Genomic DNA, 144,179 nt, shown 5'->3' on the forward strand with positions numbered 1-144,179 from the left:
GGCTGGTTTCGTTGACATGTTTCAAATTCTGACACAAGATTAATGATGTCTTCATTTGTGCCTGGCCAATATACTGATTGACGAGTTCTTTGTTTACACTTTTCTATCACCAGGTGGCCTTCATGCACCTTACTGAAGATCATGGCCGGGATTCACCGAGCCCACGCCGGCTCGGTGAATCAGAGTTAACGGTGAGATGGCCCGGGATGTGGGTCCGGTGCCGGGACACGATTCTCCCAAGCGTTCGAAACCGCACAAACGTGGCTGGCGATGAGTGGGCCGGGGAATCGCCAGGGGTGCCCCGCCGTGTGATTCTCCGGGCCACCAAACATACTGCGGCCTGGATGAGGCAAAGTCATTTCAACCTGCCATCCGGAGCAGGTAAGGCTCAGAGTGGAGGGACCCCAGGATGGCAATTTGGCATGGCCGTGGCTGCGGGGTTGGAGGGGGAAGCTCCCCAGGGTCGGGGGGGGGCAGCCAGCCGTGGCGGCCGGGCAGGGCATGCCATGATGGCGGCCACACAGGTGGCCACCCACCCCGGGTGCTATCGCAGCGCAGACCTCCCGGCCGTCCCGATTTGTGCCGGAGCACTGACGGGGCCGGAGCACCCATGGGGCCAGAGACTCCCCACCCCGGGCCAGCTGGCGGCACCCATCGGCGGACGGATCCAGGGCCGCACCCACGGGAGCGGCCGGTGAGGGTAGTGCCATCAGACGGTGTCCCTGACAGGAGGGACGGATGCCAGGGGTCGGTGCACCAAGGGGGCGGATGGGGGTGTGTGCATGCGTGGCTAGAGCGCGAGATGCCAACCGGTGCGACCATGTAGCCCATGGCACCTGGTTGTGGAGGGGTGTATGCGCTATGCTGAAACGTTGTCTACCTGCACCCCCTGCAGATCATTATGTTTGGGCATCTTCCAGTGATGTTGGCCACCGTGGCAGGGGCCGCTGCCTTGCACGAAGCACTGTGAGACCTGTAGCAGGGGCGTGCCATAGAGGTGGCGCAGGCTGCAGCAGAGGAGCATGCCACACAGGGTCAACTGGCAGCCGTCCAGGCTGGAGCGCCACCCGTCCGACAGGCGCAGGAGGAGGTCCACGACGAGGGGGAGCCACGGGACAAGGATGCCGGGGAGGTGGAGGAAAGGAGGGATGAGGGGAGGGAGGAGGAGGAGGCGGTCCCATGGCCAGGGAGGCACCCGATGAGGCCCCATGTATACCGGCGCCGCATGTCCTTCCAGGACCTCATGGACAATGCATGCATGAGGAACCTCCGGATGAGCCCATATCTGCCACCTGATAGCACACCTGACACCCTGTGGGACTGGGGGAGGGAGGGGGGGAAGCACCCTCTCACAGTGGCCGTTAAGGTGACGGTCGCCTAGAACCTCTAAGCCACGAGGTTTTTCCAGTTGCCGAGTGGGGCCCTGTCCAGCATCTCGCAGGCATCGGTGCACCGGTGCATCCGTGCAGTGACGGACACCCTGTATGACATCGCGGACCGGTACATTCAGTTCCCCGTGGACCGCGCCCAGCAGGATGCCCGGGCAGCGGGGTTCGCTGTGGTCGCCAAGATACCCATGGTCCGGGGGGCGATCGATGGGGTGCACGTGGCCATGCGGCCACCATCAGATAACAGGGTGATGTTCATGAACAGGAAGGGGTCCTACTCCATGAACATGCAGGTAGTCTGTGACCACCGGATGAAGATCCTGCACATTTGCGCCCGGTACACGGGCAGTGTACATGACTTGTTCATATTGGCCCAATCGTTCATCACCGGCATGTTCGAGGGACTGGTTGCTGGGCGACAGGTGATATGACGCCTATACGGAGGCCACAGACTTAGGCGGAGCAACGATACAGTGATGCCGATTGTGCAACCAGGGGTGTGGTCGAGAGGTGCTTTGGGCTGCTGAAGATGCGCTTCAGGTGCCTGGACCGCTCTGGAGTGGCCCTCCAGTACCCATCGGAGACGGTCGGATGCATTGTTGTGGTCTGCTGCATCCTCCACAATATAGCACAGCAGAGAGGCGATGCACTGGAGGAGGAAGCGGAGGGAGAGGGGGAGGATCAGGCCCAAGGGCACTCCACTCCAGATGAGGGGGGTGGGGGGTTCAATGCACGGGACGTGGGGCTGTATAGAGACGGGAGTCTGCCCAACGCCACCTGCTGGGCCGCAGGGCACGGGAGGAGTTGATAGCCGCACATTGCACCAACCCCGGGGCGGGGGGTGGGGCGGGGGGGGGCATGCGCAGACCCGTGCCAGCCATGGCGGCATGCGCGGACCCACGCCGGCCGTGTTGGCCCGGCTTTTGCCGCCGGAGCAGTGCACAGTACACCGGCGCCGTGCTAGCCCCCGAGGAAGGGGAGTATGATTGGGCCTGGAGGCCCAGTGAGGCTGGCATCGCTCGTGCCGGTTTTGACGCCGGTGTCAACACTTGGCCAGGATTTCGGAGAATCCAGGCCATGGTATTTGCAAATAGTCCAAATCCACAAATTGAGTCGATCAGGTTTTCATCCAACTCTGGTTGACTTCTCAAAGTTTGACCTTGCTGCTCAGAACTTGTAGATTCAATGTTCACCATGACATTCTCATCCGGAACTGCTCTGACACTGCAGCTAATTTTGATTCCGATGTAGTTTTGCCATCTGTCACATTCTCTGGTTTTCAAGAGTGCATGACGAATTTGTCTTAAAACCAACCTTTGCTCTGTCTGTACATTGTAGGAACGAGGTGCTACTTCTTCAAGTACAATGGCTTTTCTCGACTAATTGCCTGAATCTTCTACTCTCACAATGTCATCACTCCTCAGAGGTGGTAAAGTTCTGGACACTCTATCATAGAACTGCCTTTCTTTCTCTTTAATGTTTTGCATTTCCTGCAGCATCACTGCATTCTCCTCCTTCTTTTCCAAGTATGGAAGTGTGGTCTGCAACCTTTTATTCATGAGTAACTCTGAGGGCGATCTACCATGTGACAATGGGGACGTTCTGAAACCCTTTGCTTGGGCGGGGTGGCGGTTGTGTATTGTTGTTAAAATGCTAAATTGTTGCAAATTTGAATTAAAATATTTTTTTGAATAAAAGTAAAATCCCCCAAGCCACATTGCTGCGGGTCTGGAGTCACATGTGGACCAGACCAGGTAAGGACGATAGATTTCCTTCCCTAAAGTACATTAGCGAATTAGATGGGTTTTACAACAATCAGCTATGGGTCCAAAGGTGGCACGATGGCACAGTGGTTAACGCTGCTGCCTCACAGCGCCAGGGACCCGGGTTCAATGCTAGCCTTGTGTGACTGTGTAGAGTTTGTACGTTGTCTGCTGTGGATTTCCTCCGGGTGCTCTGTTTTCTCCCACAGTCCAAAGATGTGTAGGTTAGGTGGATTGGCTATGATCCTTAGTGTTGCCCCTTAGTGTCCAAAGATATGCAGGCTGGTGGCGTTACAGGGATAGGACAGGCGAGTGGGCTTAGGTAGGGTTGGTTTCAGAGGGTTGGTGCAGAATAGATGTATTGATCATTTATCCAGTTAGCATCTCGAGCAGTAACCGAGAAATGTAATTGCGTAGCAAAGAACTTGAGTATTGCTGGAAAAGAACTATGTTGTCTTGCACTCATCAGGACAAATGCAAGAATGCCAAATTTCAAAGGAAGTAACAATTTATACTGCAGAAGAAAAGGGTGTTGACTGGTTGCCAAGTTGACTCTGATTGGTCGAGGTGTTGGCTTGGAAAATGCACCTTGGAATCCATAGAATCCCTCCAGTGCAGAAAGAGGCCATTCAGCCGATTGAATTTGCACTGACCCTCTGAAAGAGCATTCTGCCTGGGCTGAAAGAGAAAATGCTGGAAAATCTCAGCAGGTCTGGCAGCATCTGTAGGGAGAGAAAAGAGCTAACGTTTCGAGTCCGATGACTCATCAAAGCTAACAGACCAAGAAAGTGGGGAATATTTATACTGTGGAGTGCGAATGAAAGATGAGTCATATCCACAGAAACCCAGGGAAATCACGTGTTAATGGCCACAGAAACCAAGGGGAAAGAGCGCTAATGGCAGTCCCCAGAGAGAACAAAAGATGTGAAAGGCCAAACAGCAGAGAGACTAACATCAGAAGGTGAACTGTAGATGTGGAGGGAGGGGAAGGGGGAAGCAAAGAGGAGAAAGGGTAAGCAAAGGTGGATAAGATGGGGGGGGGGGGGGGGGGGGGGTTAAATCTATATTAAGAAAGACAAGAAATGGTAAAAGTCAGTTGAAATGAATTGGGATGAAAACAAATGGGTTGAGGTGGGGTAGAGTTAATCATCTAAAGTTGTTGAATTCGATGTTGAGACCGGAAGGCTGTAGCGTGCCTAACCGGAAGATGAGATGTTGTTCCTCCAGTTTGCATTGAGCTTCACTGGAACATTGCAGCAGGCCAAGAACAGACATGTGGGCATGGGAGCAGGGTCTTTTGTTAAAATGGCGAGCAACGGGAAGGTCAGAGTCCTGAATGCGCACAGACCGAAGATGCTCAGCAAAGCGATCACCCAGTCTGCGTTTGGTCTCTCCGATATAGAGGAGACCATTCTCTCCCTACAGATGCTGCCAGACCTGCTGAGATTTTCCAGCATTTTCTCTTTCGTTTCAGATTCCAGCATCTGCAGTAATTTGCTTTTATCCAGTGTTTAACTCACTGCCACCTCTTTTCCAGGAATGCCTACCCTGAAGAAGTACTGCTCTTTCTGTCCCTACAGATGCTGCCAGACCTGTTGAGATTTTCCAGCATTTTCTCTTTCGTTTCAGATTCCAGCATCCGCAGTTTTAGCCAGTGTTTAACATTACCTGGGCTTACTTCCCCGGCCTATCACCACAAACCTGCGCCTCACAAACCTTATTGAGTTCTTTGAGAAGGTGACCAAACAGGTGGATGAGGGTAAAGCAGTTGATGTGGTGTATATGGATTTTAGTAAAGCGTTTGATAGGGTTCCCCACGTTAGGCTACTGCAGAAAATACGGAGGCATGGGATTCAGGGTGATTTAGCAGTTTGGATCAGAAATTGGCTAGCTGGAAGAAGACAAAGGGTGGTGGTTGATGGGAAATGTTCAGACTGGAGTCCAGTTACCAGTGGTGTACCACAAGGGCCACTGCTGTTTGTCATTTTTATAAATTACCTGGTGGAGGGCGTAGAAGGATGGGTGAATACATTTGCAGATGACACTAACGTTGGTGGAGTTGTGGACAGTGCGGAAGGATGTTACAAGTTACAGAGGGACATAGATAAGCTGCAGCGCTGGGCTGAGAGGTGGCAAATGGAGTTTAATGCAGAAAAGTGTGAGGTGATTCATTTTGGAAGGAATAACAGGAAGACAGAGTACTGGGCTAATGGTAAGATTCTTGGTAGTGTGGATGAGCAGAGAGATCTCGGTGTCCATGTACATAGATCCCTGAAAGTTGCCACCCAGGTTGAGAGGGTTGTTAAGAAGGCGTACGGTGTGTTAGCTTTTATTGGTAGAGGAATTGAGTATCGGAGCCATGAGGTCATGTTGCAGCTGTAAAAACTCGTGCGGATGCATTTGGAGTATTGCATGCAATTCTGGTCGCCGCACTATAGGAAGGATGTGGAAGCATTGGAAAGGGTGCAGAGGAGATTTACCAGAATGTTGCCTTGTATGGAGGGAAGATCTTATGAGGAAAGGCTGAGGGACTTGAGGCTGTTTTCGTTAGAGAGAAGAAGGCGAAGAGGTGACTTAATTGAGGCATACAAGATGATCAGAGGATTGGATAGGGTGGACAGTGAGAGCCTTTTTCCTCGGATGGTGATGTCTAGCACGAGGGGACATAGGTTTAAATTGAGGGGAGATAGGTATAGGACAGATGTCAGAGGTAGGTTCTTTACTCAGAGAGTAATAAGGGTGTGGAATGCCCTGCCTGCAACAGTAGTGGACTCGCCAACACTAAGGGCATTCAAATGGTCATTGGATAGACATATGGACGATAAGGGAATAGTGTAGATGGGCTTTGGAGTGGTTTCACAGGTCGGCGCAACATCGAGGGCCGAAGGGCCTGTACTGCGCTGTAATGTTCTATGTTCTATGTTCATTGATCATGGCCAATCCACCTGACCTGCACACCTTCGGACTGTGGGAAGAAACCGGAGCAACCAGAGGAAACCCACACAGGCACGGGAAGAAATGCCAACTCCACACACACAGCCATTCAAGGTTGGAATCGAACACTGATCCCTGGCGCTGTGAGGCAGCATTGCTACCCACTGTGCCACCATGCCACCCAGGGAACTATTGTCTCCCATTCTTTTGGATTTTTGGGGGGGTGGGGAGGGGGGGAGGGGGGGAGGGGGGGGCGGGGAGAGACTGCAGCCAGCACTCCAGGCAAGTGTAAATGAGCTACATCGTGAGCCTGGCCAGAACTGTGGCTTCAATCTACCCTCTATGATGATGGCCCAGCAGCTTTTGCCATTTATAATTTGATACTTTTAAACATTTCTGAATGGGTATTTCAAGATAGAGTTGCCCTCTCTCTCCATTAATTGCAACAGCAGGCTGTAGCTCCTTCTCTGCTGTAAAGCCGCCTCTGGCTGGTGTCTTCAATTGGATAGCGAGCATGCACTCTGACCAGTAATTGGGTAATTCAGCAAAAAATATTGCCGGATGACTGCAGTGATGCAGTAGAAGGGTTGTGTCTCTGTTATAAACCGATATCAAGGAATAGGTAAAGGAATAAGGACAGTCCGAATCCCCGCGACCTTCACGGAATATGAACTTCCTTGGTAACTTGGGCGAGGCTTCCCCTTAACAAGTGGAGCCCCCACTAGTATAAAAACCCTACCTGGGTGCAGGTCGGAGAAGGAGACTCTTCGGGGAGTGGAGAGTTTGATTGTATTAGTAATAAATTTTGTTAATCATTTTCTATCTGCTGTTTCATATGTGCTGCTTTAGCGGATTCAATAGTCTCCCATTTGATTCCAATGTTGGGATGTCGATCCAAACCGCAAGATCCTGCCCTCTGTGTCTTGCTGGACCAAGTGGCAAATCCTAGTCCAGGCTGGGAACAGGCATACCCAGGTTTTGACCTGTCTCTTCACCATTCCCCTGAAAGCCACCTGACCACTCAAATATGTGCTATTCTTGGGGAGTGATTGCTATCTGCCTTTGAACAACATTAAATTACTGCAGGCAGTGATGAACTCAATTATGCAGGAATATATTGTGTGAACGCTTCCACTATTTCAACTGAGGTTTCAGCCTTCAAGATATAGTTCTAATAACTTATATTTTTTCTGTGAAGGATGAATGAATTTTAAGATCACTACACAAACAATAAATTGTTGGCCAGCACACGATACTTGCCAATGTTATTCATCCAAACCCGCCAATCCACGAACAGCCAAAATGCTGTTAAATAGTGCAGGGGTCTGCCTGATTTAACAGTGTGTCCCCAACTTCAGAAGATACGACAGGGCCAAAGAAATAACTGATGGGCAGGCAGATATCCTGACTTAACCATTGTAAAGATAGTGCACTATTCCCACAGAAATATGCATCCTCGTCTCTTTTCTAAGATTAGTGAGCAGAAGAAAATATAGTCCTTTATGACCCCTGACATGAGTTTGTAATTATAACATGGTTGACAGGTGCTTCCCCACAGGAAGGGGGTGGAAATCAATCAATAAATTCCCTCAGGCTTTCCAGTAGATTCCAGTTTGATAGTACCTTCTAGAGTGCCTTCAGCAGAGGCCCATCATTGATTGGCCGATTACTCATCAGCTAGAGAATGGCATTTGACGTAAGAGTCTCAAGGAGAGATTCAAATAAATGGAGCTGAGTTCTGAATCTGAAAGAAGTTAACGTGACATTTCTATAACTTTCAAAAACACCTTCATATTTGACTTTTGACTAAACTATAAACAACTGGAATGAATGTTGATTTCCAATTTCCTATTCAACAGGAAATGCAGTATCATTCATCCTGCTCAGATCTCAGTGTGCTGCACAAGGTTAAATCAGGTTGTCTCAAGGGAATCGTATCAGCTCCTTTTCTGCTTTGAACAACATTCATGACATTGTGTAATTATCTCAGTGTCACATTAAAATTCACTGACATGATGATGAAAGAACTATAGAGAGCCAAATTGTCTCAAGACTTTTGGCTTGCAACTGGATCTTTGATTTTTTTCTCTCCTCCAACTTTAGTCAGTCAACATATCAAAATGTAGTTATACTTATCACCAGAATCCAGAATTTGATTATAAGATTGCTATATAAAAATACAATTTGTGGTTGACAGCTGAAACAGCTCATCTAAAATCTGAAATATATGTTAGAATCAACATTGTTTGAAACAGCTAAAGAAATAAAAATGTGACTGTTTTCTCAGTATTCGGAAGAATGCTTATGATTCCTGATGCCCTAAAACAAATGAAGTAAATGTTTAATGTTGCAATAATATCAGAATTTATGTCAGTTTTGAAGAAAAAAGGAAAATTAGATGATTTAATCTGACTGATTTTCCACAAAATGAAATTAATAGAAAGTATAGTTTGTGATGTTGCAAGTATATTGTATTACCTTTTCTTAATTAAGTTATATATAGTTAGTAGGAAATTTCATTAGTAACAGTGGAGTGATGGCATTTTAAAAATGCCGCAGTAAATTTATGGAATTAATGGGATCAGCATTTCTGTAATTACTATGTTAACTTTTTCATCTATGAATTTAATCATCCAATATCCAAAGCTATTTATACGGCCTTGGGACAAGTATACTTGAATGTGGCTTGCTTACATTTTCTGTGAATGTTCTACATGCATTTATTATTTTTATCCTTTTGATGAAAGTAGAAATCTATCCCAACTAATATGGCCAGTAATCGTGTGAGTGACTATAAATACCAGGAATTGAGGACAACCTGCCCAATGATCAGGATTTGTTCTCGCCACATACAAAATGCTGATTCACTTGAGCTCACCGTTAAAGGATCAAAGCTCATAGACACATGATGGTCTAGAGTATCTCAAAAACATATCAGGGTGCTTTAATTAATGAATTAACTTCAGTTGTTTTTAAATTTAGCTGGCTCAGTGAATGAAAAAAGATATCTAAATGGAAGGCAGCACGGTAGTACAGTGGTTAGCACAGTTGCTTCACAGTTCCAGAGTCCCAGGTTCGATTCCCGGCTTGGGTCACTGTCTGTGCGGAGTCTGCACGTTCTCCCTGTGTCTGCGTGGGTTTCCTCCGGGTGCTCCGGTTTCCTCCCACAGTCCAAAGATGTGCAGGTTAGGTGGATTGGCTATGCTAAATTGCCCCTCAGTGACCAAAAAAGGTTGGTTGGGGTATGGGGTAGGATGGAAGTGTGGGGATAGGGTGGAGGTATGAGCTTAGTTAGGGTGCTCTTTCCAAGGGCTGGTGCAGACTCGATGGGACGAATGGCCTCCTTCTGCACTGTACATTCTATGATTCTATGGAAAAAGTATATCATTCAAGCAACCTAAGTAAAACAGCACAGCTAACTATCACCTAAGAAAGAGAGTTTGGGGCCATTTTTTGATCTCGGTATAATTTGGACAAAAATAGTGAAAAGCTTTGCAAGTAGAATTTGCATTTATAGCATGAAAGCACACCCACAGAACTTCCAACCAAAGTATGAATTCTGAAGTTGTAATGACCAGGGGAGATGGAATGAGGTAGCACTCCTTTTTATTCTACCCCTCCTCGAATGGCCGCAAATAAAGGTTTGTTTAAAATTCTTTCCCCCTTGGATTCATTCATTCCAACTGTATTAGTTTTTAACAAGGAGCCAAACAAGCGAGAGGTGTCAAGGCCCATTTTAAAAGGAAGACATGGAAAATGCAAAAGTCTGGACTTTAATCCTCCGTGTTTGTGAAGGCAATAAAAAAATATCACCCAGCATGCTTCATTCCATCAGACACACAAAAACTTTCTTGAGTCAAAGAAAGACCAAGTTCATTAGTCACTAAAACCTGAGGGAAAATAATAAAAGTCACAGCACACATTCACGCAGATCAGAAGAGAAAATTAAGAGTCAAAATAAAAATTTAGCAGAATATACAAAGACATCATTGGCTTGTTCATGAGGTGCAAATGGTGGTACGTTGCAGCTGTTAGGTGATTATAGTAGAACCTTGGAGCTGACTTTGGTAGTTTCACAATCTGTTGGAGACACTTGGTGGATTGTCCCCAGAGTGAGAGATGACCTGCTTGACCCTGCAGGAGTGATTGTCCTTTTTTTTTGCTGCTGTTGGCTTCTCCATGATATAATATATCTCCAGAGAGAGAGAGAGAGCGGAATGGCCTGCTTGTCTCTGCAGGGGTGAACTAGAAGATTGGCGTTTCTTCTTGCTTCTGCCTATTGCTATGTTGCCAAGCAACCTGCCTCCAGCAGGAGAGAGAGAGTTGTTGTTCTCTGCCAATGCTCACACTGGTCTTTCGAGCCAGTTTGAACTTATTTCTTTGTCTACTCCAGGGAGGGGGAATAGGCATGTCTTGCATCCAAAGACCATTTTGCTTTCATCCCAGAAACCTTTTGACACATTCTGACATATGGATCTACAGTTTTTGTGCGTCTGATGGGATGTCGCAGGCTGGGGGATATTTTCCATTGACTTGTCAAACACGGAAGATTCAAGTCCAGACTTTTGCATTTTCCATGTCTTCCTTTAAAAATGGGCTTTGACACCTCTTCACGTGTAAACGTCTATGTCCTCTCAGGGCAGGTCTGTCTGTACAATCCATATAGCAATTTTCCAGAAGTGGTCAATTTACAATATCAGCTATCTTTTGATCAGTGTCTTTTCTTGTAATTCTTTGAGGAAAACCCACAGGTCTTCTTCAACCATTTCAATGTGTTAGTGGTGAAGCTGTCAGTTGTAGGTCACTCTCCTCCAATATTGGGTCAGCTTGCATGACAAAGTGTAGCTACTGGTGTTACCTAGGGAGATGGAGCAGCTGATTTGTGCACAGACAGCTGCCACGTACAGTAAATTCTTAACCAAATAACCTGCTTTGTTGATATTGATTGATACCGGAATATTGGTCAGGGTACCTCCCAGCTTTTGTTCAAATAGCAGAATAATGGATGGGATTCTCCACTGGCCAGCGCTGAAGCGTGATTGGCAGAGAATCGGTTCCGATGCCAAAATCGTGGCGGGCGCCGACTTGACGCCAAATCGCAATTCTCTGTCACTTCGACAGCGGTGTCAATGCGTACCGGAATGCACGTATGGTAAACATCGTTTGCATATCATTAGTGGGCTTGACCTGGTATTCGCTGGGACCTCCACGATTCTCTTCCTTCGATGGGCCAAGTTCCCAATGGCGCGGTTCACTGGTGCTTTTAAAAATTGTGAATCGGGCGTCACGGTTGATGAAGGAGAGAGACAGGAGGTAGGACACAGAGAGGAACGACTGTGGGCTGCTGGGCCGGATATTGGCCGGGCTGGCTGGGGTGGGGGGTGGGGCGGGGGAGGGGGGGATATGAGAAATGAGCATTTTATGTTGTTTTTACATGTTGTTTTTACATGAATAACTCTGGTTCACAAATAAGATGTCAACAATAGTGCTTGATGGGAAATAAGATGTCAAGTGGAGTTTTGTGTAAGCTGCAGTGCTAAAGTTGTTGTAACTGTGTACGTGACTGACCTTCGGGAATGAACAGGACTTACAATAACAGGATGCAGGTGCAGATGGGGGCCTCATTCTACATCATTTTAACTGATGGTTCAAGGATGTACCAGGAGCTAACAGAAACCACTGCTAGGCGAAGCAAGGTGGAAGCCAAAATGAACATAACAAGTCCAAATAAGGAATCACTGATAAGGAAACTGCCATCAAGGCAGAGAGTGGGGCGTGTTTCTCAGAGGTTGTATATAAAAAACAATGCTGTGTTAATTCTGTGTGTCTGCTAATGTTGACAGGCGGCACCCGTTCTTGCAAGATCAATTGAATAAAATACTTCTTCAGAATTTGGCTAAGTGTAAATTATTATCAAGTGAGCGGTGTTTCTCACAGGGAGGCCCTGCCAGGGCCGGGGAGGGGTGTGATGGGGTGGACAGTCTGAACGGCCGGGGTGATCCCCCACTGGACCTGGGCGATGTCCAGGCATGGATCACCATTACCATGGCAATCTTGCTGTACACCCACTGACCACCTACCCTGGCACCTGAATCTTCAGAGTGACCCACCCACCCCCACATCCCAGTCTCCATCACATCCACCTGGCTGCCACCCAGGGCCAGACCCACAGTAGCCCCTATGGGGGCCGCAGAGCATAACGTTGATGAGGGCAGTGCCAGCTGACACTACCCCTGACATCAGGGATGGGTGTCAAGGCCAGTGGCCCACACGGTTCCAGCCACTGATGGGACCAGGGGTGCAGGATGAGGGGTACGCAGGGCAGAGCCCGCGATGCCAACCGGGGCCACCATGTAGCCCAGTGAACATGGGAATATGCACCATGCTAACATGTCAGCCTTTCACCCCCTGCAGACAATGGATATTGGCATTCAACCAGCTTTCCTGAAAGTCGTCGCAGCCCTAGGGGAATGCCCTGAGGCTGTACGAGTTGGCGCTCTTTTTAATAAGCCCAATTAACCTTTGATTATTTATTTTAATATGGCTCCCTAATTCACCCACTCATCCCCCTGATTGTGGTGGTGAACTGGGAGGTGGATGGAAAGGTGGTGGGTTGGGTACCAGTCCTATTTTGCTTGCCCCCCTCTCTCCCCATCTGCCACCACCAAAAACACACCCGGCAGGGCCATGTAAAATGCAACCCCATAAGTGAGCACAAAGTCACAGCCAGAGGAAATTGTGTTCCAAATGAGCCTAGCAATTGGTTCTATTTGGCTATTTGTATGTGATAAAAATACTGTGTGTGATGGGGTTATAATCCTTTCAATGAACTATTGACTTGAATCCTTGCTGGTCTCACATTGTGTGTAATTTTAACAGCATCTATATTGCGGCTGGCCTGTGAGCCCTTGTATCAGGTAGACACCAGCCTCACTGAAATTTAGAAGTTGTGATCTGATAATTCAATTACTGACCATATTTTAACTTAGAATAGCTGTTCCAGTACCTATCTTAATCTCACCAATAGTGCCAGGAGCAAACAAACAACAAGTCCAGAATGGATAACTAGGGAGAGATAAGTAATTTATTTTAAGAAGATTTCCCAGGATGCTAGGATGAGTAGAGATAATCCTATCGACCCCTCATGGAAACCTCGAAGCCTGGGCTTCCCACCCATCATCACCGTTGCCTACACTCACCATCCAAACACTGACTGTTGAAGGTTGTTTCCATGGGGCCAAGTGGCAGCCTCTTGCTGCATTTCCTAACTCCTGTCCTCCAAGCTGTCACTGATTGTGATGGGATAACACCAGAAGCAGAGGTGTTGCTGGTGTAATAATGGTGGCAGATTACATGATTCAGAAGAAAGAAAGATCAGGAAGAAGGGAAACTTTAACTTCTTGAAGAGGTCAAAATGTTTGAATACTTGCTATAAATAAAGAGTAATGGTTTTAAGAAACAATAGAGGGCAGGAACCTCCGTTTGTGCGATTAAGGGCGCGATTCAGCCATTGCTTTGCGACCGGCACAGAGTCGGGCGCAACGGGTGAACCCTACTAGAGCCCCAAATCGGGCTCCATGCCGGCCGATTGCGAGTCACCCTCCTCGCTCTCGCTGGGCTTCATCCAGATCAGCATATTTAAATGAGCCATTGGGTTCATTTAAATACCCGGACGCCGCTTTCATCTGGTGCCCGGGACTCAACGGGTGCCCCTGCGGGACCATTACCCGGCGCCGCTTAGCACTGTTTTCCACCCCAGGGAATCTTGCAGACCATTAGAGACTCCAAAATGGTCAGGGACAGGTCAGGGTAGTACACTCCGCCTGACATCTGGGCACCTTGACACTCCTATCCTGGTACCTTGGCACTGTCAGGGTGTGTGGGTGGCACTGCCAGGGTGCCATGTTGGCACTGCTGGAGTTCCAGGGGAACTATCAAAGTGCCAGGCTGGCACTGCCAGGGTCAGGCAGGGGTGGGAGGGGGGGCTTGACCTTTTAGAGGGGTGGTGAGGGGGGGGTCCAGCGGCCTTGAGATGGTCAGGTGGGTGAAGGGGGGTCCAGAAAGTTGGGGAAGAGACCTGAAAGGAGAGGGGTGGGGAACTGGGCTGCCGGTCAAAATGGCACCTCATTCTGGGAAGCTCAGCCCACCAGTGCGTCAGATCAACAAAAGTGTGGCCTCAGCAGGGAGAAACTTCCTGAGGCCCACAAACCGTCAAAGTGCCGATGAATAAGGGGTGAGCCTTGGCGCTGCAGCTGCCAAGAAACACCCCGCCAAAAGCACCCGAAAATGAACATTGTTTCATGTCTGCTGAATCGTGACCTAAGTGTTGCTGCCGGGACTGAATTGCATGCGGTTCGCATTCCCGTTGAGGGCGCTATTTGGTAAGAGAGTCAGGACATGCAAATGGCCCGGCGCTCTGTCAGCATGGATGAAAAGCACTTCCTGGCCCAGTGAGGGTTCTAATCGCTAGTACCAGAGTTAGCGCTAAAGAGTCTGTCAGCTAGGGCAGCATGTTGGCGCAGTGGTTAGCACTGCTGCCTCACGGCACCGAGGTCCCAGGTTCGATCCCGGCTCTGGGTCACTGTCCATGTGGAGTTTGCACATTCTCCCCGTGTTTGCGTGGGTTTCGCCCCCTGATGGACATCAATTCAGACAAGACACTGAGAAGCAGTGAACCGACGCTTTAATAAGCTATATATGTGCCAAACTGTACCTCCTCCCACACTGCAAGACTGCCCCAGATCAACAGGCTTTATACCTCCACAGCTGGGCGGAGCCACAAGCGGAGCCAACAGCAGCACCAATAATAACATTCCAACAGTACAACAGCAACAACCAATAACAGAACAGCAATAACAATAAGTATATTGATGCGCAATCAATTGCACAAAGACGCAGATTGGGTGCAACTGTGTCTTTATTACAGTCAGATGTGTGGCCTCCTGCTGCAGCTGCCGAAATGGCAGGGCACTGGCGGTCATGCATATTTGTACAGTTCTTAGTGGGCGCAGCCAGCCGGCAGGAGCTACCGGCGAACCTGTAGTGCAGGTCCTACCTTACATCTCCTATTACAGTGGTTCATCACATTCACCCCCTGTTAAAAATGAGTCCAGCGGGGGTGATGTGAAACTATATACAAATAGTGCAATTATGTAGTGTTAAAAGTCCATGTTGACGGTCCGGAGTCAGTCAAAGGTTCAGCCGATCCGATTCTTTGGTGCTTCGTTGGGAGCGCCGTAACGGTGGCGGTGAAGTCTGTGCTGGCGGTGGTGGAGGTGGCACCGATGGCGGTGGTGGCGGTGCTGATTCTGGCCAGTCATCGGGGAACTCCGGGAGCGTGCCGAAGTCCTCTTCGTCCTCTTGTGCGGAAAGGGGGGGTGGTCTGGTGGGGTCAGTGTTGGCGGCACGGTGGGAGGCGGGGGGGGGGGGGGCGACTGGGTGGGGGAGTGTGTTGGGATGGAGACTGACGGTGCCAGGCCCCTGAGTGAGACAGTATCTTGGCGGCCGTCAGGGAACTCAACGTAGGCATATTGAGGGTTGGCGTGGAGCAGGTGCACCCTGTCCACCAAGGGGTCCGCCTTGTGGAGTCGGACGTGCCTACGGAGAAGGATCAGTCCTGGAGCTGCGAGCCAAGTCGGGAGCGACACCCCGGATGTGGACTTCCTGGGGAAGGTAAAAACACGTTCATGGGGTGTGTTATTAGTGGCGGTGCACAACAGTGACAGGATGGAGTGTAGAGCGTCAGGGAGGACCTCCTGCCAGCGAGAGGCTGGGAGGTTCCTGGACCGTAGGGCCAGCTAGACGGCCCTCCAAACCGTTCCATTCTCCCATTTTACTTGCCCGTTTCCCCGGGGGTTCATCCTGCTGGAGGCTATACCCCTGCTGAGCAGGAACTGACGCAGCTCATCGCTCATGAATGAGGATCCCCTGTCACTGTGGATGTAAGCCGGGAAACCAAACAGAGCGAAGATGGTGTTGAGGGCTTTGATGACGGTGGCAGACGTCATATCGGGGCATGGGATGGTGAAGGGGAATCTGGAGTACTCATCGACCACACTGAGAATGTACGTTTTGCAGTCGGTGGATGGGAGGGGCCCTTTGAAATGCACGCTGAGGTGCGGAGTCCCTCAAAACATGCTAGCCGGTAAAGTCTTTTCTGGCGTCGGGCGAGTGCAGATCCAGCTGCAGGCGATCAGGTTTGATTCTGATATCCATTCTGTGGAAAAATCTGACTGCAATAAATTGATGCGCAATCAATTGCACAAAGATGCGGATTGGGTACAACTGTGGCTTTATTACAGTCAGATGCGTGGCCTCCTGCTGCAGCTGGCGAAATGGCAGGGCACTGGAGTTCATGCATATTTATACAGATCTTAGTGGGCGGAGCCAGCCGGCAGGGGCTACTGGCGAACCTGTAGTGCAGGTCCTACCTTACATCCCCTAATACAGTGGTTCACCACACATATACAACAGTGGAGATAACAATACTAATAGAACAGTAGAACATATATACAACAGCCTTACGTAGCCATACGTGGCTCACCACATTCACCCCCCGTTAAAAAGTCTGGTGGGGGTGAAAGGGACACATAAGTTCAGTCTCACAGGAGGATGAATTGTTCGCTGCGAACGCCTCAGCTCCGGCTGCGGCGTGGACACTGGCGTCAAACTCTTCGGCCCCGGGAGCACATCGTCTGCACAACAGGGTCCCGGATTGGGTGACGACGCAGAGGCAGGGCTAAAGGACCCTGTGGGACATGTTGGTGAAGGTGTAGGTGGGGAAGTGGGTGGGGAGGTGGCTGGGAGGGGCGTGGTGATAATGGGCGCAGGGGTACCTGCGGGAGCCAGGTCCTGGAGGGAGACTGTGTCCTGTCGTCCATTGAGGTGTGCCATATACGCGTACTGAGGGTTCACGTGGAGAAGCTGAACCCGCTCGACCAGGGGATCGACCTTATGGCTCCTCACGTGTTTCCGTAGGAGGACCGGCCCAAGTCTCGTTAACCAGGCAGGGAGAGAGACCCCAGAGATCGACGTCCTGGGAAAGACAAATGGACGGTTGTGAGGGGTCTCGTTTGTAGCAATACACAGAAGCGACCGGATGGAGTGGAGCACGTCAGGGAGGACCTCCTGCCAGCGGGAGACTGGGAGACTTCTAGACTGTAGGGCCAGAAGGACGGCCTTCCAGACCGTAACATTCTCCCTCGCCACCTGCCCGTAGCAGGGTTGTAGCTGGTAGCCCTGCTCGAGGCGATGCCCTTAACGAGCAGGTACTGACGCAGCTCCTCACTCATAAAAGAGGAGCCCCGATCGCTATGTAGAGAGGCGGGGAAGTCAAACATGGAGAAAATGCTGCGCAGGGCCTTGATGACAGTGTCAGAGGACATATCAGGACAAGGGATTGCAAATGGGAAGTGGGAGTACTCATCAGCAACGTTGAGAAAGCACACATTACGGTCAGTGGAGGGGAGTGGCCTTTTGAAGTCCATGCTGAGGTGTTCAAAATGGCGGTAGGCCTTCACCAGGTGAGCCTTGTCCAGCCGCTAGAAGTGCGGCTTGCACTCTGCACAGATTTGGCAATCCCTGGTCACAGCCCTGACATCGACAGTGGAGTAGGGCAGGTTGCGGGCCTTGACGAAGTGAAGAAGCCGGGTGACCCCCGGGTGACAGAGGTCGTTGTGGATGACCCGTGACCGGTCTGTTTGCGCGCTGGCGCATATACCGCGGGACAGGGCATCTGGCGGCTCGTTGAGCTTGCCAGGGCGATACAAGATGTCATAGTTATAGGTGGAGAGTTCGATTCTCCACCGCAAAATCTTGTCGTTCTTAATCTTGCCCCACTGCGTGTTATTAAACATGAAAGCAACTGACCGTTGGTCTGTGAGCCTCAGGCCAACCGGCTTTTGATTTTGGGGCTTTCGAGCGGCTCAGACATACCTTCGCAAAATGACCTTTCTTGCCGCACTCATTACATACAGCGCTGAGTGCTGGGCAGCGCTGTCGAGGATGCTGGCCCTGCCCGCAGAAATAACAGCAAGATCCCCCGGAGCTGGCCCTCAGCCGTGCGGCGCAGGAGTGAGATACGCCTGGGTTGGGTGATGGCTTTGCCTCTGACGTCCCCGAGGATGCCTCGAGGTCGAGAGCCCCTTTCTCGAGGAGACGCTGCCGAATATAGCTGGACCGGACTCCAGCCACATTAGTGTACCGAATCATTAGCTCCGAATGCTCCGATGCAGAGACCGCCCGGCAGTTACAACTGCGGGAGAGTACCCTCAACTCACAAAGATACTCCGCGAGCAACTCACCCTGGCGCTGACGCCACGTGGTCAGGAGGTCTCAGGCAAGGACCTCGTTGACCGGCCTCACAAACTGTTCCTTGAGTACATCTACAGCCTCCGTATACAAGCCCGCATCTCGGATTAACTGGAAGATCCAGTGACTCACCCGGGCGTTGAGGAGACGTTGCTTGAGTGCCGGGGAAACCGCAACAGTCGAGGATTCGAGGTAGGCCTCGAAGTAGCTGAGCCAATGCTCAAAGTTAGCCGGCACTTCAGCGGCCTGCGGGTCCAGTTCGAGACATTCAGGTTTGAGGGCAGCATCCATTATCAAAATTTTAGCTTATTAAATTGATAGACATCAATTCAGACGAGACGCTGAGAAGCAGTGAACCGATGCTTTAATAAGCTAAATATGTGCCGACCTGTAGCTCCTCCCGCACTGCAGGGCTGACCCAGATCAACAGGCTTTATACCTCCACAGCTGGGCGGAGCCACAGGCGGAGCCAACAGCAGCACCAATAATAACATTCCAACAGTACAACAGCAACAACCAATAACAGAACTGCAATAACAATAAGTGTATTGAGGTGATCCCTGAAAGTTGCCACCCAGGTTGATAGGGTGGTGAAGAAGGCCTATGGAGTGTTGGCCTTTATTGGTAGAGGGATTGAGTTCCGGAGTCAGGAGGTCATGTTGCAGCTGTACAGAACTCTGGTACGGCCGCATTTGGAGTATTGCGTACAGTTCTGGTCACCGCATTATAGGAAGGATGTGGAGGCTTTGGAGCGGTGCAGAGGAGATTTACCAGGATGTTGCCTGGTATGGAGGGAAAATCTTATGAGGAAAGGCTGATGGACTCGAGGTTGTTTTCGTTGGAGAGAAGAAGGTTAAGAGGAGACTTAATAGAGGCATACAAAATGATTAGGGGGCTGGATAGGGTGGACAGTGAGAGCCTTCTCCCGCAGATGGAAATGGCTGGCACGAGGGGACATAACTTTAAACTGAGGGGTAATAGATATAGGACAGAGGGCAGAGGTAGGTTCTTTACGCAAAGAGTAGTGAGGCCGTGGAATGCCCTACCTGCTACAGTAGTGAACTCGCCAACATTGAGGGCATTTAAAAGTTTATTGGATAAACATATGGATGATAATGGTATAGTGTAGGTTAGATGGCTTTTGTTTCGGTGCAACATCGTGGGCCGAAGGGCCTGTACTGCGCTGTATTGTTCTATGTTCTATGTTCTATGTAGGTCGAGCGGATTCCGGCCACAAAAGCATCCCTGATGTGCAGGTTCATATGGACTTCCCCCTGTCACATCCTGATGGTCACAGTCCCTGGCAAGCGCCGTGAGTTTCTCAACAAACTCGTCGAGCGATTCCCCCGAGCGCTGCCGGCAGGTAGAGAGCAGATGCCGGGCGTGCACCTCATTGACGGGTTTGACAAACCGCTTGCGGAGCAACTCAATCGCTTCCTCATAAGTCGTCGCCTTTTCGAGCGTGGCGGAGATTCTGTGACTCACCCGGGCGTGGAGTAGACGCAGTTTGCGTGGCCCTAGGATGGGAATCTCTGCGGAGTCCAGGTAGGCCTCGAAGCTCCGCAGCCAGTATTTAAAAATTTCCTTTGCCTCCGGCGTTCATGCTTCCAGATTGAGCTTCTCTGGTTTTAGGCCTGCGTCCATCCTGAATCTAGTTTAGTCTAATAAATTGAGGTACCCTCAATAATGACGCTTAGAGATTAAACTGTAAAGAAGGCTTTATTAGACTAATAACTATGCTACAGCTATGGACGAGAGCTGACTGCTATACAGACCATGAGGCAGGCCTTTATGTATGGCTCCAAGATGGGCGGAGCCAGAGGCAGAGTCCCCAGGGTTCCAAGCCCGGTCTTAAAGGGGACATCACCTTACATGATGATAAGGCAGTAACCGTTCATCACATATATACAACAGTGGAGATAACAATATTGATAGAACAGTAGAACATATATAAAACAGCCGTACGTAGCCATTCGTGGCTCACCACAACCCCCACAACCCAAAGATATGCAAGGTTGGTGGATTGGCCACGTTAAATTGTCCCTTAATTGGAAAATATGAATTGGGTACTCTAAATTTAAAAAAAAAGAATCTGTCAGCTGGAGCTGTTTGTTGAGGCTTCACTTACCACACACTCATTGCAACTACAAAGATGGTTCACAGAAGACTGTCCCCCGAAGTCAGGAGTCTGATTGGACACACAGCTCCATGCCAGTGAGGATAGGAGGGTTCCCACTTCCCCAGGGTGGACCGCAGGCGCAAGCCTGTCCTCCTGAATACCACCAGGGAGGTGGTGACAGAGGCATTCAGCATTGCTGGCCTCACCAGGAGGAGATAGCTGGTGATCGGAGGGGTGAGGGTCACTTGTGAGGCCTAACAGATGACCAGAGACCTTTAGAGCATTCAAAGGACACAGCCAGCACTCAACAGAGTGAACAGTCAGGGGCCAGTAAGGAGTACCAAAATGGTGCATTTAAAAGAGAGACTGCAGCAATGGCGGCCTTGCAAGGGCCCAAACCTTGTTATCGGTGCAAGTGTGGAACCAGAGCATGCCCTGGAATCGGTGTCAGGTGCAAACCTCGATTTGTGAATGACGCCCGATTCTCCACCCGATCACAATTCACGGTCCAGGCATCACGAGGTGGAGAATCCAGCCCAGACTGGAGCGGTATACGTTTTGGAGACTCCTTTAGACCCCTACCAAACAACCAACCAATCATTGATGCTGGTTCGGGGCACAAATAGGGTCCGGAGGATTTAAATGAAACCCAGGAGTTAAAATGACTTGGGTCTCACATTGGCGACCTAGGGGTGGGTTGTGATGGTGGGAGGGCCTGCGAGTATTAAACCTAAGCACCAACCTCACATAGACTCCTCCTCACCCCCCCCCCCCCCCCGCCCCCCCACTCCCCAGTTTAGTCTGGGGCTTATCTGTTACCAGAAATTATTTTGTGCCAAATGATAACAATTTTGAAAATTTACGAGCAATCAAGATGGGGTGAATGCACATTTGAGACATATGTCCAGAAGAGGCAAAAGTATCAATAAAAGGAGGGAGCATGGTTGGGAAAAAGAGGTTTTACTTCATTTATTCAGCATTTCCAACCTATTGTCATGTTAAAAAAAAACTAGTATTGTTGCAATTTCTTTCTTAACTCCTCAACCTAGACGAAAAGGTATTTCTTCCAGTGTGATCTTGAACCCAACATATCCATGTTCCCGCCAAAGCCCAGGGCTACTTGCTGCTCTCATGCTATAGAAGTGTACCAGACGGACCAGGGACTGGAGTTTCCGATTTTGAGGCTATGTCCGGAGGATGGGTTTGGTTTTACGACAAAAAAGTTGGTGACGCCCTACAGCAGTCGCGCCGTACAATGTGGTGTTGACCGCGTGCGGACCCTACTTGCCAGATAGCACCACCCCCAGCCCCAGGCGAAGCCCCCCGGCCAGCAACATGGCTCCTGCCGCCACCACGCCAGGTTCACGAAAACTGAGAGCACACGTACCCCGCGTGGTCGGGCACTCAGCCCATTGGGGGGAAAGATTCAGGGGAGGGCCTTCAGGTAATGACCTGAGGCTGTTCCAATGGCGGGCGGTGTACTCCTGGGTGATGCCGCTTTGGAGGGGGCAGACCATCCGAAAACAAGATCCGCCCCAGGTTCAGTCGTAAACAGGGATTCTCCACCCAATCGGCGATTACGATATCGGCGTAGGGCAACGGAGAATGCCACCCCAGATTTTCAGACCTAAATTTCTTCAGTGGGATTCTCTGTTCCTGAGACTAAGGGCGGGAATCCCCTTTTGCGAGTGAATCTGTTTTTCAAATGCTCTGCCCGCTCCAAATCGGCGTTATCTAGGAGCGCACCGCACGCCATTGCAACGGCATCAGCGCATCGCTTTGAGGTCCTTCCCCGTGCTCCGCCCCCGGTGGGCCGAGTTTATAACCGCGTGTGGCCTGAGTTTTCGGAAACCCAGCATGGTGGCTGCGGACTGTGTTCAGTGCCACCACAGTCGGGGGGAGGGGGCGGGGAGGGGGGGGGGGGGGGGCCGCGGGGGGGGGGGGCACGCTGCTGGCAGGGGGGTTTCAGAGAGGGCTGGGGGACTGGTGGGGAGTGGCGAGGGAGCGTCCAGGAGGACACTATTTGGCCGGCTGCTCCGTGCACGGCAGGCACCATGCTGTATGGCGCAGCCGCTGCAGGTCGTCGCTGTGTGCCTGCATGTCCACAGACCCAGCAATTCTCTGGCCGTTTATATCAGGAACACCGGGCGTTTTACCCGGTGCCGCTGCTAGCCCCCTACTGGGCAGAGCATCGTTACGGGGGCGCCGCCGACTTTTTCAATGTAAAACTAGATACTTCCCTTGGACATAGCCTCAAAACCGGAGAATTCAGCCCTAAGCATTGACGCCAGGACAGGATTCGTGAACTTCTACGACAGCTAAACTGGCGCCGCACCTGGACCGATTCAGTGACCATTGAGGGGCTAGCACTGGCACAACATTGAACACAGTTGATTCCAATGGAAAATGGTGCCAGATTCGCCAGCGTCGGGATTGACACTCGAGAGGCTGACAAGCTGCAGCTGCATATTAGCACTCCATTCCCCACACGCATTCATCCCAGCCAACAATACGGCACTAGTTTCACTGGAGCATTCCCATCCTGCTGATGGGTCGACTGGGACTAGAGGGCACCTTTGGGGGTGGCCTGGGGGGAAACCCATATGACTCATGGTCCTAAGTGCACAGTGGGCAGTCAGCGACGTGCTCAGCTGCATTGCAGGCTGTGGCAATGCTGTTCCATGCCCGTTCATCCCTACCCTACAGCCCAGCTCCAGGCCATCCCCCGTTTCTCCCCATGGCCGTGGCAGAAGCCCCCGGTCAGCGGCACAACTGTCAGCAAACTATAGCGATGCTGGACACTTTCCGTACTCCCTCTCTCCCTCATCAGCTGTTGCGCCTGTTTCTCAATTTTTAAAAGCACAAGTGATTATCGCCTCCGGGAATTCCGCCCAGTGGAGGCGGAGAATCATAGAGGCCCTGGCAAATGCCGCGTAAGGACCACGAATCAAATACTAAGGGTTTACCGGACATGCAAAGTTAACGCCACTGTTGAGGCACCGCAAAATTGCGATTTGATGCAAAAGTGGCACCTGCCACGTTTTCAGCATCAAAGCCGATTCTCTGCTCAATCGGTTTCCCAATTTCTGGCCAATAGCGAATCCCGCCCTTTTACCTTTGGATCAGGGCAACTATTGCTTTTATTGAAAGGTTGAAGTATTTCTGAAAACTCAAAAACAAAACAGGAATAATGGGTTGGATTCTCCATATCTGTGGCTAAATGCCGGCGCCAACGGAGAATCCATGGTGCTCCATGATGGGAAAACATTCATGAATCCCTCATTGATTCCGGTAACGGTGAGGGGCTAGCACCGGCGCCGCGTGGAACACCCGCGGACCGAGCGGACAACGGCTGGAGAATCGCCGTGTCCCTGGCTGTGCTTGCACAAGGTTGACAAGCTGCAGTCGTGCACACCTACGTTCCCACCAGTCATGCCGGGAAACATGGCGCCGGCCGTGCTGGTCCACGTATACACCCACCCCGACCCCACAACCCACCCCCTGCCCACCCCTACCACTCCCCCAGCCCTAGCAAAAGCCCCTCAGCCAGCGGTACGGATCCCAGCTGAGTGTGGCAGCACTGGATACTGTCTGCAGCCAGCACGGCAGGTTCCCGACCACTGGGACCACACGTGGCCCACACCATCGGGAACTCGCCCATTGGGGGCGGAGCATCGTGGGTGGGCCGGCTGGTGACGCGCCAATGGCATTGCAACTGCGCACAGCGCACGTCCTGATGACGCCGATTTGAAGTGGGCGGAGCATCGGAAACCGGCGTCAAACCGGCGCGTGCCGCAATCCCGCCGTGGGAAGCCATTTTCCGCTCGATCGCCGATCCCAATTTCGGTGTCAGGCTAGGGAGAATCCCGGCCAAGATTTTAAAAAAAATTTAGAGCACCCAATTCTTTTTTTCCCAATTAAGGGGCAATTACCCTGCACATCTTTTTGGGTTGTGGGGGTGAGACCCACGCAATCGTAGACAGAATGTGCAAACTCCACACGGACAGTGACCCGGGGCAGGGATCAAACCTGAGCCCTCAGCGTCGTGAGGCAGCAGTGCTAACCACTGCGCCGGGAACATTAACGTTAACATATTTTTTTCCTCTCGTACCCTGCTATTTTTTTATTATTAAATTACTGCAAAGGGAAAATATTCATTCTGTTCAGACACATATCTATCTTTTGCTCGAGATGTCATGGCCAACTTTAAATTTTGTCACAAATTCCCCAGTAACGGAAAGTTGGACTCCCAAACTAATTTCATGAGTGTTGAAACTGAGTCATTCTAATTTGTCTGTTTTTAATAGTTAGCAGCAATTCGAGCTAAGAGCTAAAAATACCACATCATAAAGGTGAATAAAAATCTCTGAGGGCAAGTTCACCACTGAAAGCAAAGTGTTTATAGGCCCAGCTCAGCTAGCCTGGCCCAAATTCTGGGTGAAGCAGAAAACATGGCCCCCAGAAAAGGGAATAAGTACATTATATTTAAAAAAAACTTGTGCAATGAAAACATGAATGATAACATGGTGTAAGGAAAATCTGTTTCAGTTCTGCCAAATTCCCACAGTCAGATATTGTTCTTTCCAGTTTTGTTATTTTGAAGCACCTTGAAACTAAGCACCAATAATTTCTATGGGGTTCGACTGACCTACTGCCCCAACTCAATTGAACGATTGATTGGAACTCTTAAGGAAACAGCTAAGAAAAAGCTATTCTTGCAGCTTCCCCAGGGTTATCATCATATCCTTTCAAATTTACAAAGGGAGATTGGAAATTCACCCCCTTAATCTTTCCAAAGTTATTTTTCAGCTCTTAAAGCACAAGTGCTCTGGAGTTTGGACTGGTGTAGCTAAACATCAGTACATCCTTTAATTTTTTGTTTTCTATTGGTCGAGAATACCCCAAAGGTAGTATGAGCTGGATTGAAGTACCTCAGTATATTAGTGTGACTCGTAGGCTTGTGTATTGCTTGCCAAATAACTCAGAAGGCTGGCGATATGCCATCAATGAACATACAACGAGTGGTGAACGTAACTGAGGCTTTAATACACTGAACAGAAAGCCTCCTGGCCTCTGGACCCGAACTGGATGAGAGGCAGAGACCAGCCACCTTTATACATGAGCCCGAGGGGAGGAGTCACAGGCGGAGCCAACAGGGGCAAGCCCAGGCATGTAACAATATACAGTAGTTTACACATTCACCCCCTGTTAAAAAAAGAGTCCGGCGGGGGTGAAGTGGACGGGTTGATAGATCGGTGACTTTCCGCTGCGACCGCCTCAGTCCCAGCTGTGGTGTGGACACTGGTGTCAGATGAGGTGTTGAGCTCTGTGTGTCCGGGAGCGTGTCGTCTTCTGCATCTCATAGTAGGTGAGTAGTAATGGGGGGAGACGGTGTAGGGTCGGGGGTAGTGGTGATGGTCACTGGGGAACCTGCGGGTGTCAAATCCCAAAGGGAGACTGTGTCCTCCCGCCCGTCATGGTGTGCCACGTAGGCATATTGGGGGTTAGCATGGAGGAGAAGGACCTTTTCGACCAGTGGGTCTGACTTATGGCTCCTCGCATGCTTCCAGAGGAGGACGGGCCCTGGGACCGTCAGCCAGGATGGGAGCGAGACCCCTGAAATGGACTTCCTGGGGAAAATAAACATCCTCTCATGAGGGGTAACATTGGTGGTGGTACACAGGAGCGACCGGATTTAGTGGAGCGCATCGGGAAGGACCTCCTGCCAGCGGGAGACAGGGAGACTTCTAGACCATAGGGACAGGAGGACGGCCTTCCAGACCGTCGCGTTCTCCCTCTCCACCTGTCCGTTTCCTCGAGGGTTGTAGCTGGTCGTCCTGCTGGAGACGATGCCCTTGCTGAGCAGGAACTGACGCAAGTCGTCGCTCATGAAGGAGGAACCCCGATCGCTATGGATGTAGGTGGGGAACCCGAACAGGGTGAAAAGACTGTGCAGGGCCTTGCTGACGGTGGTGGAGGTCATGTCAAAGCATGGGATGGCAAAAGGGAATCTTGAGTATTCGTCAACAATGTTAGAACATAAGAACATAAGAACTAAGAGCAGGAGTAGGCCATCTGGCCCCTCGAGCCTGCTCCACCATTCAATGAGATCATGAATGATCTTTTCTGGACTCAGCTCCACTTTCCGGCCCGAACACCATAACCCTTAATCCCTTTATTCTTCAAAAAACTATCTATCTTTATCTTAAAAACATTTAATGAAGGAGCCTCTACTGCTTCACTGGGCATGGAATTCCATAGATTCACAACCCTTTGGGTGAAGAAGTTCCTCCTACACTCAGTCCTAAATCTACTTCCCCTTATTTTGAGGCTATGCCCCCTAGTTCTGCTTTCACCCGCCAGTGGAAACAACCTGCCCGCATCTATCCTATCTATTTCCTTCATAATTTTATATGTTTCTATAAGATCCCCCCTCATCCTTCTAAATTCCAATGAGTACAGTCCCAGTCTACTCAACATCTCCTCATAATCCAACCCCTTCAGCTCTGGGATTAACCTACTGAATCCCCTCTGCACACCGTCCAGTGCCAGTACGTCCTTTCTCAAGTAAGGAGACCAAAACTGAACACAATACTCCAGGTGTGGCCTCACAAACACCTTATACAATTGCAGCATAACCTCCCTAGTCTTAAACTCCATCCCTCTAGCAATGAAGGACAAAATTACATTTGCCTTCTTAATCACCTGTTGCACCTGTAAACCAACTTTTTGCGACTCATGCACTAGCACATCCAGGTCTCTCTGCACAGCAGCATGTTTTAATATTTTATCATTTAAATAATAATCCCTTTTGCTGTTATTCCTAACAAAATGGATAATCTCACATTTGTCAACATTGTATTCCATCTGCCAGACCCTAGCCCATTCACTTAGCCAAATCCCTCTGCAGACTCCAGTGTCCTCTGCACTTTTTGCTTTACCACTTATCTTAGTGTCGTCTGAAAACTTGGACACATTGCCCTTGGTCCCCCAACTCCAAATCATCTATGTAAATTGTGAACAGTTGTGGGCCCAACACTGATCCCTGAGGGACACCACTAGCTACTGATTGCCAACCAGAGAAACACCCATTAATCCCCACTCTTTGCTTTCTATTAATTAACCAATCCTCTATCCATGCTACTACTTTCCCCTTAATGCCATCCATCTTTATCTTATGCAGCAATCTTTTGTGTGGCACCTTGTCAAAGGCTTTCTGGAAATCCAGATGTACCACATCCATTGGCTCCCCGTTATCTACCGCACTGTTAATGTCCTCAAAAAATTCCACTAAATTAGTTAGGCACAACCTGCCCTTTATGAACCCATGCTGCGTCTGCCCAATGGGACAATTTCCATCCAGATGCCTCGCTATTTCTTCCGTGATGATAGATTCCAGCATCTTCCCTACTACCGAAGTTAAGCTCACTGGCCTATAATCACCCACTTTCTGCCTACCTCCTTTTTTAAACAGTGGTGTCACGTTTGCTAATTTCCAATCCGCCGGAACCACCCAGAGTCTAGTGAATTTTGGTAAATTATCACTAGTGCATTTGCAATTTCCCTAGCCATCTCTTTTAGCACTCTGGGATGCATTCCATCAGGTCCAGGAGACTTGTCTACCTTTAGCCCCATTAGCTTGCCCATCACTACCTCCTTAGTGATAACAATCATCTCAAGGTCCTCACCTGTCATAGCCTCATTTCTATCGGTCACTGGCATGTTATTTGTGTCTTCCACTGTGAAGACCGACCCAAAAAATCTGTTCAGTTCCTCAGCCATTTCCTCATCTCCCATTATTAAATCTCCCTTCTCATCCTCTAAACGACCAATATTTACCTTAGCCACTCTTTTTTGTTTTATATATTTGTAGAAACTTTTACTATCTGTTTTTATATTCTGAGCAAGTTTACTCTCATAATCTATCTTACTCTTCTTTATAGCTTGTTTAGCAGCTTTCTGTTGCCCCCTAAAGATTTCCCAGTCCTCTAGTCTCCCACTGATTTTTGCTACTTTGTATGTTTTTTCCTTCAATTTGATACTCTCCCTTATTTCCTTAGATATCCATGGTCGATTTTCCATCTTTTTACCGTCCTTCCTTTTTGTTGGTATAAACCTTTGCTGAGCACTGTGAAAAATTACTTGGAAGGTTCTCCACTGTTCCTCAACTGTTTCACCATAAAGTCTTTGCTCCCAGTCTACCTTAGCTAGTTCTTCTCTCATCCCATTGTAATCTCCTTTGTTTAAGCACACAACACTAGTGCTTGATTTTACCTTCTCACCCTCCATCTGTATTTTAAATTCCACCATATTGTGATCGCTCCTTCCGAGAGGATCCCTAACTATGAGATCCTGAATCAATCCTGTCTCATTACACAGGACCAGATCTAGGACCGCTTGTTCCCTCGTAGGTTCCATTACATACTGTTCTAGGAAACTATCGTGGATACATTCTATAAACTCCTCCTCAAGGCTGCCTTGACCAGCCTGGTTAAACCAATCGACATGTAGATTAAAATCCCCCATGATAACTGCTGTACCATTTCTACATGCACCAGTTATTTCTTTGTTTATTGCCTGCCCCACCATAATGTTACTATTTGGTGGCCTATAGACTACTCCTATCAGTGACTTTTTCGCCTTGCTATTCCTGATTTCCACCCAAATGGATTCAACCTTATCCTCCATAGCACCGATGTCATCCCTTACTGTGGCCCGGATGCCATCCTTAAATAACAGAGCTACACCACCTCACTTACCATCCACTCTGTCCTTCCGAATAGTTTGATAACCTCAGATATTTAACTCCCAGTCGTGACCATCTTTTAACCATGTTTCAGTAATGGCCACTAAATCATAGTCATTCGCGATGATTTGCGCCATCAACTCTTTTACCTTATTCAGGTAAAGTACACTTATGTTGGCTTTCTTACCTCTGTTCTGAATCTTAATACCTCGATCAGTAACTTCTCCTAAGTTATATTGCCTCTTAACCTTTCTCCTAATTTTCCTTGTTGTTGAACCCATATCTTCATCTAACAACCTGCCGCATCGCTTACCATTAATGTTTTCACTTCCCGTTTTATTCCTTTTAGTATTCCTGGTCCAATTCACTGAGCTCCCCTCAGTCACTGTACCTTGTACTGTCGCCCTTTTTGATTTTTGACTCTGGCTTCTCTGCCTTACATTTTCCCCTTTACTGCCTTTTGTGTCTGTCCCTGTTTTACTACCTTCCAACTTCCTGCATCGGTTCCCATCCCCCTACCACATTAGTTTAAACTCTCCCCAACAGATCTAACAAACACCCCCCCGAGGAAATCGGTTCCAGTCCTGCCCAGGTGCAGACTGTCCGGTTTGTACTGGTCCCACCGCCCCCAGAACTGGTTCCAATGTCCCAGGAATTTGAATCCCTCCCTCTTGCACCATCTCTCGAGCCACGCATTTATCCTATCTATCCTGACATTCCTACTCTGACTAGCTCGTGGCACTGGTAGCAACCCTGAGATTACTACCTTTGAGGTCCTACTTTTTAGTTTAACTCCTAACTCCCTAAATTCAGTTTGTAGGACCTTGTCCTGTTTTTTACCTATATCGTTGGTGCCTATGTGCACCACGACAGCTGTCTGTTCACCCTCCCCCCCCAGAATGTTGAGGAAGTACACGTTACGGTCAGTGGAGGTGAGGGGCCCTTTGAAGCCGATGCTGTGGCGCTCAAAGGGACGAGAGGCCTTTACCAGGTGCGCCCTGTCTGGCCAGGTAATGCCTCCAATGTCGCACAGCTTCTACAATGGCTTGGGCTTCCTTTTCGACAGAGGAGAGTCGAATCTCGGAGGCATGGAGGATACTGGAGAAGAATGCCATGGGCCTGCCCGCCTGGTTGAGGGTAGCGGCCAGAGCAAAGTCCGACACATCGCTCTCCACCTGGAATGGAATGGACTTGTCATCGCGGCTTTGGCAATATCTGCCTTGATGAAGTTGAAGGCCATGCGGGCCTCAGCCGTCAGGGGAAAAATGGTGGATTTAATAAGTGGACGGACCTTGTCCACATAATTGGGGACCCACTGGGCAAAGTAGGAGAAGAACCCCTGGCATCTCTTCAGGGCCTTGGAGCATGCGGTCGGGGTTGGGCCCTAGGATTCCGTTTTCCACAACGTAGCCAAGGATGGCTCGGCGGGTTGTGCAGAAAACAAATTTTTCCTTATTGTAGGTGAGGTTCAGGAGTTTAGCGGTGTGGAGGAAGTGCCGGAGGTTTTCTTCATGAGGTCCTGCTGGTCATGGCCGCAGATGGTGACATTATCTAAATACGGGAACGTGGCCCGCAGCCTGTACTGGTCAACCATTCGGTCCATTTCCCGTTGGAAGACCGAGATCCCATTGGTGACGCCGAAGGGGACCATGAGGAAGTGGTAGAGGCGGCCATCTGCCTCGAAGGCAGTGTATTGGCGGTCCTCCGGGCGGATAGGGAGCTGGTGGTACACGGACTTCAAGTCAACTGTGGAGAAGACTTGATTCTGCGAAATCTGATTGACCATGTCAGATATGGGGGGAGGGGGTATGCATCGAGCTGCGTGTACCGGTTGATGGTCTGACTGGAGTCGATGACCATCCGGTGCTTCTCCCCAGTCTTGACGACCACCACTTGGGCTCTCCAGTGGCTGTTACTAGCCTCAATGATTCCCTCTCGTAAGCGTCGCTGGACCTCCGATCTGATAAAGGCCCTGTCCCGGACACTGTATCGTCTGCTCCTAGTAGCGACGGGCTTACAGTCCAGGGTGAGTTTAGCGAAGAGCGAAGGTGGGGCGACCTTAAGGGTCGCGAGGCTACAGACGATGAGGGGGCACAGGGGTCCACCAAACTTTAATGTAAGGCTTTGGAGGTGGCACTGGAAGTCGAGCCCCAGTAATAGGGCAGCACAGAGATGGGGAAGGACGTAGAGTTTGACGTTAGTGCACTCTACGCCTTGTACAGTAAGGGTCGCGACACAGTATCCTTGGATTTGGAACAAAGAACAAAGAAATGTACAGCACAGGAACAGGCCCTTCGGCCCTCCAAGCCCGTGCCGACCATGCTGCCCGACTAAACTACAATCTTCTACACTTCCTGGGTCCGTATCCCTCTATTCCCATCCTATTCATGTATTTGTCAAGATGCCCCTTAAATGTTACTATCATCCCTGCTTCCACCACCTCCTCCGGTCGCGAGTTCCAGGCACCCACTACCCTCTGTGTAAAAAACTTGCCTCGTACATCTGCTCTAAACATTGCCCCTCTCACCTTAAACCTATGCACCCTAGTAATTGACCCCTCTACCCCGGGGAAAAGCCTCTGACTATCCACTCTGTCCATGCCCCTCATAATTTTGCAGATCTCTATCCGGTCGCCCCTCAACCTCCTTCCTTCCAGTGAGAACAAACCGAGTTTATTCAACCGCTCCTCATAGCTAATGCCCTCCATACCAGGCAACATTCTGGTAAATCTCTTCTGCACCCTCTCTAAAGCCTCCACATCCTTCTGGTAGTGTGGCGACCAGAATTGAACACTATACTCCAAGTGTGGCCTAACTAAGGTTCTATACAGCTGCAACATGACTTGCCAATTCTTATACTCAATGCCCCGGCCAATGAATCCCCTCTCGTATGAGTCGCTGGACTCTTACGGTGGGCAGCACGGTAGCATTGTGGATAGCACAATTGCTTCACAGCTCCAGGGTCCCAGGTTCGATTCCGGCTTGGGTCACTGTCTGTGCGAAGTCTGCACATCCTCCCCCTGTGTGCGTGGGTTTCCTCCGGGTGCTCCGGTTTCCTCCCACAGTCCAAAGATGTGCAGGTTAGGTGGATTGGCCATGATAAATTGACCTTAGTGTCCAAAATTGTCTTTAGTATTGGGTGGGGTTGCTGGGTTGTGGGGATAGGGTGGGGGTGTTGACCTTGGGTAGGGTGCTCTTTCTAAGAGCCGGTGCAGACTCGATGAGCCGAGTGGTCTCCTTCTGCACTGTAAATTCTATGAAGGCAAGCATGCCGTATGCCTTCTTGACTACCTTCTCCACCTGTGTTGCCCCTTTCAGTGACCTGTGGACCTGTACTCCTAGATCTCTCTGATTTTCAATACTCTTGAGGGTTCTACCATTCACTGTATATTCCCCACCTGCATTAGACCTTCCAAAATGCATTACCTCACATTTGTCCGGATTAAACCCCATCTGCCATCTCTCCGCCCAAGTCTCCAACCAATCTAAATCCTGCTGTATCCTCTGACAGTCCTCATCGCTATCCGCAATTCCACCAACCTTTGTGTCGTCTGCAAACTTACTAATCAGGCCAGTTACATTTTCCTCCAAATCATTTATATATACTACAAACAGCAATGGTCCCAGCACTGATCCCTGTGGAACACCACTGGTCACTGAATGTGATCCGGAAGCCAGGGAGATTTTCTGGGTCGCGGGTAACATTGGGAGGGAGCAGCGCCTTACCGTATCTGGATGAAAGAAGCTGTCTGTGCTCCCGGCGTCGAAAAGGCAGGCCGTCTCGTGCCCGTTGATCCAGACGGTCATCGAAGATTTAGTGAGGTGATGAGGCCGGGACTAGTTGAGCGTGATGGAGGCGAGCTTCGGAAGGTGATAGGTTGGCCGGTCGGAGGTAGCAGCAGCCAGCGTACGATTGGGTGAGCAGTGCTCCCGGGAGGCTGCGGAGTGGTTCCAAGATGGCGGCTCCCATGGGTCGCACACGGCGGGTGGCGCGGCAGCTGGGGGCGGCCCCAACAGGCAGCAGGCAGCTCTGCTGGGCCTAGAAGCATTAGGGAGAGATTGAGCCTGGCAGACTTTCGCAAAGTGGCCCTTCCTCCCACACCCATTGCAAGTTGCGTTCCGTGCAGGGCAGTGTTGCCTGGGATGATTACACTGGCCGCAAAAGTAGCACTTCGGGCTTCCGGCGTTGGCGGGCTGCTGCGCGGCACAGGCTTGCGCCACAGTCGAGTCGGATGATGGCGGCGCCCACGAGGTCCACGAGGGTGCCGCGCGGTCGGAGGGATAGGCCTCCATATTCTGGAAGGCCACCTCCAGCGAGCTTGAGAGCTGCACTATCTCTGGGAGGCCAAGTGTACCCCCTTCTAGTAATCGCTGGCGGATGTAGTTTGATTTCATGCCTGCGACAAAAGCGTCTCTGACCAACAGCTCCGCGTGTTGTGTAGCCGATACCGCCTGGCAATCACAGTTCCGGCAGAGTACCCGCAAGGCACGCAGGAATTCTGCTAGTGAATCCCCAGGGTGTTGTCATCTCGTGGCGAAAAGGTGCCAAGCATATACCTCATTCACAGACTTAACATAGTGTCCCTTGAGCAGCATTGGTGTCCCTGATGAGAAGAAAGACTTGTGGGCTCACCTGTGCGTTGAGGATCTGCTTCTTTTGGAGGTCGGTGAAGTCTTCGGTGGAGGATCCGAGGTAAGCTTCGAAGCAGCTTAGCCAGTGCTCGAATGTTGCAGTGGCGTCGGATGCCTGTGGGTCCAGCTCCAGGCGATCAGGCTTGAGTGACAAATTCATATTAGCTGTTTAGTGTATTAAATTGATTTGCCATCATTGAACACACGACGAGTGGTGAACGTAACTGAGGCTTTAATACACTAAACAGAAAGCCTCCTGGCCTCTGATCCCGAACTGGATCAGAGGCAGAGACCAGCCACCTTTATACATGAGCCCGAGGGGAGGAGCCACAGGCGGAGCCAGCAGGGACAAGCCCAGGCATGTAACAATACAATACAATACAATACATATGGTGATTCAATAGCCTTGTTATTCCTCTCTGGCACCTATGCTTGGATGCCCATTTGAGAAGAAAAGGGTATTGAGCCAGAATGGTAGTTTTACATCTGCTTTCCATTGCCTCAGTGTTGCTCCGCTTGTGTACAGCATCACTGCTCCTCACAGAGGCATTGCTTTTAAAATCATATGTAAATACAGTTCCATGGCTGCAAAGAACTTTGGCACATGCTGAGCTTGTGAAAGGTGTTATGAAATGCAAGTCTTTTTTTCATGTAAATGGTATCAGAAGTACGTGTGAAGAGCTTTCCTCAGTTTCCATGCGCAGAGGTCAAGTGAAAGCTTAGCTCTCAGGCAACAAAGACTGCATGAGAACAGCACTGACTGTTAAATGGACAGGCAGTAAGTTCTTTGGAAAACTACTGTACCTTAATGTGTTTTGGGATTGTAACCAGTTAAAATGGCTAACTCCCGATTTAGAATAGCAAACCCCGATTTAAAATGGCGAACGGAAAAGGCTGATGGGAAAATCAGCCAACAGGACTAAAAACAAGCAGCTGCAGGTAGAACTGTGTATTCGCCTCTGGGGAGGCCAGACAAAATCGATACCTGCAGCCATCAGCATACCAACACACAGCCATCTGAATATTAATTAGTAATCCCCGGGAACTATGTGCAACAAATTAGACACACAAAGCCAACCCAGACTTTCCAGCGCCAGCAGGAGCCTACACAAAGAGAGGTGAACGACCACCCCAAAACTGTCCATCGATCAAGGAATCGCTCCAGCATTGGAGAATATCGAACAAAGTGATTCGGATGAAGTCCAATCACTTGGAACCAGGTGCAGGGTCCGCCCCGAAAGGCGGGAAGCCCCTGGGGACTATAAGAATAGAGTCCAAGTTCAAATCGACCCTTCTTCACCCTGCTGCAACCCCTGCTGCCTTCTGCTGACCTTCTGCAACAACCGCTCAAATCGTAAGTCTTACTTCAACGCTCGCTACGAGACAGGCGCTCCGAGCTATCGAACTGTGCCAGCTTCGAATCCCGCAGGCTCAGAACCCAAACGAAAGGCCATTCGTTTCCCTGACCTGGTGGGCCATTTCCAAAGTTAAGTATTGGCCTGTTAGTTGTAGGAAGTAGCTTAGAAGTAGAATTTATGCATGAGTATTGATTACTGTATATAATAAATGTGCATTGATTTAACTCTTACTAAGCGGTGTATTGGATTATTGAGCATTACTCGGACTTGAACCACGTGGCGGTATCAGAAAGATACCTGGCTACTCAAGAGCAAAGGTGATAGAACAGAGCAATTAAACTAAGGCTAAAACGAGCAACAGGATCTTGGAGATTGGTTGAGAAATCACAAGTCCTAAGCTTGTATTGTAGGCAGTATGGGCTGAGTCCTTGGGTGACTTGTATTTGAGTCTGCAGTATTTACTACCCTTATATTTTGCATCTGAGGAAGAAGTGGAGGAGAAGTAACCAATGGGAACTGGCCTGGCTTGCCAGTTTGAGCAGGCAACAGGTGTACCTGACAGGAGTCAGAAGAGTCCTTCTTTAAACATAGAATCATAGAATCACAGAATTTACTGTGCAGAAGGGGGCCATTCGGCCCATCGAGCCTGCACAGGCCCTTGGAAAGAGCACCCTACTTAAGCCTACATGCTGTTGATCTTCTGGAACTGTCTGCAGCCTTTGACATGGTTGACCGCCACGTCTTCCACCAACGTCTCTCCACTGTGTTGGTGGGAATGCCCTCACATTATTCCATTTTTATCTATCTGATCATAGCCAGAACAGAAGCCAGGAGAGAGGATTGCAGACAGTGCCAAACATTAGGGCTGGGGGGGACCTGAGCTCAATGTTTTCAACGGAGTTCTTATTGTTCTTCGGACGTGCTTCAGACTTGGCTTTAAAAAATAAATTGAAACTGTCAGTCTTGCAGTTCTGTTTTTTTAAGGTAGTCGTTCAGATTAGATTCAAGGACAGTTGTTGCACTTCTGCTTCCAACCTTCAGGCAGCTTCGCGATTCCGAATTTTTTTTTGAAAAGCCGGCCAGAAAACCACGAAGCTGCCTAAATGTCAACAGCAACTGGGAGTGTTCTTGATTGAAAAATGGAAGTCAAGTCTCTATTTTAGTGGCAATTGGATACTGTGGGAGTTGGGTGGGGAGAGGTTGGAGAGTGGGGGTGGGGCTGGGGGAGGGGTTGGCCATTAGAAAAGTTGGGGCTGGGGCATGTTGAGGGTGTGGTGGGGTGAGAGGAATGTTGAAGCTGCCGTGGGATTGGCGTGGGAGGAGGTTTGAGGGCTGGGGGAGGCCGATGGCAGGATGGGGGAGGTTGGGGGGTTTGGGGTGTAGGGTGGGGTGAGGTTGAGGGTGGGGAATGGGAGTGGCATGTGTTGGGCGTATCACTTTCAAGGTTGAGGATCACAAAATGGAACACTGCACACTTCTCATAATTCTCTTTTGAATTTAAACCAGTATATAAATAGCAGTTTGAATTTTCATTTTGCTCTAAAGTAGGCACAATTCTGATTACATGCTGTGGTGATGAAGCAGAGGCTCAAGAATCTTGGGCCTTGTTCAATTAAATGCAAGAAACTTAAAACTGGGTGTGATGCAAAACAGAGTGTTGATTCACTTATCGCCTATTTTATTACTCTTGCAAATGAAATCCCAATTTGTCACTGAGAGATCCCTTAAAGAAAGGTTATGCAAATCTTTACTCCATCTTGCACCCCATCCTGCACTATCGATTTTAAATTTAGCAGAAGGTGGACGCACTGTGGGACTAACATTTTTCTGGGGGTGGTTTCCTGATCCTCCATTGTAACTTTGTCAAAAAAAGAAGTCCATTGACGTCCCAGAGAAACAGCATAAGGGGCTTTTACCATAAAGGGCCTTTATAGAAACGCTACCCTATGATTTAAATGCTTCCAGAAATGAATTCTCGCAGGATATTACTGTCACACCTTGTTTTTGCTGCCAAGGATTCTTATTTACTAATTAGTTTTTCCATTTTAGGCTGCACATTCACAGTGTGCAACACAATTTATATGACAACTTATGGGGGAAGGGGAAACAACCCAGTTCTTGAGTAAAGGCCACACTGAATTTTTGTTCCATCTATCATTATTTGAAAAATTCTGATCAACAATTCAACACATTCACATCAGCCATGATTTTATTGAATGGCAGAGTAGGATCGAGGGGCTGAATGGCCTACTTATGCTACTATTTCTTGTGTTCATAACCAACATTTTTTATGAGCTGCTAGTAGATGTCTGATTCACAAATCCTGGGAATAGTGCCATTCACGTAAAAGTGGCAGGTGCCATTTCTGGTCCATTGTGGGCTGAAGTCGGAGAAGTTAGAATTGTAAGGTTGCATTAGCTACAGAGTTGAATTGTTTTGTAATTACAGTGATTTTGTTTGTAGCCACTTTCCTCACATCAGTTGAATGCTCTGTTATTAATTATCCTGAGACAATCAGCATTAAACCTCCAATGTTACCACTTCTACACTCTGCCCACTGCATACAGATGCAATAAAAGACAAAACCAACATTTATACAGCACCTTTCCCAATGTCTCAAATTGCTTCACAGTCAATGAAATAATTTTGAATAGCACTCGCTGGTATAATGTAGGCAATGTTATCAATGCTAAATGGTGGAACAGGCTCGATGTGCTGAATAGTTTTCTTGTACTCCGAATATATGGCCAGGATTCTCCTTTCCAGGGACTAAGTTCCCGCGCCGGCGGTGTTGTGATATGCTGCTTCGGATAACACAGGCTGCTACTTGATGCAGTCTTAACTAAAGGATGCTCCAGACTCTGAAATGAGTTCAACGTGTTTATTGAACTATTAACGCAGTTCCCAAATGAGTTTGACTCTCTGCTTATCTAACTGTAGTAACTCAGTCTAACTGTACCAGCTTGCTCTAAGCCAAGTGCTGGGGTGTGATGCTGCTGATCAACCCTGTCCAACTCTCTAGATGTCTGTCTGTGGAAAGAGGCAGGGTGTGAGTACCTCATCCCTTTCATAGTGTTTATGTCATGCCCCCTTGTGGTGATGCCATCACTGAGTGTCCTGACTTCCCATTGGTTGTGTCCTATTCTGAGTGTTCATTGGTTGCATGTTTGCTATCATGACAGGCGAGAAAACTGGCACCAAACACTCTGGCGTCAACAGCTCCGAAAGTGCGGAATTCTCCGCACTTCCGGCGGCTAGGTGGATGCCGGAGGGGTTGGCACCACTCCAGCCGGCACCAAAGGGACTGCGCAATTTCACGCATGCACCAAAGGGCCGGTGTGATCTCGCACATGTGCGGAACCGCCGGCGTGTTTTGGCGCATGCGCGGGGTGTTCTCTTCTCCGCGCTGGCCATCCCACCAATATGTGAGCTGAGAGATTCACGCCGGCGGGACTGGCCAAAAACGGACGGCTGCTCAGCCCATCGGGGCCCAGAGAATTGCCGGTGGTTGCTGCTAAAGGCCCCCAACCGGCGTGGCGTGAATCCCGCCCAGCCCAAAAAACGGCGGCGGAGAATACCGCAGCCGGCGTCAGGGAGGCGGAGCGGGATTCGCGCCACCCTCCGGGGATTCTCCGACCCGGCAGGGGGATCAGAGAATCCCGCTGCATATGTTTGTCATTCTAGATGATGGAGGTGAGCTGGGCTAGATGGCCTTTGTCATCCATGTGGTAATCTGTATATCTGTGTATATTAAGCAAGGGGTCAATGTAGATGCAATACAACTGAGCAATCACTGGAGGGAGCACGGGAGGTATAAAAACACACAAACAGGAAGTCAGGACACTTCACAGCAACGAGAGCTGGTAGCAACACAGACAGGCAGCTCAGATGTAACTTAAAGCTAAGCACCGAAGAGAAAACAAACTCACAATAAAGTATCTACTTCAACTTCAAGACTACGAGTGTTATTAAGACACAAGGAACAACACATGGTACCAGGCCTGGCTTCAGAAAGCTTATGATAAGATTACACAAGCTGCAGACACAGAAAGACCAAAATGGCAAGAAAGACGTTGGAAGACTTCACTGACATACTGCAATTTGGACCTCCACCGCAGCTGGAAACAACCGGTAATTTAAGTAATAACTGGAAAAGCGTTAAACAAATGTTCGAGATATGTATCATAGCAAATGATAGGAAAGCAGTCTCTGATGCAACAAAAATAGCGCTGCTACTTGCAACAGCGGGACAGGAAGCTAGAAAAATCTATAATTGCTTTAAATACTTGAAAGGTGAAGACAGCACAAAATTAGAAGTAATACTGAAAACATTTGAAGATTACTGTAACATCAGTAACAATGCTGCTTTAAAACATTCAATGCCCAGAGAACTAATTGCGCAGGGAATGAGTGATGGAAAACTCAAACAATCAAAACCAGAACAGAAAGGATTAACTCTGAAAATCGCGATTGAAAAGTCCAGATCGAAAGAAAAAAGTAACTTTAATGTCTTACTAAGCAAAAACGCTGAAATCCACTGCAAAATGGCGCCTAAGCACATTTCACAGTCTGCGGTCAACAAAAGACGAAAATCTGCGTCTGCGCATGCGCAGGAAACCGAAGCCGCACATGCGCAGTGCACAAAAAAGCGCACTGTAAAGGAAGATCGATGTGCGCATGCCCAGTTCAAAGAAAGGATCACGCCATTCACAGATGGTTCGGCGCATGCGCAACTCGAGCCACACGCATGACGTCTCGAACGTCATGACGTCAGAGGACCCGGACCACACCTACTTAAAAGGGAAATGCCCGAAAATTTAAAACAAGAAACTTAAAGCTGTAAAACCGAATTTTCTTACCTCAAATGACAGAACAATGCCTGAACGGTTACCAGCAATGGAAGATACATTTCACAACACCCTGGAACAAGCAGTCTGCACCAACCAAAGTGAAGAGAACAATAAAAAATCCGGGAAAAAAAAGATGAAGAGAACGAAAACACATCCGAAACAAAAAAAGATGATTTGCTTTTCGAACAATACTACCCAGGCATGGCTGAGTTATTCGGATATGCTGATCACAGCATCAGCAACACGGTTGCAAAGCTCAACACGACTCTACTCATGGTAGATGAATCCAATACCATGATGGCATGGCAGATCGTCGAGACATTGGATGCAGCAATACCCAAGAAGAAGATGACGCCACACAAAGAGCACAGAACGACTCCGTTGAGAGAGCACAGAAAGACTCCACAGAGGGAGCGACACAAGCCTCGATGGACAGTTCGTTGACATACCCCAAAATGGAAGCAAACAAACACTCCATTGTGAACGCCACACATGAGCAAGACCATGAAGGTCAACACACTGTATCTGAGCAACCACAAGCAGACTATGAAAGTCTACCAAGCTCACACAATCAAGAAGAAGACAATTAAAGTCTACCCACTGCATGCGAAAACAGTGACAATGTGATCACACTTGACATACAGGAGGTGAAGGATCACAGCGAGACTTCCAGATCTCAGCTCATCTGTACAGAAGCACAGAGTAGGGCTACCAAGAGTCCAGAGAGACCACAACAAAATGAAATCGTGAAGATCTTGACTCCAGAAGAGGAGCACCAAGACCCACAAGAGAATGAAATCGTGAAGATTTTGACTCCAGAAGAGGAGCACCAAGACTCACAAGAGAATGAAATCTTTAAGATTTTGACTCCAGAAGAGGAGCACTAACAAAGCAAAGAAGAGGAATCAAATCCACCACAAATGACTGATGTCACCAACATCAATGCAACATCAGACCATTCTCGAGACGAAACGCTCAAGGTAACAGATACCACAAAGGACACTTGCACCAATTACGCAAATTATCCACACAGAACACTCATTGAGCGCAACAAGAAAAACAAAAACCACAAGAAGCACAGCAGAAACGAGAACAACAACAGCAAGAACAAAAATTACATGAAGCGCAACAAGAAAAACAAAAACCGCAAGAAGCACTGCAGAAACAAGAACAACAGCAACAACAGAAACTGCAAGCACAACAACAAAAACTACAAGAACAACAAAAACAACAAGAAGCATAACAAACACAACAACAAGCATGACAAGAACAATGACAAAAACAACAAAAACAGAAACAACAAGCACAACAAGAAAAACGACAAGAACGACAAAAACAACAAAAACAGAAACAACAAGAATGACAACAAAAACAGCAAAGACAGATACGACAAAAACAGCAATAATGAAACAACAACCTGTACAAAATGGTACAACTCTGCACATGAAGGACAATGCCACAGCACACTGCAAAACAATGATGAGACTACAAACATGCCATGACATGATAACGAATCGCACAATTTCACATCTGCTCCAGAACAAGCAAGCACACCAGCTTTCATGACAGATGACACACTAAATCGATACCACAAGCACAGAAAAAAGTCCATGTCAGTCAACATCAGTGGTTCGACCATTCAAACACCTTGTGATGACTTGTTGGTTACTTAAAAAACAATAACACCTACAACATTCACAATGGTGTTGCAATATCAATATCACCACGTCAACAACAAAAAAGAAAAAACTCAAGGAACAAATTCATCAAGTTTGGACTCATAAATGTTTTTATTAAGATTCGACTCATAAATATTAATTGGCTTTGAAAAATATCCAATATCATCATCACTTATACATATCATAAGTAATCTAGCTGTTTTGTACAATTTTCTTTCACATTGTACAGAAAATATGTAAAGAAAAAAGGGGGGAATGTGGTGATCTGTATATCTGTGTATATTAACTAAGGGGTCAATGTAGATGCAATACAACAGAACAATCAATAGAGGGATAACAGGAGGTATAAAAATACACAAACAGGAAGTCAGGGCACTTCACAGGAACGGGAGCTGGTAGCAAGACACAGACAGACAGCTCAGATGTAACTTAAAGTTAATCACTGAAGAGAAAACGAACTCACAATAAAGCATCTACTTCAACTTCAAGACTACGAGTGTTATTAAGACACAAGGAACAACACAATCCATACTTGTCTTGTGAACATCGGGAATCATGACTGGAGTTCTGTTTATTTTGTTGCTAATGGAAGCTGACTTTGGGCATGCTTTGCCAGCAAAAGAGTGCACAATGGAATAAGTAGATCATAGTGAATCAGTGACCTGTTTTACCCTGTATATGATCCTGAAGAGTGTTTCCATTGACTTCAACCTTGTCCCTTTGCCGATTATCACCCATTCAATCTTGGTACATTCATACGTTTTTTGAGGAATGAAATATTTTAGAATCGCAAAATCACAGAATTGTTCTGACGCAGAAGGAAGCCATTCAGTCCATCATGTTTGCACTTGATCTCTGAATAAGCATTATGACTTAGTGCCATTCTCCTGCCTTTTCCCCGTATACCTGCACATTGTTTCTGTTCAAATAATCATCTAATGCCCTCTTGAACATCTCCATTGAGCCTGCCTCTACCACACTTACAGGCAGTGCAGTCCAGACCTGAACCACGCACTGGGTGAAAAAGTTTTTTTCCTACATCACATTTACTTATTTTGCGAATCATTTTCGATCTGTGTCATCTTGTTCTTGATCCTTTTACGTGTGGGAACAGTTTCTCCCTATCTACTCTCTCCAGCCCCCTCATGATTTTGAACATTTCTATCAAATTTCCTCTCAGCCTTCTTCGCTCCGAGAAGAATAGTCCCAACCTCTTCAATCTTTCCTCATAACTGAAGTTCCTCATCCCTTTTCTGCACTCTCGCCAATGCGTTCTCCTCTTTCCTATAGTATGGCATTCATAACTTTACACAATATTCCAACTGAGATCTAACTAGCATATTGTATCAGTTCAGCATAATCTTCTTGGTCTTCTATTCTATGCCCATATTAATAAAGCACAGGATCCTGTTAGCTTTATTAACTGCTTTCTCCACTTGTCCTGCCACCTTCAATGATCTACGTACATGTACACCCAGGTGTCAATTGTATTTTCTACCTGACACGTGTCATAAACACACACTTTGTTCTTTATCTTAATTTCTATCTCTTTTCATCCAGAGAGCTCTAGATTCTTTTACCCTATCTTTCTCTTTTGAGGAAGTATAACTTGACAGGAACTGAGCCATTTCTGTTTTGATGATAGCCCATTATTTAGCTACCGTTTTTCCCAGAAACCTTTCCTTAAAGTGTATCCAACCCAGCTCCATTCTTTCCCCACTGAAGTCAGCTCTCCCTCAGTTAATTATTCTTACTCTAGCTTGCCTTGTCCTTTTCTACCATCATCCTAAACCTAATGATACAATGTCACTGTCTCCTGAATGTTCCCCCATTGACACTAGATAAAGTTGTATTGGATAGCAGATATTGAAATTACTGTATATTGTAGCGAGAAGCAGTAATTAACAGAGTCTTCAGAAGTGCTGATAAAGAAAAAACAAAAACAATTGTGAACCATTCATTCTTTGTCCTCTGGCCTCTGAAACATTGTATGATACAGAGACACCAAAGTGCTGCAATATTTCTCTCTGGCAGTGAAGGCAATGAATATTGCTTATTGTCACAAGTAGGCTTCAAATGAAGTTACTGTGAAAAGCCCCTAGTCGCCACATTCCGGCACCTGTTCAGGGCGGCTGTTACAGGAATCGAACCATGCTGCTGGCTTGCCTTGGTCTGTTTTCAAAGCCAGTGATTTAACCCTGTGCTAAACAGCCCCTAAGGTGTTGTTCAATCATTCCACTTTGTTAAACAGGAGTCACTTTATCCTTCTACTCTGTGAGATTGCTGATAGAATAGAATCCAATTACACCTCTTCTGTGAAATTATTATGTTGAATAACATCATGAAACCCGAGAAGAGAAAGTGTTCTAATTCTTCTACAGAATGGGAAAGATCTTGTGCAGTTTATCTGGGTTGCCAATATTGAATCTTGCCCCCAATATGTATTTATTATCACTTTGTTCATAAGGTGTAATGTACAAAATGTTACTGAGGGCTGTGGCAGTCACCAAAATCAGTGTTATCGTCTACACATTATTAGATTTAGATTTATTGTCACGTGTACCGAGGTACAGTGAAAGGTATTGTTCTGCGTACAGTCTAGGCAGACCGCTCCACATATGAATGGGTAGGAATGGGTGTGTCCGAGGCCATTGGGTCAGGTGACATCGGTTGGATGGCTTCCTGCTCAAAATGAGCATAGAATGCATTGAGTTCATCGGGGAGGGGTGCACTGTTGCCGGAGATTCTACTTGGCTTTGCTTTGTAGCCCATTATATTGTTCAAGCCATGCCACAACCGACAAGAGTTTGTGTCGCTAGTCTGGGACTTCAGCTTAGTCTGGTATTTTCTCTTGGCATCCCTGATGGCTTTGCGGAGGTATTATCTAGATTTTTGTATCGGTCAGGGTCACCCATCCTGAACTCCTCAGACCTGGACTTCAGTAGTGAGTGGATCTCCCGGTTAAACCATGGTTTTCAGTTGGGGAACGCACGTACTACTTACTTTGGCTCGCAGTCCTCGACACACTTACTGATGAAGTCTGTGACAGTAATGACATACTCGTCTAGATCGGCCTCCAAGTTCTTGAATAATTACCTGTCCACTGACTCCAAGCGTAGGAGTTATTAAACATAACTAATGGCATATCTGCCTGTTAAATTAACAATATTGCATGATGTTGTTCATGTGAAACTTGACTTCTCTGGTTTGTTTCATAGTCATGGTGGGATCACATATAGGCCGCACATATTGTACCATTATAACACTGCATTATATCATTGCTGGTCTTAATATTAATGCCCCATGCTGCTTACATATTAGACAATATTTGTGACAAGATGCCAACAATGGCCGTTATAATTTTACTTGGACTTTTATGTGATTGTTTGTGAACTGATTGGTGAATCTTGAAGGGGGAAGAAATATCATGCATGAATGAAGGGGAGGATGGGGTGGGTGGGGGAGAATAAGGGGAAAAGAATCAGGGTCCATGATTCCTTTCCCTGGCCCTGAGCCAGAGAATCACATCTAGCGTCCCCCAAGGATCACTCCTTATCCTCCTCTTATTTCTCAGCTGCATGCTATCCCTCAGCAACATCATCTGAAAGTGCTGCATTAGATTTCACATGTATATTGCTGACACCCAGTTCTACCTCACCATCAGCTCTTTCAACTCATCCAGTGTTGCTAAATTATCAAACCTGTTAGTCCGATATCCAGTCCTGGATGGCAGCTGTTGTGACTCCTGCCAGGCCAAGCTAATGGGAAGAGGAGTTGGGAATGCAAGGAACCGAAAAAGGAAATCTCTTTGCTTTTTTAAAAACATTCCTTGTGTGGCCAGAAAGAGTAAGAGTACGTCCCAAGGACATACATAGCAAGTTTCAATCTTTCCTGCCCCAGGTTTTCACCCTTTTTCTGCATAACCCCCAATCATCAGATCATCCTTACGCCTGCCCCTGTGATTTACCCAGAGCCCCTTGCTTCTGTTTTTGACAACAACCATCTTTCAATCTGTTGTTTCTTGTTGGCAAACTGCCCCCTCCCACTCATTTTAGGCTGGAGGCTGACTTCTGCCCAACAGTTAAAATCTCATGTTCCCAAGGTTAATTTGTCTTTCTCTCTGCCTCAGCCTATGATTGCCCAGCCACACATGCTCACGTCTACATTTAAACCAGAGCTTCTTTACTGTACTTGACACTCAGATCACAAAATGCAGGGAGTCTGAATAGATTGAAGTGCCCAGCATCAATAATCTTTACCATGTATATATTTTTGGAAAGTTCAGTATCATAAAGAAACATAAATCGTGCAAATTGTACGGCATTAAAATAAATAAATAAATAATGCACAGAAGAAAACGATCAGACAATAAAAATATTCAACAAGTGACTCATCAGCATAAACTCTTGCTCGTGTTTGAAAATTCAGGTCATCAGTGCAATGTCCTTGGCATTGCTGCTACTAATTCTGTTTATATTATCAAAGTGCTATTGGCATCATCACTTCTGATTATTTTTCCATTAAAATAATTGAAAAAACAGCTCATCCATGTCAAGCTAGACTGTTGCCTATTTACCTACCTCACTTCATTCCCGTAAGTGACCATTGGCTTCTGGCCATCTGGTTAGGTGATCATCACTAAACGTCTTCCTCTCTTGCACTGTGTGACTGTGATACCAAGATGCGAATACTAGGGGCGAGATCTAACGGCCTTGTCACTCCCGAGCCGGGCCGCAACAAGGCCGGTAAATAGCACGAGAAGCCTCTTGCGCATCGTTAGATCGCACAAGATTTCACGAGGTGTTGCGATCTGGATCTCGCCCTCAATGAGCATGATCCAGATTTGCATGCTCAAGTGAGCAGTTAGTCTCACTGGAATATGCCTCTGCCGTTGTTACCCAAGTCACGGAATCTAACGCCCTGGCTTCGGAGACCCCAAGCAGGCGTCGTTTAACTGGTTTCCACAAACATGGACCAGGCAAACTGGCACTTGGTGGGGGGTCTCCCAGGCGATCGGGGGCCCCCGGGTGGTTGGGCTATGGGCAGGGTGGTACCCTGGCACTCCTGGAAGTGCCACCTGGGTGCCACCCTGACAATGGAAGGGTTCCATGGCACTGCCAGCCTGGCACCTGTGCACCATGGCACTGCCAGCTTGGCATCCTGAAAGTGCCACCTCGATGCCACCCTGACAATGGCAGAGTTCCAGGCTGGCAGTGCCAAGGTGCCCAGATGGCACCTTGCCCGTGCCGGGGATCGGGCCCGTCGGTGCCCTGCCCTTATGAGGAGGGAATCAGGGGGCTGAAGAACACCGCAATGGATAAGTTGCAGCATTGGGGGGGTCTGTAGGCCAGGGTGGGGGGGCCCAGATATAGGGGCACAATTTAAAAATGGCGCCCTGGTCTCGTCCTGCACTGAGCTTGTTAATGCAGGAAACAAGCAAAAGTGTGGCCTCGACGGGGCGTTCCTTGCCGAGGCCCAAAAATGAAGCAGAGTCCCACTTAATAGTGGGGTTGTTGTCGGACATCAAAAATGGGACTCTGTTTTAATTCCATTAAATCATGCCCACGAGTTTCATACTAGACACATCAAGATGCAGTAGTATTTCCTATTCGATTGCAGGGTTTCTTCACTAAACATGCACACAGCAACAACAATTGCTTATATTTCCATTGCACCCCTTCAAGTCAGAGAGACATCTTCATAGAATGGTGGATAGTAAATGACCATGAGAAAGAGCAGGAGAGTCAGGAAGGATGAAAGCATTGCTGTCAAAGCTTTTCAATGCAGTGAAACAAATCAAAATATTGAGATAAAGAGTTCCAGAAAATGTACATTAGTGTAGCTGAAGAGGTGGAACACAGGAAATGGACAACAAGCAATGGGCTGATGTTGGAGGAGATGAGCAAGCTACCTGGAGCTGAGGAAAGGACAGAGGCAGGGAAGAGGCTGTGGACCATCTCAAGATGAGAAGGGCATTCTAAGAGTAAATTCTCTGAAACATGGAAGCTTTTGGAACTATGGTGTAGATAGTGGTGATTGAAGCTTAATACACACGAGAAAGCAATGAATGGCATTATGATCTGGGGCGGAATTCTCCGAGCCTATGCGGCAAAATCGCGATCGGCGCGGGGGCGGAGAATGGGCATTCACGCCGAAAATTGGCGCGGCGCCGCTCCCGCAATTCTCCTGCCTTCACGGTACGGGTAGGAGGCCATTGACGGGTAGGAGGCCGTGGCGATTCTCCAACAACAAGTGGCCAAGTTCCCAACAGTGTGGTTCTAACCATGTTTTGCCTGTTGGGAACAGCCGGAAGCGGCTGCGGAGTCAGTCCGCAGCCCCCCTGGTGGGGGTGCAGGGGATCCTTCACCGGGAGGGGGTGGGGGGGGGGGCCTCATGGATGGCCAGGCTAGCGATCGGGGGCCACCAATCTGTGGGAGCGCGCACTCTCGGAGGGGCCTATATTTTCGGGGCCGCTCCGCGTTGTGAGTCTGCCATGTTGCGCCAAAGGCCGCCACCGTGCACATGGGCGAACTCCCGACGGGAAGTGCAGAACCCCCGTATCGGCAGGCAGGGCTGCGTAGAGTATTCCGCGGCCCTGCTAGCCCCCTTAAGGTTGGAGAATCACTCTAGACTTTCTTCAGAAAATTCCAGAGTGAAATGTCCACGTTTTGACTCTGGAGTGGGGACATAGCCCCATTATTGGAGAATCCCGCCGCATAACTGTAGATACCTATGGTGGAGTAACCACATTCTCCAGGGTGGTCTGTAATACTGCATAAAGCCTGGATGCAGCTTCGCTTACTCTGATGGCATTTGGTGCCTCTAATCATTGACAGGCAGAGACATACAAATTAATGCTGAAGAACAGAATGGAAACGTGAATCCTTTGGTGTGACATTAGATTTCACAGGACTACAGATGCACTCGCTGGACTTCTCTAAGTTAGCAGACATGCTGCACAGCCTGGAAGAGCTTCCCCAGTGTCTCCACTAAAGTTAGTGCTCCTCAAATATCCTTCATTTAAAAGCTGAACCCTGAGTGCTGGGTCTTGAAACCCGCTGTCAACAGATTGACACCATTCAACCAACAATTCTGTTTTCTTATTGTCCCCCCTCAGGTCTCACTGCCCACTTGTGCTTTCCATGTCTCCCGATGGATTACTCTCTATGGTGCTATCACTTCTGATTGTCAGTATTCTCAAACACCCTGCAACCCCCTGCAAGAACCTCAACCCTTTTGGATAATTGCAAAGGTTGCGGCTCCTCCACTTCTACCTTCTTGATCCCAACACCTGGTTCACTCCCAGGCATATTCTTCTTGCCCTGACCCTGGTTCAAATCAGATGAGCACCTCACTACTTCTACAATTAAAAAAACCTTGCTAAAATTGCCTTCTGAGATGTATGCCTCTGGGCTGGTATTTCTGTAGAAGAGGGAGAATGAAGACTTAGAGGAAGCACTGGAAGTCCTAAAACAAAAGGTTGAATTTTTCTGCTGGGGTGCCGATCCTGACTTCAGAACAATTTAGGGGTTGGGAATCTGGAGGTTTACAAGGCAGTAGCATGAATCCGATCTTTTTGGAGAAGGCCAATTAAAAAGCCGAGAGCGCTGTCCAATTAAGGACAGCAGGTAGGCGACAAACTTGGGAGGAACCACCTGAGTGTCTGAACTGAAGGGCACAACAGACCCACTGTGAATATGTGTTGCTGAGGTGGAAAGAGAAGGAGAGGGTGACAGAAGATGGAGGTGCAGTACTGATGCTGAAACCATCAGCAAAATCCTCACATCAGTGGAAAAACGTAACATTGAACGCATTTGCCTACAGATGTCTTTGAGGATTACCAATTTAATCAAATGCCAAGAAAGGTAGCATACTGATAATGTTTCTAATCTAATAGTTCATAAGTATAGACTAATGTTTAGAGACACCAAATCAATTGATTACTAAAGCTGGAATAAAAGGTTAATCTCAGTAATGGTGACGCTGAAACTGTGGGTTTGCTATAAAAACCCTTGTGAATCACAAATGCCCTTATGGGAGTGACATCTGCTACCCTTACCTGGTCTAGCCGCTCTGTATTTCCAGACCCTCGGTAATGTGGTTGACTATTAACTGCCCTCTGAAGTGGTCTTGCAAGTCATTCAGTTGTATCAAACTGCTACAGACATGTTGAATAACAGTAAAACCGGATGAGACCACCTAGCATCTACCTCAGACAACAGAGTAATGAAGCAGCATAGTCATATTCACCACATCACACCTTGCAACCAATTGTTCCAGACTTCTCCATCACCATTTCTGGGTATGTCCTGTCCCACTGGCAAGACAGATCCTCCAGAGATGGCAGGACAATGATGTACAATGGGGAGAGAGGAGCCATGTGAGTCCTCAACATCAACATGAGGTTACTATCAGATCAGTCATGATCTTATTAAATGCGAAGCGATCTCAAAGAACAGAATGGCCTACTCCTGCTCCAGGTTTGGATGTTCGTATGTAACTTTGGCCTCATGATATTTCATGACATCTAGCCAAACAATGATTACCATTAGTAACTTCAATCAGCTGATGATTCAGGACTTAGATTTTATTCATTTGCATTTCAAAACTCAGGCAATTTTAGCAAGGTTTTTTTAATTGTAGAAGTAGTGAGGTGCTCATCTGATTTGAACCAGGGTCAGGGCAAGAAGAATATGCCTGGGAGTGAACCAGGTGTTGGGATCAAGAAGGTAGAAGTGGAGGAGCCGCAACCTTTGCAATTATCCAAAAGGGTTGAGGTTCTTGCAGGGGGTTGCAGGGTGTTTGAGAAAACTGACAATTGTATTACGGTGCAGCCATTCGAGTGGGGAGAGTTAGTTAAGTAGTGATAAGGAGTTAGTAGTGGTAGTAGGGGGCGGTATAGTTCAGGGGATAGACATAGTTCTCTGCAGCTGAGGGCATGTGTGTGGAAAGTTGTGTTGACTTGTCTGGGGGCAGTGTTCGAGATGTCTGCTCTGGGCTAGAGAGAAACTTGCAGTAGGCCGGGGAGGATCTAATTTTTGTGGCCCACATAGATACCAACAATATAGAGAGGACAAGGAAAGAGGATCTGCTCAGAGCATTCAAAGATAAGAGTGCACTAGTGGATAGGGATAGTGGTTGTGAAAGTAATAAAAATATAGAATTAGAGACATTCTATGCAAATGCGCATAGCATTCTTAAAACATTAGATGCATTGACGGCACAAATGGAAGTTAACAGGTCCGATGTAATTGCCTTTATGGAGAGCTGAGTGTAGGATGACCAAGGCTGGGACCTAAATGTTCAAGGATATTCAACATTCAGGAGGGATGAGCAAAAAATGAAAGGAGGTGGGGTAGCACTGATAATAAAGAATGATAAGAATAATAAAGAATAACTGCCATGACAATCTCTGCAAGACATGCCAGATTATCGACATAAGTACCACCATTACACGTGAGAACACCACCCACCAGGCATGTGGTACATACTCGTGCGACTCGGCCAACTTTGTCTACCTCATACGCTGCAAGAAAGGATGTCCCAAAGCGTGGTACATTGGCAAGACCATGCAGACGCTGCGACAACAGATGAACGGACATCGCGTGACAATTGCCAGGCAGGAATGTTCCCTTCCAGTCGGGGAACACTTCAGCAGTCAAGGGCATACAGCCTCTGATCTTTGGGTAAGCGTTCTCCAAGGCAGCCTTCAGGACGCGCGACAACGCAGAATTACCGAGCAGAAACATATAGCCAAGTTCTGCACACATGAGTGCGGCCTCAACCGGGACCTGGGATTCATGTCGCATTACATTCACCCCTCACAATCTGGCCTGGGCTTGCAAAATCCTACCAACTGTCCTGGCTTGAGACAATTCACACCTCTTTAACCTGTGATTATCCATCTCTCCAGTTGCTCTGTCTGGACCTGTAAAGACTTAATTGCCTGCAAAGGCACGCTTCAAAGTATCGTCTTGCAACTTTGACTTTGTCTCTATAAGTGTTTCTGGAACTCACCTCTTCATTCACCTGAGGAAGGAGCTGTGCTCCGAAAGCTAGTGATTCGAAAGAAACCTGTTGAACTTTAACCTGGTGTTGTAAGACTTCTTACAATAAAGGATGAGATCAGTATATTAGTGAAAGAGGATCTTAGATCAGAAGATCAAGATGTTGACTCAGTTTGGATGGAGTTAAGAAACAGCAAAAGGCAGTTTTTTTTAGGAGGAATTGCTTACGGGCCACCAAACAGTTGTGGGGTAGCATGGTGACACGGTGGTTAGCACTGCTGCCTCACAGCACCAGGGACCCGGGTTCAATTCCGGCCTTGGGTGTCTGACTGAGTGGAGTTTGCACTTTCTCCCTGTGTCTGCGTGGATTCCTCTGGATGCCCTGTTTTCTCCCACAGTCCAAAGAAATGCAGGTTAGGTGGATTGGCCATGCTAACTTGCCCTTCAGTGTTCAAAGATGCACAGGGTACGGGGAGTTATGGGGTTACGGGGATAGGACGGGGGAGTGGGCCTAGGCAGGGTGCTCTATCAGAAGGTCAGTGCAGACTCGATTGGCCGAATGGCCTCCTTCTGCATTATAGGAATTCTATGGGTTCTATGGTTTCATGTGGGGCACCATATAAATCAGGAAATTAAGAGGTGTATATCACAAGGATAACACAGTAATCAAGGGGGACATCAATCTACATATAAACTGGATAAATCTAAATTAGCACTAATGCTGTGGAGAACGAATTCCTGGAAAGTATACAAGATGTTTTTCTAGAACAGCAGGTTGAGGAGTCAATTCTAGAACTAGCTATTTGATCCAGCATTGTGCAATGAGAAAGGACTAATTAATAATCTCATTATAAAGGAACCTCCAGGAAAGACTGACTATAATACGATAGAATTTTATATTAGTTTTGAAAGTAATGTAGTTCAATCCGAATCTTCAGTCTTAAATCTAACCAAAGAAAACTACAAAGAGATGAGGAGCAAGTTGGCTGTCACAGATTGGAAAATAGCTTTAAAAGATATGATGGTAGACAGGCAGTGGTTAGCATCTAGGGAGTTAAAGCATGGTTTACAGGGAATTTGCATTCCTTTGAGGCACAAAAACCCAGCAGGAAAGGTGATTAGTCCATAGCTAACAACCAAAGTTAAAGATTGTATTAGATCAAAGGAAGAGGCTTATAAAGTTGCCACAAATATAGTAGTGAGCCTGAGGATTGAGAGCATTTAAGAATTAATTAAAGGAGGAGAAAGAAACTGATGAAGAAAGAGAAAATAGAAGATGAAATTTAACTAGCAGGAAAGACATAAAAATGAACTGTAAAAGCTTCTACTGTTATGTAAAAATGCATCACCCACACAGAGTCAGAAGAATTTATGGGTGGAATGAGGAAATAGCAGAGAAACTGAGCAAATACTTGGGGCAGGATTCTTCGTCCTGCTGCAGATGCTTTCTCGTGCAGTGGTGCCCCCGCCGACAGCAGGATCCTCCATGACGGCAGCCGGCCAATGGGGTTTCCCATTATAGGCACCACCGCGCCATCAGGAAATCCGCGACACGAAAGCGGAGGATCCCACTGACGGAGAATCCAGCCCTTGGCGTCTATCTCCACAGAGGAAGATTAAAAAACTCCTTGAAATACTAGAGAACAAAGGAACAAGGGAGAATAAGGAACCAAAAAGTATTAGTATTGGTTAAAAAGGTTGCAATGAGACTGAAAATTAATCAATCCCCTGGGCCTGATGATTTACATGCCTTTCAACATTTTTCCTTTTTAAAAACATTTTCTCAGCCTTTTACGTCCCTTGACTCTGCCTTCGATCAGATCTGGCAAAGGACCTCTATGTGTCCAGGTGGCGTCCTTCAGCCTCCATGAGTGGGATTCTCCGGCTGCCTTCGCCCGGCGACCAGAGAATCCTACCCGAGGTTAATAGACTTCCCCATTATTGGCGTCGGTCCTATGGTGTTCTTGCAGCGGGCGGGGTGGAAGCATCCAGCCCCATGTCTTCAAAGCAGCTTTTCAGTTAGACACTTTCCAACTGTGTCTTCAACTTCAATTAAGGCAATTGCCAACTGTCTCCTCAATTTAGGCACACATTACTCAAGTCAGGCTACAAATTACTTATTTTTTCAAGCTTTGAGAATCTGGGTTCCTTTGCCAGTTTCTCTGGGATTTCAGGGTCCACCCTTCACTGTCATCATGACATAAGGTTATTTTATGTCTCACTAAGAGATCTGGTGGTTTGTATGACTGAACGTAAACTGTTTATTGGTGACCCATAATTATATTATAAACAGATACTGCCATGTATGGGTGATGTCTCCATGCTGCCTCCTTTCAGTCTCTACTAAACACACAGTCTATTATCATGTGACTCTCGACACGATACCGGGGTGATACTGTTTTCAAGTCCCACATTAACCCTTGCTCTATGAAACACCCTTATTCTACAATGGCTTGTTGGTATCCCTTAAAGACATATTACAACAGTAGGGACACTCTCAATGAAAGTCAAGCATTGGCTGTTAGCCCCTTCTTTCCTATTTTATTAAAAGAACAAGTTACATGGCGAAGAGGGGGGGGGGGGGGGGGGGGGGGGTTCAGATCTAGGGACCAAAGGTTATTTCAGGTCATATTGCAATGAAGGATTGGGGCCTTCTGTGATTGGCCAGCACAGACATGATGGGCCGATGAGCCTCTCTCTGTGCTGTAAAACTCTATAATTCTACTTTCCATGCTGCCTTAACCTAAAAGGAACGTCAGGTATGTTAGAAGCATCTAATTATGAATTTTCAACTTCCCCCAATCAACCCTAGGAACAAAGCTTTTTATTTTGAACAACAGAGCTTCTTCTGTAGAAAAATCTTGAAAATAAACCTCTTTGCCTTGCAAGGTTTGTGACTTCATTATTGCCAGTAGAGATGCAGCTGCAAGGGATCCAAACTGGAAAGGGATCCATTCAGCCCAACTACCAGCTGATGTATGGATTCAGAAAGGAAAACCACTGACCGCTAAAGAAGTTTAATGCCATAAGTGACTCAAAGAAGGACTGCTCCTTGCTCTTGTCACTGTTTCAGTTTAGCTACTTATGTAGAGATTGTCCCTCTCTCCAGTTGCTCCGCCTACACCTGTAAAGACTTAATTACCTGCAAAGACTCACATTCAAAGTATCGTCTTGCCTCATTGACTTTGTCTATATATGTGTTTCTGGAATCCACCTCTTCATTCACTTGAGGAAGGAGCAGTGCTCCGAAAGCTAGTGATTCAAAACAAACCTGTTGGACTTTAAGCTGGCCTTGTAAGACTTCTTACGATTCAGAGATTGGCATAGGTGATAAGAAGGCTAGTCCTAGCTGCTTTCGGTTTGCGTGATTGGTGTTATGTCGATCTAATTATTTTTCCAGATTTTGAATATGTTGGCCAAGTGAACAAAAGGATGTGGGACATGTAAGTTAAGGGACAATGTATAATGCAGCATGATTGCAGTTACAATAACCATGACTTCTCTCTCCACCTACGATTATTGATAGTTTTGCTGGAAATACATCATATATACGTACACATGTATTGACTATACATAAATATATATATATATATATATATATATGATTGGAAGTTATTGCAATATTTTAAGGTTATGAAGGCATTACTTGAATCCATGGCTGGGTGAAAGAATTATACATCTGTCAAGCTCAGATTTTTGTAGAGGGTATATATATGTCAATTTTATTCTCAGCATTCATAGCTTTATTCACCAGCCCACCCTGCCAAAGCCCTGCAACTGTTTGCACAGCTGTGCTTCTGGCTGTGGGAGTCCGAGGAATCCCACGAGCCTTCAGTTCCTCTGACCCCTTCACCGTTACTAGTGCACACACGCACATTGAACTAAATTAGAGGGGAAGCTGTCTAACTAGCAGGTTAGTCCCGAGCAACCCGGGGACCTGTTTATTTTCATTGCTGAATTCCCTCTTGTTACACTGAGTAAACTGGTCAATTTATGAGCGCTCCTGCAGCATTCTATTTAAGCTTTGTCATTTTATGAATGGAAAGAGAAAAAAAGCCGATTGAACTCATTTGTTTTTCTTTTTTTTATTGCAAGTGTATACATTTGCTGAAGTTGGCATGCCAAAGAACAAAGCCAGCAATGCCAAATTCTGAAGTAATGCTGTGAAATTATTCATTTGGTTTCTACCAGAAGAACAGAGGACCCATTCAATGCTCACACATTGACCTTCTAGTACTTGTGAAGTGCTTTCTCCTCCAACCACTGGAAAAGCAGTCTAATAAAACATACATCAAATCAAACATTGTCAATTTCCTATGCTTAGGTCGAGCAAAAATATTTAGATTATAAGCTAAGGGATGGGGGTGGGGAGTTTGAGCACTGAGAAGTGAGCAGGGAAGGCTCAAGTGACTTGCACATCAGGTCCATAAAATGTTTTTACACTCGCTGAATCAGACTTCAGCTATGTGCAATGTTAATATTGAGATTATAGTCAATTATGCATAACTTTGATTTGGAATGTTAGTGATTGAAGCAGAAACCTTGTTAACACTTAAAACCAGACTACATAGATGGCTGAAAGAAAATGTAATAAGAAATGGAGACAGGGAATACAATTGAGATTAAGACTATCATGTGGAGGATAAACATCAACATGGATTGCTTGACATAACCGTTGCTTTCATGTTGTTGTTGTGTTATGTACTCTGGGATAACACTGGCTGCAACTGGATACAGCTTTAACCAAAAGATACTCCAGACCTTGAAGTTAGTTCAATCTGATTTATTGAACCAGTTGCACAGTTAGCACAGTTCTCTGTAAGTTCGACTCTCTGCTAACCTAAATGTGGTTACTCTGTCTGACTGATCCAGACTAGCTCTTAGCCATGTGCTGGAGGTGTGATACTGTACATACACCCTGACTCACTCTGGAGATGTTCATCAGTAGAAAGAGGCGGAGTGTGAGTGCCTCGTGCCTTTTATAGTGGGAAACCACCCCCAAGTGGTTCTGCCTGCTCATTGGTCATGTCCTGTTCTCTGTGTTCATTAGCTGCCTGTCTGTGCCTGTCTGTATATCATTATCTGCATGTCTGCATATCATGACATCTCTCCTTTTTACAAATGTTTTCTTGGCACATAGGAACGTACTTACAAGTGGCGGCATATATTAACATATTTACAAGCGGTGGCATATGTGAATGTATTTACATGTGAAGACAGCTGTCTAATGTGAGAAAACAGAACATAACAAACAAAACAAATGTTCATAAGTCCAGTCTCTGGGGCTTGCGTCTGATCCTTGTTGACCGCCGGAGAGGTGGTGGTGGGGACAACGGCGCCTTGACAGGCGGTATGGAAGCCTGACTGGTGGCCTCGTAGTTCGAGGTATCAGGTGGTGGCAAAACAACAGACGGAAACGGAGAAGAAAGTGGTTGCGGGCAGGCAACCTTGCGCAGTGCCCGTATGTTTCGTCGCCTAACAGAACCATCAGCCATACGTACAACATACGAGCGGGGCGCAGCCTGTCAAACAACGACAGCTGGAGCAGACCAGCCACCATCCGGTATCTTGATCCCGACAGTGTCTGCCGGGGGTAACATGGGCAAATCAGTGGCATGAGCATCATAGCCCTGCTTTTGCTGGTTTCAGAGCTGCTGCACCTTCTGCAGCACCGGGAGGTGATCCAGGTTGGGCACGTGTATGGCTGGAAGTGTCGTCCGCAGGTCCCTGTTCATCAGGAGTTGAGCCGGCGACATGCCAGTGGACAGCGGGGTCGCCCTGTACACAAGCAACATGAGGTAGATGTCAGAAGCAGAATCCGCAGCCTTGCAGATGAGCTGTTTCACAATGTGCACCCCTTTTTCAACCTTCCCATTGGACTGCGGATAGTGTGGGCTGGAAGTGACATGTTTGAAATGGTATGACTTGGCAAATATAGACCACTTGTGGCTGTTGAAGCACGGGCAATTGTCACTCATGACAGTGAGTGGGATACCATGCCTGGAGAACGTCTCCTTACAGGCCTTGATGACGGTCCGAGATGTGAGGTCTGACAGCTTCACGACTTCAGGGTAATTGGAGAAATAGTCAATAATCAACATGTAGTCACGACCATTCACACGGGGAGGTCGCGATTTCATGCTGCTGGAGTGTCTCCTTACTCTGCGCTGGCTGGAAGCGTTGACAGGTCGCACAGTTGAGGACCATGTTCGAGATGTCCTGGCTAATACCGGGTCAGTAGACAGCCTGCCTGGCTCTGCGTCTGCACTTCTCGACGCCCAGGTGTCCCTCATGGATTTGGCGGAGCACCAGGCTCTGGAGACTGAGTGGAATGACAATCCAGTCCAGCTTGAGGAGGATACCATCAATCACCGTCAGGTCGTCCTGTACATTGTAAAATTAAGGACACTGCCCTTTCTGCCAGCCATTGGCGAGGTGGTGCATGACAAGCTGCAAGAGGGGGTCTTTGGCTGTCTTCTCGTGGATACGAACCACCTTCTCATCAGACACCGGGAGGGTGCTAGTACACAGCTGCACCTGGGATTCAATCTGCCGGATGATTTCCAGCGATTCACTAGGCAATGTGATGGAGCGGGTGTGGTAAACCACTGTTGCACCGATATTAGGTGATGTATGATAGGACCTGTACTACAGGTACGACGGTAGACCCTGCCTGCTGGCTCCGCCCAGTTGGCGGAGTATAAATATGTGTGTCCTCCGTGCAGCAGCCATTTCGCCAGCTGCTGTGGGAGGCCACACATCTTGGAACAATAAAGCCTCAGTTGTATTCAACTCTCGTCTTTCTGCAATTGACCGTGCATCAATTTATTGCTCTCAGATTTTCAGAAGATGAACCTCTGTATCAAGCCAGATCGCCTGCAGCTGGGTCCGCAATCAAGCGATGCCAAAAAGGACTTTCAGCACTGGCTAGCTTGTTTCGAGGCATACATCAACTCGGCGCCAAGCCCTGTTCCGGAGGCTCAGAAAATACAGATGCTGTACGCGAGGGTGAGCTCCAACGTCTTTCCGCTGATTCAGGACGCGCCAAATTACACCGAAGCCATGACGCTACTCAAAGAAAATTATGCCCAGAAGACAAACACGCTCTTCGCCAGGCACGCACTCGCCGCTCGCTCTCAACTCCCTGGTGAGTCCATAGAAGACTTCTGGACAGTTCCCACCAGTCCAGGACTGTGACTGTCAGGCCGTTACGGCCACGGAACATTCAAACCTCCTTATGCGGGACGCTTCTATTACGGGTATTGGGTCAGACCTCATACGCCAGCGACTTCTAGAGGGGGCCACGCTCAATCTCACAGAGACAAAGAAGCTAGTGCTGTCTATGACGGTCGCCTCGCGCAATATCCAGGCCTACATCCCCAGCCGCGTGGCCCACCCCTCCTATGCATCATGGACCCCACCGACGGCCGCCCTAGCGGGGGCCTTACCCAGCCAATATGCCTGCACCACACGCCAGCCAGTGAACCCTGGGGGTCCCCGATGTTACTTTTGCGGCAAGCAGAAACACCCCCGCCAACCCTGCCCGGCCCGCGCTGCCCTTTGTAAGGCTTGCGGTAAGAAGGGGCACTTCGCCGTGGTGTGCCAGGCCCGTGCAGTCGCCATTATCGCCCCCACCCCCCTCGTTTATGGACAATGGGCGCCGCCATCCTCACCTCCCCGGACCACGTGCGGCCAGTGGGAGCCGCCAACTTCTCCCCCTCAGACCAAGTGTGGCCAGTGAGCGCCGCTATCTTCCCCTCCGCGCAACATGTGCGGCCCATGGGCGTCGCCACCTTTTTCAACCCCGCCATGTGCGGCCCATGGGCGCTGCCATTTTGTCCTCCCCAAGATCTTCAGGCGCGGCCATCTTGTCTCCCCCATGGCACATGGGCACCACCAGCATTCCAGCACCCGTGCCCCCCGGGCACCCCATCATCCGACACCAGCGACGACCAACCACGATTCACCTCAGTGACCATCGACCAGCCTCGTCCGCACAACCTGGCTACTGCATCGACCAGCGTTAAAATCGATGGACACGTGACGTCTTGTCTGCTGGACTCCGGGAGCACCGAAAGCTTCATCCACCCGGGTACGGTAAGGTGCTGCTCCCTCGCGGTCCACCCCGCCAATCAAAGAATCTCCCTGGCTTCCGGATCCCATTCCATGGCGATCCAGGGGTACTGTACGGTCACACTCACGGTCCAGGGCGTAGAATTGAGCGGCTTCCGCCTCTACATCCTCCCTAATCTCTGCGCTGCCCTACTACTCGGCCTGGACTTCCAGTATAACCTCCAGAGCTTAACCCTGAAATTCGGCGGGCCCCTACCACCCCTTACTGTGTGCGGCCTCACGACTCTAAAGGTCGATCCACCTTCCCTCTTCGCCAATCTAACCCCGGATTCCAAACCCATCGCCACCAGGAGCAGACGGTACAGCACCAAGGACAGGACCTTCATCAGGTCTGAGGTCCAGCGGTTGCTTCGGGAAGGCATCATCAAGGCCAGCAACAGCCCCTGGAGAGTCCAAGTGGTAGTAGTTAAAACTGGGGAGAAACACAGAATGGCCGTGGTCTACAGCGAGAACATCAATCGGTACACGCAGCTCAACACGTACCCCCTCCCACGCATATCTGATTTGGTCAATCAGATTGCACAGTACCGGGTCTTCTCAACGGTAGACCTCAAATCCGCCTACCACCAGCTCCCCATCCGTAAAGCGGACCGTCCATACACTGCCTTTGAGGCAGACAGTCGCCTCTATCACTTTCTCAGGGTTCCCTTCGGCGCCACCAACGGGGTCTCAGTCTTCCAAAGGGCGATGGACCGAATGGTCGACCGGTACGGTTTGCGGGCCACCTTTCCGTACCTAGACAACGTCACCATCTGTGGCCATGATCAGCAGGACCACGACGCCAACCTTGCTAAATTTCTCCACACCGCCATTCTCCTAAACCTCACCTACAACAAGGAGAAGTGTATGTTCAGCACAAACCGCTTAGCCATCCTCAGCTTTGTGGTCCAGAACGGAGTTCTGTGGCCGGATCCAGACGGCATGCACCCCCTCATGGAGCTCCCCCTCCCCACTGCCCCAAGGCCCTCAAACGCTGCCTGGAGTTCTTTTCATACGACGCCCAGTGGGTCCCAAACCATGCGGACAAGGCTCGTCCACTCATACAGTCCACCCATTTTCCCCTGACGGCCGAGGCTCAACCGGCCTTCGCCCGCATCAGAGCAGACATCGGCAACGCCGGGATGCACGCAGTATACGAGACGCAGCCCTTTCAAGTGGAGAGCGATGCATCAGACGTCACCCTAGCCGCCACCCTCAATCAGGCAGGCAGACCCGTGGTATTCTTTTCCCGCACCCTTCATGCCTCAGAAATTCAGCACTCATCCGTCGAAAAAGAGGCCCAAGCTATCGTTGAAGCTGTGCGGCATTGGAGGCATTACCTGGCTGGCAGGAGATTCACTCTCCTCACTGACCAACGGTCGGTAGCCTTCATGTTGAATAACACACAGTGGGGCAAGATCAAGAATGATAAGATCTTGAGGTGGAGGATCGAGCTCTCCACCTACAATTACGAGACTTTGTATCGCCCCGGCAAGCTCAACGTGCCCCCAGATGCCCTGTCCCGAGGTACATGTGCCAGCGCACAAGTAGACCGACTCCGGGCCTGCACGACAGCCTTTGTCACCGGGAGTCACACGGTTGTACCATTTGTTAAAGGCCCGTAATCTGCCCTACTCCGTCGAAGAAGTACGGACAATCACCAGGGACTGCCAGGTCTGTGCGGAGTGCAAGCCACACATCTACCAGCCAGACTGTGCGCGCCTGGTGAAGGCCTCCCGCCCCTTTGAGCGCCTCAGTGTGAATTTCAAAGGGCCCCTCCCCTCCACCGACCATAGCATGTATTTTCTCAGTGTGGTCGATGAGTACTCCAGATTCCCCTTCGCCATCCCATGTCCTGACATGACGTCTGCCACCGTCATCAGAGCCCTCAACACAATCTTCGCTTTGTTTGGTTTCCCCGCCTACATCCACAGTGACAGGGGATCCTCATTCATGAGTGATGAGCTGCGCCAGTTCCTGCTCAGCAGGGGTATCGCCTCCAGTGGGGTGACAAGCTATAACCCCGGGGAAATGGACAGGCAGAGAGGGAGAATGGGACGGTATGGAGGGCCGTCCAACTGGCCCTACAGTCCAGGAACCTCCCGGCCTCCCGCTGGCAGGAGGTCCTCCCTGATGCACTACACTCCATTCGGTCACTACTGTGCACTGCCACTAACAACACACCCCATGAACGTCTCTTTGCCTTCCCCAGGAAGTCCACATCCGGGGTGTCGCTCCCGACCTGGCTCGCAGCTCCAGGCCCCGTCCTTCTCTGTAGGCACGTCCGAATCCACAAGGCGGACCGGTTGGTGGAGAGGATGCAGTTGCTTCATGCGAACCCCCAGTATGCCTATGTGGCGTACCCCGATGGCCGCCAGGATACTGTCTCCCTCAGGGACCTGGCACCAGCAGGTTCACCACACACACACCCCTCCGGCCCGGCGCCACCCTCCCTTCCCCCGGCGCTCCCAGCAGCAACCCCCCCAGGACCATCTGTCCTCCCCCTGCCCATACCCGAAGATGAAGAGGATTTCGGCATGTTCCCGGAGTCACCGAAGTCCAAACCAGCATCGGCATCGCTGCCACCACTGCGTCACTCCCAGCGGCACATCAAGGCCCCGGACCGGTTGAATCTCTAACTGGTCCACTGGACTTCAAAAGACATGTTTTTTCACACAGAAATTGTACATGTAAAATTCAGTTATTGTATATAATTCTCCACCAACCCCACCGGACTCAATTTTAAGAGGAGGTGAATGTGGTAAACCACTGTTGCACCTATATTAGGTGATGTATGGTGGGACCTGTACTACAGGTACGACGATAGTCCCTGCCTGCTAGCTCCACCCAGTAGGCGGAGTATAAATATGTGTGTCCTCCGTGCAGCAGCCATTTCTGCTGTGGGAGGCCACACATCTTAGAGCAATAAAGCCTCAGTTATATTCAACTCTCGTCTTTGTGCAATTGATTGTGCATCAGCGGGACAATGCATCAGCGATGATGAGCTCCTTGCTGATGTGTTAGGCAGGTTGGTTCGATGTGGACTGCACTCAATGCAGGGAAGTTAGAAACAGACGTCTAACACAGGAGGAGATCCAACACTATTTTATTCAACTAGATGAACTGCTGTTCATATTCAGCTGTGGGTCGACGCTGTGCTAATCTGACTAGTGACCTTGTAGTAGTCTGATCAGACTTACAAGCTACCGCTGGTGTTTGTCCTTGCTAGCTCGTGGACTCTGACTGTCTCAGTAGCTGGGTCCCGAGAGCGCGGGAAACCTAGTGCCCTCTGGCTTTATAGTGATAGTGTCCTGTCTGGTGATTGGCTGTGCTGTGTTGTATGCTTACTGGTCATCCTATGTGTAAATCACTGCCTGTCTGCATCTCATTATATACATGAGTGGATATTATGACACTTGCCAGGCATGTACACTAAGTCAAAGTCGTACCTTCTGAGTTTGAGGAGGATGCGCTGCAACTGAGGCATCATGTCGTTCAGCTCCTTGTGGACAATGTGAACCAGAGGCCTATGATCCGTCTCTACAGTGAATGTCGGCAGGCCGTAGACATAATCGTGAAACTTGAGAATGGCAATGAGAAGACCCAGGCATTCTTCTCTATTTGCGCATACCTTGTTTCGGTGGGCGTCATGGCCCTCGATGCGTAGGCTACCAGTGCCCAGGATGACGTGTCATCGCGTTGAAGCAGCATTCTACCGATGCCATCCTGGCTCGCATCTGTCGAGATCTTCGTCTCCCTATCCGGGTCGAAAAATGCCAAGACGGGTGCAGTGGTGAGCTTGGCTTTCAGCTCCAACCACTCTGCCTGCTGCCTTCCACTCAAAGGCAGTGGACTTTTTCACCAGGATTCGTAGGGCTGTGGTGTGTGAGGCCACGTTTGTGATGAACTTGCCCAGAAAATTGACCATGCCCAGGAAGCGCAACACCGCCTCCTTGTCTTCAGGGACCTTCATGGCTTTGATGGCCTTGACCTTGTCTGTGCCCGGGCGCACGCCCTGCAGAGAGATCTGGTCACCTAGGAACTTGAGTGTCGACATGCCAAAGCAACATTTGGATCTGTTCAGCTTCAGGCCATTGGCATGGACACGGCGGAATACCTGCTGGAGACGGGAAGCATGCTCTTCTGGGGTCGTGGACCATATGATGATGTCGTCCACATACACATGAACCCCTTCAATGCCCTCCATCATCTGCTCCATGATGCGATCGAAGATCTCCGAAGCCGAGACAATGCCAAACGGATTGTAGCAGTATCTGCCAAACGGTGTGTTGAAGGTGCAGAGCCTTCTGCTGGACTCATCCAGTTGGATTTGCCAAAATCCATGTGATGCATCTAACCTGGTGAAAAAAATGTGCGTGTGCCATCTCACTGGTGAGTTCCTCCCGCTTCGGGATGGGGTAGTGTTCATGCATTATGTTCTTATTGAGATCCTTGGGATCAATGCAGATGCGCAGGTCTCCCAAAGGCTTTCTAACACATACCATCGAGCTGACCCAGTCAGTCAGTTCGGTTACCTTGGAAATGATGCCCTGTTGCTGAAGATCCTTGAGCTGTGCCTTCAGGCGCTCCCTCAGCGGAGCCGGGACCCGGCGTGGAGCGTGGACCACTGGCTTGGCATCAGGTCATAGCAGAATCTTGCATCGATATGGCAGCGTGCCCACCCCGTCGAACACATCCAGATACTGAGCGAGGATGTCGTCAATGACGGCCTGAAGATCCACATTCGAGGATGTTGTTGTGTAAACCCGCTGCATGAGGTTCAGCTGCTTGCAGGCATGTGCGCCAAGTAGGGATGCTCTGTCTGGCTTGACAATTTCAAAACGTAACCGTGCATGGGTGCTCCGGTTGGAGACGAGTAGATGGCAGGATCCCAGTGCCATGATGGCATTTCCGTTGTAGTCCAGGAGCCTTCAGGCTGCTGGAAGGACCTTGGGGGGCTTCTTGATGTGTTTGAAATCTGCCTGTGAGAGGAGGTTGGCAGAAGCACCTGTGCCCAGCTTAAACTGGATGGAGCAGTGGTTGACCTGCATCGCCGCACGCCATTCATCCGCAGAACCACAGTGAGGATGGATTGAATTTGTGATGAGTTGGATGTGGCATATTCACATTTGGTAATGATGCCCACACAGTAGGCGGAGTCCAGGCATTCATCCTCTGGATCCGTTGCGCTGCCAGGATCAGAATCCTGTAATCGTTGTTGCACAGTCTGAACGCGTCGTCATCGGAATTGGGAGCGCTGGCCCCTGACTGGTGGTGCAGACCTGCACAAGGCTGCATAGTGTCCAGGCTTCCCGCAGTTTAAACATCGCCTGCCTCTTGCAGAGCAGTATTTCTTTAAGTGGGTGTTGCCACAGTCCGAGCACGTCATGACGTTGGCGTCCTGACGCTCCGCGCGTCGTCTCACATGCGCAGTGCGGGTGTCGGCCGCTTCGTTATCCCGTTCACATCACGCATGCGTGGGGCCCTGGGAAAAGCATGCAAAATGGCCGCTTTCATCAATGCTGAGGCATTGCATCCAGGAGATGGCCTGCACACTCTCTGCCTCATGGGAGGCAAGTTTCTCATTTTCAGACGATTTGTACTGGGCTAAGAGATTTTTGGCGTGCTCATGCACTGTGCATGTTTCAATCGTGACTGGCAGGGTCATATGCTTGATTTTCAGTAGCTGCTCTCTCAGAGGGTCAGAGTGAACTCCAAAAACAATTTGATCTCTGATCATGGAGTCAGCAATATCACCAAAGTTGCAGGACAATGCTAGCAGGCGGAGGTTAGTTAAGAAGGAGTTGAAAGATTCATCGTTACCTTGTAGACTCTGTTTGAATATGTAGCGCTGGACGATTTCATTGGTGTCCACTTCACAGTGACTGTCAAACTTGTCCAGGATGGTCTGAAACTTTTTCTTGCCCTGGCCTTCGGTGAAGTGAAAAGAGTTGAAGAGTTTGGTGGCTTGATCACCCGCTGTTGAGAGGAGAAGCGCGATCTTCCTTGCATCAGACGTACCCATGAGGTCTGAAGCTTCGATGTACAGCAGAAACTTTTGCTTGAATGTCTGCCAGTTGGCACTGAGATTGCCGGAGGTCCTGAGCTGGTGAGGAGCCTGAATCTTCTCCATGGTGCAGGGATACATTAGCTGGTCGTCACGGAACAGACTGAGGTAAACCACCTAGATTAAGCAGTCTCCTGGTAGCATGGTGTGTTATGTACTCTGGGATAACACAGGCTGCAACTGGATGCAGCTTTAACCAAAAGATACTCCAGACCTTGAAGTTAGTTCAATCTGATTTATTGAACCAGTAGCACAGTTAGCACAGTTCTCTATGAGTTCGACTCTCTGCTAACCTAAATGTGGTTACTCTGTCTGACTGAACCAGACTAGCTCTTAGCCACGTGCTGGAGGTGTGATACTGTACATACACCCTGACTCACTCTGTAGATGTTTATCAGTGAAAAGAGGCAGAGTGTGAGTGCCTCGTGCCTTTTATAGTGAGATACCACCCCTGAGTCCTGCCTGCTCATTGGTCATGTCCTGTTCTCTGTGTTCATTAGCTGCCTGTCTGTGCCTGTCTGTATATCATTGTCTGCATGTCTGTATATCATGACAGTTGTAGCTTCTGCAGAAGTAACTAAAATTATTGTCATACTATAGATATCAGTTTGAGCCTGGTATCTGCTTGGAGCAACACAGCTAGCAGGCCAGAGTTATGGGGCTAGATCGTGCATTTCTTGCCGCAGCAAAGTTACTGCTGGACTTACGTTTGCCACTCCATCCAGTACTGTTTCCTAGGTTGAGGCTTTATGTTGGATTCCTGGAAGAAAACCTGCCAGAAAACAGAGGGCCTTGGCCCAAGCTGCGGTGGTTTGGGAATGCCACTGGAGCAGAATACAAGGCCTTAAGCCTCCTTAAAAGGAGCAGAAAGGCCTCAAGGACTGTACGACTAAAAGCCTCAGCTGAGATCAAGGCCTTTAGCTGGTTAAGTACAAGCGGTGGGGGAGAGGAGATGGTGAATAAAAAGAGGGGGTGGCTTCTAAAATCCCTCTCCCACCAGCAAGAGACTTTGGAATCTTCCTGTCACTAACCCTCACACTATTACCAGGTACCAGAGGCAGAGGGATGGTTAATAGGAAACTATGTCAGGAGACTGGGGACTCACCTACCCACTGGCTTGTATATAAAGCAGGCTGGGAGGATGGTCTTGAGGATGGAGGGGAGAGAAATTAAAGCTGGCAGCAAAGATAGCTCTCAATGCTTGACTTTCTCTGAAATCCGTCTGATTTGGGGTTGGGTAATGGAAGCGAAATTCAAGCCACACTGAACATGTAATGTCACTGAATGGAACCTCATTGTTGGCTGTGGTGATACAGGGGGTTAATGTAGAGACACTAGAACTAAATAAACACTAGAGGGAGCACCAGAGACATCATGACACACAGACATTCAACCAATAGGTCAGTAAGATAGGACACGACCAATGGGGGCACATCAAGACACATCAAGACACATCCAGAGGTGACACTACCACAAGGGGGCTACCCATATAAAAGGACAAGGCACACATGCTCTTTCTCTTTCCATCGGCAACACTCAGACAGACAGGGGCAGATCAGAGCATCACACCCACTGCATGGATTAGAGCAGACTGGTTAGTTCAATTGAGGTACTATAGCAAGATCAGCAGGAGAGTTGAACTCAAGTAGGAGAATTGTTAACTGTTCAATAAATGTGTTAAACCTATCTCCAAGTCTGAACCTTCCTTTGTCAGAGTATACATCAAGGAAGCAGCTTATGCAACATGAAGAAGCATAACACAACATGGTTCCAGGAGTGCCCTGTTAAATCTACATAGTTCAACTCAAAATCCGTGACTACCAGCAACAGCACCCAGGCAAGATGATCAAGATTCCGGTTCCACAGCAGCTCAGGTACCACGGCAATCTCAGTGCAAACTGGCGTGCGTTCAGGCAGAGATTCGAGATGCAGGGAAAATAAAGCTTCTGCTCACCATTGCTGGTGCAAGAGCAGCAGAAATCTTCGAGACCTTCAAGTACTCCAAAGGGCAAGACAAGAGAGACTTCCAGGCAGTCCTGGACAAATGTTAAGAATACTGCAAGGAACACACACAAGAAATTTTAAAACTGGAAAACACAATTCATTCATCTGGAACGACAGCACAATGCCTGAACTTCAACCAGTAGCTGAAAGTAACCTCCGCAGAACCCTGCAATAAGCAGTTAGCACCGCCCAAAGTAATGATTTAATCCTTGATGACTACGACTCAGACGTTGATTACTTCTTTGGACATCGCAAGCACAATGACAGCTCCGACACAAAAAGCGATGATATGGTCCTTGAAGACTACGACTCGGAAGATGATTTCATCAGTGGATGTGGCGACCCCAGTACCAAATCCGAACTGCAACGCGATGTGTTGTACAGTGAAGAATCCGACACAGACATGGATGAGTTCTTCGGATTTGAGGATCCTCAGCCCAGCATAGACGATATCCCGACCCGTGAGTACAGGATTCTGCTGCGGCCTGAAGCCAAGAGAGTGGTACAAGCCCACAGAGAGCGGCCTGACGCCAAGAGACAGAGAGAGGTACAAGCCCACAGAGAGCGGCCTGACGCCACGAGACAGAGAGAGGTACAAGCCCACAGAGAGCGGCCTGACGCCAAGAGACAGAAAGAGGTCCAAGCCCACAGAGAGCAGTCAAACCAGTGGTCCACGCACCACGAACAGTGCTCCACGCACCACGAAGAGTCCCCGACTCCGCACAGAGGGTGGTCCACGCAACATGAAGAGTCCCCGACTCCACACAGAGAGTGGTCCACGCACCGCGAAGAGTCCCCGACTCCGCACAGAAAACGATGACAGACTCCACAGCGAGACCACAGCACAACTCCGTTGAGAGCACACAGATCGACTCCACAGCGAGATCACTGCATGACTCCACACAGGGAACGATGTCAAACTCCACAGAGAGAGCGATACAAGCCTCCACAGCGAGCTCGTTGACAGACTCCATGATGGGAGCAACGCAAGACTCCATAGTGCAGTCCTTGCATGAACAAGACCATGAAGGTCTAGCAAGCTTATCTGAGCAACCAGCAGCAGATGATGCAAATCTGCCACGCTCAAGTGCACAGCAAGAAGACTATGACAGTTTACCCAGATTATTTGAGCCCACTGAAGAAGACTCGGACAGTCTACCCAGCTCAATTAGCCGACAAGAAGACACAGAAGGTCTTCCCACTGTATGTGCGACAAGTGACGAAGGCATCGCAATTCCCATACAGGATGTGCAACATGACAGCGAGACTGACAGACCTCAGCAAGTATGTACAGAGGCACTCGATGGTCAAAGTGAGGCTACTAATGACTCCAGTGACACAACGTTAATTCAAACCTCATCCACTCGAGCTTCTCCACAAGAAAATGCATTCCTGAACGTTTTGACTCTGGATGGGGAGCATCAAGACACCTCAGATGATTCAAGTGAACCTGAAATTAATCCGGACGGGGAGTGTCAAGAAACCAAAGCTGATTCAGGTGAACCAGAAAGGACCCCAGACGGGGAGTATCGAGGAATCAGAGACGGCACGCTCAATGAAACAGCAGATGCCACAAAGGACACTGACACAAGTAACTTTGTGAAGGACTCGAATTCTCCACTCGGTGTGGTCATTGAGCGCAACAAACACAACAACAAAACCTACAAAAGCAACAACAAAAAGCGTACCAAAGGCACCAATGTAAACAACAAGCACGACAAAACCAACAAGACTGGAACAATGACTGGTACGACATGGTACAACTCTGCAAATGCAGGACAATGTAACAGCACAGCTCCTCACACTGACAAGATTACAGACATACCATGGCATGACAGCAAATCTCACCGATTCAAGTTTGCTCCACTACAAACAAGCAAAGCAGCTTTCCAGGCAGACACGTTTGCTGCACTGCAAACAAGCAGACCAGTATTCAAGGCAGCTGACATATGGCATCAATATCGCAATCACAAGAAATAGTCCAGGTAGGATGACACAGATTACATACTGCATCGCTACCACAAGCATCGGAAAAAAAGAAAGAGTCCAAATCAGACAACAAAGTGCTTTGACCATTTGCACACCTCCTGATGACTTCTTGGTTCCTTAGGCACAGGGACACTGACGGCATTCACAAAGCAATGATGACATCAACATCATCACTTCATCAACAAAAGAAGAAAGCCACTCGAGCGTACCAATTCATAAACTTTGGACTCATGCATATTATTTGGTATTGTGCAATCATCACTGTCATCATGAATTGTACATGTCATCACTTATCTACCTATTTTGTTCAATTTTCTTCAACAAAGTACAGAAAATATGTAACACGAAAAAAGGGAGGATGTGGTGATATGCATCACTGTAAATACACAAGGGGTTAATGTAGATACACTAGAACTAAATAAACACTAGAGGGAGCACCAGAGACATCATGACACACAGACATTCAACCAATAGGTCAGTAAGATAGGACACGCCCAATGGGCAGTAAAGACACATCCAGAGGTGACACTACCACAAGGGGGCTGCCCATATAAAAGGACAGGGCACACATGCTCTTCCTCTTTTCCACAGGTGACACTCAGAGGCACAGGGGCAGATCGGAAGCATCACACCCACCGCATGGATTAGAGCAGACTGGTTAGTTCGATTGAGTTACTCTAGCAGGATCAGCAGGAGAGTCGAACTCAAGTAGGAGAATTGTTAACTGTTCAATAAATGTGTTAAACCTATCTCCAAGTCTGAACCTTCCTTTGTCAGAGTATACATCAAGGAAGCAGCTTATGCTACATGAAGAAGCATAACACAACATTGGCTAACTTTGTATATCACTTTTGCTTTGCCCTGAGAGGCTTGTTAATAGATAGATAAGTTTGATGAACTGAAAAGTTCCCCTCACCATTATGGGATCTGTGAGGTTGGTCTTGAGCTTGGCTATATTGTATGTGTTGTTTGAGTAGTGTCCTAATTCACAGTATGAATGCTACTGGGGAAATGTAATGCTTGGTAATTATGAAACTAGATCTATGCAAGAGGTAATCAGCTTCAGGAGAGGAGAAAATTAGCAGAGATAATATGTAATCAATGAGTGAAATTGCTTAAAACCATTTTGCTTTCAAAAAATTTGTCGAGCTGATGTCCAATTAAATCCTCCTGAAACTCATGTGCAATGCTCTTTCAGAGTTCCAGTGCAGACTCAGTAGGCCGAATGCCCTCATTTTACACTTAAAATATTCTGTGATTCTGCATATGGAATCATCTTTACATAGAATCATCTAGAGTTATGGAAGGCTAGATCAAGTGCCTTGTCATGCTTTTAGAAAAGTGTATGAGTAAGTTTCTTCGCTGTTAATTCAGTTAGTCCAGACAGTGTGTTCTCCTGGCTCACTTTTATTTCTCTCTCATCTTCATCAAATCCCTCCTCATTTGATGACAACTCTTCTTGTTTCTGTGCCAACTGCAATTCATTGCATTGATAGAGAATGCAACAAATGTAGAAATAACATGGCCCACTTTTCCCAAGCCATATTGTAGAAGGCCCTAACCCCACCCACCCCTCCAATCACCAGAGTGAATAAGACATTTGAATCTTTGCTTAAAAATGCCAAAGATATGTGCACTCTTTGATGTTAATGGTAGTTCCATCATTCCACTGCTCAAGTGCAGTGGGGCTGTAGAGGTGTTTCACCAGCGATGCTTGCTCCCTTAGTGTAATGTGTATATCTTCTACTTACTAATAATAAGCTCTTTCTAAATGTTTCTCAAGACTAAAAAGGAATTAAGGTGGACAGTAATTGCATGCGTATCAATGGTTGCATCCATGAAGAGAGGCCATCAAATCTTCTGCGATCAGGTTGTGTCTCCTGCAATTCCAGCTGCACTTCTCCCGTGTCAGTGATGTTCAGATGTTCCCTCCTGCAACTTGCTGATAGATTTGTCAACCCCCAGCCCCCTCTAAAATGAACATATTTATGACCATTCTTATCAATGTTGAGCTGATGTGAGAAAGCAGGGGTGCCAGATTGATGATCTTCTTCTGGCTCTCTGGTTTCCTCTTCCTCTTCGGCAACTGGCGGAGCAAAAGAAGAAAACGCATTACAATGTGTGAAGCAAGATAGTCTTTGAAAAACAGCTGGAAAAATATTGCCTTTCAGTGCTTGTGGCACTACCAATGGTTGAGATTGGAAGCGCGATTCAGCGACCTCGTTGCGCCTGGCATGGATCCGGGCACAACGGGTGAATTGTGTGTGAGCCCCGAATCGGATCTGCACCGGGTGTGAAACCTCGTGCGAGTCACTCGTTTCGCTCCACCCAGCATGATCTGGATAGGTAAATGAGCTGTAAATACCTGGAGGCTAGATTTAACCGGCGCCCGGGACTCATCGGCCATGCCTGAGAGACCACGCCAGGGTGTCATTTAGTTCTGCTCCGTGGACCAGTCGTAATGGCACCTGGGGGAACTGCTCAGGCCATTGGAGATCCCCGGGTGGTTGAGGGCCCTGGCAATCCTTCTGGTGCCTGGGTACCTTGGCACTGCCAGGGTGTCTGGGTAGGACTGCCAGGGTGCCGGGGGGGGGGGGGGGGGGGGGCAGGGCGGGGGGGAATGAATTGATGGGGGAATGGGCCAAGTGGCAGGACTAACCCACCACAGGTCTGTAGTGTCCAGGAACGGACCGCCATTGCCGCGGTCTGCAAGGCAGCCATCTTGACCACCCACCTTGGCCTCTGGTTCTGCCGAGAGATACCAGCCGTATGAGTGCCCCCACCACCCCCACATCCCAGCTCCCACCCCACACTCCGCCACATCCCCCACCACCCAACCGGCCACCTCTCACCGGCGGGGCATCACGCAGCCCACTCAAGGGCAGCACACCCAGTAACCCTTATGGGGGCGCTGTTGGGGGGCCGAGGAGCGTACTGCTGGCAAGGGCAGTGCCAGCCGATGGCACCCTTGGCATCAGGGATGGGTGCCAGGGCCAGAGGCCCCCATGGTGCTGTAGCCATCTGGGATGGCCACTTACAACAAGAAACATGGACGTTCGCAAAGCCTAACAGGAAATATGGATAATGTAAGATTCAGGCAGGCTCAGAGCCTGAATGTATATTTGTGAAGCAAAGAAAAAGACAGCATCGAAACCCCCAACTGATTAGCATTTTGATGGCCCATCTCCATAAGACAAAAGACTGATACTTGAGTAACCGATACAATCCCAGACATTTCGGCGCCACTCCCTGTATCCAGGAAGCATCAACAACAGGGTCAATGACCGCTTAGGACACGCCCAGCCATCAAGGCACCCGCTCCTTTTATTGGCTCCGATCGAAGGCAGTGTTCGAGCACTGCCCAATGAATGGGGTCCAAACCGAAGGACCGCCCAAAAGAGTGCAAAACTCCCCAAGGATAAAGAGAGAGACCGCCAGGTGTTCGATCTCTTTTGGACTTGGTGCTCTGGCAACGTCCACCTCCAATTGCAGCACCACCAGAAGCAAGTTCAAGTTCAACGCCCACTACCAGATGGATGAGCCCAGCTGAGCAGCAGTTACTTCTCCAGACCCAGTAGGTCCAGAATCAAACAGAGGCCACTGTTCCTCTGATCTAAGCCGGGTGCCTGAAGTTAAGTACAGGTTGTCATAGTTGATAGGTGTAGTTTAACTAGTACTGTTTATGGTGCATGTATAAGTTAATCTTGTGTGTAAATAAAGTACCATTGATCTTGAACTAACTAACTGGTGTTTGGCTCTTTGATCGATATCCGGTTGAACCTTGTGGTGGTATCATTTGATACCTGGTGACTCTGAGCAATATAATATCGATATCTGAAGAAAGAAGGGCACCTTATTGATTGCCATATTTATAGCAAGTAAGTAAAGATGGCAACATTTATTGGCGACTCTGGTGCGATTCGACCCAGAAGTGACTGTGTCACTCTGAGAGAACCCACAAAACGGTTGAATTAGAAATCCAAATTGGAAAAGTAAAAGAAGCCACAAGCGTAGGACCAGTATGGATCAAACTTGGTGGGATAACCTGACCGAGATCGATAAGAAGAATCTAAGTAGAGTTCGTAAGCTGATGGCAATCATGTCCTGCTTGGCACAATTGCGAGGCACAGAGGAGGTTGTGAGGATGCTCCGTAGACAGCTTGAGGAGAAAGAAAGGAGTAGAGAGGGAAATGTTAGCGAGTGTGAGAGAGTCAATGAGCAACTCCGAGAGCAGCTAGCGGCGAAGGACAAGGAGATGGCTGATGTCAAACGGGCACACCATCTTGTCTCGCTCACCTAAGTAACTTTCAGATCCAATATGATAAGGCCGACCAGGACACGCAACGTGTGGTTTTGGTAAGAGAGGAAATGGAACACCAAGCAGAACAGTTGAAAAAGCAATGCGAGAACTTAAAGGCAGTCCTACGAGTACTCCACAGTTCCACCACGGAACAGAGGCAGAGTTCAGTGGACCATGACAAGCGCAGGCAGCAAATTGCAAGATTGCAATCACTGCTCTCAGTTCAGAATGGGTTCAGAAACACCTTTGGCCCACAGTTAGATCAGGAAGATGGCCCCGATTGGCAGGAACTTAATGAAATGACCCACCGATATGTGAACGAAACAGAAAGTCAGACTAGAGCCCCCCAGGCCCCGAAAAGGAAAGCACCTGCACCACCGGCAGCACAGACAGCACCCAACCCTATGAATCCAGTCACCACGCAGCGTAGGGTCCCGACTGAAGACCAACCCGATTTTGAGTACACCACCCCACTAACCATCACCCAGTTAAGGGATGCCCGCAATAAAATCTAAACTTTTCACCCCACATCAGACCCACACCAGTTTTTTGAACGAGTTAGGCAACAGACAGTCATGTACGGTCTGGACGAGCAGGAAGAAGTAAAACTCATAGTAATGAACCTTGACCCGTCTGTTAGTTCAGCCCTTCCCGACCCACAAAATGTAGGAGGAGGTAGCCTCCAGGATATGAAAACAGCCATCGTAAATGCCATTGGCTACAATAGAGGAGGTCCAGTAGAAGGACTCAACCAATGCAAACAGAAAAATGGAGAGCATCCAACAGCATTTGCTGGATGCCTCTGGATCCACTTCACTGCAGTATTTGGTGATTGAACACGCGCCCATTTATCTGCAGACATTACGGCCAAATGGACCCGTATTTTAGTCTCCCACGCCACGGAGGCAGGACAAAAGGCATGTGCGAATTACGACCCCTCAGACCCGGCACACAATGAAGTGTGAGTACTGAAGCAACTATCTAGAGCTTGGGAACAATCCCTACAGAAAAAGACAGAGCAGGAGAAAGTAGACGCGAACATGATACCCATAAGGGCACACCAACACCCCGCATGGGTAAATGAAGGTAGAAGTAACACGCAGCACCCTAAAACGCAGGGATGCTACAATTGTGGACACGAGGGACATTACGCCCGAGAATGCAATGCTCCCCCCGAAACAGCAACGGAATCAGCCCACAAATGCCCCACCTTGGAACAATGCCAGTCCTATCCACAGCGTTAGCGCCCGTGCAGATAATTTGGCCATAAATGGCACAGATTGACGGTGTTTGGACTCCCCAACTTGGGTCTGTTACACACTTTGGGACATGTCCAGAAGACCGGTACTTGCAGGAACAGTCCAGGGACACCCAGTAGAGTTCCTTTGGGACACAGGAGGGTCCCGAACCACGTTAAACTCCTCCGCGATGTACCAGCGAGATATATGGCCCACTACAGACACCATCACTCTTAGTGGCTTTACAGGGCACCTCCAGCAGGGACACATTATGGCCCCTGTGGATATCCAGATCGGTACCATTAAAACTAAGCACTCAGTCGTTTTGGGATATTTACCCCAGACAGCAGAGTACATCTTAGGGATAGATTTTATGAGCTCACACAACCTTTCGACCCCGTAAATAGATTTGTGTGGAAAATGGCTAGAGCAGCACGAGCCCCCGCCACGCTCACAGTAGGAGACTACGCACACAGGATAAGCTCAGTGGGAAAGTATTGGTTTGATCCACAAACCATTACCACGGACAAAACAGTTAGGGAAGTCTTGAAAAGACAGAAAGCATCTTTTGCCCAGCACAAGCACGATTGCGGTAAAATTCCAGGAATGGTCAACATTACAGGTCCCGATCCCAAGCCCCAGAAACAATACGGGTTTCCACAGCAAGCTGAGGGAGAGATAGCTAAAGTAATCCAGAGTTTAATGGACCAAGGAGTAATCCGTCCCGTAGCCTCAATGAACAATGCCCCGATTTGGTCTGTAAGAAAACCAGATGGTTCATGGCGTCTCACCATCGATTATAGAGAAAGAAACAAAGTAACCCCGTTAGCAGCCACCACCGCTGCCACGAGTCCTGAGACCATGTTAAAGCAGGGACTTCAGTCAAAATATTTCACGGTTTTGGACATTAACAATGGCTTTTGGTCCATTCCATTGGACAAAACGTGCCAGTACAAATTTGCGTTCACTTTCCAGGGACAGCAGTACATGTGGACATGTCTTCCTCAAGGCTTCCACAACTTCCCCTCCATTTTTTACAGACAATTGGCGAACGGATTAGCAAAATTGTCCCGACCTGAATGCCTCATTCAGTATGTGGACGACTTGCTCCTACAGACTGACACCGAGGAAGAGCACATTTCGCTTCTTTCCGAACTATTAGGTCTCCTAAAAGAAATTGGATGCAAAATCAACCCCAAATAAGCCAAATACTCTGAGAAAAAATCACATATTTAGGTACGGTCATAACGCATGGTATGCGGGAGATAGAACAGAAACGGATCGACTCAATTGTAAAATTGCCCTTGCCCCAGCACTCCGGTTATGTTTACGACTGGTCGGTTACTGCAGGAACCATATAAATGGTTTTGCCACAAAGGCAGCCCCATTTTCCGAGCTCCTTAAGAAACAGGCCCCATGGAAATGGCTTCCACAGCACAGGAATGCCGCAGATGCATTGAACCGCGCCCTAAGCACAGCCCCTGCTTTACAGGCACCAGACCCACACTCCCCATATGCAATAGAGGTAGCGACCACCGACCGAACCCTTTCGGCCGTACTTATACAGGAAAGGCACAATCGTTTTGGACCCGTAGCCTATGCCTCACGAGTTTTGGATCCTGTAAAGCAGGGATTTTCAGCCTGCAAAAGGCCCTTGCTCACACTTTTTTGGGCTGTCCAATACATAACATACATAACAGGACTCAACCCCATAACCATTTTGACCGAGCACACCCCGATACAGCTACTATTAGACAGTAGGCTAAAAGACGGCACAGTAAGCTAAATTCGAGCAGCGCGCTGGACCCTACTCCTACAAGGACACGACATTACAGTAAAAAGGACAAAGACGCACATGTTTCTGGCCGACAATTTACAATATGCAGGAACCCCACATGAGTGTGAGATCATTGCAGCCAAGCAATTTGTTCCCAAATCGGTGCTGAAAAAGACAGGCATCCGACCACAGACGACCCAGCCCACAGGTAAAGCTCTAAAAATGTATGTAGATGGCACCTCCACAGTTCTAAATGGTAAAAGGATCACAGGATGCGGCATTTATGTAGAGGACGCGCAGGGACGCGATTTAGAGGAAATCTCGTTAAAGTTGCTTGGACATTTAGGTTCGCAGACAGCCGAGTTAGCAGCCGTTGCTTACATTGTGCAGCACCCAGATTCGGTCCCGACCCCAACAGATATATATTCGGACAGTTTGTATGTTTGCACCAGCTTGACGGAATTCCTGCCCCTGTGGGAATCTAGATGATTTATATCCGCCGACGGAAAACCCCTACCCTCAGCACCATTGCTAAAACACATTCTCCAGGAAGCTAAAGATCGCAAATATGGAATCATAAACGTTAGAAGCCACCATCATTCCTCCCCACCCGGTAACGTGAAAGCAGACGCCCTAGCGAAAGCAGGCTCACGACATGGCCACTTTTGGCAACCCCCCCGAGAGTGCCCCAGTACACGCAATCCAGGTCTCACAGACCAATATTCAAGATTTGGCACAGGCACAAAAGGAAGATGACATTCTAAAGGAAATTTTAAAAGGAGACTTCCCAGCTCCCTGTGATAGGTTTAAAGACACTTTAACGGTACACGAGGGAATCATATTAAAGGATGGTATTTATGTGGTCCCCACCCAGGACAGGAACCAGATTATTTGTCAGTTCCATGATGGACATGGACACCAAAGGATAGAATCCACCGTTGCCCACCTCAGACCTCTCTGCTGGTGGCCCGATTTTAAAACTGATGTCACCCACTACATTGAGAATTGTTTGATTTGCACCCAGAACAACCCAGACAGATATGCAAAGAAAGGTCAACTAAGACACACCCGCCCTGTTAACGGCCCATGGACGAACTTGCAGTTAGATTACATTGGTCTCCTCCCCCCTTGCAGAAATGGATACAAATATGTGTTGGTCATCATCGACACCTTCACAAAATGGGTAGAAGCATTCCCTTCAAGAACGAACATGTCCAAAGCAACAGCAAAAATTCTAACCGAGCATATTTTTACTAGATGGGGACTCCCCTGTAGTATTGAGTCGGACCAAGGTTTGCACTTCACAGGCAGAGTTATAGAAAATGTCCTGACGATTTTCAGGATAAAACGGAAGTTTCACATTGCCTATCACCCACAAACCAGCGGCATCGTAGAACGCATAAACCGAACCCTAAAGCCAACACTTAGAAAGATGGTGCAACAGCACAATACAACATGGGACACGGTCCTCCCATTCGCACTGATGTTTATTAGAAACACGGTGTTGAGTTCGACAGGATACAGCCTACACCCTCATGACCGGACGACCCATGAAGGGTACCGAGTATTTATTTGGACTTGATTTGGCCAGCCCCACAGTCACCGCCCTTACACACAAAAAAGCGGTCCAACAAATAATGGAGAATATTAAAGCAGCACAACTCGCTGCAGCTGTTCGACTTGGAGCTAGAAGAAAGCAGAGTAAGGCCTGCTTTGATAAAACAGTACACCCGATAGAGTATACAGTCGAACAGCAAGTCATGATCTCCCTGCACAATCCTAGTTTATTCCTCTCCCCCAAATTTGCAGGACCCTACTCAATTTCCGATAAAGTAAGTCCCTCAGTTTATAAGATTACGTATCCAAATGGAATGTCAGGATGGTTTCATATCAACCAGCTTAAAGTTTATGGAACTCGGTGCAGCCACTCACACCACATTTCATTGGCAATGGCAGATAACGAAGACCCGCCCACTGGCAACGCAATCCAGCCCTCCCCCTGCCAGGACAGCACGTCCACAGACACAACCTTGACTCCGCCCCCAGAGATGAACTTCAGCCTCACACTTGAGCCCGCTAGCGATAGCAAAAGCACGACGAACGCACTTGATATTCCCGACCAATGGGAAAACAGACCAGGCCCCAGTCACTACAGCCCCAATGACACCGACCACGATATGTTCGGCCCTTCAGAGACAATTTATTTGCCGTCACCAGAACCTGACTCACCGCCCGATGATAGCGACACCCCCCTTGCCCCTACCGCCCTACATGATCGGAAACAATGACACCGCGACAATTCTTATCGACTGATAAGAAACAACGCGATGGATCCCACATCGGCCCATGCCACTTTGGTACAGAAACTCCAGTCACGAGTTTGGCAACCGGGAGAAGGTGATGACTCCGAGTCTGACTCCCACCATGCTAACCCCTTTACGACCCTTTTCAGAATGGAACCCTGAGGTGTCGAGATGATGAGAGAAAGGAACCGATTGAGATTTACAGTGTCCTACTCCCTGATGGAGCCTGCCCGCTTTCTTCTGTAGTTTGTTTTTTCATGTTGAATGTTTCTCTTTTGTACAACTTTGTTTGTCGATCTCATGCAAATTCCTTGATACAGGTATGACTAATCCTTTGACACCACATGATAGTTAAAGGCACAAATTTGTTGAAAGTCCATAAATATTCAAATTCTTACCGTTCTTGTAAGGTCACTCAGGCAGTGGAGTAACGGCACTGATCCCCGCCCTGCCTGAGGACCCCCTATGTATTTGGTTAGCCAAGCTCGGGTAGTGGTGTAACAGCACTGGTCACCACACTACCCGGGGATTCCCCCCATTCTTGCCCTGCCGCGGCTCATAAGCACCCCATTCGGAAAGTTCTTTTCGAAACTCTTTTACTGTTCTTTTAAAACTGTAGTTTAAAGAATGCACTTTGCCACAACTTTTGTTTGCTTTCCGGCGACCCTTCGGTTGCTAACCCCCACCTGCTATTTACATGTTAAAACACTTGGTTGAACTGAATTTGCACTGGGCGGAAAATTGTCCGCCTACTCAGCCCATCGAACACAGGCTGCGAGAGTGTTCGCACTGTGACAGAATTTCTTTTTCGGATGTCTTGTCTGCCAAATGGTTGGTTTAAAAAAAATGAGGGAGTCACATATGGTGACAATTCTAAATGGGAAATTGATGTTAAGGAGAAACAGACAGACAAACGCGATATTAAACAACAAGATAATAACAGATATTATGCTTGTATCCCCAGGAAGATATGAATATACCAGAAGACAGAGGAAGACAAAGACAAAATGAAGACGGACCTGATGACCTGCATCATGATCGTCGTTGGATCACTACAGTTGCGCGCGTCATCAGCCCCTCTACCCCTCATCACACAGGCCCTAAACATGACCACCCAACACAATACCCCTAGCCCGTACACTACACCATACAGAGACACAGCCACTGATACCCCCACATGGTGCGATAATATCATAAAGTGGTATTCCCTTTCGTACACGGTAGAAGCCCTATTGATTATAGCGATGCTTTGCAGTATCATCCAGACAATCAGACTTCGGAAATGGCGAAGGAGAGCCTCCCGCCCTCCAGTATACACACTCAGAGCCCATTTTCTCGGACTTGAACAGACCCCACACTCTTTTTGAAGCCTTTTTCTCCCTAATAAATTCCACGTTTTAAAAAAAAATTACTTTCTCTGTAAATTGACGTAACTGTTAAGTAGGAATGTAATGCTGCAATTGTTTATTTTGTACTGTAATATAATTTCCTTTGACTATTAGGTAGGTTCCCCTTTTGTGTAAAGAAACTGAAATGTATAATTGCCCCCTTAGAATTTTTATAGATGTGTGTTGTATTAAGAAAAAACTTAGGTAAATGTCCCGACCCACAGGACCGAGTAGGATATGGACAATGTGAGATTCAGGCAGGCTCAGAGCCTGAATGTATATTTGTGAAGCAAAGAATCCAGACAGCATCGAAACCCCCAACCGATTAGCATTTTGATGGCCCATTTCCGTAAGACAAAGGACTGATACTTGAGTAACCGATACAATCCCAGACATTTTGGCGCCACTCCCTTTACTCAGGAAGCATCAACAACTGGGTCAATGACCGCTTAGGACACGCCCAGCCATCAAGGCACCCTCTCCTTTTATTGGCTCCGATCGAAGGCAGTGTTCGAGCACTGCCCAATTAATTGGGTCCAAACCAAAGGACCGCCCAAAAGAGCGCAAAACTCCCCAAGAATAAAGAGAGAGACCGCCATGTGTTCGATCACTCTTGGACCTGGTGCTCCGGCAACGTCCACCTCCAAGTGCAGCACCACCAGAAGCAAGTCCAAGTTCAACGCCCACTACCAGACGGATGAGCTCAGCTGAGCAGCAGTTACTTCTCCAGACCCAGTAGGTCCAGAATCGAACAGAGGCCACTGTTCCTCTGACCTAAGCCGGGTGCCTGAAGTTAAGTACAGGTTGTCATAGTTGATTGGTGTAGTTTATCTAGTACTGTTTATGTTGCATGATTAATCTTGTGTGTAAATAAAGTACCATTGATCTTGAACTAACTAACTGGTGTTAGGCTCTTTGATCGATATCCGGTTGAACCTTGTGGTGGTACCATTTGATACCTGGCGACTCTGAGCAATATAATATCGATATCTAAAGAAAGAAGGGCAACCTTATTGATTGGCATATTTATAGCAGGTAAAAAAGGCAACAGTGCTGGGCACCGACTGGGCCAGGGGTGCAGAGATGCGGGCATGCGGAAGCAGAGCGCGCAGTGACAACCAGGACCACCATGTAGCCCGGTGGACCTGGTTGGGCATGGAGATATGCACCTGCTAACATGTTGGCCTTTCACCCCCCTGCAAGCAATGGATCCTAGAATTCAACCAGCAATGGTGGCATTCCTGCTAGCCGTAGGCCTTGGACATGCTCATCGATAGCCACAACCTTTGCCCCCAATGCCTCCATCGTGGATGCCACCCGTGTGGTGTTGGCCTGGGTGGCACCACCACCTGCTGCTGTACATGGTTGGACTCCTCGACCTGCGCCTGCAGGTACTGGATGCTCAGCGACAACTCCTCATGTGGTCCATGGCTCTGTGACTGCATCTCCACAATCGATGGGACTGTCCATTCCAGAAGCCCGAAACCCATCTAGATGGCAGCAAGTTGCTGGGGTCAGCCCGCCCTCTGACCGTTCGGCCCCTCATGAGTTCCTACCTCGATGGTGGAGGTGTTGGAGACGGCTTGACGGGAAATCTGTGTCATCCTCGGACACGAGCTCCGGGGTGTCTTGTGTCTCAGGTCCATGGCTCACATGGTGCAGGGTGGGGGTTCGGCCGCCCTCCGGCTGGGGGGGAGGATTGGGTTACAGGTGTGTGCGACGGGGGTTAGTGCCGGGGCACAGTGCTGCCTTCTCACCCTGGCTGCCCTGAGGAGGTTGTGCAGTTTTTTCTGGCACTGCTGGCCAGTCCGGATGGTATTGCTCACGATGTTGCCCATCTCTGCCACCTGTGCCCAGGCACAGCGAATGACGGCGGGTGACAGCCTCCTTCACGGGCCAGGGTATAGGGTCAACAGCCTCTCCTCCACCGCGTCCAGGAAGTCTCCAGCTTGGCGGCTGTAAATCACGGAGCTGCTCTCCTCGCTGCCATCTTGTTGGTTGAGATGATGTGTGTGGGGAGTGAAGTGTGTATATGCGACTGCAGCTTGTCAGCCCCGAGTGTCAATCGCGAATCCCGCACCGTTTCTCATCAGAATCGATTGTGTTCCACGTGGCACTGGTGCTAGCTCCTCAACAGTCGCTGAATCAGTCCAGGTATGTTGCCAGTTTTGCTGTCGTGGAACTGCGCGAATCTTGCGCCGGCGTCAACACTTTGTCTCAGGAACGGAGAATCCTGCCCAAGTTCTATAAAAGTTTCATGGACAGTTTATACTCTTGTCTGATCTTGTAGATCTGAGGAACACTGGGCTGACATTTTCCTGAATATTTTATACTTAATCAATTTTATATCCAACATAGGCAGCAATTTGATTGGCAATATGCAGTGGAGCTTGCCTGCATATTTGGAAAATTCAGTGGTTGCAAAGGTTCCCCAAATTTTAATCTGTGATGGTGAGCATCATTGAAGAAGCTTGCTGTTGAAGGCTCCGGCTGAGCAGGGGGACTGTACGGCATATTTGCCAGATCATGGCGCACCTGGCACCACAGGGGTATGGAAAGAGCACCCGCTCCCGCTCGCCCAGAACATTAATGCCACAGGTTCCTTCCAGGGGCTGAGTGGGGACCTGTCAGGGATCTCAGAGACCTCGGTGCACAGGTGGGCAGTCGGTGCAATACATCAAATTCAATGTGTACCAATCCCACCAGGATGCCCGGGCAGCCGGGTTCACCATCATCGCTTAAATGCCCCAGGTCTAGGGGGTGATCGACGGGATGCATGTCCCCCTACGAGCATCGGCCCATGACAGGCTATCTTCGCAAACCGAAAGGCTTTCCATTCGATGAACGTGCAGCTGGTGTGTGACCATCATATACGTATGCTCCCGACAATTCCTGACATCTTCGAGGCGCACCCCCGGCTGAGGGATTGGCTCCTGGGCGACAGGGGTTATCTACTGCGGTCATCGCTGATGACACCTATCCCGAGGTTATGGGTGGAGAGGGATGGGGGCGAAGCACTGGCCGAACTGGGTTTCCTGGCCCAAGCCCATCCCGAATGTCCGACCATCTCTCCCCTGCAGCCCAGCGCCCCCATAGCAGCTAGGCCAGCCCAGGCAACACCTCACACCCTTCTGACAGGGCACCGAGGCAGGTTGAAACGTTGTGAACAGGTGTTTATTGTACAATGGTGAACATATATGTGCAGGTTTGTGCCCTGGACCCTAACACTACTGTGTGCTACGCCCGTGCCAACTTAATTGGTGTCTAACTTTCTGGCCTAATGGGCCCTAACACTACGTCAACATGGATCCCCATGCAATACATCAGGAGTGGAGGTGGCTTGCTGCATTCCCGCCCTGTGACCTGCGTCCCCTTTGCGTGCCCAGTGCCGACCTCCACCTCCCTGGGTCTCTCCCTCTGGGTCCACCAACCAGGATCAGTGCCCACTGCTCCACTGGAGTGAGGGGCCACAGATCCGGCAGCCCCCCTCCGTTTTTTTCCCTCTCCTGGCGGCTGTAGGCCGCCTAATCCTGGGCTTTTGCAGGGGTGCCGGGGGGGGGGGGGGGGGGGGGGGGGTGTTACGAGTGTGTGGGGTGGCAGTTGGTGCCAGGAGCACTGTTTTGCCTACTCACCCTGGCAGCCCTGAGAAAGTTCTGTGTTTTTTTGTGGCACTGCTGGCCAGTCCTGGCGCATGCCATCTGCACCCAGGACCAGTGTACGGTGGTGACTGGCAGCCTCTTTCCCACCCCGGGGGACAGGGTGGACCCTCCACAGCATCCAACAAGGTCTGGGGCTCTGCGTCCGCAAACTGGGGAGCCGCTCGCCGTGCTGCAGATTGTTGGCCGGGCTGAGTGTGTGTGGGGAGCAGAGTGCTAATATGTGGCTGCAGATTGTCAGCCTCGTGAGTGTCAATCCCGACCACAGCAAGTCCGACACTGTTTCTCATTGGAATCGCCGTGCTCCACATTGTGCCAGTGATAGCCCATCAATGGTTGCTGAATTGCTCTGGGAGCAGCGCCAACTTTGCTGTCACAGCAATCCAACAATTCTGTCCCAGCGTCAGCATTTTGATTGTGAAATGTAGAATCTCGCCTCATGTTTTTTTGAGACAACCCCGAACTAATTTATGGAAAAAAATGGTTGTGACTTTGGGTCCCTGGCTGTGACATAATGGGTGGGATTCTCTGTCGGCTGACGCCAAAATCGGGAAATGCGATTGTGCGGAGAATAGCTTCCAACACCAAAATAGAGGCAGGCGCCGGATTGACGCCAAATCGCGATTCCCGTCACCTCGAAAACGGCGTCGATGCAACGCACGCTGTGCGTAGTTTAAACACCTTTTGCATCTCATTGGTGGGCCCACTCGCGATTCTCCGCCTCCGATGGGCCGAGTTCCCGATGGTGTGGTCCAAGTGTGCTTTTAAAAATCTTGCAATGGTGTGGTGGCTGCTGAGAGAAGGATCGAGAGGAGATTGGACACGGAGAGGAGCGACTGCGGGCTGCCAGGCTGGACACTGGCCGTGCTGCCTGGAGCGGGGGTAGGCCCTGCCAGGCCCGGGGAGAGGGGGAGCAAGCCGAGTGGCCGGGGTGACCCCTCTCCCACAGGACTGGGGCGGTGTCCAGGCATGGACCGCCGTTACGACAGCCATCTTGTTGCGCACCCATTGACCACACACCTTGGCCCCTGGTTCTGCACAGTGACCGGCCGTATGGGTGCCCGTACCCCCGTACCCCACCCCTGCACCCAACCCCCATCACCACCACACAGCCCCTCCTCCACCTCAAACTCCCTGCCTAACCGGCCATCACCCACCGGCGGACCACCCAGGGAATCACCCACGACAGCCCCTAGCGAGGCCAATGTCAGCACGGGCATCAGGGACAGGCGCGAGGGCAAGGGGCCCCCAAGGTGGTAAATTGGACATTCTGAATTCTCCCTCAGTGTACCCGAACAGGCACTGGAGTGTGGCGACTAGGGGCTTTTCACAGTAACTTCATTGCAGTGTTAATGTAAGCTTATTTGTGACAATAATAAAGATTATTATTTAAAAAAGGTGCCAGACACCAACAGGACAGGGGTGAGGGGATGGTGGGGTGGGGAGGAGGGAAGTGCAGGGGCAGATCCTGCAGTGCCAAACGGGGCAATTGTGTAGCCTGTTGAACCTGGTTGGGCACGGGCGTACGCACCACATTAACATGTCGGCTTTTCGCCCCCTGCAGACAATGCATTTTTGGTGTTTGACCAGCAATGGAGGCCGTCCTGCTGCTCGCCACAGACCTGGGGGATGCTCTGTGGCTGCACAAGCGGGCGCTGCCCGAAGAGGAGGAGGAAGCTGCAGCAACAGACCGTGTTGCAAAGGGGCAGGTGGCAACCGCCCAAGTTGGAGAGTCGGCTGCCCAACAGGAGGTGCCAAGAAGGCATCTCCTGAGGCCTTGTGTGTACCGGCAGTGCCTGACACTCGAGGACCAGCCGGACCGGGCATGCCGCCGAAGATTCCAGCTGAGCAGGGAGACAGTGCGACACCTCTGCCAGATGATGGCACACCTGGCACCACAGGGATATGGGGGAGGAGGGGGGTAAGGAATGGTCACCCACAGGGCCTGCACCATTCCCCTGCCTCTCCCTCACTGACCAGCCAAGACCAGCACACCCCTCACACCTATCAGACAGAGCACCGGGACAGGTTGTAACAGTGGTAATAGGTGTTTCTTGTGAACGAATATGTACAGGTTTGTGCCCTAGCCCCTATCACTAAGCTGTGCCCTGCACCCGTGCCAACTCAACTGGTGTTTAACGTTCTGGCCTTATGGGCCCTAACACTATGTCTACGTGGTTCCCCAGAAGATACAGCAGGAGTAGCGGTGGCCTGTTGTGATTCCTGCCCTGCGACGAGGGTCCCCGTTGGCTGCCGTCTTCTGGGGCAACTGGGCCTGGATGGGCCCGGCCGTTGCTCGGGTAACCCAGGTGGCATGGTACCACCCTGTTCTGCCCGCTGCCCACCAGATGCACCAGGGACAGTACGGGCAGAGCCGAGGTGCTGCGGTGTTCCAGCACCTCCCCTGCGGAAGTCACCAGCATGGACCCCATCACCTCCTCCTCCCTCAGGGTGGCCGATGGTTCATGGGCTACTCCACGGGACGGGGGTGCGAGCAGAGCTGCCCCCTGAGGCTCCCCCGACACCTGGTGCTGCCAGACCTGGAGGCCCGCTCTGGCCTCGGCCAGGGTCTGCATGCTGGGTGGAAAAAGGCATGCTCATGCCAATGGAGCACAGGGAGTGGACCATCTCCGTCTGGGACTGCGCCACATCACGCTGTGACTGTGTCACCACCTTCTGGGTCTGTGTCACAACAGCCAGTGACTGCGACATCTCCCTCTGGGACTGGACCACGCCAGCCAGTGACTGGGCCATGGCCTGCTGTGATTGGGCCATGCTGAGGAGCACCGCTGCAATGTCCAAGTGGCTCTGGCACTTGGCTGACTGTGAGAGGGCAGCTCTGTCCTGGGCCTCGGCCCCCGCCTGCACTGAGTGCCCCAGGCCTTGGATATGCTGATCCATGGCCGAAACTGTCGCCCCCCCAATGCCTCCACCGCAGACGCCATCCATGCATTGTTAGCCTGGGTGGCATGCATCGTCGGCACCACTCTGCTACTCCTGCACACTTTGGACTCCTCCACCTGCGCCTGTAGGCTCTAAATGCTCGCCAACAGCCCCTGGTGTGGTCCCTAGCTCTGCGACTGCATCTCCACAATAATAAGAATAATCTTTATTAGTGTCACAAGTAGGCTTACATTAACACTACAATGAAATTACTGTGAAAATCCCCTATTCACCTGCTCGGGTACACTGAGGGAGAATTCAGAATGTCCAATTCACCTAACAAGCATGTCTTTCAGGATTTGTGTGAGGAAACTGGAGCACCCGGAGGAAACCCACGCTGACACAGGGAGAACGTGCAGACTCCCCACAGACAGTGACCCAAGCCGGGAATCGAACCCGGGACCCTAACTCTGTTTGGCAACAATGCTAACCACTGTGCTACCGTGCCGCTAGAGGGGCAGTCCGTTCCAGAAGCCCAAAACCCATCTAGGTGGCAGCTAGCCCCTGGGGACGGCCTGCTCTCCAACTGTCCATCCCCTCGGGAATCCCTGCCTCCACCAGATGTACCGGAGCAGCTGTGTGGTGTGCACCAAATAGTGTCTCATGAGCCTCTTCACTAAGGTCCCTGTGGTAGTCTGTGTAGAGGTATTACGGTACCTGGTAATGCTGGAACACCATTGGTAGATATTGTATGTTTCCTATTGGTCAAGCTGTATGGTAGCTCCACCCTGCAAGGTGGGGTATAAGAGCCCATGCCGCCCCAGCAGCCTTCTTTCTGTACCTGAGCTGCTGGGGGAAACATCTAGCTTATTAAAGCCTTCAGTTGGACTACAACCTCGCTTTAGTGGTCATTGATCGTGCATCAATTTAATAAGCTAGATTTAAAAGGATGGAGCTCCGAATCAAGCCGGAGTGTCTGCAACTCAGCACCCACGCGGCGAACTCAGCGGCAACTTTCAAGCACTGGCTGGCGTGTTTTAAAGGATATCTCGGAATGGCCGAAAACACACCCATGAGAGAACAGAAATTGCAATTCCAGCACTCGAGGCTGAGCCCGGAAACTTACACCCTCATCGAGGACGCGGACGACTTCAATGCAGCAATGGAGCTGCTAAAAGGACACTATATTCGCCCGATAAACCAGGTCTACGCCCAACATCTGCTAGCAACGAGGCAACAAATCCCTGGGGAATCGCTGGAAGAATTCCACCGTGCGCTCCTGGTGTTGGGGAAAAACTGCAGCTGCCCGCAAGCTTCGGCGAACGACCACACAGAACTCTTGATCCGGGGCGCTTTCGTGGCAGGTATGCTGTCCTCCCAAATTCGCCAGTGATTCTGGAAAAAGACACCCTAGGCCTCAAGGAGGCACGGGCCCTTGCAGGCTCCCTGGATGTGGCCTCCCAAAACGCCCGCGCTTACGTTCCCGACCGTGCGGCAGCCCCCTGGGCAGCATGGAACCCCTCCGCAGCCGACCCCGAGACATCTCCCATCCCCTCACAATCTTGTGCTGCAAGGCGGCCTGGCAACCCCGGGGGGCCGCGCTGCTACTTTTGCGTGCTGGCCAAGCAACCCCGGCAGCGCTGCCCGGCCCGCGCATCCACCTGCAAGGGATGCGGTAAAAAGGGCCATTTCGTGGTGGTATGCCAGGCCCGTGCGGTCGCCGCGGTCTCCGGTGGCGAATGCAGACCGCCACTACAAACCTCTCCACGGTCCCCGTGCAGCCAGCGGGCGCCGCCATCTTCCTCCTCCAGGGCCACGTGCGGCCCCCGGGCGCCGCCATCTTGTCCCGCGGATGCCACGTTCGATGGATGGGCGCTGCCATTTTGTGCACCCCCAGCCATGTGCGACCAATGGGAACCGCCATCTTGGATGGACTCCCAGGACCCCAGCTCGGCTGACCGCACACCGCCCGAAGAGAACACTCAACTGCTGCGATTAGCCTCGGTGACCCTTGACCAGTCCCGGCCTCGAACACTCTCAACTGCTACAACAGTACTAATCAACGGGCATGAGACGGCCTGCTTAATCGACTCTGGGAGCACGGAGAGCTTCATACACCCCGACACTGTAAGGCACTGTTCTCTCCTCGTCCACCCCGTTAATCAAAAAATCTCCCTGGCCTCCAGTTCCCACTCAGTAGAGACAAAGGGGATTTGTGTAGCAAACCTCACGGTCCAGGGAAGGGAGTTTAAAAATGACCGGCTCTACGGCCTTCCCGACCTCTGCGAGGCCACACTCCTAGGATTAGACTTCCAGTGTAATCACCAAAGTCTAACTTTCAAATTCGGCGGCCCGAAACCCCCCCTCACCATCTGCAGTCTCGCGACCCTCAAGATCGATCCGCCTTCCCTGTTTCTGAACGTTACCCCGGATTGCAAACCTGTCGCCACCAGGAGCAGACGGTACAGTGCCCAGGATCGGATCTTTATTAGGTCAGAGGTCCAAAGGCTACTGAGGGAAGGAGTCATCGAAGCTAGCAACAGTCCCTGGAGAGCTCAAGTAGTGGTGGTAAAAACCGGGGTGAAGCATAGGATGGTCATCGACTACAGTCAGAACATCAACAGGTTTACACAGCTGGACGCGTACCCTCTCCCCTGCATATTCGACCTGGTAAACAGGATTGCGCATTACAAGGTCTTCTCCACGGTGGATATTAAATCCGCCTACCACCAGCTCCCCATCCGCACTAGTGATCAGAGATACACTGCCTCCGAGGCAGATGGGCAGTTCTACCACTTCTTAAGGGTTCCCTTCGGTGTCAATAACGGGGTTTCGGTCTTCCAGCGCGAGATGGACCGAATGGTTGACCGGTACGGTTTACGGGCAACATTCCCGTATCTCGATAATGTCACCATCTGCGGCCACGACCAGCAGGACCACGACACCAACCTACGAAAATTCCTCCAGACCGCAAAGATCCTTAACCTTATGTATAACAAGGATAAATGCATGTTTAGCACTGACCGCCTAGCCATCTTCGGCTACGTAGTGCGAAATAGAGTTATAGGCCCCGACCCTGAATGCATGCGCCCCCTTATGGAGTTCCCCTCCATCACTGCTCCAAGGCCCTGAAGCGCTGCCTAGAGTTTTTCTCTTACTATGCCCAGTGGGTCCCCAACTATGCGGACAAGGCCCATCCCCTGATCCAATCCCCAGTTTTTCCCCTTGTCGATAGAGGTCAGCCAGGCCTTCAGCCGCATCAAAGCAGACCTTGCAAAGGCCACGATGCACGCCGTCAACGAGTCCCTCCCCTTCCACGTCGAGAGCGACGCATCCGATGTAGCTCTGGCGGCCACCCTCAACCAAGCGGGCAGACCCGTGGCCTTCTTCTCACGTACCCTCCATGCTTCCGAAATCCACCACTCCTCAGTCGAAAAGGAGGCCCAGGCCATAGTAGAAACTGTGCGACATTGGAGGCATTACCTGGCCAGCAGGAGATTCACTCTCCTCACTGATCAACGGTCGGTTGCTTTTATGTTCGATAATGCACAGCGAGGCAAGATAAAAAACGATAAGATCTTGCCGTGGAGGATCAAACTCTCCACCTACAACTACGAGATCTTGTATCGTCCCGTGAAGCTAAACGAGCCTCCTGATGCCCTGTCCCGCGGCACATGTGCCAATGCACCATTGGACCGCCTCCGAGCCCTCCACGAGGACCTCTGCCACCCAGGGGGTCACTCGCTTTTTCCACTTTATCAAGACCCGCAACCTGCCCTACTCCATCGAGGAGGTCAGGACAGCCACCAGGGACTGCCAAATCTGCGCGGAGTGCAAACCGCACTTCTACCGGCCAGAGAAAACGCACCTGATAAAGGCTTCCCGTCCCTTTGAACGCCTCAGCATTGACTTCAAAGGCCTCCTCCCCTCCACCGACCGCAACACGTACTTCCTGAACATGATTGATGAGTACTCCCGGTTCCCATTCGCCATCCCCTGCCCCGACATGACCGCAACCACCGTCATCAAGGCCCTCCATAGCATCTTTACACTGTTCGGGTTCCCCGCTTACATTCATAATGATAGGGGGTCCTCCTTTATGAGCGACGAACTGCATTAATTCCTGCTCAGCAAGGGCATCACCTTGAGCAGGACGACCAGTTACAACCCCCGGGGTAACGGACAGGTAGAGAGGGAGAACGGAACGGTCTGGAAGACCGTCCTACTGGCCCTATGGTCCAGGAATCTCCCAGTCTCCTGCTGGCAGGAAGTCCTCCCGGATGCCCTCCACTCCATCCAGTCACTGCTTTGTACCACAACCAACCAGACACCTCACGAACGTCTCCTTGTCTTCCCCAGGAAGTCCTCCTCTGGGACCTCGGTCCCGACCTGGCTGGCAGCTCCCGGACCCATCCTGCTCTGAAAACACGTGCTGGCGCACAGGTTGGACCCATTGGTTGAGAGGGTCCACCTTCTCCACGCTAACCCCCAGTACGCCTACGTGGCGTTACCCGACGGCCGACAAGATACGGTCTCCCTACGAGACCTGGCTCCCTCCGGATCCCCACACACACCCCAGCCACCAACCCCACCCTCCATCCCACCGGTGCACCTTACAGGAGGATCGGTCCTTCCGTCGGCCCCGTCTAGGCCCCCCCACCCACCGACACACCCCGCAGATGCTCCCTTCCCAGGTCAACCGTTTTTCCCACCAGCGTCGTCTAGGGGTGTTGAAGCTGCCACAGAGATCGAGGCCACGCTCCCAGAGTCACAGACGCTCGAGCCTCCACCGGCGTCACCACCAAAACTTCGACGATCACAGAGGACGACCAGGGCCCCCGATCGACTGATTGCTTCATTTTAAAGTGTATATAGTTAATTGTGAATCTGTAAATAGATACAAAATGCTGTACGGAGGTATTACGGTACCTCCATAATGATAATTTCTACCACGTTACCATGTTGTAATATCAAGCCACCACCCCCGCCGGACTCTTGTTTAACAGGGGGTGAATGTGGTAGTCTGTGTAGAGGTATTACGGTACCTGGTAATGCTGGAACACCATTGGTAGATATTTTATGTTTCCTATTGGTCAAGCTGTATGGTAGCTCCGCCCTGCAAGGCGGGGTATAAGAGCCCATGCCGCCCCAGCAGCCTTCTTTCTGTACCTGAGCTGCTGGGGGAAACATCTAGCTTATTAAAGCCTTCAGTTGGACTACGACCTTGCTTTAGTAGTCATTGATCGTGCATCAGTCCCCAACTGAGGTGACTGTCCCTAGGATGGTGGAGGGTGTTGGAACGCCGCCCACCTTTTCGTCGTAAAACTAGACACATGCTCCAGACATATCCTCAAAACTGGAGAAACCAGCCCTTAATTTTAGGAAGGGAGAATCCCACCACACAGTTAATTTGCTGTATTTGTTGAGAATTCAAGATGAGTGCCTTTTCCGCTCAAGTGTTTTGGAGAGAAAGGATTTGGCTTTTAGTGCTTTGGAATAGTTGCCGAAAGATAATATGAAGGCTGAGGAATTGAAGGTTACTTTAAAAGTAGGAACTAAGCAGGCCGAGATCACTGCTGAATAGAATCATTGCTTGAAGCTTAAGGAGGGAAAGGTAATTTGTGCTAGAGATCAGCTGCCATGATGGGATTTGAACTTGTGTCCGCAGTGCATTAATTGGGGCCTCTGGATTACTAGTCCAGTTACATTACCACATTTACCAGACTCAGGAGAGTTGTGAAAGTGAAGCATTTGGTATGCTTTAGATATTATCGGGCTGGAATTCCGGAGTCCCATTCTGTCATCAGACTTAGGAGAGGATGAAAGCTCTGACTATCCATGTATACAGCCATTGATCCCATTCCAAATTGTTTGGATGTGGTCATTTTCATATTCGGGGCAGCTGGCTCCATCTGCTCAGTGTTTCAGAAACCCCTGTCCCAGTTTGCTGACATAACTTGGAGGAGCACACAATCCTCCTACAGGAGGGACCTTTCCTGAGTTGTGGATAACGGTGGGTATTTATTTTCTTCAGGGAACCAATAGTCACTGTTCAAAAGGTAATCCCAATGGAAGGAATTGCCTTTGGCTTATTGTTGATTGGGGTTTCCCGGGGCTGTAGAATGAACTCAGACTAGGCTCTCTATAATAGTGTTGTCGGCCTCATATAGACCATAAACTGAGTAATTTCCAGAAAATGGTGAAATACCTCAAGTTACCCTGCTCCCTTGATACAGGAAAGTGGACAAAAGTTTCAGCAGCAGTGACTTCTCTATCTGAAGAAGTTCAAGTTTGGAAACAAAACAATGAGAGAGAGAATTCTGTTTCTGAAGTTTGGGCTAACTAGAGTTCAGGTATTTGCTGGTCTGTCAACTTTAACCACGATAATGTGGCATGCTTTGTTATTTTCTTTGTTAGGAGGATATTGCAAACTAGATTAAAATGTGCTGAAAATTATTCTCTGTTAATACTTGCTGATGCACGATCAATTGCACAAAGACTAAAGTTGGGTACAACTGTGGCTTTATTACAGTCAGATGTGTGGCCTCCTGCTGCAGCTGGCGAAATGGCAGGGCACTGGAGGTCATCCATATTTATACAGTTCTCCCTGGGCAGAGCCAGCTGGCAGGAGCTACCGGCGAACCTGTAGTGCAGGTCCTACCTTACATCTCCTATTACAGTGGTTCACCACACTTGCTATACATTAATTAGGGATTTTAATTAGCCTAGTCTCATGGGAATGTTTGTCAATCTGCGAAAACCAGGTGTCGCTCAGTTGATAGCACTTCTCCCACCAAGGCAAAAGATAAACCGGTGCGATCGGGCGGAAAGTACTTCCGGCACTAAAATCGCGGCAGGCGCCGGTTTGATGCCAAATCACGATGCTCCATCACCTTGAACATAGAACATAGAACATAGAAAATACAGCACAGAACTGGCCCTTCGGCCCACGATGTTGTGCCGAACCTTTGTCCTAGATTAATCATAGATTATCATTGAATTTACAGTGCAGAAGGAGGCCATTCGGCCCCCTGAGTCCGCACCAGCTCTTGGAAAGAGCACCCTACCCAAACTCAACACCTCCACCCAACACCAAGGGCAATTTTGGACACTAAGGGCAATTTATCATGGCCAATCCACCTAACCTGCACATCTTTGGACTGTGGGAGGAAACGAAGCACCCGGAGGAAACCCACGCAGACACGGGGAGGACGTGCAGACTCCGCACAGACAGTGACCCAAGCTGGAATCGAACCTGGGACCCTGGAGCTGTGAAGCAATTGTGCTATCCACAATGCTACCGTGCCGCCCTTAAGAACAAATACATCTACATTATATCATTTTACCGTAATCCATGTACCTACCCAATAGCTGCTTGAAGGTCCCTAATGTTTCCGACTCAACTACTTCCACAGGCAGTGCATTCCATGCCCCCACTACTCTCTGGGTAAAGAACCTACCTCTGATATCCCTCCTATATCTTCCACCTTTCACCTTAAATTTATGTCCCCTTGTAATGGTTTGTTCCACCCGGGAAAAAAGTCTCTGACTGTCTACTCTATCTATTCCCCTGATCATCTTATAAACCTCTATCAAGTCGCCCCTCATCCTTCTCTGTTCTAATGAGAAAAGGCCTAGCACCCTCAACCTTTCCTCGTAAGACCTACTCTCCATTCCAGGTAACATCCTGGTAAATCTTCTTTGCACCTTTTCCAAAGCTTCCACATCCTTCCTAAAATGAGGTGACCAGAACTGTACACAGTACTCCAAATGTGGCCTTACCAAAGTTTTGTACAGCTGCATCATCACCTCACGGCTCTTAAATTCAATCCCTCTGTTAATGAACGCGAGCACACCATAGGCCTTCTTCACAGCTCCATCCACTTGAGTGGCAACTTTCAAAGATGTTTGAACATAGACCCCAAGATCTCTCTGCTCCTCCACATTGCCAAGAACTCTACCGTTAACCCTGTATTCCGCATTCATATTTGTCCTTCCAAAATGGACAACCTCACACTTTTCAGGGTTAAACTCCATCTGCCACTTCTCAGCCCAGCTCTGCATCCTATCTATCTTTGCAGCCGACAACAGCCCTCCTTACTATCCACAACTCCACCAATCTTTGTATCGTCTACAAATTTACTGACCCACCCTTCAACTCCCTCATCCAAGTCATTAATGAAAATCACAAACAGCAGAGGACCCAGAACTGATCCCTGTGGTACGCCACTGGTAACTGGGATCCAGGCTGAATATTTGCCATCCACCACCACTCTCTGACTTCTATCGGTTAGCCAGTTCGTTATCCAACTGGCCAAATTTCCCACTATTCCATGCCTCCTTACTTTCTGCAGAAGCCTACCATGGGGAACCTTATCAAATGCCTTACTAAAATCCATGTACACTACATCCACTGCTTTACCTTCATCCACATGCTTGGTCACCTCCTCAAAGAATTCAATAAGATTTGTAAGGCAGAATCAGACAGAGTCAGTGCGATGCACGCTGTGCGTACGTTTAACACCATTTACATACCATTAGTGGGCCCACCCGCGATTCTCCACCTCCGATGGGCTGAGTTCCGACGATGCTGTCCACGTGTGCTCTCAAAAATCGTGAAACTCGCGTGGTGGCTGCGGAGAGAGAGAGAGATGGCATAGGGACAGTGTCCAGCACCGTCATTCTTCACCGACAGTCGTGCCGCTGGCTGGGGGGCCTTTGTCAGGGCCGGGGGGAGTAGTGAGGGGTGGCCAAGAGGAGGACTGTGGGTTCGGTGTGGACGGATATGCAACACCATTACCGCAGCCGGCAAGGCAGCCATGCAGCTGCGCATGCCGCTGACAGCCCGCTTTAAAACTGGTGTCCTGGGTCGTATAGGTGAACCCCTCGGGGCATCCCACTGCGTTCCCTCTGGCCCCAGCCAACCCATCAGTTGTATGGATGCTCCAGAACAACCTGTCCCATCATTGTGGGGAGCGTATGTTTATGCGCGGCTGCAGCTTGTCAGCCCTGCGAGTGTCCATCATGGACCCTGCGAATCCCGCATCGTTTTCCACGGAATCAATTGTGTTCCACGTGGCATCGGTGCTAGCCCCTCACCGGTAGCGGAATCGGTGCAATTACAGCGCCGATTTTCCTGTCGTAAAAGTCCACAGATTCTACATTGGCGTCAACACTTAGTCACAGAAATGGAGAATCCAGCCCAATGGACGGGATTCTCTGTTGGCTGACGGCAAAACACGATTGGGGCGGGCGCCGATTTGACGCCATATCGCTATTCTCTGTCTCCTCATCAGCGGCGGCAATGCGGTCCGGAACGCACAGACAGTAGACACCATTTGCACATCATTAGCCGACCTAAGCCGGTATTCTCCGGGGTCTCTGTGGTGCTCCGCCTCCGATGGTCCAACGGTTCACTTGTGATTTTAAAAATTGTGAAACTGGCATCGTGGCTGCTGAGGGAGAGAGGAGCACAAAAAGTGTCCAACATGGCCATAGTGTGCTGACAGTTGTGACGCTGGCCGGGTGGCTTCTGCCAGGGCCGGGGGGAGAGTAGCAGGTGGTGGCCAGGAGGGGTCGGGGTGGATGGACACGAAACACCAATGCCGCAGCCAGAAAGGCAGCCATGCAGCTGTGCATGCCCCTGACAGCCCACTGTGAACTTAGAGCCATGGGTCATACAGGTGTCCCCCCCAGGGCACTCCCCTAGGTGCCCTCTGACCCCAGCCGACCCATGTATGGGCAGGCTCCAGCACAACCAATGCCGTCTTGTTGGCTGGGATGGTGTGTGCGGGGAGTGAAGTGTGTATATGCGGCTGCAGCGTGTCAGCATCACGAGTGTCGATCACGGACCTGGCGAATCATGCACCGTTTTTCGTTGGAATCGATTGTGTTCCACGTGGTGCCGCCTGTCATGAAAGTCCACGACTTCTGCCCCAATTGAAGCTCTTAAGTTAAGGACAGTTTCCTCTCCCGGCCTCAATTTTTAAGCTGGCAGGAAGATTGGACCTCCATGGGGGAAGGCCAAAACAACAAAGTTACATCTTGGGCAAGGGGTGGGGGGGAGTACCTCCAACAGAGGTCCCTTTCTGAACTCGGGTGCCCTCTCCCTTAGGATCCTATGGCCTCTGGACCTTCCTCACACTGGCCCCTTCCCTGAGACCGCAATTGACTTGTTTGCGCCCCACTAGGCCTTCCCTACCCTCCCCGCCCTGGGACTCCTTGAACTTCCCTGGGCCTCCCGTGCATGCTCAGACATAGTGTCAGTCATCCTCCTGCATTCTTCTTCTGTCCACTGCAGCATTTGCGCAAATCAAATTGGTTAGCAACTGTCTAAGGTGGGAATGCTCCCAAGTGAGGGTCAGAAGTCCCACCTGCAGCCACTTAATACTTGAGTGTAAATTGGCTGTGGAGTACTCGGAGTCGGTGGAGATATGTTTCCCGCTGACTCTTCGGATGCCAGGAAGTGAGACGCTGTCATCGGAAAAAGTTAGGTCTCCAAATCCTAACTTGAGCACAAAAATCTAGCTGATACTCCAGTGCAGTAACTGAGAGAGTTCAGATGTGATGTATTAAGGGGCTGGTTTAGCACAGTGGGCTAAGACAGCTGGCTTGTAATGCAGAACAAGACCAGCAGCGCGGGTTCAATTCCTGTTCCAGCCTCCGCGAACAGGCGCCGGAATGTGGCGACTAGGGCCTTTTCACCCGGGCGACCTACTGCTCCCCGGACCTGGAATACCTGACCGTGACGTGCCGCCCATACTATCTTCCACGTGCGTTCACTTCAGCCATCATCACAGCGGTCTACATCCCACCCCAGGCAGAAGTGAGGAAGGCGCTGGACGAACTGTACACAGTTATAAACAACTACGAAACAGAACACCCGGAGGCCTTGTTCATCGTCGCCGGAGACTTCAACAAGGCCAACCTCAAGAGCGTAGTGCCAAAATTCCACCAGCACATCTCCTGTCCCACCAGGGGTGACAACACTCTTGACCACTGCTACTCAAAAATCAAGGGCACCTACTGTTCCATCCCCCAACCGCACTTTGGGAAATCAGACCACAAGACAGTGCTCCTTCTCCCGGCATACAAGCAGAAACTCAAGCGTGAGAATCCGGCTAAGAAGAACGTGCAGTGCTGGTCCGAGGAAACAGAAGAGACTGCTTAGAGACAGTGGACTGGTCCATATTTAAGAACTCAGCGACAAACTTAAATGAGTATGCCACCACCGTCACAGATTTCATCAGTAAATTTGTGGACGACTGCGTGCCAAAGAAAGCAGTATGTACGTTCCCCAACCGGACACCATGGCTCAATTGCGAGATTGACTCCCTACTGAAGGACAGATCTGAGGCGTTCAAGTCAGATGAATCTGACCTATACAAGAAATCCAGGTACGACCTCCGTAAAGCCATCCGAGATGCCAAGAGAGAATATCAAACCAAGCTAGAGTCACAGACTCTCAGCGATTGTGGCAAGGACTAAACAACATAACGGGCTACAAAGTGAAGCCGAGCAGTATCTCTGGCAGCAGCGCACCCTTCCCCGATGAACTCAGTGCATTCTATGCTCGGTTCGAGCAGGTAACCAACAATCCGCTGTCGAGTGCCCCAGCAGCCCATAACTCACCCATACCCACCATCACAGCTTCCAAAGTCAGGTCGGTCTTCCTGAAAGTGAACCCTTGGAAGGCGACGGGCCCGGACAGGATCACTGGTCGTGCACTCAGAGCCTGCACGGACCAGCTGTCAGAGGTGTTCGCGGACATCTTTAACCTGTCGCTACTCCATTCCGAGGACCCCACCTGCTTCAAGAAGACCACCATCATACCGGTGCCAAAGAAGAACCAGGCAACGTGCCTCAATGACTACCGTCCGGTGGCCCTGACTTCAGTCGTAATGAAGTGCTTCGAGAGGTTGATCATGAAGCGCATTACCTCCATACTCCCAGAACGCCTTGGTCCACTGCAATGCGCATACCGTCGCAACCGGTCCACAGCAGACGCCATTTCCCTGGCCCTACACTCATCCCTAGAGCATCTCGAAAACAAGGACTCCTACATTAGACTCCTATTTATTGACTACAGCTCCGCCTTCAACGCCATAATCCCAGCCAAGCTCATATCAAAGCTCCAAAAGCTAGGACTTGGCTCCCCACTCTGCACCTGGATCCTCGATTTTCTGACCAACAGACCACAATCAGTGGGAATGAACAACAACAGTTCCTCCACAATAGTCCTCAATACCGGGGCCCCACAGGGCTGCGTACTTTGCCCCCTACTCGACTCCCTGTACACACACAACTGCGTGGCAAAATTTGGTTCCAACTCCATCTACAAGTTTGCTGACGATACGACCATAGTGGGCCAGATCTCAAATAACGACGAGTCAGTGTACAGGAGGGAGATAGAGAACCTAGTGGAGTGGTGCAGCGACAACAATCTCTCCCTCAATGCGAGCAAAACTAAAGAGCTGGTTAGTGACTTCAGGAAGCAAAGTTCCAAAGATGTGCAGGTTAGGAGGATTGCCCATGCTAAATTACTCTTAGTGTCCAAAAAAGGGTAAGTGGGGTTTCAGGGATAGGTTGGATGTATTGGCTCAAGTCGGGTGCTCTTTCCAAGGGCCAGTGCGGACTAGATGGGCCGAATGGCCTCCTTCTACACTGTAAATTCTATAATTCTATAATTCTACTGTACACACCCCTATCAGCATCAACGGGGCCGAGGTGGAGATGGTTAGCAGTTTCAAATTCCTCGGGGTGCACATCTCCAAAATCTGTCCTGGTCCACCCACGTCGACGCTACTACCAAGAAAGCACAACAGCGCCTACACTTCCACATTAACCCTGACCAACTTTTACAGATGCACCATAGAAAGCATCCTATCTGGCTGCATCACAACCTGGTATGGCACCTGCTCGGCCCAGGACCGCAAGAAACTTCAGAGGGTCGTGAACACTGCCCAGTCCATCACACGAACCTGCCTCCCATCTATTGACTCCATCTACACCTCCTGCTGCCTGGGGAAAGCGGGCAGTATAATCAAAGACCCCTCTCTCCCGGCTTACTTACTCTTCCAACTTCTTCCATCGGGCAGGAGATACAGAAGTCTGAGAACACGCACGAACAGACTCAAAAACAGCTTCTTCCCCACTGTTACCAGACTCCTAAATGACCCTCTTATAGACTGACCTCATTAACACCCCTGTATGCTTCATCCGATGCCGGTGCTTATGTAGGTACATTGTATACCTTGTGTTGCCCTATTATGTATTTTCTTTTATTCCCTTTTCTTCCCATGTACTTAATGATCTGTTGAGCTGCTCGCAGAAAAATACTTTTCACTGTACCTCGGTACACGTGACAATAAACAAATCCAATCCAATCCACAGTAACTTCATTGAAGCTTACTTGTGACAATAAGTAATTGTTATTATTATTATTTTGAATGAGATATTAAACCAAAGCACTGGCTGCTCTCTCAGGTGATCATGAAAGATTCCATGTTGTTATCTCAAAGGACAGTAGAAGAATTACTCCAGGTATCCTGACCAATATTTAACTACAATTAATGTCACATATCTGATTCACATTGCTGTTTGTTGAAGCTTGCTGTATGCAAATTGATGCCATGTTTCCGACTTTACAATGCGAGTACACTTCAAAATTACATAATTGGCTGTGAAGTGCTTTGGCACGTCCTGAACTTGTGAAAGACACTATATAAATGCAAACTTTTTCTGTTCTAGGACCGTGCAAACACATCTGGAAGCATGTGTGAGATTACAGTTTCCACCACACAAAATACCCCAGCCCACCCATGTCCAGCAGTGCCACCGACGCTGCCACCTTATCCCCCCCCCACCCCCTCCCCAGAGCTCTCCCCCCCTGCCATTCCCATTCATGTTTTTAAAAGTTGTGCTAATCGGCACCCATGTGACCACTTTCTGGGGAGGCGGCTAGATCACGGGAGGATGTTCGCTAGGGGGTCAAGCTGCGGCAGGAACCTCAACTCGCCAACAGGGGTGGGCCGGTTAAATCACAAACAGATCGGCGCCTGGCGCGGTTCCCAATTTTGGCCCCTTCCGCAGTCTAACAGCTGCATTGCGCTCTCGCTCAAGCGCAACATGGCCATTAAATTGCGCCCAATTGTTATGATTCTGAGTCATGTGATCCTATGACAACATATTGGAAAGTAAAAGTAGACATCTATTTGCAACAAATGTGGGGTCTGCTCACAGAAGAGACCCCTGATGTTTGATCAGAAAAGCTTCTAACAACTCCCTCTTGCCACTGGATGTGACTCATTTTTACCTTGTCCATGGTAACATTTCTTTGGATGGCAGAGCTGTTCAAGAGACAACTGACCAAAAATGATGTGGGATATCTTCGCCATACTACAATACAACACCTTTCTAGGCATCAAAGCTTATGATCCCAATCATCCTCCATGATCCTGGTGGTAGCTTGCACCTCAGATATTGCACCACAGACACAATATGTGTTCGTAATCGCCCCATTGCTCTTCTCTATCGTCCCTGAAGCAACACTCCACCCATCACCCTGAAACCCCCCCCGCTGGAGTGTAGCTAACCTACCAGACAAGCAGGAAACTGTTCAACCTCCGACGCCTCCAGGCTAGAACCAAGACCACTCCGACCTCTGGCTTTGAGCTGCAGTATGCAGACAACACCTGTGTATGCGCACACTCAGAGGCCAAGCTACAAACCATCGTTGATGCATTCACCGAGGCATATGAAAGAATGGGCCTCAGACTTAACATCCGGAATACAAAGGTTCTCTACCAGCCCACTTTTGCCAGACAATACTGGCCCCCAACCATCAAGATCCACTGTCAGCCCTTGGACAAGGTGGATAATTTCCCATACCTCGGGAGCCTCCTTTTGGCGCGAGCAGATATCGACGATGAAATCCAGCATTGACTCCAATATGCCAGTACAATCTTCGGACACTTTAGGAACAGAGTATTCGAAGACTGCAACCTCAAATCCAGCACCACCCTCATGGTCTACAGAGCAGCCATGGTCCCTGCCCTCCTCTATGCATCAGAAACATGGACAACGTACAGCAGACACCTCATAGCCCTGGGTAGATATCACCAACGCTGCCACTGCAGAATCCTGTAAATCCACTGGCAGGATAGGCATACCAATGTGAGAGTCCTTTCCCAGGCCAATATCCCGTGTATCGAGGCACTGGTCACGCTCGACCAGTTGTGATGGGCGGGCCACATTGTCCGCATGCCTGACACAAGACTCCCGAGACAAGTGCTCTACTCCGAGTTCTGCAGTGGCAAGCGATCAGTAGCAGGGCAGAGGAAACGCTTCAAGGACACTCTGAAAGCCTCCCTAATTAAATGCAACATCCCCATCAACACACAGGAATCACCTGCCTTAGTACACACGAACACCACCTCAAACATCGCAGGGTGGAGCACACAGAGGCCAAGTGTAAACAGCGGAAGAAGAGCGCAGAATCCAGAGCGTTCCACCCACCTCGTCAAACACTACCTGCCAAACCTGTGGCAGAGTCTGCGGATCCAGAATTGCACTATTCAGCCACCGCAGAACCCACAGAACCCACCTCCCCGGAGTGGAAGCAAGTCATCCTCGATCCTGAGGGACTGCCCAAGAGAAGAAAATATATTTAATGATTATTTTCAGCCTTTAGAAATACTGAAACAGTTTTTTGCCTTTTTTGCAGCCATATAAGGTTAAGTGACAGTCAATATTCCCTCTAAGCTGCGTGTGTGCATGGCTGCGCCCCAATCGGGAATATGCCACATTAGACATGTGGACCATGCACAAGCAGAGTTCCCTTTAAGATGTCACGCAGTAATCTTAAAGGGGCTGTACAGTACAACAATTGGTTCCATGCAGTGCAGTGAAATTAGAGGGAACATTGGTGACTGTGTATCTTTAAATGTTCCCAGGCATCTGTGAAGAGGTTGAATCTGAATTGGTTCTTTGTTGCTGATTATGCAGGAATTCACTCATGATAATTTTTTTTTGCTTCACTGTATCAAATGACTTTTGCAGGTCTGTATAGGGTATGCTGATATCATATGGATTGCTTGTAATTCATTTTGACAAGTCTTAACTGTACTTGACAAATCTTTATAAGCAGACTGGAATTGTTTCAGCACATTGGAATGTTGAATATTTTCATTGAACATTTTTGGAGTAAAGGTTTGCAAAAGTTATTAGTATCCAGCCTTTAATTCTTTTGCACCTTTCTGTTTATGTCCAATTTTAAACTACAATGATGTAGTTGGGTTCTCAGACTTAGCACAAAGATCACACGCATTTTCTTTTCAAATTACATACAGATTTGCTCTTCTACTAAACTTTCTTATTTAAGCAATATGTCCACACATTTTAATTCACCAGCCAAAAAGACTGACAAGAAATCTTCAATCTTTGGACCGCTTCTGGAACGTGCTTTGAAGTAGCCTAGGTGAGTCACCTTCTGACTCGTATATCCTCACCTGAGATTAGGAACTCAACTCTTGTGTCACTGTGAACATAAATCTATATCCTACTAATCTGCTCCTCAGAACACGTGAATTTAAATGCTGCAGGACCTCTGCCAATTCCACTGTGAGACGAGAAGCTGGAAAGTACATGAGAACATTCTGAGATGGTCTGCTTCTGATATTTCCTTCCTTCCCATAAATAGAAAATTCTTCCTCAGTGGTATCCAACATTGCAACAAGTGAGTTTGGTGAACATGCGCATGGAAGCATAAACCGACACACCACCAGCATTTTCCATTTTCATGATTTTCATAGAATTTATCATAGAATTTACAGTGCAGAAGGAGGCCATTCAGCCCATCGAGTCTGCACCGGCTCTTGGAAAGAGCACCCTACCCAAGGTCAACACCTCCACCCTATCCCCATAACCCAGTAACCCCACCCAACACTAAAGGCAATTTATCAGGGCCAATCCACCTAACCTGCACATCTTTGGACTGTGGGAGGAAACCGGAGCACCCGGAGGAAACCCACGCACACACGGGAAGAACGTGCAGACTCCACACAGACAGTGACCCAAGCCAGGAATCGAACCTGAGACCCTGGAGCTGTGAAGCAATTGTGCTAATCACCATGCTACCGTGCTGCCCCATTTTGTTCTGTGCAAAAGAAATTTAAGCTGATCACAAACTATTTTTTCTCTGAATTTTGTATAATTCAATCAATCAAGAATAAATTCAAAAATAAATGACCACTTTTTTAAAAAAGGTGTTAAGTGTGTTAATACGGGTGGTCTGTTTCACTCACTCTATCAGCCAAAAACTGTGCTTTTTAAATTTAAATAACATACAACGGATACAAAGATTTAGATCTTTAGCCACATCCTATTGTGCCTACTTGCATCCATACTCATCTCTGTTGATAAATGGTGTGATATTATTGATGGCAAATACGTTCTATTTTTGTTCAGGTTGGAATAGGCAGTCTTCTATGGCTTGGGGTGGTGGAAACCTCATAAATTCACAATTTACTGGAAATAATATGCCTGCTTGAGTTCAAGCTGTTTTCCTTAGAATATCTCTTCGTATCCACTTTGGTAAGATTGATTCCAATCTGTCATTGTACAGAGAACTAGGCTTTAGCAAGAAATGTTGTTTTTGGAACAAAACACAGCAAATACTGCCATTTCACTGTCAGTTGATAGAAATTATTAGTGATTGTCTGTGTGTAGCAATTTATCAACAGTCACATGCATTCACGCTTTCTGCAAACCTCATATCACTAGACTAACAAATAGTTACCAGTCTATCCCCTTTTAAACTGTTAACGAAAGGCAGGATTTTGCACGGCTCTTCTCTGGGGAGCTGCTGATTCAAACCACAAAGTTTGGTTTTGCTCCGACAGACTTTGTCCTAAAAAGAGCTGACAGAGTCCAGAGCAGTCTCCCTGACTGATGCAGAGAGTATGTAAACACAGATGCAGCGAGCACACAGACCAGCATTCAATTGAAGGTACCAAATATATCGCAATTAGCAAATTGTCAATGGAAAGTGCTAACGTTGCCCCACTGAGCAGTTGAAAAACCACAGCTGATTTATCTCCCATAAGCCTCTTGAAGGCAATCAATTGCAATTTTTAAATGCTTGAATGAATAGATGGCAAGACCCACCAACAAGAGCAATAATATGCATTTATTTAACACCTTCAACATATTAAAATGCACTACGGTGCCTCACAGGACTGTTATGTAGCAGAGTTTGGTGGTGAAACCACTGTGTTGTGTTGTGCTGCCACAGTATTACTTGTACAGTATTGCCACTATATTACATGTTGTACGCCTTTGGGTCTGCCCATGGCTCCTCCCCCTAGGGCCTGGGTATATAAGCTGCGACCTCTCACACTGCCTCATTCTGGGGCATGCTGCCAGCTCTGTTGTAAATCAATTAAAGCCATAGTTAATTCACTCTGCGTTCTACTCTTAATTGATGGAATATCAATTTAATTGACTTACATTAAATTAAAGAGCTGTTTAACATGGATCCGGGCCTCAAACCGGACCTCCTGCAGATAGACCCCCAATCAGCTGACGCCGATGTCATCTTCGCACACTGGCTACACTGTCTAGAATCTTTTATCAATTCTGCCGCCATCGCCGTCACCGAGGAGCACAAGCTGCGAGACCTCATCTCCCGGGTAAGCCCGTGAATTTTTCTCATCTTCCGGGATGCGGCCTCGTTTGATGAAGCCATTAATCTATTGAAAGGACGGTATGTGAAACGGGTTAATGGACTGTTCGCTAGGCACCTCCTTGCCACGCAGCATCAGCACCCTGGAGAGTCGCTGGCAGAATTTCTGAGCGTTTTGCGGGTGCTCGGCGGGGCCTGCAACTGCGGGGCAGTGTCGGCAACTAAGCACACCGAACATCTGATCTGGGACGCCTATGTTGCCGGCATTGACTCACACTGCGTTTGCCAGCACCTGCTAGAGAGGGAGACACTCGACCTCCGTAAAATGGTGCAGCTTGCTGAGTCGCTAGAGGTGGCCTTCCGTAACATGGGTGCCTATGCCTCCGACCATGCTGCACCCTCATGGACGCCATTTTTGAAGTCCACCACCATATCTCCGACGCTATTTTTGAAGACCACCATCGCATCTCCAACGCCATTTTTGAAGTCCACCACTGTATCTCTGACGCCATTTTTGAAGTTCACCGCCGCATCTCCGACGCCATTTTTGAAGTCCACCGCCGCCTCCCGGAACCCCGGCTCGCCCGTCCATCAGCTGGCCTCTGCCACTCTCGACCTGCCCGCCCGCTGCCTGAAGCCGCCCGCCATCCAAAGCCAGCCCGCTGTCCCGTGGCCGCCTCCATCACCCTACACCAGTCTCGGCCTCGTCACCTTGCAAAATCTATGATGGCGGACTGGATCAATGGCCACGAGACGGCATGCCTTTTTGACTCCGGGAGCACAGACAGCTTCATACACCCGGACACGGTACGGCGCTACTCCCTTCCCATCTTACCCGCAACCCAGAGAATCTACCTGGCCTCTGGGTCGCATACCGTGCAAATCCGTGGGTATTGTGTCGTGACTCTCACGGTACGGGGTGTAGATTTCAAAAATTTTAGGCTCTATGTCCTCCACACCTCTGCGCGGAAGTTCTTCTGGGTCTCGGCTTCCAGTGCAACCTCCAGAGTATCACCCTGAAGTTCGATGGACCCCTGCCCCCACTCATCGTCTGTAGTCTCTGTCGCCTCACAACCCTTAAGGTCGCTCCTCCCTCGCTCTTCGCCAACCTCACCCCAGACTGTAAGCCAATCGCCACTAAGAGCAGATGATACAGTGCTCGGGACATGACCTTCATCAGGTCGGAGGTTCAGCGGCTCCTGCGGGAAGGGATCATAGAGGCCAGTAACAACCCCTGGAGAGCTCAAATGGTGGTCGTCAAGGCTGGGGAGAAGCATCGGATGGTCATCAACTACAGTCAGACCATCAACTGGTACACGCAGCTCGATGCGTATCCCCTCCCACGCATATCTGATACGGTCAATCAGATTGCGCAGTACCGGGTCTTCTCCACCGTGGACCTGAAGTCCGCGTACCACCAGCTCCCTATCCGCCCGGAGGACCGGCAGTTCACTGCCTTCGAGGCAGCAGGCCGCCTCTGCCACTTTCTCCGGGTTCCCTTCGGCGTCACCAAAGGGGTCTCGGTCTTCCAGCGAGCGATGGACAGAATGGTTGACCAGTACGGGCTGTGGGCCACGTTCCCATATCTAGATAATGTCACCATCTGCGGCCATGATCAGCAAGACCACGATGCTAACCTCAAGAAATTCCTCCACGCTGCCCAGCTCCTTAATCTGACATACAATAAGGAGAAATGCGTTTTCCGCACAACCCGACTAGCCATCTTTGGCTATGTCGTGGAAAACGGAGTCCTAGGGTCCGACCCCGACCGCATGCACCCCCTCCTGCAACTCCTCCCCCCCCCACACACACACACACACTGCCCTAAGGCCCTGAAGAGATGCCTGGGGTTCTTTTCGCACTATGCCCAGTGGGTCCCCAATTATGCAGACAAGGCCCGCCCACTCATCAAATCCACCGTTTTTCCCCTGACGGCTGGGGCCCGCCTGGCCTACGACCGCATCAAGACGGATATTGCCAAGGCCACGATGCGTGCTGTGGACGAATCCATCCCGTTCCGGATAGAGTGCGATGAGTCTGACTTTGCCCTGCCGCTACTCTCAACCAGGCAGAAAGGCCCGTGGCTTCCTTCTCCCGTACCCTCCAGGCTTCCGAAATTCGGCACTCCTCCATCGAAAAAGCAGCCCAAGCCATTGTGGAAGCTGTGCGACATTGGAGGCATTACCTGGCCGGCAGGCGATTCACTCTCCTCACTGACCAACGGTTGGTTGCCTTCATGTTTAGTGACACACAGCGGGGAAAGATCACGAACGATAAGATATTGAGGTGGAGGATCGAACTCTCCACCTACAACTACGATGTCCAGTATTGTTCTGGGAAGCTTAATGAGCCCCCAGATGCCCTTTCCCACGGTACTTGTGCCAGCGCACAAGTATACCAACTGTGGGCCCTCCACAATGACCTCTATCACCCGGGGGTCACCCGGCTTTTCCATTATATCAAGGCCCGCGACCTGCCTTACTCCATCGAGGACGTCAGAACCATGACCAGGGACTGCCAGGTCTGCGCGGAGTGCAAACCACATTTCTATCGGCCAGACAGAGCAAGCCTGGTAAAGGCCTCACGCCCCTTTGAACGCCTCAGCATTGATTTCAAAGGGCCCCACCCCTCCACTGACCTTAACGAGTACTTGCTCAACATACTTGACGAGTACTCACGTTTCCCTTTCGCCATCCCATGCACAGATATGACCTCTGCCACAGTCATCAAGACCCTGAGCAGTGTCTTCACCTTGTTCGGTTTCCCCACTTACATCCATAGTGATCGGGGTTCCCCCTTCATGAGTGATGAGCTGCGTCAGTTCCTGCTTAGCAAGGGCATTGCCTCAAGCAGGACGACCAGCTACAATCCCTGGGGGAACGGACAGGTGGAAAGGGAGAACGCGTCGGTCTGGAAGGCCGTCCTTCTTGCCCTATGGTCTAGAGGTCTCCCAGTCTCCCGCTGGCAGGAGGTCCTTCCCAATGCGCTCCAATCCAGCCGTTCGCTTCTCTGCACCGCCTCTAATGTGACCCCCCCAACGAGAGGATGTTTGCCTTCCCCAGAAGGTCCACCTCAGGGGTCTCGCTTCCGATCTGGCTGACGGTTCCAGGGCCCGTCCTCCGACGACGACATGTGAGGACTCATAAGTCGGATCGTCTGGTAGAGAGGGTCCTTCTCCTCCATGCGAATCCCCAGTACGCCAACGTGGCTCACCATGACGGGCGGGAGGACACAGCCTCCCTTCTGGATTTGGCACCCGCAGGTTCCCCAGCGACTGTCACCGGCGCTCCCCACTCTATTCCTCCCCTCTCCACTATTACTCGACTCGACCCTATACCCCCTTCCCCCTTTGCTGCCCACCCGCCTGAGAACACAGATGCTGTTTTGCTCCCGGACACGCAGGCCTCAACGCTTCAGCCGACTACGATACCCACACCACAACCGGAATTGAGGCGGTCACGGCGGACAATCAAAACCCCCATCAGACTCAATCTCTGATGCAACTTCACCTCCGCCGGACTTTTTTTTAAAGAGGGGGTGAATGTGGTGATACCACTGTGTTGTATTGTGCTGCCTCAGTATTATGTGTTGTACAGTACTGCCACTATATTACATGTTGTACGGTTTTGGCTCTGCCCATGGCTCCTCCCCCTAGGGCCTGGGTATATAAGCTGCCGAACTCTCACACTGCCTCATTCTGGGGCACGCTGCCAGCTCAGTTGTATGTCAATTAAAGTCATAGTTAATTCACTCTGCGTTCTCTGTCTTAATTGATGGCATATCAAGTTTGACATCGAACCACATAAGGAGGAGGATTAGGACAAATGACCAAAATCAAAGTCAAAGAGTGAAGTTTCAAGGAGCCTCATAAAGAAAGAAAATAGTGAGAAAATAGAGAGACGAAGAGCATTAGGAATGGAATTCTAGGTTTAAGATCTATACAGCTAAAGGCAAAGCTACCGTAATGCTGGCAAAATTAAACTTGGGGGTGTATAAGAGGCCAGGATTAGAGCAGCAACGTAGGTATCTCGGAGGGCTGTAGGACTTCTTAGAACCAATTCATTTCTTCTTAAAACCAACCTTTGCTCTGTCTGTACATTGTAGGAACGAGGTGCTACTTCTTCAAGTACAATGTTTTTTCTTGACCAATTGCCTGAATCTTCTATTCTCACAATGTCATCACTACTCAGAGGTGGTAAAGTTCTGGACACTCTACCATAGAACTGCTTTTCTTTCTCTTTAATGTTTTGCATTTCCTGCAGCATCACTGCATTGTCCTCCTTCTTTTCCAAGTGTGGAAGTGTGGTCTGCAACCTTCTATTCATGAATAACTCTGCTGGTGATCTACCATGTGACAATGGTAATGCTTTGTAACATGATTTCACGAGATATGGATCAGATTGGCTGTCCATTGCTTTCTGTAATGAGTGTTTTACATCGTGTACATTTTTTCATTAAGATCTTTGGGATCCATGCCTATATGAGCATCACCATTTCCTTGTTTCATTCATACCGTGGAATTTACCCCATTGGTAAGTTCTTCTATCTTCTTTATAACTTGTGGTTTCGTATCCGAAAGAGGTGGTAGGGTAGAAATGAGATTGACATGCAGACCTACATCTTCAGCAATTTCACTACTAATAATTTGTATTGGTGCTTTAGATAATGCATCTTCTTTAAATTGTGTCTCGTTGGCGAATGGCAGTGCACTAAAATCAGTGAACACATCGCTGAATTCGCTGATAATGTTCTGAGAATCATTGGAGTGTTGATCCAATCTAATCGGCTGAATTTTTAGATTTTTTAACTCAGTCATGCTGATTAAATTGGCTTTAGCACCAGTGCCTAACTTTAATTGGACCACTATACCGTTCACTTCAAGTGGTAGAACCATTTGTCCTCATCAACTGCATTTATTTAAAATGGAGGACCAGTTTGCATTCTTTTAAGTGCTGGAGAATTTTTTGATGTCTCCAAAAAATGATTCTTCTCTGTTATTACTCCAACAATCAATGATATTTTGTCACTGGAGACTGCGGCCGGGATTCTCCACCAGCGTGATTCTCCGTTATGGCGGCGCCCGGGGGTTTCCCAACGACGTGGGACTGCCCCACAATGGAAAATCCCATTGACCGGCCGGCATAACGGAGAATCCCGCCGGCCGATTGGGGCAGAAATGTGGCACGGTGGGACGGAAAATCCCGCCCTGTGTCTTCAACTGTGCTGACTGATCTGTGGTTGAGCTTAGAGTAACAATTCTGAGCAAAATGATTTTTTTACTTTGCATCTGGAACAAAACTTGCCAAACGCTAGGCACTGCCTTAATTTGTGCCTTTGACCACATCTTTTACACAGGAATACTTCATCCTGATCTTTAACCTGTTTGTTGGTGTGCGAGGAGCTGCAGGAACTTTCCTGCCTTTTATTGGATATTTCCCACCTTTTTGGAAAAAGGGCGGCAACCAGAGTGTTTTCCTCCAAGAGGACGCCGCCATTTCTGAGAAACATTTAGAATGCTGTGCTGCTAACTTGTGAGCCTGACAAATCTGAGCTGTTTGTTCCAAGGACAGCTCCAATTCCCTCAACAACCGTTCCCTCAGCTTATTTTCATTCACACCAAACACAATCCGATCCCGAATGATGGAAGATTCCACCACAGAAAAATTACAGGTTTTAGCTTTTAACTTTATATCAGTGATGAAACGATCTATAGACTCTTCTATCTTCTGGAAACATGATCTAAACCCATAGCATTCATAAATGTCACTCTTTCTGGGGGTGCAATGTTCAGCAAACCTTCAAATTACTTTGTTAAAATTTTTGGAGGAGCTGCCAGGGCTGGCAGAGCCAGATGATGCAGGGGCATCCAGAGCTCATCCAGCTGCCCCACCATCCTGAGGAGACCCCCAGGGCCCTATCGGCATCGCCCGTGAAGAGCGAGCACTGGATGCCAACCCGGAGCCTCCCTATGGGGTGGTGACAGCGACCTCCAGCTCCCCCGAGCACCCACCCCATTCCCCCGGCAACCGCTCATCTCGGAATCCGCATCCGGAACATGGTGGCACGGCAGGTGTAGAGGGTGCCATCTCCGCTACTCCACTACTGGGCCGATATCTGGGGTTTGAATATCTGTGTGTGTCTCTCTCCAGCTGGCACTGAAACTTCAGAGGCCAGGGGATGTCGCACTGGGACACTTCCACTGAAGAGAGCACTGATTCAAGCCTGCCGTTTATTCCTAACCGACAGCCTGAGACTTATATCACACAGATCTCCAGACCCCTACCAATACCCAGGTGATTCTCTCTCTTGCCGGTGGTGCAACAGCCACCCGGTTCCTACTCCACTAGAGTAGCTTTCCCAAGAGAGAGAATAGGACACTGCTGTTTATTCCCTAACCAGCAGTCTGTCCTGAGTGAATCGCTCAAGATGACCCTCGATTCCTGAACCCGGAATTAAGGTGAGGAGTATTTTAACAATGACTTGGTCAGAGGTCGCTGGTGAAAGATTGAAGAATTTAAACGACTCCAATTGTCATCAAATCAAGGTTTATTGTAAAACCCAGGTCAAAATCATCAACAGAAGAAACACAATACAATCTTATGCTCTAATATACACTATGTCTATTCAAAAGTAATATAGCGGACACAACGAAAATTCTTATGCTTACACAGCTTTTAGCAATATCACAAGGCACAAAAACAAGTTCCCTTCCCCAAAGCCTCAACCACTATTAAAGTCAAGGGAGTTTCGTAAGCTGCTGCGGAGTACTTACGGTCACAGGCTGCAGAGGTCAAGTCAGGGGTGCAGAGGTCGAGCCACGAACGAAGGTCCCCCTACTCGAAAACACAGCCCCTTTTATATAGTTATACCTGGCTTTGTTCTGTGATCGGCCAGCCCCTTTTGCATTGAAAAGGTAAGTTTTTAAAGTTCCCGCTGGTCCCGCCCCCTTTGAGCCGGTCAGAGCTGTATGTTTCTGCCGGCAGCTTCTGTCAAGTTTGGAGTACCTCCCCCAGGTCCGCCTCCAACTTGGTTTTTCTGCCGGTAGCTTCTGTCAAGCTTGGAGTACCTCCCCCAGGTCCGCCTCCAACTTGGTTTTTTCAGACCTGTGCGATTTGAATTTGGCGCTGGCTCCGCCCCCCTCCTCCCAGTGAGTTTCTGCCGGTAGCTCCTGTCAAGATTGGAGTACCTCCCCCAGGTCCGCCTCCAACTTGGTTTTTCTGCCGGTAGCTCCTGCTGATTTTCTAGGGGCTTTTCCAGCGCAATATGCTGGACTCAGACAGTCTGATTTCTAGTTTAACGAGGTTAGGCTCTTCTGTGGAGAATTTCAGTGTCTTCCAGCTGCTCCGGAGATGGCTGCTATTCTCACCTCGCTATGTTGATGGGGTGTTAATTGGATTCTGCTCTGGTGGAGGCCAGGTCATTTACATTTGCATGGGGCTATGACCATCCCATTGTCCTGCTTGCATGCAAGCCTCCTGTGTATTCCCGTGCCCCTTTGTCTGTGTTTTGATGTTATCTTGTTGTCTGGCTCCTTCTTCCTTGTAGCTCCTAGGGGGGTGTTTGCAAATATTTATGTGCTTATGTCCCTACTCAGCTCAGCGGGCCAAGCCTGCTGGGAAAACTGGTTCTGTTCCCTTGGCTGGAAAGTCAGTTTACAGTCTCTGAGTTTCTCCAAAAGGGCCGAATTGCCCGAAAACCTTACACAGGGCATGTGCTGCCGGCAAGAGGGCTGGCCCCTCCGGCACCAGGGCACCCAGAGAACGCCCGCCAGGAGCATCAAATGCCACAGAATGCGGTAAGCAGCAGGCTGCCTCCACCACTGATGTGCAGCCTGGGGCCACACCTAGATGTAGCAGTAGAACACGGAGGGTTAAGCAGATAGAGGATCACTGAAAAGGCTCTGGGGTGGAGAATGTGGGGGAAGGGAGATGGAAGGAGGGATGGCGGGCCAGGTAAGGGGTGGGTGGGGGAGTGATAGGGAAGGGGGCGGCACAATTGGGGGCTAGGGGCAGTTGGGGTCACAATTGTACAATAAAACACTTTGGACCCGAGACATGTGAAACCTCAAACACATTATTTCACATTGCGGGCCGACCTTCAACTGCCTGTCCCAGCCCCCCCGGGCATGGTGGTCCTGAACGTTTGCGCTTCTCCGCCAAAGGCATACCACATGCAGGTGATGGTTGTGAGTGCGCACATAGCAGACAGGCAGGAGTCAGACGATGGCGTAGAGTGAGAAGCACTAATCATCACCCTCCTGCCTTCGACATGTACCTGCTAACAGTGCTAACACAGGCCCAATGCCCTGGAGGGATGCAACACAGACCCTGGGAGGGTGGAACAGGGCAATTGGTAGAGGGTAGAAATTGATGGGGGTGAGGTACGGTGGGCTGGGTGGGGGATGGTTGCATGGGTGTGGTGGAAGCTTGGGGGGGGGAGGGGGGAGATGATGGATTGAGCATGTCCTATGTGAAGCGGGAGAGGATGAGGGCCTCCATGGCCCTCCAGGCATACTGGGCCCTTGCCACTGCCACCTGTCATCCATCCTCTGGCTGGTCCTGCAGGTCTCCCCCAGGTTCCTGGTCCAGCGCCTCCTCGTCCTCCTCCTCAGAGGTGACCACATATTCCTCCTCCTCCTTCTGCAGCACGTCGCTGCACTGCTGTACCAGATTGTGGAAGACACAGCAGACATAAAGCGAACGACCGTTCAGATGAAATGAAAATCGCTTATTGTCACAAGTAGGCTTCAAATGAAGTTACTGTGAAAAGTCCCTAGTGTGGTACTGCAGTGCACCAGCAGAATGGTCGAGGCATCCGATCGCTTTTTGTGCGGTCCGATGCACTGTTCAATGATAGCCTGGGTGGACACATGGGCCTCGTTAAATTAGGTCTCCGCCTCAGTCTCTGGCCTCCTCGATGGTGTCATTAGCCAGGACCTTAGTGGGTACTGTCATGTGAGAGTACCTTTAAGATATGGGTGTTTATAAGTGGGTGTGTATATAAATATCTGCAGTGAGAGTACCTTTAAGAAATGGGTGTTTATTACTGCAGTGATGTCAGAGAGTGGGTGGAGCTGGGCTGTCTGTCAGCTTTTTACTTTCTTTTTAGGCTGTTTGTTGCAGGGTGTATTTTAGTTTCATTTTCAGTGTTGGAACTGAAGCCAGACAGAGCAGGTGTACTGCTGTTCTCTCTGCCATCAAAAGACTATTTCTTGATCATTTGGTGAATTCAGAATTATAAATGTTCTCAGTAGTGAATGTAAACCTAATGTGCTTCTATTAAAAGGTGTTTCTTCTGTCTTCTGGATGTTGTTTGGGAAGTTATTCAGGATTACTTAGTGTTGTATTCTTTGGGGGTTGTATTTGAATTGATGGTTGCTAAGATGCTCACTGTATGTTTTAAAAAAGGTTAACTTGAGTTCATAGAATAAATATTGTTTTGCTTTAAAAATTACTTTTCCATTTCTGCTGTACCACACCTGTAGAGTGGGCTATGTGCTCCCCATACCACAATCTATTAAAAGTTGTGGGACAGGTGAACTCCATGATACACTTTGGGGTTGTCTAAACCCTGGCCCATAACAGTACCCAATATCCCTCAAGAGCCAACCAGTCAGCGTGGTGTGTCAGTCAAAGACGCCAGGGAACTCTGACTGCCCCAGGATGTAGCTACCATGCACACTCCTTGTGAAGTGTGCAGACACATGCATTATCTTCATGTGGTGGTCACACACACGTTGAATGTTCAGGGAGTGGATCCCCTTCCTGTTAATGAAGGGTGCTCCCTGACACCCTGGTGCACACAACGCAACATGCGTGCCTTCTACTACCCCCTGGACCTGGGACATCTCGGTGATGGTGGAGAATCCTGTTGCCTGGGCATCTTGTTGGGCTTGGTCCAGGTCAAAGTTGGTATCGTTAGCTGCTGGGCAGACAGGGCATCTGTGACTTCTTGGATGCACTTGTTGGCTGTTGGCTGGAATGTGCGACACAGGTCCCCGTTCGAACCCTGGAATGATCCTGAGGTGTAAAAGTTCATGGCTGAGGTGACCTTGATGGTCACTGGGAGCAGATAGCCTCCTCCAACGTGGTGCCAAGTAGGCACAGGTGCGGCACTGTCCCCTTGTTGAGATGAAGCCTCCTGTGGCAGATGCTTTTCATCATCTGTGTGAACGACGAGTGATGCCTGTACATCTTGGGCCTTCACCGCGGTGCCTCCCCCTCAGGGTCCCCCCCTGGCCTGATGGGCGGCCGGGTCCTCAGGATGTGGCCGATGCCCTGCCCATGGATCGTCGCCTCAGGCCTCTGTCAACGCTGCTGCTGGAGTCTTCTCCGATGTCTGGCCGCCTGGCCTGCCACCAGTACCGTGAGGGCAGCTTCCGCGGGGTCCAAGATCTCATCCATGTTGCGTACTGTCTCTCAGGAATTGATGAGGGTGAGGGGCAGTCAATTGCTATGACGTCAAGCCCATTACCCTCTGGTCCCCAATGCCTCCCCCCTCACATCCCATATCATCCCTCAGGGTGCCATCCAACATGCCCTGCACACACATCCCTGGCTGCAGCAGGAGACCCCGTGTCCCAGATACCCGCTGGTAACATTACCTGGACCGGGCGCTGGTTCCCTCCCCGTGCACACACCCACCCTCTGGTTGCAGTGATGTCTCCAGTGCTGAGGCCCAGCTCTTGGGTGTTGGATGTTGGTTTCTGCCTCTGTGGTATTGATGTTAGATCAGTGTTCAGGCAAAGTGTCCAGGCCTCATGGCCTAGTTGGATGCTAGGCAGTAACTCTCACCTGCGACATGGAACGTCTTACCATGGGAACCCACTCGGGAGCTGTGAGGTTCTCACATTACTGGGATTGCGAATTCCCTATGAGCAATGAACTTCAGCTGTGCACCTGGAGGCCGCCATGGTCAGTGTGGGTTGTGGGTGGTCGGTGGGACAGATAGGCAGTGGCGGGAGCTGCCTCTGTTATGGGTACAGAAGATCCATGGAGTGACATGGCAGACCTGCAGGTACTGGGGCACCCACCACTCTCACCCTGGGGTCACCCCGCAATCCCCTCACTCCTCTCCGCCCCTGGGGTCTTCCCCCCCCCCCCAGCACTGGGCCAGCAATCCCATTGTTCCCGAGCTTACTGCCCGGGATCGAAGATGGCTCCTCACCTCCTCAGATCCCCACAGCAGCCATTCCACCAGCTTCACGTTTTTAAAAAGATGTACTAATCGGCACCCGCGTGACCCCTTGCCGGTGAGGCGGTTAGATCACGGGAGGCCGTTAGATAGGGAGTCGCTCCCATTAATTGTATGAAGATTGGCTTTAATTGGTGAGTATTGGTTTCTCACCACGCTGTGGAGGGATCCTTCCCTCGCCAATGGGAGATGGCCGGTTAGATCGCAAACAGATCGGCAGCCAGTGAGGCTTTCAATTTTGAACTCTCCCGCGATCGAACATCTGCGTCGTGCTCGAGTGAGAGCCTGATACGGCCATTAAATCACACCCATTAAGTTGGAATAGCTTCTTGGAAACTGCTATAAATCATTAGTAAGACCATAGTTTTATATTGTGATTCTAGTTCAAAAAGGTTCATACTTGGAACATGTATCACAAATTCAGACACATCCCAGCCTTTGGCATTACAATTTTCCATTGAATAATCTGAACGGACAGAGAAACATGAAAACATAAATCAAGTAAATGCCCAGTTACTTTCAAAAGGACCTTCATCTACTGAAGAGGATTCAGAGATAAATAATCTTTCTTACTGCTTACATTAACAGTGCAATGAGGTCACTGTGAAAGTCCCCTCGTCGCCGCACTCCGGCGCCTGCTCAGGTACACTGAGGGAGAATTCAGTGTCCAATTCATCTAACCTAACAGCACGGGCTGGATTCTTCACACCCCAACACCAAAATCGCTTTCGGGGTGGAGAATCCAGTTTCATGCATGAAATCGGGACCGCCGATGGCTCGCGATTCTCCAACCCCCGAAAAGTGGAGTACTTGGGAGTACGCCGTGCTGAGTATCCACCACCTGAGACCATTGCCTGAGGCCCGCCCCGCTATTCTCCATCCCCGACCGGCCAAATTCCCGATGGCACGGACCCCTCATGGTTCCACCATCCGTGATACCCGCGTGACGGCTGCAGACTCAGTCCACGGCCGCCAGAGTCGGGGGCTGGCCGATCGAAGGGTAGGGGGGGCCTCATTCGGGACTGGTTTTGTTTTGTGCGGGTGGTCCAGGTCGGGCGCCCGGCCGACTGGGGGTACTATTTCCATGGTCCTGGCGCGGTCTGAGTCCGCCATGGAGCATGGCGCGGCCGCCGGGGGCCACCGGTGCGCGCATACACGGCCTCTGACCCGGGGATGCGGGGCCCGTCTCAGCAGCTGGAGCTGCGAGCTCCACGACAGCTGCCTGCTAACCTCCTGCAAGTGAATCTGTGGCCTTTTGATGCCAGTTTTTCTGGCGTAAAAGACCACAGTTTTCACAGCAGTGTGGGGAAATTGTCCCGAAAATGGAGAATCCAGCCCCACGTCCTTTGGCACTTGTGGAAGGAAACCGGAGCACCCGGAGGAAACCCCCGCAGACACGGGAGAATGTGCAAACTCCGCACAGACAGTGACCCAAGCAGGAATCCAACCTGCGTCAACAGTGCTAACCACTGTGCTACCGTGCCGCCCACCAAGTGAAAGGAATGATTTGGGCTACTCAGTTGTGAGCAACCTGCGGCCTGGGGGCCCATGCGGCCCACCAGGGTTCTGAGTGCGGCCCACATGCAGAGTTGGTTTCCATCCACGTAGCTATTTTCCTACTGGTATGACTGAAGTGATTCTTATGTGAAGCAAGGGAGCATGAAATGAAGTGCATGTTGATTGCACACAACATTGTCTGTGAGAGACATGCACTCCGTCTACAATCAATCAAGCATAAATATTTATTTTCTTTTTACCACTTGAAGTTGATGATAGTTCAATTAAGCATTTTCTGTAGCTTGTTATGAAATATTCAGCCTGTATTAAATGTATTCAATCTTATTCAAGGTTCATGGTTAGTCAACATGCCCATTTTGAATCTTGCGGCCCTCTGAGATGAAGGATGGCCTTTCCTGTGGCCCATTCAATTGGCCCCTAAGTTGCGCATCATTACTGTAGATAATAGTTAAGTATCCAATTTATATTTGCCCCTTCCTTTTGCCTGCATTCCACAACAACAACCTCTCACCCCACTCTAGTGTATGCTTCTAGTGTATTTGCCATCTTTTGTTTATGGTTGTGCCCTGTCTTTCCTCCACTTCAAATCTCAGAATCACCTCAGTGTCTTCCCTCCCCATTCCCAGCTTTTTTCCAATATGATTTTGTTCCTAATGTGGAGAAGATGCACGGGATTCTCTGGTCCACCAGCCACGTGTTCCGGTGTGGCGTGTCCCCGCCGTCAGTGGGATTCTCCATTCCTGCAGCCGACTAATGGGGTTTTCCATTGTGGCCACCTCACACCGTCGGGAAACCCGTAGACATGGTTACACTGCCCACAGAGCCCACCGATGAAGAATTCCGCTGCATATGGATTGGATTGAATTTGTTTATTGTCACGTGTACCGAGGTACAGTGAAAAGCATTTTTCTGCAAGCAGCTCAACAGATCGTTAAGTACATGGGAAGAAAAGGGAAGAAAAGAAAATACATAATAGGGCAACACAAGGTATACAATGTACCTACATAAGCACCGGCATCGGATGAAGCATATATGGTGTAGTGTTAATGAGGTCAGTCCATAAGAGGGTCATTTAGTAGTCTGGTAACAGCGGGGAAGAAGCTGTTTTTGAGTCAGCTCATGCGTGTTTCATCCTTCCCGATGGAAAAAGTTGGAAGAGTGAGTAAGCCGGGTGAGAGGGGTCTTTGATTATGCTGCCCGCTTTCCCCGGGCAGCGGGAGGTGTAGATGGAGTCAATGGATGAGTGGCAGGTTTGTGTGATGGACTGGGCGGTGTTCACGACTCTCTGATGTTTCTTGCGGTCCTGGGCCGAGCAGTTGCCATACCAGGCTGTGATGCAGCCATATAGGAAGCTTTCTATGGTGCATCTGTAAAAGTTGGTCAGAGTTAATGTGGACATGCCGAATTTCCTTAGTTTCCTGAGGAAGTATAGGAAGTATAGTGCTTTCTTGGTGGTAGCGTCGACGTGGGTAGACCAGGACAGATTTTTGGAGATGTGCACCCCTCGGAATTTGAAACTGTTAACCATCTCCATCTCGGCCCCGTTGATGCTGACAGGGGTGTGTACAGTACTTTGCTTCCTGAAGTCAATGACCAGCTCTTTAGTTTTGCTGGCATTGAGGGAGAGATTGTTGTCGCTGCACCACTCCACTAGGTTCTCTATCTCCCTCCTGTATTCTGACTCTTCGTTATTCGAGATCCGGCCCACTATTGTTGTATCGTCAGCAAACTTGTAGATGGAGTTAGAACAAAATTTTGCCACGCAGTGGTGTGTGTACAGGGAGTAGAATAGGGGGCTAAGTATGCAGCCTAGCGGGGCCTCGGTATTGAGGACTATTGTGGAGGAGGTGTTGTTGTTCATTCTTACTGATGTCTGTTGGTCAGAAAATCGAGGATCCAGTTCCAGAGTGGGGAGCCAAGTCCTAGGTTTTGGAGCTTTGATATGAGCTTGGCTGGGATTATGGTGTTGAAGACGGAGCTATAGTGAATAAATAGGAGTCTGATGTTGGAGTCCTTGTTGTCGAGATGCTTTAGGGATGAGTGTAGGGCCAGGGAAATGGCGTCTGCTGTGGACCGGTTGCGATGGTATGCGCATTGCAGTGGATCAAGGAGTTCTGGGAGTATGGAGCTGATGCGCTTAGATCAACCCTCGAAGCACTTCATTACGACTGAAGTCAGGGCCACTGGATGGTAGTCATTGAGGCACGTTGCCTGGTTCTTCTTTGGCACTGGTATGATGGTGGTCTTCTTGAAGCAGGTGGGGACCTCAGAGTGGAGTAGGGACAGGTTAAAGATGTCCGAGAACACCTCTGCCAGCTGGTCCACGCAGACTCTGAGTGCACGACCAGGGATCCCGTCCAGGCCCGTCGCCTTCCAAGGGTTCACTTTCAGAAAGGCCGATCTGACTTCGGAAGCTGTGATGGTGGGTATGGGTGAGTTATGGGCTGCTGGGGCACTCGACAGCGGATTGTTGGTTCGCTGCTTGAACCGAGCATAGAATGCATTGAGTTCATCGGGGTGGGGTGCGCTGCTGCCGGAGATACTGCTCGGCTTCGCTTTGTAGCCCATTATGTTATTTAGTCCTTGCCACAATCGCCGAGAGTCTGTCTACGACTCTAGCTTGGTTTGATATTCACTCTTGGCATCTCAGGTGGCTTTGCGGAGGTCGTACCTGGATTTCTTGTATTGGTCAGGGTCGTCTGACTTGAACACCTCAGATCTGTCCTTCAGTAGGGAGTCAATCTCGCGATTGAGCCATGGTTTCCGGTTGGGGAACATACGTACTGGTTTCTTTGGCACGCAGTCGTCCACACATTTGCTGATGAAGTCTGTGATGGTGGTGGCATACTCATTTAGGTTGGTCACTGAGTTCTTAAATATGTCTCTAAGCAGTCACGTAAGAGCTCTTCTGTTTCCTCGGAACAGCACTGCACGGCCTTCTTAGCTGGATTCTCCCGCTTGAGTTTCTGCTTCTATGGCGGGAGAAGGAGTACCATCTTATGGTCTGATTTCCCAAGTGCGGTCGGGGGATGGAACGGTAGGTGCCCTTGAATTTTGAGTAGCAGTGGTCAAGAGCGTTGTCGCCCCTGGTGGGACAGGAGATGTGCTGGTGGAATTTTGGCCGTACACTCTTGAGGTTGGCCTTGTTGAAGTCTCCGACCACGATGAACAAGGCCTCCAGGTGTTCTGTTTCGTAGTTGTTTATAACTGTGTACAGTTCGTCCAGCGCCTTACTCACTTCTGCCTGGGGTGGGATGTAGACCGCTGTGATAATGGCTGAAGTGAACTCTCGTGGAAGATAGTATGGGCGGCACTTCACGGTCAGGGAATCCAGGTCCGGAGAGCAGTTGGTCGCCAGAGTCGCCACATCCAAGCACCAGGAGGAGTTGATGAGGAGGCAAACCCCTCCACCCTTTGCTTTGCCTGATGAAGCGGTAGGGTCCGCCCGGTGAATTGAGAAGCCTTCAGGTTGTATGGCACAGTCCGGTGAGGCGGGGGTGAGCTATGTCTCTGTGAAACAGAGCACACAGAAGTCTCTTACTTCCCTCTGAGTGGTAAGTTTAGCGTTAAGTTCATCCAGCTTGTTTTCGATCGCTTGGATGTTTGCCAGGAGTATGCTGGGGAGATGTGTCTTGAAACCACGTTGTTTCAGTCTAACCTGCAGACCGCCGCGTTTCCCTCGCTTCCTCGGTCAGCGGCTGTGGCTGGATGGTCCCTAATCTGATGGGAGAAGTCTGACCTTGTGGAAGATAGGTGGTTGCGACTGGCGGGGTGCAGGGCGCTGGCAGAGACCAGGGACCAGGGCAGGCCTCTCCGGGTCGGGTCGCTGGGCGGTTCTCCCGGGGTCGGGTTGGGCCAGGTCTCGTCGACAGTGCTCGTGTCGAGAGCTCAGGGGACTGGGCCGGGCGATCCGGGGGCTGACGTCGGTTGTTAGGCCAGGTTGGGAGCTCCGAGGTCTGGGTCGGCTCCAAATCGAGGTCGGGGCTTCACTTCCGGTTTGGGCCCGATCCACTTCCAGGTCGTGGAGGTCAGGTCGGGTCGGGTCAAAAGGTCTCCACGGGCCTCGGAGGGTGTTCAAGCCTGCAAGAAAAGATAAAAGAGAGAGGTTAGTAATAATGTTAGTCTTAGAATTAAATTTTAAAAGATTAAAATGAGTATAAGTTAAGTAAAAGGTGGATCTGTTGGGGAGAGCTTGCAGAGAGTCGCCTCGTTCCGGTGCCATGTTCTGGTCAGTGTATTTCTGGTGACAAGAAAGCACTTGTATTTACACAACATATCCATGTTCTGAGGTCATCACAAAATGTTTGCAGTTAATTACTTCTTGAAGGCAAGTCAGTATTGTAAAACTGACAAACATGGCAGCTAATTTGCAGATGATAAGCTACCAGTAAGCTGTTTTGGTGGTTTAGTTTGAAGAATAAATGTTGGCCAGGGCACTGGGAGAGTTCCTGTCTATTCCTCAAGTAGAGCCACAGACTATTTATGCCACTTGACTAAGCCTCAGTTTAACTTTTCATGCAAAAAACACAGGTTGAATTTTCTGGGCCCTTTGTGGGTGTACTGGGAGGTGGCAGTGTTGGCAAAATGATGAGAGAACACATGGGAGTGAAGTCCAATGTCTCCCTCCCTTCTCTGAAATAGCACCCTACCTAGGTCTTTACCCAAAACCCATAACCCCACCTAACCTGCACATACTTGGACACTAAGGGGCAATTTGGCATGGTAAATCTACCTAACCTGCACATCTTTGGTCTATGGGAGGAAACCGGAGAACCCGGAGGAAACCCATGCTGACCCGGGGAGGAAGTGCAAACTCCCCACAGTCACCCAAGGCTGGAATTGAATCAGGGTCCCTGGCGCTGTGAGGCAGCAGTGCTCACCGCTGTGCCACCTGGCAGCAGCATATTACCAGTGTCAGAAGGTTAGTGGCTTGGACACCTATTAGGAGGCCAATGGAGCCAGTTAAGCGGTCAATTAAACACACCTTGCCACAAGCATTTTCCTCAAGATGGGAATACCTGCTGCTGGATGAAGAGAACACTGGGGGTGGGGGAGGACTCTTTTATGAGCCTCTGTGACCAACAAAGGAGTACCCTGGTGACAATGGCTACCCTTGTGGCAACCACACTTTCAGTGCTCAACACACCCTCTTCCCTAAACACTGGGACTGGCCTGCCTGACCCTCTGGCATCGCTTTGATGGTGCACTACCATTGAAGCACACTCTCCCTGGAGCTGGACTCTGCAGAGTCTGCTGTATGTATGGGCTTAGGGGCAGGCTGCTGTCTTTAATTGACAGCCACTGGCAATAAGCCGCCTCGTGTCCCACCATTTGCTGAAATAGGGTCGCCTGTCACTTGTAGCCCCTATGATGGGATTTCACTGTGACCGAAAAAATTCAGCCCAACATTTCTGCCAGTATAGCTCTCCTTCAGTTCTGTGCAGAAGTAGAAAATTATGGGATCACAACGTGTTGCTTCAGAGATGTGAATCTACCAGTAACCCAAGACTAACATTGCAAGAAATATCAGACTTAATGGTCCTCATTTGTCAGTTCTTCCATTCTTCCATAAAGTATGTCAACCTATGATCTGTCATGTTCCTTATTGCAGCTCAACTATATTGGCAGGAGATGGTGGTATACTGATAATGTTGCTGGAATAGTAATCCAGAGACTCAGGCTAATGCACTGGGGTGCCTGGGGGAGTTCAAATCCCACCATAGCAGCTGGTGGAATTTGAATTCAATTAATAAATCTGGACTATAAAGCTGGTCTCAATAATGGTGACCATGAAACTATTGCCAGAACGCTTCCTTTGGGAGATATGTTAAGTGCTTTCTGCAGAGAAAAAAAGGAAGTGAAAGCACTTAACTGTCTTTGATATGGTACAAGAGCAGTCAATCATAGCTAGATGTGCAGAACCATTGTGATTAATTTCACAGCTGACTGCTTGGAATCCACTCAACGTGAAGGGAAATTATATTAAACAATCCAGGCAGCTGGTCGTGTGTGGAAGCTGCCAGTCACAGCCCAGTAAAATCAATTTCACATTGGTATGAATGAAAGGCTTGCAGATCAAAGATCTGAGGGGGTTTAAACCCAGCTGATGTGGTTTTCGTTTTTTCTAGGAATTTACAGGTGCTGCTTTTTCTTCCTGAGCCAGCAGGTCTATTGCACAAGTGAGCTTTAAAGCAGTGATTAATTTCACTGTCTCTATCTGGACTGCTCTCTAGCTTACAGGCAGGAGTCTCCGTAATGCTTATTTAGTGCTACTTCCCATGATCAATTTCATCCTTAAGGTCCCTCAGGAATCAGGATCATAGGTCCATTTTGTGATTCCACATGTTAGTGCTCTATCTGGCCTTGGGTGTGATCAAACAACAATATTTACCAGTGATATATTTATTACTAAAATGAACATTAAAACTCCCTATTTGTACCAGGCTGAAACCATAAAACAAAGGCTGAAGACACAATTTAGCTTTTAAAATGATTTCTGATTCCTACCCAATAGTTCTGTTTCTTAAACTGGTCGGAGTTTCACAATGTGAAACCAGTTGTGGGGTATGTAAAGATTAATTTCCTATGCTTTGTACATGGGAGATGTTTAGTTATCTGGGTGCACAGCAGAAGCAAAGTGCCAGAGGAGCCTGGAGATGTTCTTTGTTTTGGGTGGATGGGAAGGACAAGGGGGTCAGGGAAAAGAAACACAAATATTTGATGCACACAGAAATGAAGCCGGTGCGATATAACTATGCATCTTGCTTTATTTTCCTCTCCCAAAATTGGATGGATACCATAAGGCAGCCTGCCCAGAAAAAATAGGATTTATTCTTGGTGATTGTTTCTTTCCTATCAGATCAGAGGAATTGAAAGGAACATGGAGGAAGGCACTGGAGGATTTATATTTTTAGGTCTGCCATTCAATCTGAGAACCTAATGATAATAATAATCTTTATTAATGTCACAAATAGGCTTACTTTAACACTGCATCAAGATACACAAAGTCAAAGGTTGGCCTACACATAGGGTAGCTTAGGCCCCGAGTCATGATATGAATCTGCAAACTTGGCCAGTCTCAGGCCAAATCAGGAAAAATGCACTTTGTTATAGTCCGCCTGATTTGTGCCTGGAGGGAGGGAGGGTGAAGGGAGAAATTCGCCCTGTGGTGCCAACTCTGAGAATTTGTGTTGTTGCTGGAAATGAAGTGAATGCAGTGTTATCCTATAACATAAATTGAAATCAATTGCCATCTCACACAGTAACAGAAACCACCAGAGGTGCACCAAGAATATTTATTTAAGAACCAGATGCAAGGAATGCATAAAACACACCCAACTGCAGGGGAACAAAGACAATCCTTAATTTCCCCATATGTAAGATATGTATGACATAATTAAATTGAAGGACAACCAACCTACGAGCAGATTGCTTCAGATAACTTCTGGGAGGGAAACAGCATTGGTATCACAAAATAGTTTCAGTAGAAACATACATAGGGAATAGAAGCAGGAGGAGGCCATTCGGCCCTTCGAGCCTGCTCCACTTTTTATTATGATCATGGCTGATCATTGAGTTCAATGCCCTGATGCCACCTTCCCCCCATATCCCTTGATCCCTTTAGCTCCAAGGCCTATATCTAATTCCTTCTTGAAATTACACAATGTTTTCGCCTCAACTACTTTTTGTTGTAGTGAATCCCACAGATTCATCACTCTCTGGGTGAAGAAATTTCTCCTCACCTCTGTCCTAAAAGATTTGTCCCCATCCTCAAACTAGGACTCCTAGTTCTGGACTCCTCCACCATCGGGAACATTTTTTCTGAATCTGCCCTGTCGAATCCTGTTAGAATTTTATACGTTTCTATTAGATTCCCCTCACTCTTCTAAACTCCAATGAAACGATTTAGTCTCTTCTCATAGTCCCACCATCCCAGGTAAACCTTTGCTGGAGTCCCTCCATAAAAAAAACATCCTTCTTCAGATAAGGACACCAAAACTGCACACAATACTCAAGGTGTGGCCTCACCAGTGCCCTATACAATTGTAGTAAAACATCCCGATTCCTATACTCAAATTTTCTCGCAATGAAGACTAACATAATATTTACCTTCTTTACTGCTTGTTGTATCTGCGTGCTTATTTTCAGTGACTGGTGCACGAGGACACCAAGGTCTCGCTGAGTATCCACCTCTCTCAATTTACACCATTCAAATAATAGTCTGCTACCAAAGTGGATGACCTCACATTTATCCACATTATACTGCATCTGCCATGCATATGCCCACTCACTCAGCCTGTCCAAATCCTGCTGAAGAATCTCTGCATCCTCCTCACAGTTGAACCTCCTTCCCAACTTTGTATCACCTGCAAATTTGGAAATACATTTAGTTCCTTCATCCAAATCATTAATATATCAGTGAACAGTTGGAGTCCTAGCACAGATCCCTGCGGTACCCCATTAGTCACTGCCTGCCAATCGGAAAAAGACCAATTTATTCCAACGTTTTGCTTCCTATCTGCTAACCAGCTTTCTATCCATCTCAAAACACTACCCGCAATCCCGTGCACTTTAACTTTACATAGTAATCTGCTATTTGAGACCTTGCTGAAAGCCTTCTGAAAGTCTAAATAAACCACATCCACCGGGTCTCCCTGGTCAACTCTAGCAGTTATATATTCAAAGAATTCCAATAGATTAGTGAAGAATGATTTTTTTTCATTAATCCATGCTGACTTCTTGTTATTATGTTTTCCATATGCTGTGCTATGAAATCCTTGATAATGGACTCTAGCAACTGCCCTACTACCGACATTAGGCTCATTGGTTTATAGTTACCTGTTTTCTCGCTACCTCCCTTTTTTGAATAGCGGCTTATATTAGCTACCCTCCAATCTATAGAAACCATTCCAAAGTCCAAAGAATTTTGGAAAATAACCATCAATGGCTGTTCTATTTATAGGGCCACTTCCTTAAATACTCTGGGATGAAGATTATCAAGCCCTGGAAATTTATTTGCCTTCAACCCCATTAATTTCCCTAAAACCATTTCCTTCAGCTTCTCACTAAAATTTGTGTTTCTCAGAACCTCCAGTACATTATTCATGCCTTCCTTTGGAAAAGACAGAGCAAAGTACGAATTTAGTTCCTCAACCATTTCTTTGTTCTCTGTTATGAATTCCCCCGTTTCTGACTGCAAGGGGCCTACATTAATTTTTATCAACCTTTTTCTCTTTACATACCGATTGAAACTTTTACAGTCAGTTTTTATGTTCCCCGACAGCTTACTTGCATATTATATTTTCCCCTTGTTAATCGATCCCTTGGTCTGCCTTTGCTGAATTTTAAACTGTTCCCAATCTTCAGGTCTATTGTTTTTTGTATGTCTCCTCTTTGAATCTAATACTATCTCTGATTTTGCTTGTAAGCCATGGTTTGGCCAAGGTTCCCTTTCTACTCTTGCGCCAAATAGGAATCAACAACCTTGCAGTTCATCCATTCATTCCTTGAATGCCTGCCATTGACTGTCCGCTTTCCTTCCTTTCAGTAATGTTTTCCAGTCCATTTGTGTTTGTATTTGTTCATGGGACATGGGCATCGCAAGCTGTGCCTGCATTTATTGCCCATCCCTAATTGCCCTCGAGGGGGCAGTTAAGAGTCAACCACATTGCTGTGGGTCTGGAGTCACATGTGGGCCAGACCTGGTAAGGATGGCAGATTTCCTTCCCTAAAGGACATTAGTGAACCAGTTGGGTTTTGTGATAATCGACAATGGTTTCATGGTCATCATTAGACTTTTAATTCTAAATTTTTATTGAATTCATATTTCACCATCTGCAGTGGTGGGATTTGAATCTGGGTCCCCAGAGCATTACTCTGGGTCTCTGGTTTACTAATCCAGTGAAAATACTACTATGCCATCATCTCTCCTTATACCATCATAGTTACCTTTATTGAGGTCAGGACCCTAGTCCTAGAATCAGTTATCTCATTATCCACCATGATAAAGAATTCTACCATATTATGGTCACTCATCCCCAAGGGTTCTCTCTTAGAACTAGATTGCCAACTAACCTTTTCTCATTGCTCAACACCCAGTTCAAGGTGGCCTGTTCCCTTGTTGGTTCCTCAACACATTGGTCCAGAAAACCATCCCCTACACACTTCAGAAATTCCTCCTCTATTGTACTGCGATTAATTTGACTCACCCAATCTGTATGCAGATTAAAGTCACCCATAATCACAGATGTTCCTTTAACACATGTATCTCTGATTTCCTGTCTAATGCTATTTCTAACATTGCCACAGCAGTTTAATGGTCTATATACCATCCCTACCAATGTTTCTTGCCCGGTGGTGTTTCGTAACTCAGCCCACACAGATTCCACATTGTCTGGCTAATATCTTTCCTCAATATTGTATCAATATTTTCCTTAATCAACAATGCAACACCACCACCTTTTCCTTTCTGTCTGTCCTTCCTAAACACTGAATAGACTTCAATGTTTAGTTCCCATCCTTGGTCACCTTGGAGCCATGTCTCCGCAATCCCAATTATATCATACCCCTTTGCATCTATCTGTGCAATTAATTAATCAATTTTATTTTGAATACTTTGAGCATTCAGGTACAAAAGCTTAAGGCTAGCCCTTTTAACACTCCTTGACCGGTCCCTACTTTCTTTAGTGTCGTTATCTGATACTGGCCCTTGGTTTCTCGACCTATCATTTTTCTTATTCTCCTTGCAGTGTTTTTCTCTTGTTCTTTATTCCCTCTGCTCTGATCCTTACAAAGGTTATCATCCCCCTGGCATATTAGTTTTCGCCCTCCCCGACCGCTCTAGCAAGTACCCCTCCCCTCAAGGACATCAGACCCGGTCCTGCCCAGGTATAAATCGGTCCAGTTTGTACAGACCCCACCTCCCCCAGAACCGGTCCCAAAGCCCCAGGAATCTGAAACCCTCCCCCTCACACCATGCCTTCAGCCACGTAATTCATCTGATATACTCTACTATTTCTACTTAGACTAGCATGTGGCATTGTTAGTAATCCTGAGATCACTAGCTTTGAAGTCCAACTTCTCAACTTTCTTCCAAACTCTCTATATTCTGCTTTCAGGACCTCATCCCTTTTTTTTTTACCTACGTCATTTGTACCAATTGTAACACGTCCACTGGCTGTTCATCCTCCCCCTCCAGAATGTCCGGCAACTGCTCTGAGACATCCTTGGCCCGAGCACCAAGGAGGCAACACACCATTCTGGAGTCTCGTTTGTGGCCAGAGAAATGCCTATTTATTCCCCTTACAATTGAATCCCCTATAACTATTGCATTCCCACACGTTTTACTCCTCCACTTTGTAGCAGAACCAACCATGGTGCAACGGGTTAGTTGTTGCTGCCCTGAGAGGTTTTCCCCTCAACGGTATCCAAAGCGATATATCTGGTTTGCAGGGGAATGGCCACAGGAGATTCCTGCACTGCTTGCTTAGCTCTCTTGCTCTGTCTGGTGGTCACCCATTCAATGCCTGCCTGTGGAGTCTGAGTCTGTGATGTGACCACCTCTCTATATGTGCTATCCACGATATCTCCGCCTCGCAGATGCTCCACAGTGTCCTCGGCCGCCACTCCAGCTCTGCAACTCACGCTTCCAGGAGCTGTAACTGGAGACACTTCCTGCACACATGGTGGTCCTGGGAACTGGAACCATTCCTTGTCTCCCACATGGAGTAAGAAGAGCAAACCATGGCTTGGAACTCTGCTGACATGTCTTAGCCTTTAAATTAAATTAATCTGTTTAATATAAAATTATATTAACTAGTATAAACTAATATTAAATAGGGCCCTTCTTCTCTGCTCCCTGTTATTCTAAAACATATAAATTCACTCACCCAATCAGCTCTTTTGTTTTCATGGTTCTGCTTTCAGATTCACTTCTCATTTATCCTCCGAGCTTGGTTCCCTAACTATTATCTTTTTCAGTTATTTAACTTACAACTATTTAGATACAGTCTCTAATATCAGTTACTCACCAACCAATCAGCTTACCCCTTTCCTGTGATGTCACTGCTGGCCCCGAGCCTCACATTCCCTTTATCCCCCGCTCCCAGAGAGTGTCCCTCACAGATCCAGTACTCTCTGCTGCCTGAAGGTGAATGAGGGCCCCAAGCCTCATGTTAGCTTCATCCTGCCTCCCAGAGAGTGTCCCTCGCAGGTTCAGTACTCTCTGCTGCCCGGAGGTGAGTGAGGGCCCCGAGCCTCATGTTCCCTTTATCCTCCGCTCCCAGTTAAGTGTCCCTCGCAAGTCCAGTACTTTCTGCTGCCTGAAGGTGAGGGAGGGCCCTGAGCCTCATGTTCCCTTTATCTTCTGCTATGAGACAGCAGCAGTTCTAACCACTGTCAATCATATTGTCAATCATATCTTTCCTGTAACATCCTATTGTGGTGAACTTTATGTTAGTCATATATTTCTAAATTCTCATCAGTTTTACTATGCATTGCATATTAAAATATTTGTGCACAACTGATGCTAGACTGATTGGTCTAGTTACTTCTTTTCTTCTTGAACCAAAGTGTTACATAAACTCCTTTCCAGTCACTGGCACAATTTGTACTTTGACAGAGCGTTGCTAACTGTGACCAAAATGTCTGGTATATTCTCAATTACTTCTTTCAACGGTGCATACTATCCAGACACCTTCAGTTCAGCTGTTTACTTTTAGAATCAATCCTATTCTACAGTTAACTGTAATAATTGCTCTGTAACCTCCTCGATCCACCTTTCTTCTCACTGCCATCATCATTTTATTACAATAGACACAAATAAAGCTCCCTCAATCATTTTTGAGTGGTTCTATCCTCCCTTTAAATATTTATTTACTTTTCAGAGAGTCTCACAATTCTTTACTTTTCGTTTTCTATTATCTTGGAGCCCTTTTCATATTTTCAATTGTCACTTTTAATCTCTCTTTTCAGGTGCCCATTTCTCACAAGATGTCTTTGGTATTTCAGCTAAAGCAATTAGCATATGCCTCAATTTAGTTTGAATCTCTATCTGCATCGTTCTAGTTTTATTGCATCCCGTAATTGCTTACAGGGATTGTTATGGACAGGGTGAGATAGAACTCAGTGAAATCTCCATTCCTTTCCTAACTGTTCATAATCTGTACATTTTTGACAAGATGCGTCACAGAGTGTGTGGATGATGTGAATAACCAGTAGAAAGCTTTTCTTGGCTTTAAATAAAGGAGATGTCATGTTTAGCACACTGAGATAACACTGGCTGCAACTGGATGCAGCTTCAACTGAAAGATACTCCAGACCTTGAAGTTAGTTCAATCTGATTTATTGAACCTGACACACAGTTAGCACAGTTCTCTGTGAGTTCGACTCTCTGCTAACCTAAGTGTGATTACTCTGTCTGACTGAACCAGACTAGCTCTTAGCCATGTGCTGGAGGGGTTATGTGATATATACACCCTGACTCACTCTGTAAATGTCCCCAGTGGAAAGAGGCGGAGTGTGAGTGCCTCGTACCATTTATAGTGGGAAACCACCGCCAAGTGTTCTGCCTGCTGATTGGTTATGTCCTGTTCTCTGTGTTCATTAGCTGCCTGTCTGTATCTCATTATGTGCATGTCTGCATATCATGACAGAGGACTGTTTATTTACATGCTCACCCTGTAATCTAACACTATGGCATTTACTCACATGCACAAACACAGTCAAGGAAAGTACAGTTAAAGGGAATAGTGCACTTTTACAGGTTATAAGCAAAATAACCGTTTATAGTTCACATGATTGTCTTGTTTTGGAAAACGTCTATTGCATGCCTAATGGAAACACATCTTCACTCCTGAAGGGAAGCTGAGGTGAATTTGACAGCCAAAGTTAGATGCCAAAGCTTTTTCTGGATTCTCTTAACGGGATGGAATCTCTGCAGGTCACATAGCTAATTGCTTGTAGTCTGGTTACAAGATCGTCTGCTATAGTGGTGAACCCAAAAAATAATTGTCTTGGGGACATAAAGAGGGCAAACACATTCCGTTCATGACACTGATAGTGTCTGATCCTTCACCAGTAGGAACATTAGATTCTTTTTCATCTAAACTGGATGCCCTCACACTTCCCCATATGGAGTTTCCCCTACCTGTTTTCACCCAATTTATGCCACTTTGTAACTTCCCATCCACACAACAGTTTTTTCTAAAAGATTCTGCATATCAACCAGGTACAATGTGTTGTAACCTCTGATAAAGTGGCAATTGAGTTGCATTGCCATTCCGCTTGACATTACTAACTTGGAAATCCAGGCAAGCCTATCTCATCTGACCTACCTACTCAGGCTGGGCAAGATCTGTGTAGCAAGTAAGCCATGCCCCTTTTTTAACAGCATCAGTTATCATAAACCAAGTAAAAATCCAACCAAATTTAAAGGGCGATGGGAGAAGGTAATTGTGTGAGGTGAGTGGTTCAGATTTGGGTGTGGAAAGATGGGTTGGGTGGAATCAGGTTAGGCCTCTGATTAAGGATATTGGTAGTCAGGCCAGAGGGTGCAGGGGGGCAGGGAAGGTTGGGAGTCGGGCCTGGGGGTTGGAGAGATGGGTATCCGGCATGGAGGAGGGAGAAAGTCGGGAGATGGCCTATGGATGGAAGAGGGTCAGAAATCGATCTGAGGGGAGGGTGGTTTGGAATTGGACCTATGGTAGGGAGGTGGTTTGGGAGTTTCTGGAAGGGTTATGGTGAATGAGGAGGTTCTGTGAAGAGTCGGGGTGGTAACCAAGGGGCGAGGGGAGTCCCATGGGTTTTGGAGGGGTGGGGGGATTCTGTATGGGTTGTGGGGGGAGGGGACAGTTTAATTCTGCAAGCCTCAACTGAATTGGGTGGTTTAATTGGTTAATAATTCATTATTGGGCTAATTTTCTGATAAGAGGCTTGGTGCAGATTGAAAAGTCAGACATTGAGATCCATGTCTGACATGTTTGCACCCTCATAATTCTGCTTTGTCAAACGATGTTATATTTGGAACCCAAATTTGTTTTCATGGCCAGGTTAAGCCAATTACAAATTAAGCTAGCCATTTAACAAAAATGTTGTGCAGGCTAGTTAATATGAGCACAAACAAAACAGAGTAATATAATAAATATAAAGGTTTAAAGAGAGTTGCTTGTTGATGAAATTTAGCAGGAAGTTGGCTATAGTTAATATGATGAAATTTAGAAGCTGGATAATTGTGGAACATTTAATACTTGGATCAGGATTTTATATTATAATGTTTTGCTTGGGTCAGGAATCCTAAGCAATGGGAGTGAATAGGAAATGGTTTAATACAATGGAATTTCATGCTTGGATCAAATTAATATTTGGATGTGATATGTATTTATCCAGAGTTAAATATAAATTGAGAATACCTGAAATGAAAGACTAATATGAACAGAGTTTAATGCAGGTACACTATATATGCATTAACTATAGCTTTGTATGACGGGTAAGAGAAATTTATGTCACATCTGATCTTAGTCTTAAAGAAGTACTCCACCAGGATAGATTAAATGATAGGATTAAACACTTTAATAGGACAAGCATGCAACAATAACCTCCTAGTTTGCTTTCATTCCAACTCTTCTTGTCGACTGCCACTTTTTGCTTCACTCTTGCCATTGTAACAGCATTAGACTCTGAGTTGTGACCCTCTGAACTCCCTTTACTTGAGTGTAAATAGCAAAAGATATTGCTTGTTTGAATGAATGGACTATCCCATGGAGGAAAATAATAGCTGTATCCTAGCACTGCAGTCTGAGGGAAGAATAGCAGGAGTGCTAATTTTTAAAAGACTAACAGAAGAGGGTGAAACTTGATTACTTTAAGAATTAAAGCTGTTGCTATAGCAAAGTCAGCAAAATACTGTTTCTATGTACTGATTCAAGTGTATTCCACACAAAGCCACTCGATGTTAACATTCTTAGGTCTAAAGGTAAGAAGTCATTTAATTATTTTTCCAGCAGCACTTCAGTTGTTAAAATATTATATTCACAGTCTTTTTTTTGTATAAATACTTTTATTCTCCTCCTTTTTCACATTTTCATCAAAATTTACTACAACAGATAATCAACAACAACAAATACAATGGCAACCCCCCAGCCAACAATCTCCTTATCCCACCCGCCCTCAAACAGCTCCCAACATCTTGAATACAAAATACCAATGAAAAATACATTCCAAACCCCCCCCCCTTCCAACCCCCTCCCCTAATGTTCGATGTCATCCAATTCATGAAAATGCATGATGAACAAGGCCCATGACTTGTAGAACCCTTTCAACCTTCCCCTCAACTCGATCATTTCTTAATGTTCTGATGCCGGAAGAAAATAAATGACCTGACTGCAGTGACATTACAAACCATACCGGCCTCCCCGAACAGGTGCCAGAATGTGACGACTAGGGGCTTTTCACAGTAACTTCATTTGAAGCCAACTTGTGACAATAAGTGATTTTTCTTTCTCCATTCCCCCTGTCGTCAATATCCCTTCCAACAGTATGGGTGCCGGCACCATAGGAAAGCTCTGTACCTCCTTCCTGGCAAAATTTCGGACCTGCATATACCTAAACATCTCCCCCTGCAGTTGGCGGTTTTGAGTACTGAGGCTGTTGCAGCAATGCCATTGTCATGGGGGATGCTGGTGTAGAGTGCCGAGACGTCCATTGTGACGAGGAATGTTCCTGGTTCAACTGGTCCATGGGTGCTGAGTTTCTGTAAGAAGTTCGTCGTATCTCGACAGAAGCTGGGAGTTCTTTGTACGATGGGTTTCAAGATGCCCTCGATGTAGCCAGAGAATTTCTCGCACTGGGTTCCATTGCCTGATACGATAGGACGGCCTGGTGTGTTGGCATTCTGTATTTTTGCGAGGCAGGTGACCGGGCCTGGAAGGACCTGGCTGCTGCTGGGATGTCTCAGATAGCATGGTGCCGTCCATGTGATGCACCAGGGACAGGAGGGAAGGGGGAGTCCGAGGCACTGCGGTGTTCTGGCACCTCCCCTGCCGGAGTCACTGGCACAGGCCCCATCACCTCCTCCCTCGGGGTGCCCAATGGTCCACGGGCTACTCCATGGGACAGGGCAAGAAGCGGAGCTAACCCCTGAGGCTCTGCTGCCATCTGTTGCTGCCAGTCCTGGAGGCCCGCTGCCGTCTCGGCCAGAGTCTGCATGCTCTCGGCCATGGAGCACAGAGAGTGGACCACTTCCGTCTGGGACTGCGCCACATCACGCTGCGACTGTGTCACCACCTTCTGGATTTGTGCCCTATCAGCCAGTGACTGCTCCATCTCCCTCTGGCACTGGGCCACCTCCCTCTGTGTCTGTGCCACGTCCGCCACCGCCAGCACCTGGGCAATGCCACCGATGTTCTCAGCCATGGCCCGCTCTGACTGGGCCATGCTGTGGAGTGCTGCTGCAATATCCAGGTGACCCTAGCACATGGTTGCCTGTGAGACGACAACCCTGTCCTGGGCCTCTGCCACTGCCTGCACAGAGTGTCCCAGGCATTGCACATGCTGATCCGTGGCCGTAACCCTCATCCCAATGCCTCCTCCGCAGACGCTACCCATGCAGAGTTGGCCTGGGTGGCACGCATGGTCGGCACCACCTCCTCCTGCTGCATGCGGTTGGGCTCCTCCAACTGCGCCTGAAGGTGCTGGATGCTCGTCAACAACCCCTCATGCAGTCCCTGGCTCCGTGACTGCATCTCCACAATCGATGGGACCGTCCGACCCAGAAGCCCAAGATGGCTAATCTGATTTATACAAAATTTGTAAATTGTATAGGGTGATTATTTTTTCCAGAGTAATCTCTCACACATAGATCACCATGTGAAATTTCTATGAATAAAATGATGGAATGTTGCAGTACCGAAGGAGTCCATTTGGCCCATTATGTCGGTGCTGACTCTTTGGTGGAGTGATCCAACTCCTGCTGAGGTCCTTCAGTTGCCCCTTTCCCCATAAAATGTCCAGTATGAACTGGTTCAGGGGAGTAGATGAGAATTAATCCATTTATTTCTTCATTTGAATTTTGGTTCAATTATTATTTGAGAATACAGGCAGAATTAAAAGTTAAGCGGCCTAGTTTTCAGTCCAATGACCAAAATCTTTTGTAGGCCATGAGTTTGACACAACCTCAATACCCAAATTCCCAATAGACATGCCCCGTCACATTTAGAGTTTACATTGAGAGTGCTAAATTAAAAAGGTTATTTATATATACAGGATATTTATAAAATCATTATGCAAATGTTAACTTTAATAACTTTGTTCTTGTGTGCATGATGTTATGGGCGGGCCAGAGTTTAGAGCACCCCACAGTGTATCATGGAGTTCACCTGACCCACAACTTTTAATAGATTGTGGTATGGGGAGCACATGGCCCACTCTACAGGTGTGGTACAGCAGAAATGGAAAAGTATTTTTTAAAGCAAAACAATGTTTATTCTATGAACTCAAGTTAATCTTTTTAAAACAAACAGTTAACATCTTAGCAACCATCAATTCAAATACAACCCCCAAAAAATACAACACTAAGTAATCCTTGAGCTTTCCTTTAAGACTTAAAACAAAACCTTTTAACAGAAGCACCTCAGGTTTAAATTCACGACTGAGAACAGTTACCACATTGAAATCAGCAAATGGACATTCATAAGCTTGCAGAGATTCACACACATTCTGCTGTGATTGCAGCTTCTCCAAAACTAAAATGAAACCAAACCCATCTTGCAGCAAAAAGCCTAAAGAGGAAGTAAAACGCTGATAACAGCCCAGCTCCACCCACTCTCTGACATCACTGCGGTAATAACAACCCATTTCTTAAAGGTACTCTCACTACAGATATTTATATACACACCCATTTGTAAACACCCATTTCTTAAAGGTACTCTCGCATGAGAATGAAATATTTTAAAAAACTTCACAAAGTTTCAACACATTAAAGTTCAAATTTCTAGGCTTCAGCATATATCATTATCTTTTGTGATCTCTCTAAGCATGGCTGCCAACTTAGTAATTATTCATCATTATGTAAGTGCCATACTGAATGGCATGTGTGACCATAGTTGAACAAACTCTACAATCATAACAACAGTGGATAATCTTGTTGCTAAGAGTTCCATTTAAGCCAGTTCTTAATATTGTCTCGCTGCTTCCTTTGGTGTCAGCTTCTTGCTTATCTGGAGGTGATTAGGCATTCTAACACCTCTGCACAGATATGTCCAAATAACTGCATTTGTCTTCTTCTAATACAGTTTCAGAGTTCTCTTGTTTCTCTGGCCTCATTCAGTACTCCTCCGATCGTTCTTTTCTCCACCCAGATGACCCTTCTTGAGCACCACATTCCAACAATGTTGATTTTCTTTTCTCCCTCTTTCTCAATGCGCCATGCTTCACATTAATAATTCATTACATTGATGAGAAAGATGTTCGATTCATTGGGAACACTCGAACAGACTGCAATGAGGTAATGATGATCAGAAATGAGAACGAGCTTGGTGATTGAAAAGCAATCATTGTAGGGAATAGATAAGGCTATGTTCCCTCAGCAGACTACTTCTCCCTATTCGTGGCTTCTTACACCAAAAACCATGTTCTAAATAATTTCACATCCTTGAAATTGCACTTTGAATTACAATCATTATTGTAAAGGAGGCAGATAATCTGCACACAGCAGGGTGCCAGTAACAGCAAATAAAATGAAAGAATAGTTAATCTGTTTTTGGTGCTGTTGACTGAGGGAGGAATTCATTAGCCTAAAAAAAAAACAGTGATTACACTTCAAGAGTAATTCACCAGCTGTGAAGTGCTTTGGGACATTCTAAGGATGTGATATCAAGATCATTTTTATATTATGAACTTATGTCATAAAAATAAGATAAAGGTTTGTAAGTTACAAATGATTATTTGATAATCTTGGCAGATGAATGATTTGCAAGATGGCATGACATTGCACTGTTCATTCTTTAGTAAGGCAACAACGAGGGCAGCACGATGGCACAGTGGTTAGCACTGCCGCCTCATGGCGCCGAGGACACGGGTTTGATCCCGGCCCCGGGTCGCTTTCCATGTGGAGTTTGCACATTCTCCCCGTGTCTGCGTGGATCTCATCCCCGCAACCCAAAGATATGCAGGGTAGGTGGATTGGCCACGCTAAATTGCCCCTGAATTGGAATTTCTTTTTAAAAAGTTAACAATAACAACAACTTGTATTTATATAGCACCTTTAATGCAAGAAAATATTTCAAGTTATTTTACACGAGTATTGTGAAACAAAATATGACTCTGCACCACATAAGGAGATATTAGAGCAGATAATCAAAAGAGATTTGCAGGTTTTAAATGCCATAGGATTCCTTTAGAGCAGAAGGAGACCATTCGGCCCATCGAGTCTGCACCAACCCTCTAAAAAGGTATCCTACCTAGGCCCACTCCCCCACCCTATCCCTTAACCCCACTTAACCTGCACATCTTTGGACACTAAGAGACAATTTAGCATGGCCAATCCATCTAACCTGCATGTCCTTGGACTGTGGAAGGAAACCAGAGCACCCGGAAGAAACCCACACAGACACGGAGAGAACATACAAACTCCGCACAGTCACCTCAGGCCAGAATTGAATCCGGGTCCATGGCACAGTGAGGCAGCAGTGCTAACCACTGTGCCATCATGCCATCCTTAAGGAGCATCTTAAAGGGAGAAAGTGGGATTGAGAGGGAGATGGATTTCGGGAATGAATTCTAGAGGTTAGGGCCAAAGCAGCTGAAGACGGGCCATCAATGATGGAGCAATTTATATTGGGAATACTCAGAGACCAGAATTAGAGGAGCGCAGTTAGCTCGGAGGCTGTGAATCTGGAGGAGGTTACAGGCAGTGGGACTGACGAGGCCAGAGAGGGATTTGAAAACAAGGCTGAGAATTTTAAAACTTCCTCTCATGATTCAATGTCAATTTAAAATTAAGGTGCTGCTTAACTAGGAGTGATAACTGTACAGGGCCTGGTGAAATAGAACAAAGAACATTACAGCACAAGAACAGGCCCTTCGGCCCTCCAAGCCTGTACCGGTCATGAAACCAACCTTTGAAAACCCACAGCACTTCCTTGAGCCATAGCCCTCTATACCCATCCTATCCATGTGTTTCACAAGATACCTTTTGAACGCCTTTAATGTAATTGCTTCCACAACCTCCCCTGGCAACGCATTCCAGGCACTCACCACCCTCTGCATAAAAATCCTGCCTCGCACATCTCCTCTAAACTTTGCCCTATGGACCTTAAACCTGTGCCCCCTGTGATGCGCAATCAATTGCACAAAGACGCAGATTGGGTACAACTATGGCTTTATTGCAGTCAGATGTGTGGCCTCCTGCTGCAGCTGGCGAAATGGCAGGGCACTGGAGGTCATGCATATTTATACAGATCTTAGTGGGCGGAGCCAGCCGGCAGGGGCTACCAGCAAACCTGTAGTGCAGGTTTACACCCCCTAATACAGTGGTTCACCACATTCACCCCCTGTTAAAAATGAGTCCGGCGGGGGTGATGTGAAACTATATACAAATAGTGCAATTATGTAAAGTGTTAAGAATGGGGAAAACAAGGAAGAAGAAAAAAAGAAAAGTCCATGTTGATGGTCCGGAGACCATCAAAGGTTCAGCCGATCTGGTGCTTTGGTGCTTCGTTGGTAGTTTCGTAATGGTGGCGGTGAAGTCGGTGCTGGAGGTGGCACCGATGGCGGTGGTGGCGGTGCTGATGCTGGCCAGTCATCGGGGAACTCCGGGAGCGTGCCAAAATCCTCTTTGGCCTCTTGTGCGGAAAGGGGGGGGGGGTTGGTCTGGTGGGGTCAATGTTGGCGGCACGGCGGGAGGGGGGGGCGCATGGTTTGTGGGGGGGGCTGTTGGGGTGGAACCTGACGGTGCCAGGTCCCTGAGTGAGACAGTATCTTGGCGGCCGTCAGGGAACTCCACGTAGGCATATTGAGGGTTGGCGTGGAGCAGGTGAACCCTGTCCACCAAGGGGTCCGCCTTGTGGAGTCGGACGAGTCGATGGAGAAGGACCGGTCCTGGAGCAGCGAGCCAAATCGGGAGCGACACCCCGGATGTGGACTTCCTGGGGAAGGTACAAACACATTCATGAGGTGTGTTATTAGTGGCGGTGCACAATAGTGACCGGATGGAGTGTAGAGCGTCAGGGAGGACCTCCTGCCAGCGAGAGGCTGGGAGGTTCCTGGACCATAGGGCCAGCTGGACGGCCCTCCAAACCGTCCCATTCTCCCGTTCTACTTGCCCGTTTCCCTTGGGGTTGTAGCTGGTCGTCCTGCTGGAGGCTATACCCCTGCTGAGCAGGAACTGACGCAGCTCATCGCTTATGAATGAGGATCCCCTGTTACTGTGGATGTATGTGGGGAAACCGAACAGAGCGAAGATGGTGTTGAGGGCCTTGATGAAGGTGGCAGACGTCATATCGGGGCATGGGATGGTGAAGGGGAATCTGGAATACGTGTTATGGTCGGTGGAGGGGAGCGGCCCTTTGAAGTCCATGCTGAAGCATTCAAAGGGGTGAGAAGCCTTCGCCAGGCGCGCACAGTCCGGCCGGTAGAAGTGCGGCTTGCACTCCGCACAGACTTGGCAGTCCCTGGTGACTGTCCTTACTTACTCGACGGAGTAGGGCAGATTGCGAGCTTTGACCAGATGGTACAATCGCGTGACTCCCGGGTGACAAAGGCTGTTGTGTAGGGCCCGGTGTTGGTCCACTTGTGCGCTGGCACATGTACCTCGGGAGAGGGCGTCTGGGGGCTCGTTGAGTTTACCGGGGCGATATAAAATCTCGTAATTATAGGTGGAGGGCTTGATTCTCCACCGCAAGATTTTATCATTTTTGATCTTGCCCCGCTGTGTGTTATTGAACATGAAGGCTACTGACCGTTGGTCAGTGAGGAGAGTGAATCACTTACCGGCCAGGTAATGCCTCCACTGCCGCACAGCTTCAACGACAGCTTGGGCCTCCTTTTCAACGGATGAGTGTCGAATTTCCGAGGCATGAAGGGTGCGGGAAAAGAATGCCACGGGTCTGCCTGCCTGGTTTAGAGTGGCGGCAAGGGCGACGTCTGAAGTGTCGCTTTCTACTTGAAAAGGCAGTGACTGATCCACTGCGCGCATCCCGGCCTTGGCGATGTCTGCTCTGATGCGGGCGAAAGTGTGTTGTGCCTCGGCCGCGAGAGGGAATTGGGTGGACTGAATGAGTGGGCGACCTTGTCCGCATAGTTTGGGACCCACTGGGCGTAGTAGGAAAAGAACCCCAGGCAGCGTTTGAGGGCCTTGGGGCAGTGGGGGAGAGGAAGCTCCATGAGAGGGGCGCATGCGGTCAGGATCGGGCCCGAGAAGTCTGTTTTGGACTATATAGCCGAGAATGGCTAACCGGGTCATGCTGAACACACATTTCCCTTTGTTATATGTCAGGTTGAGAAGAGTGGCAGTGCAGAGGAATTTATAGAGGCTGGCATCGTTGTCCTGCTGGTAATGGCCGCAGATGGTGACATTATCTAAGTATGGAAAGGTGGCCTGCAAACCGTACTGGTCGACCATTCGGTCCATTTCCCTTTGGAAGACCGAGACCCCGTTTGTGATGCCGAAAGGGACCCTAAGGAAGTGATAGAGGCGACCGTCCGCCTCGAAGGCAGTGTATGGACGGTTCGACTTCCGGATGGGGAGCTGGTGGTAGGCGGATTTCAGGTCAATTGTTGAGAAGACCCGGTACTGCGCAATCTGATTGACCATATCAGATATGCGTGGGAGGGGGTGCGCGTCGAGCTGCATGTACCGATTGATGGTCTCGCTGCAGTCCACGACCATCCTGTGTTTCTCCCCAGTTTTAACCACTACCACTTGGGCTCTCCAGGGGCTGTTGCTGGTCTCGATAATACCCTCCTTAAACAGCCGCTGGACTTCGGACCTGATGAAGGTCCTGTCCTGGGCACTGTACCATCTGCTCCTGGTGGCAAAGGGCTTACAATCCACAGGTAGATTGGCAAAAGAGGAGGGGAGATGGACCTGGAGGGTCGCAAGGCCGCAAACGGTAAGGGGGGTAGGGGCCAGTCAAATTTGAGGATGAGGCTCTGGAGATTGCACTGGAAGTCCAGGCCCAACAGGAGTGCAGCACAGAGATTAGGAAGGACATAGAGGTGGAAGTTACTAAATTCTACGCCCTGGACAGTGAGGGTGACTGGGGAGATCCTTTGATTGGCAGGATGGACCGCTAGGGAGCAGCGCATTACCGTATCTGGGTGTACAAAGCGTTCGGTGCTTCCGGAGTCCAGCAGGCACGAGGTCGCGTGGCCGTTGATTTTCACCATTGTCGACACGGCGGCCAGGTTGTGCGGGCGAGATTGGTCCAGCGTCATCGAAACGAGCTGCGGGTAGTCGTCGGATGCTTCGGATGGCGAGAGTGTGCGCTTCTGATCTCGGGATGAACGTGATGGAGGCGCCCAGGGGGCGCACGTGGCCGAAGGGGGACACGATGGCGGCGCCCATTGATCGCACATGGCCCGGGAGGAGAAGATGGCAGCATCCATTGTGCGTTTGGTGTGGGGGAGGGGACGATAGCGGGTGCGATTGCAGCGACTGCGCGGGCATGGCACACAGCCGCAAAGTGGCCCTTCTTACTGCAGGATTTACAAACGGCAGTGCGAGCCGGGCAATGTTGGTGGGAGTTCTTCTGCTGACCGCAGAAGTAGCAGCGAGGACACCTGGGGTGCGCGGATCGGCGTGCGACGCAGGCGTATTGGGAAGGCAGGGCCCCAGCTGAGGAGGTCGGTGGCGGGGTCCAGGGGGGTAGGAAGGAGTAAAAGGGTGGGCAGTGCGGCGGGAGGGGTAGGACTGCACATTACGGGATGCGACCTTCATGGAGAGTGCCAAGATTTTCGTTTCCGCTAGTTCGAGCGTGGCCTCTTCCAGTAATCGTTCTCGGATGCGGTCCGATGCAATCCCCATCACAAAAGCATCGGGCATGAGGAGGTTAGCGTGTTCAGCGGCCGTAACGGCCTGACAGTCACAGTCCTGGATGAGTGGAATTAGGGGCACCAGAAGTCTTCGATGGACTCACCAGGTAGTTGCGAGCGGGTGGCGAGTACATTCCTGGCGAAGAGCGTGTTCGTCTTCTGAGCATAGTGTTCTTTAAGGAGTGTCATTGCTTTCGCGTAATTCGTGGCGTCTTGGATCAACAGGAACATGCTGGAGCTCAGTCTGGAGTACAGGACG

This window comes from Scyliorhinus torazame, chromosome 6, assembly GCF_047496885.1.
Source record: "Scyliorhinus torazame isolate Kashiwa2021f chromosome 6, sScyTor2.1, whole genome shotgun sequence".
Taxonomy (NCBI): domain Eukaryota; kingdom Metazoa; phylum Chordata; class Chondrichthyes; order Carcharhiniformes; family Scyliorhinidae; genus Scyliorhinus; species Scyliorhinus torazame.